Source organism: Lycium ferocissimum, chromosome 8, assembly GCF_029784015.1.
Source record: "Lycium ferocissimum isolate CSIRO_LF1 chromosome 8, AGI_CSIRO_Lferr_CH_V1, whole genome shotgun sequence".
Classification (NCBI taxonomy): Eukaryota; Viridiplantae; Streptophyta; class Magnoliopsida; order Solanales; family Solanaceae; genus Lycium; species Lycium ferocissimum.
Window position 1 is genome coordinate 30,792,976 of NC_081349.1, and position 128,788 is coordinate 30,921,763.

A 128,788-nucleotide genomic window follows, 5' to 3' on the forward strand; every position below is an offset into this window, starting at 1 on the left:
AAACAAGGCGCGCGCGCCCGTGCTCCCGCGCGCATCTACAGTTGCCACGACCGAGTGCGCACATGGACCCTTTCTTAGTTAGGTCTCTTTTGTTGTAAATATCTCTTTTGTCAGTAAATATAGAATAGTTTACTTTATGTATTTTTGGTTGTGATTCTCTAGCAAATTTATGTCTAGTCCCGTAACTTGGGTTTTTATTTTTAAAGCATTATTAGTGGGATCAAGCAATCAAAACTTTCAAGCAAGCAATCAATTCTCTCAGACCGGGTGTCTCTCCCCCTCGACACCGCTTGCTCTCATTGTAATAGCTTTCGTGTGCAAACAACTCTCTTGCTTTCTCATTCTCAATTCACTTTTGTTCTCTCAATTGCTTTTTGACATCGGTTTCCCGCACGGCACCGACAAGCCTCGTCTCAGCGTGCGGAGGGGACCCCGGTTGGCGGACAGTAACCTTGGAATCATCGGTTGCTTAGCCTTACGTCGCCCTTCCAAGAAGTCTCAGGAAGGCGCCGCGTAACAAAGAAGTATAAAGTGCTTTAACTTTAAGGAAATGAGTTGAGTAACTCGGTCGTTATAATTTATAAGATTCTCTGTAAGCCCTTCAACTAATAATGTAGAACATTGATGTCTCTAATCCTGCATGTGTACGTTGACAGAAGATTTTCCTTTCTTTTTCTTGTTGCTTGACGGGCTTGATTTTTATGGAGGCTCAACAGAGTGAAGAGGAGGCCTGGAGTTTGAGGAAGCTTGGAGTAGAAAGAATGGACTCAGTAAGTTCAGAGGTGGACCCGTGAGTAGTTTTAGTGTCTTAATGAATTGAATTGAGAAAGAAAACCCAACCCGACTGAGAAAGGTAGCGACAATATGCAATTAGACTGGAAGCATAAAGATACCATTTACTGAGAAACTGGACTGGAAGCATTAAGGTACCATTTGCTGAGGAACTGGGCTTATAAAAAATCGGATATGATAATGGAAAGAATTTGAGCATCCAACTGAAAGACTAGGACAAAGGGTAGTGTGAGAATTATGGGAGAATTATATTGTTGAAATTATGTATCTACATTATTACATAGACCCCTATTTACAAACACTACATGACAATCGTTTTCCAAGTAGGATACTATATATAAATCCTATTCCTATTCTAACACTCCCCTCAAGCAGGTGCATAAAGTCGTATGTACCAAGCTCACATGTATATAATTAATACGAAAATGTAGGACTTGGTGAAAATATCGCAAGCCGATCACTCAACTACACAAGTTTCCGTAACAATATCTTCGGAGAGTATCTTTTCTCTCACAAAGTGACGATCAATCTCACCGTGCTTAGTCCTCTCATGTTACACCGATTTTGATGCGATTTGAAAGTCGCTTTGTTATTACACACATGTACCATTTGACTGATTTCTCCAAATTTTAATTCTCTGAGCAACTGTTTAAGCCATACTAGCTAACAACTTGCTACAGTCATTGCTTGATATTCTGATTCTGCATTGGATCGAGCAACCTCACTCTGTTTCTTACTCTTCCATTCCAAGATACCAAATTACCTCCTACTAAAACACAATAGTTGGATGTAGAACTTCTATCAGAAGGTGATCCTAACTAATCAGTATCTGTATATCCAACGATCTTTTCATGGCCTCGATCCTCGAAGAGTCGTTCTTTACCTGGGGTTGACTTTATATTTCGCAGAATGCGGACAACTACACCTTAATGACTATCACAGGGAGAATCCATAAACTGACTTACAAGTTACAAACTCACGTGAAAGAAAATGTTAGGTCTAGTCACTGTGAGATAATTCAACTTACCAACCGGCCGCTTATATCTTCCAAGATCACTGAGTGGCTCCCTCTGTCCTGGCAGGAGTTTAGCATTCGGATCCATAAGAGTGTTTCGGATCCATAGACAGTGTCAATGGGTCTACATCCCATCGTTCCTGTCTCAAGAATGTCTAAGGCATACCTGCATTGCGAAATAACAATACATGATCTGGATTGAGCAACTAATCCAGCAACCTCAATACCTAGAAATTACTTCAGTCTGCCTAGGCCTTTAGTCTGAAATGCTGAAGGAGATGTTGCTTTAAATTAATGATACCGTCATGATCATTGCCGATAATAATGATATCGTCAACATAAACCATCAAATAAAGACAAATTTGGAGTAGAATGCCGATAAAACATAGAGTGATCAACTTCACTACGAGTCATGGAAAAATCTTGAATTACTGTGCTGAATTTTCCAAACCTCGCTCGAGGAGACTGTTTCAAACCATAAAGTGACCGACGCAATTGACACACCAGGTTAGACTCCCCCTGAGTAACAACACGAGATGGTTGCTCCATATGAACTTCCTCATTAAGGTCCATGGAGAAAAGCATTCTTAATATCCAATTGATAAAAAGGCCAATGGCGGACAACGGCCATGGATAGGAAAAGATGGACAAATGCTATTTTAGCTAGCCATGTCAGAGAGACAAGATCACCGTAATCAAGCCCAAATATCCGAGTATACCCCTTAGCACTAGGCGAGCCTTGCTGCATCCCAATGGCGTCGTCCCGTACCCAACTTTGGTTGCATAAACCCAACGACAATCAATAATAGATTTACCTGAAGGAAGAGGAACAAGCTCCCTAGTACCACTTGTATGTAAAGCAGACATCTCGTCAATCATAGCCCGTCGTCATCTTGGATGAGAAAGTGCTTCACTTGTAAATTTAGGGGCGGAGACAGAGGGCAAAGGTGAGACAAAGGCATAATAGGATGAAGGACGATCATAACTGAAAAAGGGTATAACGGGGGTTAGTACGAGTGGACCGTATACTTTTTTGTAGTGCAATCGGTTGATTAGGACGAGACAAGTCCGCAAGATGGGGGCGAGACCCCCGTGACATGAATATCCGAGCTCGATGCTAGATGTGGACTACGATGATAAGTCAGGAGTGGTGGCACTGTGGGTGGAGATGTAGAAGTAAATGCAGATTCTTCAAAAACTGAGAAGACTGGTGGCGTTGTGGATAGAAATGTAAAAGTAACAGTAGATTCCTCAAAAGTAGGTATAGGTAAGACTTTAGATATGTCAGAATGACCAGAAGATGATGTTAAAAAAGGTTGAGACTCAAAAAATATGACATCAAGTGAGTAGAAACAATACCCCCTTTTAAATCCGAGAATAGCCAAGAAAGACACATTTGAAGGCACGAGGGGCTAATTTATCTTTCCCCAAAGACACGAGGGGAAAGAGAGTATAGAGGTGATTGAAGAAACACTACTGAATAAGGAATTTGATTCTGAATGGAAGATGAGGGCGTCCGATTAATTAAATAGCAAGATGTGAGAACTGCATCTGCCTAAAAAGCGGAGCATGAGACTAAATGAGAAGAGTGCGAACAGTCTCAATGAGGTGCATGTTCTTCCACTCTGGTTGAGGAGTGTATAGACAGGATGTCTAATGAATGATTCCTTGGTGAGTCATAAATTGCTGAAACGGGGAGGACAAATATTCTCAGGCATTATCACTCCGAAATGTACGAATAGAGACACTAAATTGACTTTGTATTCCAGCACAAAAACTCTGAAATATAGAAACAACTCAGAAGGATCTTTCATTGGGAAAATCGAAGTACATCTTGAATAGTCATCAATGAAACTAACAAAATAACGAAAACCTAAGGTTGGACTGACTCTATTAGGACCCCAAATATCAAAATGGACTAAGGAAAAAAATACACTCTCCATGACTCTCAACACTACGTGGAAGGTAGTGCGAGTGTGTTTCCCAAGTTGATACGACTCCCAATCTAATTTGGACGCACTAGACGAACTAGGCACCATTTTTGTAGCTTGAACAAACTCGGATAGCCCAATTGTTTGTGAATTAAGTCTGGAGGATTTGTAACCAGAGATGCTATGGAGGAATTAGGAGAGGTGTGCCCAAGCCTATTACAATAACTACACTTAGGTCGAGATCTGCATACTTCGCGAGTGTGCCCAAGCCTATTACAATAACTACACGTAGGTCAAGATCTTCCAAACCAACCTCCTCGTCAATTCTTCAAAGATTGTGATGTTCGATTTTTGGATCTCCTCATTAAGGGTTCTGAAGTAATCATAGGACTTGAATTTCCAATTCCCATGTTTTTGGAGCTAAAAATATTGGATCTGAAAGACATCTTGTGAGATCTGAAGTTTGTAGCCTAAAATCTGGAAAATTAAATTGCCAGAATCTGGAAAAACCAGAAGTCGCAGCCAGATCTGGAAAAAAAAAAAACAATCCCGTCACCAGAAAAGGTAGATATGATCGCCGGAGATTGCTCGGAATCAGGAAATAATTACTGGAGTAGGTTCGGAATACTTGGCCGAGCTTACAAGAAAAAGAATCGGCAAAAAAAGAGTGATTAGGAAAGCCTCACACGCGGCACGTGGGTCAGACTCGCCGCCAGCGCCACAACTTCAGAAGGCACGTGAGAGCGCGTGACTGGTCCTCTGCCGGTGCGGTTGGGTGGGATTTGGTCGCCGGAGAGTGGGGGACCTTGTGGTGGTGTAGGTTTTCGCACACTCACAAAACAGAAGATGACGCAAATCAGTCCTAGGAAGTCGCCGAAATGACGCACAGCGACTGTGCTGTCTGAATTTTCTTTCCGGGTGTTTCTCACCGACATGTGAGATTTATGGGAGAAATAGATTATTGAAATTGTGTATCTACATTATGTACCCCTATTTATAGACACTACATGGCAATCCTTTCCCAAGTAGGATACTATATATAAATCCTATTCCTATTCCCTTTCTAACAGGTAGAGTAGCGGAAGAACATAATATATCCCTCAGGAGATATTGACAAAGCTGATGTAGAATGTCGTATGGCTCTGGTATAGGACAAATAATTTTGTTTTCTGGAACACAAGTACACGACAAAACATTTCTTCAAAACAGTTAGTTTTTTTTGGGTATTGAAACAAACTAAAAATAAACCAAAATTATTTCCACAATCACTCACAATTTGAAGTGTTATCACATTGACCCCTTCTTACCAACTTTTCTCATTTTAGCTATATAACTCTCTAAGTATCTGAACTTGTACCATTTTCTTTCAGATTATTTTAATACTTGTCTAAGGAATATTGTTAAAATTTGACGTATGAGGTGGATTTGACAATGTAGGGGTTTTGATTTGAAGTTCTACAAGGAATTGGTTACTACAACAATTATTCCTCACTCTCAAGATAGATGGGGTCGGCTATGAAGAATTGATTACAATTTTAGATTTTGTTTTGGAAATATCTAATCCAGCCTTTTAGGAAATTGTCAGAAAATTCTGGAAGAAATATTTCCAAACCTTTTCAAACGCCAACGAAGAGTGGTAGAAAGAAACAGAGTCCTACAGCTAATAGCACATCACCCTAACTTGTAGGCTTAAGTAACTAAAACGCCCCCGAACTTGGCACGAATTGCAACTTTCGTCCCCAAACTATTACTGCACTTTAAGACACCCCTAGACTTGGCAAAATGGGTTTTAATTAATCCGAGCTGCCACATGGCATTGAGTGTAGTCACGCGCCAAGAGGCGCGTGACAAGTGCCACATCAAAGATTAAAACGGTAAAATTTCAATTTTGACATTTCCTTTACATTTCCTTCAATTCAACGCTAAACATCAGCCTTCTTCTTATTTAACCTCCCCCATTAAAATACACCATAACTTGAATTTCAAGCTTTTTGTTCTCCTTCTTTTCTAATTGTGTCCATGACATGAGTAATTAAGTTATATCCCAAAGAAATTAACAAATCAATATTGCAGATTCGTGTGGATCCTCGTATATATACTTCAAAACCTAACAATAAATTGTTCGAATTAAGCGAATAGTAGTTAGTATCTCACGTTAATGACAATGGGTTCGTGCCTCTGTGGTGTTTAACAATTAACATCTTGCTATACAATGCAACCCATAATTAGTTTGGAATGACAAATACATATATATGCTAAGGCAAAGTCTGCCCATAAGGCATAAGTAACGCATAAGTTTGATAATTCGTTAACAAATTTATGCGATGGGCATACTTTTAATGGGCAAACTTGTCTTTGTGAAGGAATTATCAAAGTTATGCGACCGGCATAACTAAACATAACTATTTTCTCCGGCGGACTTTTAGTTAAACACAACTAAAAGTACGCCGGATCCGTATAACTAAATATAACTAAAAGTCTCCAAAGATATTTTGCATTTCTAAGAAAGTATGCCTCGGATCGAGCTTGCATTTTAATCTTCTTACGAGATATTGTTCCAACTCACATGCTTAATCTCGGTTTACAAATTAACAACAATTAACATAAGTATGACTTGAGACAAGCAACCCAAGCGATATGAACGGAATATAAGTACTAGATTTTTTCGAATGAGCTATTAAATTTAAAGTAACCATAAAACTTTGCGTCATGACAAAATGAGTTTGTGGTAATTAAGTTATATCCCAAAGAAATTAACAAATCAATATTAACGTGTATTCGTGTGGATCCTCGTATATATCTTCAAAAACCTAACAATAAATTGTTCGAATTAAGCGAATAGTAGTTAGTATCTCACGTTAATGACAATGGGTTCGTGCCTTTGTTTAACAATTAACATCTTGCTATACAATGCAACCCATAATTAGTTTGGAATGACAAATACATATATGCTTGAAGGCAAAGTACGCCCGTAAGGCATAAGTATGCCCATTTTAGTTTGATAATTCGTTAACAAATTTATGCGGGCATACTTTTAATGGGCAAACATCTTGGACGCATAACTTTGTGAAGGAATTATCAAAGTTATGGGACCGGATAACTAAACATAACTAAAAGTGCCCCTCCGTTGCGGACTTTTGGTTAAACACAACTAAAAGTCTGTAGGATCTAGGCATAAAATTCCATGGATTGAGTTTGTGGTAATTAAGTTATATCCAAAGAGTTGGAGTGGTCAAAACATTGAAGATTTGTCTATGTATTAGTGTCCTATGTAATTTTATGTTTTTCTTGGTTACGGTAGTAGTACTAATTAGGTTGAAGTGAAGTTGTACTTAGATGATTAACAATGGTTGTAGTACTAATTAGGTTGAAGTGAAGTTCTATTTAGATGATTCACAATGTAATCTAATTTTGGTTAGCATATTGAATATGATTATGATGACTTTGTGAAGACGATACGTTATACCCCGGTTAGTAATGGTTAGCCTATTCAACATGTTAACACTAACAAAGGAGACGGAGAGTTTTTGAGGGTGAGGTTCAAATGGACGCTTAGAGACCGAGAGGGGTTTAATTAAACGTGGGTCGGGTCGGGTTATTTACCCGGTTCTAATTTATTATGTGGCATGAATATATTACACGTGGATGGCCACATAAGCGTTTTAATGTGGACCCGCGAGTGATATACACTCGCTCCGGGTCATGAGCTCGGGGATTAATTAAAACCCATTTTGCCAAGTCTAGGGGTGTCTTAAAGTGCAGTAATAGTTTGGGGACGAAAGTTGCAATTCGTGCCAAGTTCGGGGGCGTTTTAGTTACTTAAGCCTAACTTGTATGACTGTGGCATCCAGTATGTAAACATTACTTAGTTGTTGCAAACTATCTTCATCACCTTGTGTGCATTGAGTCCTTGCATCTCCGCATCTGGGTATAAACTAGAAAAAGAATTGCATGAGGACCTCTAGTGTACCTATGGTATATGGCTCCTATTTGGCAGGATGTTATAATGGTAGCTGGTACCAAACCTAACAACTCTATACAAAGAGTGATGAGATATTTGTGTGTAGTTTAATTACATTTGTTTTCAACATATAGACCAATGAGCAGATGGACCCAGGATTTTGACGCATAGGGGGCACCAGTGACCAATGTCTTAATATAGATATGTCAATTATTACTGTGAAAGTTTGGCGTGCTACTCTTTGAAAATTAATAATCATGATAAGTTTATTAGTAAAGTAGTAGTATAAAGTATAAACATCAAAATTGGAAGAAGGAAAATGGGTTTAGAATGGGAAAAAGATTTACTATCTACAAAACAAACTCAACAAAAAATTGCAACAAAATTGCTGCAAGCAAGACTCGAACCCAGGTGTCATACAAGGACCAAAGGGACACAACAACCAATTGCGCTAAAGCAGTGGATATCTCTCAGGGGTCCTTTTAAGTATATACATGTTCTTTAAGGTATATACACCATATATATATATATATATACACTAGCAATACATCGCACGGGCAGAACTTGTCTATTCACTTTAATTAGTCAGTCTTTAAGGTTTGTATTTTGAAAATAACTTTTAAAAACATTCTAATTGTTATTATATACAAAATGTGTTTTATGTACCATCACTTTAGTTGTAATTAAAAGTCTTTGAGATGGAAAGAGTCGGACTTTTTTATCATCATCATGACAATGAAAGTTGTTCATTGATGTAAAAGAAAATTAGTAAGAATATGAGGGAAATTAATAATTTGATTCTAAATTTTTTCTTTTAAATTCTTTAATATTTTATATGTATACCGACAAGTTGATATCCATTTCAATTAAGTAACTATTCAGATCCAAACATAAAAATCATTTTGTTGTAAAAAAAATCAAAATTAGAAAGATATATGTTATATCATTAATCACCAAATTTTAATTCTGAAATGAAAATATAAAGTAGTACATTTTATAAATGTAAAGAAACAATAATCGAGAGGCTGAAAAAAGGAGAGTAAATAAGTAAAGTATTGACAATGAAGGAAAACGGGGATAAATGTCACTCCCTCCTTTTACTTTTACTTGTCGATGTTAACATATCAAGGAAAAAAAATTCTTGTTCTTATTTTACCCTTCACATTAATTATTCATTTTCAAATCATTTTCTAAGGCTGTTGAGACTATATACCAATAAATATGGATATTATGATAAAATATATATTTGATTTATTAATTTTCAAAGAACGTGAAAAGTCAAAAGTGATCAAGTTATGTGTAGGAGCATTAAAATAACTTTTGGTGCAAATTTGCATTGCTATTGTTCGTGCTCTCTTCACGTATAAAGTATTGACAAAGAAGGAAAACGGGGATAATAGAAATAGAAAAGAAGATAAATATAGAATAAAAAAATAGACATATATTTTTAGTAACGTGGCCAAGTAATATGGACGAAGGGAGTACTTCATTTTTATTAATTCTTAAAGAACGTGAAAAGTCAAGTATAGTAATGTGGCCAAGTAATATGGGACGGAAGGAGTACTTCATTTATTAATTCTTAAATAACGTGAAAAGTCAAAAGTGAACAAGTAAAAGTGCACAAAGGAAATAAATGTGTCGGAGAATTAAAATAGAAGTGCACACGTGTATACATGAGAAGAGAATAAATATTCAGTAATATGACATATATCCACGTGAGATTTATTAATTCTCAAAGAATGTGAAAAGTCAAAATGAACAAATTAAAGTGCACGGAGGAAATAAATTTGTGTAGGAGAATTAAAATTGAATTGCATATGTCTATACATGAGAAGAGATTAAATATTTAGCTAGAACACGAAAATCAAAATTGAACAAGTAAAAGTGCACGGAGGAAATAAATGTGTCGGAGAATTAAATTTAAAGTGCATACGTCTATACATGAGAAGAGAATTAAATATTAAGTACTATGACACATGTCTACGTTAATATGGACGAAGGGAGTACTTCATTTTTATTAATTCTTAAAGAACGTGAAAAGTCAAGTATAGTAATGTGGCCATGTAATATGGGATGGAAGGAGTACGTCATTTGTTAATTCTTAAATAACGTGAAATGTCAAAATGAGTAAAAGTGCACGGAGGAAATAAATATGTGTCGGAGAATTAAAATAGAAGTGCACACATGTATACATGAGAAGAGAATAAATATTCAGTACTATGGCATATATCCACGTGGGATTTATTAATTCTCAAAGAATGTGAAAAGTCAAAAGTGAATAAATTAAAGTGCATGGGGGAAATAAATTTGTGTAGGAGAATTAAAATTGAACTACATATATCTATACATGAGAAGAGAATAAATATTCAGCTAGAACACGAAAAGTCAAAAGTGAACAAGTAAAAGTGCACGGAGGAAATAAATGTGTCGGAGAATTAAATTTAAAGTGCATACGTCTATACATGAGAAGGGAATAAATATTAAGTACTATGACACATGTCTACATGGGATATAAAAATAGTTGGATAAAGTGTACAAATTATATAGCTCATGGTACAAGAATTTAATGCGGGTACAATTCGTGAAGCAGTGGGTATAAGGAGGGACTGCTGTGTTCGTCCCTCCATGGCACTTATTATATATAAAAATACGGGGTTTTCCCGAGGTTAGTGAGGGCACGTGACCCCCTCCTAATGGGGTGGGTCTGCCCCTGCCAATGAGGCAAATGGATTGCACTCATCAGTGTTTTTATTTTTTTTTCAATTGTTTAAATATTTTCTTCTCTTTATTTTATTTTTTCTTTTACATTCTAGGTCATTTAGCAGTTTTAGTTTCTTAGCATTCATTCTTTTCTCATAGCCTCTTCATTTTATAGTTCCCCTGATTCTTAAATAGGTGAATCATTTTCATTTAAATATGTTAGCTTCCTATAATAGTCTGTGATTTTATTGCAGTGGATGGAGAACTTTATATGTGGGGGAAGAACACAAATGGTCAGCTTGGCCTTGGAAAGAGTAATAATACCTATGCTCTTGTTATGTTCTTTTTGGCTTCTCCTTAAATCATCTTCATTGCTATTGTTGCCCCCAAACGCACATGCAAGTATACGTGGTCGACAAGTAATAAAATAGTGGATCAAGTATTGTTCCCACGAGGACTTGTGATTAAGTATTCATTAAATTAAACTACTATAAATTATCGAGTCAAGAAAATATGCAAATTGATGTTTGACAATTTTTTTTTTTTTATAAGGTAAGTATTTTATTAACAAATGGGGAAGTCCCTGTTTACAAGCCATATTCCAAAAGGAGGGAATTTACACCAAAATGTGATTCTCAACAAAAGAGATCCAATCCTCTATACAAATAGGGACCTCATAAGTGGACCAAAAGAAAACTAGAAATAACACACTACTTTGCGACTTTACAAAATCTTGCTCCACCCTTTTAAATGGCCTCCTATTTTTCTCTTTCCAAATGAATCACATGATTGCTAAAGGGGTTACCCTCCATGCGCGTGATATTCTCTGCCCCCTTCTCTGGTTCCAACTATGCATAGCCTCTTTCACTGTGCCCGGCATCACCCATTGCGTCCTAAACAAATGACTAACCACCTTGCAATGCAATAAAAGATGACCAACATTTTCGCCTTTACTCTTACACATAAAGCATCAACTGACATGAGTAATCCTCCTCTTCCTCAGATCTTCCGCGTCAAAACCGCACCTCTAGCTGCCAACTATACAAAGAAGCACATTGCTACTAAATTAACTAAAGTCTGAAAATAATTGATCAACACATTTAGGACGATTTGGATTTCAATGGTAGAAATAGTCTAGAGTCATGGGTTTTATCTAACAATCCTGTTGAATTCTTCAATCAATTACTTATAATTTGTTTACGGTTACCAGTTTCAAAAAATTACTTATAATTTGGATTATCAGTTGACAGGGTTAATTTTACTCATAGAAATCTGTCAATTGCTATTTGCCTCTAAATACTTATTTTTCTATGGAATTAGAATTAACAAGAACCCGTTAATATTATCTGTAAAACAATTTAGCAAGACGATTATGTATATTTTTATCTTAGTCGCGAATATGTTCTCTAATTCCTAGGTTCAAGAGCTTTCCCTATTCGATTCTATTGCATTCAAGAATTCCCTTTTTCAAGTTCAATTCAAGATTCATTGGTTGTATCTAATTGTTGGGGAATTCATTGGGGAAACAAAAAACCAACTAACTAAATACAATAAGACATCTAGCTTTGAGCTTAGTTTGGCTAGTTGAGAGACCATTGAAACATCTTGTATTCCTTTCATTCCAAATACTCCAAAAAATTGGCAGCAGGTATCATTTCCAAATTCTTCTTGATGGCGCTGTCAACTTTTCAATGGTTCCAGCTTTTAGAAACTTCCTTGATAGTGTTTGGCATTACCCATCTAAGGACAATAAGGTTGAAAAACATGTCTCATAAATCTGCTATGTCACTATATGACTAGACGAAATATGTGGTGCAACAGGTGGTGCAGCTTGTCGTAGTAACTGAGAGAACAGATCGTCCACGGTAGGAACAGTAGGGCAAGCCAGAATTTGGTCATATGCACCGAGTCAAGTTCAGGAGGTAGCCCAGCAAGTGTCAAAATATGTTCTAAGGCTACTTCAATTGTTTGCTAATATTTGCAGCAACGGGCATCAACTCATTGAACTCTTGCTTCACTGCCTGAACATGTCCAAGATAGGTAGACATAACCAAATCCTTCTTTTTAAGGTTAGTGGACCAGGAAATCACATTATAAAAACGAGGATGTCTTCTGTGTATAACCCACGAGCCTTTTCCCAAACTAGATGCAAGTCTGGAATGGACGAAATAGAGGCATCAACTTTGAATCAATAGATTTCCACAATAGGCTACACAATTAATCATCAAACTTTTCCCATTCTCCCCTTTCCTTTTCATTAATATCCTTAGCTTGTTTAATTAAGTGATCTTGAGCACCTTTTCCCTTGTACCATAATTGAACAGAAGAAGACCCACGCTACTTATAAAAGTTTTTGTGGTGATAGAGTGATTCAAGTTGCTTGAAACTATAGTTTTAGCACCAAAATATCTGATATGAAAGACATGATGATGGTTCAAAAGGAAAATTCAACCAAATATCAAATATATGATGTAGATGCCGCCAGAGTGCTAGCAGTGTCAAAACATAGAGTAAAAATCTGGCTGAGTCGAAAATCTGAGACATAATCGCCGGAAAAAGTTATCAGAATGTGGTGGAATTTTGATGGGTAGGCTCGGACTGAGAAAGCGAGTTCCTGTTAAGAAAACTTCTCTCGAGAGAACTGCCTGGAAGGTAACTCGCATCGGGGCGTGGCTGGATCTCGCCAGATAATTATTCCCTCTTGATGGCTCGTGGGAGGTCCTAGACGGGTGCGAGACTAACTGGGGTTTGGTCTCATGTGGGTTCTGATCCTATTGGTGATAATGGTATATGCGCATTACCCCTGGGAAGAAAGGAAGCCTTGAAACAGTGGTGTAGGTATCAGAAAATTGCTCGGCAAAAGAATCTCTTTTACAATGATTCTTTTCTCACAAAAACGCTCTGATAACATGTGAGAAAAACGAGAAGGAAGCGAAAATGCTGCTTGATTATTTTCTCAAATTATTGGGGTTTAAACAACTATGTTTTATGTCCTAATATAATTACAATGAGAAAATCATATCTGCTATATTTACACTAATTCTAGAATATTCACTGGATTCTAACAGAAGTGCAAAACAAAAATCAAAAAGCAAAAATGTGAATAAACTAGACAGAAGAAAGGAGAATATGGGCTCTGCAGTCTTGCGAGGGCTAGGGAACCTGTTTTCCCTGAAAATGGCATAGGGAAGGAACCTGTCCATGCGAACAGGAGGGTCAGCGAGACTGCTGGCTGGAATTTGACCTCCGGCGACATCGAAATTGGAGGAACTAGGTTGGGGACTGCTCGGAATTGTCCAATTGGGGCTGGGAATGGAGTTTCTGCTGGAAATACCAACTGTAACAGGTTGTGTGCCCAACCGCAGGTTCTCAACAGTCGCTCCACAGCTTTGCCGGCGATGAGAAAAGCACCACTGAAGGCTGGGGCTGGTTCGGAAGCCCAAAACATTGTGATAAATGCTCAAAATGATAATTTGTGTGGTTCTAGCTCAGATAATCAGTTAATGGGTGTTGATGAGCTTGTTTTGGCGTCCAAATCTGATTCTACTTTGACAAAGGCTGCTGGGTGTGCTGATAATCATGAGATTACTGAAGTAGAAGATGAACCCCAACTTTGGCTTTTGTGGAAGGGGAACGAAAGCTTCGAAGTGGGCGGAAGAGAAATACCTTAAGTTTGCAAAGTTCTTGGGGGCTTCTAGCGGGGGGATGGAGGATCAAGTAATTGGCCTATTCTGTTGCATTGATCCTGAGACGACAGGGAATGTCAAACTAGCAGGAGAGAAGCAGTGTACCTATTGAAGAACAAAAGGGGGGAGGTAGTATTGTGGTGTACAAAAGGAGAAATAAGGAGGTGAGGAGGTAGGGAAGGGGTTAAGGAGGGAAAGAATAAAGTAGTGTCTTGATGGATTGCAAAATCATTAGTTGGAGTGGGAGGGGATTGAATGATTCCTAATAAATGGGACATCATTAAAACAGGCTTTAGGGAATGGGGGTGTATGTAATATGTAATCAAGAAACAAAATGAACACTCTGATAGATAGTATTATTAGAAGTGTGTGGGGAGGTAGGTGGGGCGAAGTATGATTATATTCCGGCTAGGGGAAGTGCGGGAGGTATTCTTATTCTTTGGGATGACAGAAAGTTGGAGTGTATCGAGGTTAATAAGGGAGAATTTTGGTTAGGAATGCGGTTTAAAAACTTCGATAATGGAATGGAGTAGGGTTTCAGGGTTATCTATAGAATAGACCTGTAGGGGAGGGTTCAAAGAAGACTTTTTGGGAGGAGTTAGGTGCTGGCATGGGGAAATGGGATATACCTTTTAGGGTGGGGGGGGGGGGTCAATACCATAAGATTCTCGGAAGAGAGTGTTGCGTGTAGGGTGGTGTCGAGGGTCATGGAGGAGTTTTTGGAGTTTATTAACAATTTTTCTCTGATTGATTTGCCATTAACAGGAGCCTATTTCACTTGGTCTAGATCAGAATCAGAGGACTCATCTTCTAAATCGAGACTAGACGGATTTCTAGTGTCTACTTCTTGGGAGGAGTTGGCACCCAATGTGATACAGTTTGATGGAGCAGAAGAAAGCGAATGAGATTTCCTTTTAGATTCGAGAACATGTGGTTGAGTGTAGCTCGTTTCAGGGATAGAGTGGTTGGATGGTGGAGGGGAGGCCTTCTTTTAGGCTTGCCAAGAAGTTAAAATTGCTTCTAAAAGACATAAAGGTATGGAATAAAGAGGTGTTTGGGAGGGTAGGGTGAAAATGAGGGAGATTATGCACGTAATAGGGGAACTTGAGAGGGTGGAAGTGAGGATGGAGCAAGAAGAGAGGGAGAAGGAGAGGAAAGATGTTTGAAAAGGAGTTAGCTGATTTGGCCGTGGCCCAAGAGGTTAGTCGGAGACAAAAATTGAGGGCGTTATGGTTGAAGGAGGGGGGACTCCAATACAATTTTTTTTTCATAGGGTAGCAATTGCAAATAGGAGAAAGAACTACATAGAGTCGGTGGAGGTAAACGGGGTAAACTATATAGGGAAGGAGGAGTAGAGGGAGCAGTTATTGTTTTTTATAAACGTCTATTGAAAGAGAAAGCGGAGTGGAAGCCTTATTTTTTGTGTTTGGGGGGGGGGGGGTGGGTTAGGTCTCAACCAAATAGGGAAAGAGTGCGAGTGGCTAGAAAGAGCAATCGAGGAGAAGGAAGTGAAAAAGGCGGTGGATTGTTGTGAGGGGACAAAGCCCTGGGTCCCGATGGTTTCTCTTTGGTCTTCTTTTGGCCGTGCTGGAATACGGTCAAAATTGATGTGATGGACACAATTAATGAGTTTCAAGCAAGAGGTGAATTCGAGAAAAGCATGAATGCTTCGTTCATCGTCATCATCCCTAAATGGAAGGGAGCTACGAACATGAAGGGCTATAGACCTATTAGTCTAACGGGAAGCATCTATAAGGTTATTTCTAAGGTGCTTTCTATTAGACTTAAGAAGGTGCTAGATAAGACTGTCTCTACTTCACAAAATGCTATTGTGGAGGGTAGACAGATTTTGGATACAACATTGGTGGCAAACGAAGTGGTGGATTCTAGGAGAAAGCAAGAAGTGCCAGGTGTGTTATGCAAACTTGACATTGAAAAGGCCTACAACCATGTGAATTGGAGGTTCCTAGATTCCATTATGCTACAACTGGGTTTGGGGAGAAGTGAAGGAAATGGATTTATTTTTGCATCTCTTCAGTGAGATTTTTACGTGTTGGTTAATGGTAGTCCGTGCGGTTTATTTGGGAGTTCGAGGGGTTTAAGACAAGAAGACCCTCTATCATCGATGTTGTTTATCTTAGTTATGAAAGCTTTGAGTAGGATGATGGATAAAGCTATCTTGGAGGATATTTGAAGGGCTTTAATGCTGCGGTTGGAGGTCTAGGGGCAGCCTCGGTGTCTCACTTGTTGTTTGTGGATGATACCTTGATTTTTTGTGATGCAGTGAGACCCAGTTGGATTATTTAGGCCAAGTCCTTACTTGGTTTCAAGCGGTGTCAGGCCTCAAAATTAATTTGAAGAAGTGTGAGATTATTCCTGTTGAGGAGGCTAATAACATTGGATCTCTTGCGCAAGTATTGAATTGTAGGATTGGGACCCTTCAGACTACCTATCTTAGAGTACCATTAGGTGCTTTGAACAAGGATCAAACGGTGTGGAATCCGGTTATTCAGAAGGTTGAGAAGAGACTACCAGGGTGGCAGAAAAGATACTTGTCCGGAAAAAGATACTTGTCCAAATGTCTTTGTTCCACGCTCTAACCGGTCACCGGATGGGATGACATAGTGCTGAAGTTGATAAATATGGCATTTCGGATGGGGGTTGGAGTTACAAGCTTTGTGGAGAGGAGTGATAGTTGATAAATATGGCATTTCGGATGGGGGTTGGAGAACTAGAGATATCACTTTGCCTTTCGGTTGTGAAGCTCTGAAGCTCTTCATCAAACTAAGGCATAACTATATTTCTGATGCAATTCATAATAGTCGTAGAAGAAACATGGCGTGGGGAGAATCATTAACATTCCCACACGTAAAGAGTTAGTCTTACATACCTTAATTGCTCCTAAACTCGAAGAAAAATCCAATCTTTGGAGAAGAAGCCCAAAAACCTTCACTTGAACCTTTGAGAAGGGTTTTCTAACCTAAGGTTGGTAGCATAGGATTTCACTTAGAATTCATGTATAATCATTAAAATTCACCTAGGAATACATAGGAGGGACTTACCTTGATGTATAAGGATGAGGAGAAGGGAGAATGGTCGTTCTAGGGCTTGAGGATGTGAAGAATGAAGTGAAAAAGCCAAAAAACGAAGTTTTAAAGTTGTTGTCGGGCCTATACTATACCCACTTAAGGCTCATTTTAAGGTCCGTAAATTAGATTTACGGCCCGTAAGTCTCTAATAGTGTGTGTGATTTTTGGGCATTTTTACGGCCAATTTTATGGTCCGTAAACCATTTTAATGGCCCGTAACCTCTGTTGTAAGTCGGTAGAACACTACAACAACAACATAAGTTGGTAGAACACTGTTTAGTGAAATGTCCATAACTTTTTGTATAGAAATCCGTTTGGGCTCCACCACATATGAATCGAAAGGTATTTCAAAGGGCTACAACTTTCATGGCTCCACCATATATGAATCGAAAGGTATTTGAAAGGGCTACAACTTCCATGTTTTAAGTTTTTCTCAAATTCCTTATAGATTTTTCCGTATACTCACTTTAAGTGAGACCTGGTGTAAACTCACTTGAAAACATGCTCCATAGAGTAGCTTCCGACTTTACTTTGCCCAAGGACTCTTCTTATACCTTTTATAGGTTTCAAACACTTCTCACACTTCCCATATTGGTTTCATTATATCCCCATCCTATGGGTTAGCCTTAGCTCGAAGGCACGAGGTGTTACATGTATAGTCGAGTTTCTCTCAGTTGAGGAGTAGTCTCCGTTCCCTTATTTTCTTTTGGGTGCACACAGAAAGTTCCTTTTATTTCTTGACAAGGTAACAAGTCAGAAAGTTCCTTGTTATATAGACAAATTGGCGGAGTTCGTAGAGAATCATATCGTTTTGTAAATTCTCTACCTTTTTGGTATCTCTCTTATATACGGTTGCTGTGGCCATGTTTATGAATGAAAATACACTTACTTGATCAGAAAAAATAACTGACCAAATATGACAAAAAAGATCAAGTAACACAACAAAATCAGACAAAGCAAAAAGATAGTCCACCATATCGTCATCCAATTGACTTGGGCTTAAGGATTTCATTAACTACCATAAATTACTTTATATAACTCAATTTTGTACAATCATCTGCAGAAGCTGCTATGGTACTGTCTATACCCAATAAAGTTGAATGTTTGAACGGAGTCACAATCAAAATCATTTCCTTAGGTTTCGAACACTCAATTGCTGTAACAGGTATGAGATCTAATTTGTAAAATGCTTCTTTACATAATAAAAATCCAGGATCAAATATGTTATTCTGCTATTAGTGCCTGTTAAGGAAAAAAAAATGTTTAGTGACCATTGTCTTCGTGTCATCACCGTGTTATATTTTTTCTGGCCAGACAAAGGTGAGACTTTGAGTTGGGGTGGGGGACGATCAGGAAGACTTGGTCATGGACATCAATCAAGCATTTTTGGACTCTTAAAAAGTGACAGGTTAAGTAGATGGTTAATAATCCTCTGCATTTTGCATGAATTGATTTCTTTTTTCTGGTATTATGAATTAGTATCAACATTATTCTTACTCTTGTTTGATGATTTACTCTTGTGCAAAATTAATTACAAATTGGGTTATTTAATGAATAAATGGGTCTTCTCATATTCTCGGATAAGAGAGGATGCCATCAGTGATAGCAAACTCTTCTACTTTATCATGTACTTTGCATCTGTTTCTTCTTCCCTTTGAACAATTGATCTTTTCTTGTCTTTGAAAACAGTGAATACACACCTCGACTTATTAAGGAACTTGAGGGGTTGAAGGTACTGGCATCTGCGATGTCTTAAAGTTTCAATTATAGACTTCTCTCTTCAGGCTGTCAAGAGTTTTTTATACATGCTTCATAGCTGCTGGTTTATTTTGACAATTCTAGTTATGTGTAAATAGGTTAAGAATGCGGCTGCTGGAATGTTGCATTCTCTCTGCATCAGCGGTAACTCTTTGTGATTTGCCAAAAGCACTTTGATCAGTTGATGTTAAAGAAAGGCCTCCATTTTATTTTTTATCCTTTTTATTATGCCACAGAGAATGGATCAGTACATTTTTTTGGTGAAAGAGCAAATAAGAAATTGGTAAATATCTATATACTAGCATCATGCAACTTTTCTTTTATTTACATTGGGTGACGTCCACTTTTATTTAAAATTTCAGGGCTATAGTGAAGCATCGAATAATTCGGTACCATCTATGGTAGATGAACTTCCATATTCTGAAAAGGCTGCATGTGGAGGCTATCATACCTGCGTTATTACAGGTAATTTATCTGGTTGAATATCCGCTTGATTTCTATCTTTGAGAAACAACAAATTGAGTATTTGAGCCCTAAATCTGAAATGATCTATATTTGGTGAAACAAATGTTGGTGTAGGATTATTGTCATAGTTAAACTAAGTTGGCATAAATGAGAGGTTTATCTAGTCTTACGCACAGTTTTTATGCTTACATTTCCACTTTGTCATGCACCAAAACCTTGGTGGACGGACCCAGTGTCTTAACTTTGACCCTGCGAACCAACCTTATATGACTTATGAACATAATTCATGCATGAGCGGAAATATAAATTTCTTATGAAACATTTTTTTTTTCCTTTTCGTAAAACACTTTTCTTCCGTAAAACGCCTTCTTTTCATAGACTTGCGAAATTACATATACGAAATAGTAAATGATGTATGTCATATGAGGCCTCAAATAGGAATGACAACGACATATCCATACCCACTATGTCTATGGAGCCTCTATGTCAATTGAATAAAAGAAATGTTAGTGACGAGGCTTCAGCAATGCCAAAAAAGAATACCAATATGTGTATCTAACAAAAGAACGCCCTGAACATGAAGTGGGGCTCACCAAGATAGGATAAGGGAGGTACCTAGCAAAGACTGTGCCGTCCTGAGGAAGAGATGTGAGTACATAACGATGATTGCTCATATGCATCATAAGCTTCTCACATAAAATGGAACAAGAACATATAGTATGAAAGGGTAAAATGCAATTTAAAGTAATAACCATATCGTTTATTTCATAAAGCATATAAGACTTTAAGCTTTAAACAAACTATACTTATTATCTTTGGTTGGAGTCCCTAATCATTGACATAAACATTACCCACCATGTGTACCTCATGGTGATCCGACCTTTAGCCCGAGATGAATTTGGCGTATCACCATAATGTCGTATGAATATTGACAGATTTGCTAGCAAGAACATAACCCAATCAAGGGTGACTATCTAATAACCCAAATCAACTGGTACGACCATAGTCCTACAACAGTACATGTAGCTCCGAGTATTTGATCCTCTTTTGCAAGTACCTTTTTAGTTGACTTAAGAATATTCCCAAAACATTTCCTTTCATTTGGCACATTTGGCCATAAATTATTAGCTTTAAGTGTGGTTTAATAGCCACATTTCATTCTTAAACACTTAATAATCATTAACATTTGTCATTTGAGAAACTATAAAGTCATATTCAATTTCCTTTGAAAACGTAATACTAAAGTCATTATCATTTAAACCTTTGAAGCGTTTAAAGTCATATGAAGCATAAATAATTTAAGTCATAAACATTTGAGGTAAAACATGGATAGCTTATAACTACTTGTCGCCCACAATAATACACTAACAATTTAGAAGACATTTCGTCACACAATCATGTTTTAGAAGGCATGCAATTTCGGGAAACAATCTATGGAAGGGTTCATCTCAACATACCTTCAATGTTCTTCTAGCTAACAATTGTTTATAGTATCTCAACCGAATCGACAAGAATTAATCTGCAAGTCACAATGGATACTAGTCGTCAATAACCCATTGGGTTCTTTATAAGTTCAATTCATGTCATAAAGAGACGCGTAGGTTTCCCCTCAAAATATCCCATGTCCGCAGCGGCAGACTTGCTCGCGGCTGCGTACTCGCTCCTGTGGCAAAATCTTCACAGAGGCGGACCAAGGTCAAACTACTAGTCTTTTGCTATTGCGGGCATCCTCTCGCTGAAGCGCCTCCGCAAGGGCGGGAGCTCCTTCGCACCTGCGGGAACACCAGAAACAGCAAAAATCTGGTTTTTGACTCTCATCACCCGAAGTCTCAAGACCTCTCCGGAACCTCCCCGATACAAACGAAATATGCAGACACATGTAAAAATGCGCTACGAACACGCGCTCGCATCCCCGGAATTCCCAAAAGAGGTCTCATTGACCAAGTCAACCCCAAACGGGCAAAAATCAACGTTCCAACCAAATGACCGAAGTGCCCTCAGACCCTCTGGAACTGAACCAAACACTCAAACAGCCTATATTCGACGTTCCGAAGCTAACGGAACCGACAAAATTCCCTAAATGACACAAATACCCCCGATGATGCCTAAAGCCAACCTAACACTTAAAGATTCTTCAACTTAGCAATTTTCCAACTTTAGATATTTCGGATATCTTGGGAGTTGTGCCAACCTCACCCACTACACAACAATCCGAAACAAGCAAAGGGACAGGTTCACAAGGGAAAAATAGGAAAAAAGGAGAAAACAACCAAAACGACCTAGGTCATTACAAGTAAGCTGTTGGAATGAGCTACAGACCTGGACGCACGGAAATTGAGGTTTTTTGTGTAGAAATTGAGCTGTGTGCGTAGCTGAGGCTTTTTACGTGTAGGAACTGTTCCCCACGCATAGCTTTGGCTTGGGGTGCGTGGCTACGCATGTCTCGTGTAGCTGCTCTGCTACCCTTCAGTAAAAAACGTCATAACTCCTTGTAGATATGGCCAAATAACCACTGGTTTGAAGCGTTGGAATACTAGACTCAAAGGCCTTTAATTTGATAGGTAATTCACCACATAACTCTTAATATCTTAGATGGTCTGCTCGTTTAATGTTTGGTTATGTGCAAGCTTAGTTGAAACTTTAATCCGTTGCGTAGTTTCAAACGTTGTTTGGCTATAGGTCTCTCCTTAGACCCTAAATCACTTCCAATACACCTCCTACACTCAGTATCATGTTCAAGTAGTGTAATATACTTGTAGCATCCTTGGCACATAAAAGGTTAAATATAATCATTGTTGGCGCACTTTAAGATCTTAAAACCTTATGAAATTTTCGGGATCACCACACTTTTTTGTGGCTGTCCTTTTATGTCGACATCAGAATATGTATCTATTTTGTGTGGAAAAAAACAAAAATCTAGTTTGTTGCTCTACAAGTTCAATGCTTGACAATTAATTAATACTTTAAATCCGATAATAATGCATGCTAGGCCAACTTTAGTAGGTTGTCTGCATCTGTTAGGGTGTACAAGGTAGTTGTAAAACTTGGAGATTGTAATCGACATCTTAACTATGAATGTTTAAGCAGTTTAGAGCAATTATTTTGCTTAAGCGACTTTAAACACGAGCAACTATTGATCTTGTCAAAAAAATATGAGCAATTATTGAACACAATACAGAGCTATTGTGTGTTCGGTATGGAGGAAAATGTTTTCTGGATACTGTTTTCCAATTTTCTCATGTTCGTTTGGTCAAAAATTTTAGAAAACATTTCACCCCTCCACCAGCCACCGCACCCCCACCCCCACCCCCACCTCCCCCCCCCCTCGAATTTCTATTTCATATATTTTTTTTAATACTTTTATAATAAAAGGAAAAAAAATTCTTTACAACCCACCCCACTCTAACACCCCCCCCCCCGGGGTCGGGTCCCGATCAAATTTTCTCTTTCATATATACTATTTTACTTCTATAAAATATTGTAAGGGTTGGGGTGGGGTGGGTGGTGGTGAGTTTTGGGGGTGGGTACAAGGGGTGCGGGTGGGTGGATATTATCTGAAAAATATTTTCCACTAACCAACTGAACATGAGAAAATAAGTATGAAATTCTCTTATTTTTCAAGAACATATTTTCCATGGAAAACATTGTAAGAAAGTGATTGAGTACTCTGTTAAATTTAAATGTAAAGGTGGTTGAGCTATGTTGGGTTGTCTTAGAAGGTTTCCCCAACGGAGGAACCACTAGGTTTCTAAAGAGAATCAAATTTTATGTCCATGATATACGTTAAGTGTATGTAAAAGACGTGCAATCTGGAACTTATTCATCCAAGTTAAACATACTTCCTTAGTCCCAATTTATGTCATGGTGTTGACTGGGTGCAGAGTTAAAGAATGTTTGGAAGACTTTTGAAGCAAGCCATGGATATTTGTGTGGCTATAAATCAATGTCTTTAAGGGTAAAGTGGGAAGTTTAAAGTTAAATTTTTAATAAAGGTATCATTCTCTTTGGGGCTGTCTAAAAAGAAAAGAGTGTCATATAAACTGGATATAGGAGTATGTAAGTTTGGGCTTTCAATTTACTGTATTTTATAAGTTAACGGACGTATATTAGTATTCTTACGACGTAGCTGCAATTTTCCTTCATGTTACCTTGGTCTCTTTGGTGTTTTAATGGTTTCTTCTAGATAAAAGCATCCAGAAAATTATATCTAAAACAAGTAAATAAATTGATTTTATATGGAAGAGGGATTCTCTATCTAGTAGATTGCACTGCCTGCCTTTAAGTCCCTGCATGGCACAAGGATAGTTAACCCAAGTGCAGCTGTTTTCTGCAATGACTTCATTTAGTTCAGTTGAGAAATAGAAGCAATTGAATAGCTTCTCATCTGAATAGAAGTAGGGAATAATTAGATGGTACATTAAATGTTAAAGACCAAAGTTGGACATTTTAAAAGTATCTTCTTGTGTGAACCTCAATTAATCCACTGGGTACTTGCTATCTCTCACCAGAACAGGTTCCGGGTACTTACCTGTCACCAGAACAGGTACCGGGTAACTCTACCTACCAAGACTTAGGCAGACGGGAAGGGTTTAATCCTTGTATCTTCCTTTGCTTCTATGGGAGATAGCCAAGCAGAACTGACCATAAATTCGTTTTGCCTCGTTGTATACTCTATCCTTTACCTTGCAAGGATGGTATTTTGAGTAGTTATCAAGAGAGAGTTGAATGCTCTACCTTCTTCCTTAAGAGAGCAAGGGAAGAAGGGCCAGAAAGCTGGAGCCAAATTATGGCGATTTGAAGGGACCCAAATCTGGCTTTGTTTTTTTCTTTTTAAGTTCGAGCTTTCCTGTTCTTATATTGAATTATAAGATCTTTCATGTTCTAAAGGAGAAGTTGCTCTCCTTTGTTTTATTTTAGTATCCCACTCAGGTTGAGGGAAGGAGTTGTTTTTTCCTTACATGGTATTGAGAATGCTCGTCTCATAAGCTAGCATTTGAGATTTAGGCCCAAGATCTATTTTCTTAACATAGTATCAAAGCAAGACCCATCCTTATTCTTGGTTACCTAATGTTGGGCCTTCATTTTATGTGTTCAAGCACCAGATGTCCAGTCCTGGGCATGCAGGGTAAATATCTCACATTGATGTAGGGAATAGGTGGTTGTTTCCTTATATGAAATTGGGTAATCCTTGCCTCATGAGCTAACTTTGGTTGTTGAGTTAGGCCCAACATGAATTTTGTTAATAATTTTCTTGATGTTTGACCTCGAATGAGGCAATTTAAATATATGTTGTTGCATGAGATCAAGTGCATTATTTGGAACAAAAGGCTACTTTTTTTGTAAGCTTTAACTTTTGTATTTACTCAGTTTTTGTTCGTAGGTGGCCGAGAACTGTACGTGTGGGGCACCAATGAAAATGGGTGTCTTGGTATTGGGTACTCTTTTATTGCATTGCTTGATAGTTGAATTTGTTGGATGGTAGAGTCATCCTAATGGATTCTCTTTTTCATTTTTTTAATTTTTATGGTGTACTTTTGGTGTTTGCTTATGTCAGTTCTACAGATGTCGCTCATACACCTGAAAGAGTTGAAGGACCATTTTTGAGGCATTCAGTATCTGAGGTTTGTTTTTCCATATAGAATTTCTTTCCAATTTTTTGGTGAACGCATTGCTTTGCATACCTATTCCTATCTGAAGTGTAATAAGGTGCATAAAGTAGGTAAAGAAAGGATACATATGCAATTGCGAAGATCATGTATTGAGAAAATGCAACCTACTATATGTTATTACTAGCAAACTCTATCGGAGGGGTTTGATTGGTTTGAAAAGATTATGACAGTCATAAATCTTACCTTGTTGTGTTGACAGGTATCCTGTGGTTGGAAGCATACGGCTGCAATTTCTGGTACAACAATCATAGTAAATTTAACTTGCATATGTTTGCTGTTTTGCATAGATGCTAATAAACGTCTTTGTGTTTGTTCCCCGTCTTGAAAGCTATTGATGTTATACTTGCATTCTCCATACTCTTCCACTTAACCAACAGTTCTTTTACTGAATTTTCTGAATTGTGTTGCAAACAAGCATATACTTCCTTTGGGAATTAAGTTCCCTCTTTCTAATCTAGCAACCTCAATCCCCAAAAGGTACTGCAATTTCTCTAGATCTTTGATCTCAAATTCTTGTTCTAACAACTCCTTTAATTGGATCATCTCTTTGTCATTTCCTGACATTACTATGTTGTCAATGTAACCGATAAAAAGAGTGAATTTACCCCCTTTTGATGTCTTATGAAGAGGGTGTGATCGGCATTGCTTTGTTGGTGACCGAAAGAGACCACCGCTTTAGAGAATCTGTCAAACCAAGCTTTTGGGGATTGCTTCAATCCATACAAGGTTGTTCAGTCTGCACATCTTTCCCAGACTTTGTTCAGTATCAAATCCACTCCATAAAGAAATGCATTCTCAACTGCTGTAAATCCATCAAGATTAACTGCCCATGACAAAAGTATTTTGATATTGTTCATCTTTGCAACAAGGGCAAGCTCTCGTGATAATCAACTCCATAAGTTTGTGTGAATCCCTTAGCCACCAATATCGCTTGGAATTTTTCGATCAACCCACCAGCTTTATATTTCCCAGCGAAGACTCATTTGCAACTTATTAACTTCTTTGTCTCACGGTGAAGTGACAAGTTTGCAAGTCTCATTTCTTTGTAGTGCCTTCATTTCTTCAATCATAGTTTGCTTCCGTTTAGGATCTGCAAAAGCTTCCCTCTAATTTTGGGGAAGAAACACAAAAGAGATAGATTAGGCAAAGGCTCTATAGGAAGGAGATGAGGAACGATAGGAGACAAATTTAGATAAAAGATGTTTGATACAAGATTTGACTCCTTTTCTATGAGTAATAGAAAAATCTAGGTCTTTCAGGAACACAATTTTGTGCACTAGTAAATGAAAAACTTGTTTGATGAATTATCCCATTAAACACCAGATAGACACCAAATCTTTTATCCATGTAATTTGTGCCATTGTCAATTCGCAAGATTTTATCTTAGCCTCAATTGAGTATAAGTCATTTTCTGAAATAGATGAAAGCAACAGAAAACCTCACCATTTGCCTTTAACAGATACACCCAAATTCATCCTAGTGCAATAAGCAATAAAGGTAGCAAACTATCGATTTTCAGACAAAGAAACTGTTTTGAGTAGGATTCCATCAAAATGAATAATCATAAAAGGAGTCACAACAACAACAACAACATACCCAGTATAATCCCACAAGGTGGGGTCTAGGAAGGGTAGAGTGTACGCAGACCTTACCCCTACCTTGGGAGGTGGGGAGGCTGCTCCGATAGACCCTCGGCTCAAGAGAAGGTGCCAAGACAACAATAATAATAGGCAGTAATAACAACATATAATAAGATAAATGCAGTTAATGAAAGAAAGAAAGAAATAAATAAACCAACAAGTTATAATAGAGATCTAAAAAAATAAGCGAAAGAATAAAGATAATAATACTCCTAGTACGGAAAGAAATCCTTGCGGCCTCCTACTAGCCCTCTACCCTGATACTTGACCTCCACACCCTTCTATCAAGGGTCATGTTCTCGATAAGCTGAAGTTGTGCCATATCCTGCGGAATCACCTCTTCCTTGGACTTCTTTGACTTACCCCTCCCTCACCTCAGGCCCACCATTACCATCCTCTCACACCTCCTCACTGTCGCATCAGCGCATCTCCTCTGCACATGGCCGAACCATCTCAACCTTCCTTCCCTCATCTTCTCCACTACGGTGCCACACCTACCTTGTCCCGAATCACTTCGTTCTGAATCGTATCTCTCCTGGTATGCTCGCACATCCATCTCAGCATTCCCATCTCTGCTACCTTCATCTTCTGGACATGAGCTTTCTTCACTGACCAGCACTCCGTCCCATACAACGTAGTCGGTCTAACCACCACTTTGTATAACCTTCCCGTAAGTCTAGGCGGCACCTTCTTGTCACATAACACACTTGATGCGAGCTTCCATTTCATCGATCCTGCTCCAATACGATGAGTGACGTCATCATCAATCTCACCATTTCCTTGGATGGTCAACCCCAGGTGCTTAAAACTTTCTTTCTTGGGGATGACCTGAGTATCAAGCCGCACGTCCTCGTCATCTACAAGTATCACGTCACACGTCACCGAACTTGCACTCCAGTACGTCTTAGTCTAACTTTCGAAACCTTTCGGCTCGGAGTTTGTCGAAACCTTTCGACTCCGGAGTTTGTCTCCAAACCTCCAACCTCGCATTAACACCGCTTTGCGACTTGTCAATCAGCACAATTTCTTCGACTCCGGGGTTTGTCTCCAAACCTCCAACCTCGCATTAACACCGCTTTGCGTCTTGTCAATCAACACAATGTCATCTGCAAATAACACGCACCATGTAAAAAGAGTAGTGCTTCTATTATCAAACATGTCCACGATGATCACGATACAACAACTTAGTTCTTTGGTGATGGAGCTAACATATAACATGTAGAGGAAACTCAGGTACATGAAGAATGGATTATCTTCATGATAATGTAATATCGGGGGTGCATAGTATCAAAGTCATGTCATAACAAGTGAATTCTAGGAATCCCATAAATCTTCTTTTCTTTCTTTTTTTTTGAGGTAAAGGTAACTAAAAGACACAAGAATCCCATAAATCATCATCAGATGCAGTAGGCTGATTATTCTCTCCATTAATATAACCAAGCAGTTTTCTAGATTTAATATAGAGCGAACAAAATCTTGACCGCGCAAGATATATAGCAGCCATTTTAGTTTCACATTAGTGATTTGTGGAAGAGAATTATTTCCATTGGTTTCGTGTCCCCCTTAATTTTAATAGGACTTCAAATCAGAAAATAGAATTTCCTATAATTCTAGAAGGGAATTATCTTCAAATCAATCCGCCAGAGAAGAAAACTGGAAAAAATTGCTGGACAAATCTATCTCCCCGAAACCTTAGCTTCGGTGATCGACAAAATCTGAAACTTGGTGGGTAGGCTCGGAGTTGACAAGCGAACCCAAGCAAGAAAGAATCTCGTAAAGATTCTGCTGATCTGCAGATAGCTTCAAGGAGGAAGAAAACTTGACCTCTTTTTGAAAGGCAAAAAAAAAAAAAAAAAAAAAAAAAAAAAAAAAAAAAAAAAAAAAGAGAACCTTAACGTTGCAACGGAGTAAAACTCACCTCAAAAGGCATCAACGGCTCTGATACCATGTAAATTTTGAGAAAGAAGAAAAGGTTTCTTTGTATTTCAGTATGTAAAGGAGGGTTTCATGAAGGGTATTTATACAAGTGAATCCTAACCAATTAAGGAAAAGACAATCAATTACAATAAAAGAAAATATTTTTTTCCTATAATTACGCTATGAAGAAGAAAAATATAGTCTCATGAAATCATACTGATTGATTAGCACCATCAACATTGTCTATCTCAAACATATTCCTTGTGAATAACTTATTCTTGAAGATGATGGTAGGGAGATAAGTGGAGTGGAAACTATTAATTAGATGTAAGATGATGAACAATAAAATCTGAAATTCTCTGCCTTCTTTTTTATCAAACTCTACTGAAACTCATTGAAGCTATTTTTAGCTTTAACATGGATCATGGTTGTGCAGACTTACAAATGGTACAAGTAGCATTCATGGAAGATAGAACCTCAGATGTTAGGGAACTCTTAAACTTTTTATGGAAAACAAATTATTGAATATTGGAATGAAATGGACTCAAATGAAGCGGAATGAATGCTTGGGGATAGAGATGTTCATTGTTGCTTAAGACCATGATTGTACTCTCTTCATCAAACAAAATTCGAATTTGAACAACTATCTCCAGAGCATCTTCATAGCTGGTTGACCCCCGAAAGGTCGAACTTTGAGAGCTGACCTCTTTGATTCCTTACTCTTCATGTCTTACTAATGAAACAATACATCAAATTTGGAAGCCGGCTTTTTATAGGTATCTATAACATTTCTGTGGACCATTGTTGTTCTCAAGGTTGTTACCATAAAAACCTAATTAAAATTCTACACCCGTCATTTCCTAGTGACAAAGTGGGTTGAGAACTGGAAATGGTCATGTTATCTTCTTTTATGTTGGCTGTATTATTAACTAAAGAGAACCTCAGAAGATACAACAAGGACTTGTTCCTGAAAGCAAAGAGGATTGTTAAATTCATTTCTCTATCGTTCTAATCTAGAAAGAAATTAAACTTCCAAGAGGAGGAGATTTCGTCCTGCTCAAATGTTGCAAACCTAAAGATTTTCCATTCTACAGTTTCATATACGAATCCCAATGTCCCATTGATACGTAATCGCTGATATCCTCGGTTTTCTATCGTTGCCGTGTTCCTCTATCCTGATTGTGGCATGGTTGTGGGCTGCAAAAGTCTCACGCTTCTGTGTAGTTGTGAAAGTGCCATTTTACTGTTTTACTTCTCTACTTTTCAGTATTTAGTTATTCATTCGTTGTCAACAACTATTTGGTTCTATTTGTTCTGGCATTTGAATGATAGTATTTTCACATCAAGTGAGTGAGCTATTTGGTTTACTCACGGTTAACTATAACCTCCACATTTGACCTTCAGGAGGAAACGTTTACACTTGGGGATGGGGAGGCTCCCATGGAACATTTTCTGTAGACGGACAATCTTCTGGCGGACAATTGGTATGTTCCCTTAGACTTTAAATGAAGTTGTTATGTTTTTATGGACTTAAGTCTAAACTAGTCATGACATGAAGAGGAACTGTTAGTGCAACACGGTAAAAGGTCACTTTAGTTCTAAGTCGTTTGCTCAATGTCACATCTTTAAAAATGGTTCAAAAACCTTGCTAAATTGCTTCTTCTTTCTTCATTTTAGTTCTGGCTTTATTATCTTGTTGCTTTGTGGAAGTATTTTTAATCACTCTCTTTCACCTTATGGATGAGCAGAGCCTTGTTTGATAAATCAAAACATTTTCACGAAAGTGGCAACTTCCACTTGGTTTCCGTCTTTGCCCATTTTCCCTTTTGTTTTAAATCTTTTTCCCACTTCCACTATTTTGTTTTTCCTATTTGACTTCAGAGTTTTAAGTGACTTTTTCGGTTGCCATACACTGGGTATCCTGGATGTGTGGGTTGCTTAAACTTGCCTAATACAAAGTGGGTTTGTGCAGGGTCAAGGAAATGATGTTGATTACATTAAGCCTACAAAAGTCAACTTTCATAGACATGTAAAAGCATTGGAAGTATCATGTGGGTTTAATCATACGGGTGCTATACTTGAATACAGCTAAATCAGTATCGTTATTTCTCTGCACTCTCTCTCTCTCTCTATATATATATACACACACACACACAAAACTTCTGGGAGTGGAGAACTCCTTACAGAAGGTTCAGCAATATCAGAATGTGATTGCCTGTCGTAAGTTCAACTTCACGTTCACATAAATAAGCAGTCTGTTATTCCAGCTATATACTCTGCCGACGCATGATTATAGGATCCTTTTCTTGTCTTGAAGTTTTTCTCGTCTTACTGACTTGTAACCTTTATGCTGAACCTGTTTATACCCAGTTTGTGCCTTATAAATCGTACTACCTTGTATCAAATAAAATATCTATTGTACTTCTTACTTCTTGTCGCACTGTTATTTTCTCCTCCACATACTTTCTATTCATGGATGGCAACATAGGCAATCTTTTATCTGAAGCGTCTCTGTTCTATCTCTGTTGAATGTCGGCTGCCTGCAGTTGAAGTTCATCTTCCCTGAGCTTTGTAGCTGCACAGCAGGAGATTACAGCGACCATTGTTTAGGGTTTGAGTGCCCATGAAGAAGTGACAGTTTGTTGTTCAAGTCTTATGCCTGCTGGAGCATGAGGCCAAAATTATGGGCGAATTAATTTATTGAAGGCCAAAAATTAAAGACCAACTATTTGAGAGGCAAAAATTAAAGACCACCCCAAGATAGGGGCAATCGTGCGAATTGCCCAAATACTTTAAGAAATATAATGCCAACCACTAATGGATAATTCATATTTTATATCGACATATTTGAATTCTAACAAATAAATAAATGCATTATACTACTATAAAGTAAAATTATAAGAAACAAAAAAAAAAAAAAAGTAAAAAAAAAAAAAAAAAAGTAGTCGAAGTTAGAATAACAGAATTTGATTCTTGAAATTGATAATTTGATAATCAGAATAAAATTTCGTTGTCTCAATTGTTTGCAGCGATGCTTGAGAATTTGAGAAGAATGCAAAGACAATATAATCTTAATTTATTCAAGGCCTTTCATCCCTTGTTTTTAGAAAATAAACAACTTAGTCAGAGGAAGAAAAAATAAAGCACACCAGTTTTATTATGGGAGAGAAAAAAAATTAAATATTAGAATGTGAATTAACCATCTGTCACCATTAATTACATTGACTACGTAATTGTCTTTTCTTTTTTTAATAAAGATTCTATACTTTTTACCATGAATATTAAAATATTATCATCGTGAAAAAAAAATTCGGACCTTGAAAATATGGGGGCTTAAATCCATTGCTTTAATGCAAATTCTCCAACTTTAGGGAGAATCGGGAATTTATCTGTCACCATTAAATACGTAATTGTCTTTTCTTTTTTTAATAAAGATTCTATAAAGAGATTATGAAAATATGGGGGCTTAAATCCAACAATGTGAGAATCTCAATGTCAAAAGATGCAATGAGATCGCGAATAATTTCGTTATCATAGTTGATAATTAGATATATTAGTGAGAAAGCATTATATACTTATATTTGTGTACTTTGAGCAGAGAAATATAATATCAATTGGATAATATTATTTGAAGATTACAACATATAAGCTTAGGATTTTGTGAACATATTTACGTAGCAACTATAAAAGTATGAAAAGCGAGAGATGGAAAGTTGAATGTTACAAAAACAACCATGTTTATAGTAATATAAACAAGAATCACAACAAAATTAACATGAAATGATCCGAATTTTATTTTGCCTTATAATGTATGTTCAATCAGATCTTTTTCCTCAAACTTTGTCGATAAATTTTTGGTTTCCTTTATCATGCTTCCACAATTTAATCCATTCAATAAGAATATATTGAATTCTTTGGGGCATTGAGTAAAGAACAATTACGCAAAGATAAAACAAAGATACCAATACCTTTGATTTTTTTTTTTTTTTTTTTTTTTTGCTTTTTCCTTTTTCATTGAAAATTTTACAACGTAAAATAAAATAGAATGATGCAAATAGAATAAATGATCGACTTCTTTATAGGCTAAAGCTATAGGCGACCCCATTAATTTGTCTTTCTTTTTCATTTTTTATACTAGAACTTGGACTTGTTCTCATTAAACTTGTTCTCATTAAACACTTACATAATTAAAAAAAAAAAAAAAAAAATCTATTAAGACACTTTTAGGATAACCATTCAAAAATATGAAGTGTGTAATGCAGTCGCAATAAGGTGGCAAAGTGGCTAATTAAACGAGCACATGTGAAATTTTGACCTAGTACGCCTCCAATGCCACTTGAGGCACCCCATTTTTCAAAGGTGTCATCTCTATTAAGCTTAAACATACTTGGGGGTGGTGGCTGTCACTTAATATACATAGGAGATAATATCTATTTAGTGTATTTGGTATTGGTCAAGTACCAAAATTCAGCAGCTTGTTGAACAACGCTATCAGATTTTAAAGCAATAATATAATACTCAGAGATTTTTCTGTTGTGAATGATCTAGATGTTACAAAGACCGTATGCTAAAAAGCTTTCGTATTTGATTTTTTCGGAAGAAGAGAGGGATAGAGAGGGAAATGTGGAGAAATAGAGAGATAGAAGCATGAGAAGGTGTGGTAGCAGATCTGAAGAAAAAATGACGATGGTGGTAGAAGAGATGAGGTAACTGAAAAAAGAAAAGGAAGAAGAAGGGAAGAGTCAGCGGTGGCGGGAGAGAAAATATTTGCAAAATAGAATAGGAAAAAAACATTGAACAAAAAATAATCTCACCTGCTCATTTTAGTGTTTTACACACACTATGTCATATCAACATAAAGTATTTAATAGAACACTCTTTTGAGTAGTGTAAGGAGTAGTTTGGAAGATTTATTAGAGAAAATAATGCATGCATTAGCTTTCTGTATTATTAATATATCTTGTTTGGTATCCTTTTTCAACCTATGTATAACAAATGCAAGTATTAGTTATACACCATTTTTGGTATTATCCTATGTATAACTAATAGTCGTTTAATACATAGCAAACTATAATATTAGCAATGCAAGGGTTTTTAATACATGCATAAGCATGACTAAAGACACAGTTGCCCCTGAAATCTCTGAAAATCTTTTTTCAATTATTAAGTTGGAGGATATTTTTGTAAACAAACCAATTTTTTTAAAAAAAAATTATGCAATGCATGTTATTTTTAATACACCAAAATCAAATAGTGAATAAGAAATAATCTCAGCATAACTAATCTCACCATTACTAATAACAACATTACTAATATACCCTATTCAGCGTTGTTCTTATACACCCTACTAAACAACCCCTAAGGGCTCGTTTGATATAGGAGGTAAGGATAAATAATTCCGGAATTATATTTGAGATGAATTTATTTTACGTTTGATTGGAATAAAATGATCGTATAATTAATCTCGAGATTAGTTATTCCGGAATTGTAATGTTATTTTATTTCAGTGAAAGGATGGAATAACTAATTCCGAAATGTCTTAAGAGATGGAATAAATTAGTCTCAAAATTATAATTCTGGAATAATTTTATCTACGTACCAAATGACCCCTTATAAGAATGAGTCAAGTTGACGAATTTTAAGGGGCACTTATGACTTTAGCCATTAAGGGGCATGTAGATCTTACATTGGAATTATAAAATTTACCCTTCAATCTGGCGACAGCGACGCATCTAGTCTCCGACCGCAATCTTGTTCTGGTGGTCACCAGCCCTAAGTTCAAATTCTGAGGTCCATTTTATTATCACATTATTAATAATATACGCAATACAATACCGGGTGAACACTACCTTTACTGCTATAGCACTACTAGTCTGCTACTGCTCTCTCTTGTATATATTCATGCCCGTTGAACCCCAAAAATTATGGTTCAGCTTCCCTTTTCTCAGATCTGCTACTAAAAGGTACACCTGCTTTCTTTCTTTTAGATTATTTTCAAATTTGTCAGATCTGACTCTTTCTCTGTTTAGTTGTGCAATTCTTTAGCTACTTCTCTTGTGCAATCAATTTTTATTTTTAGATTTGCTCAAGATCTGAATCACTTTTACTCTTAAAGATTGTTGCTTAGCATCTTCCCGATCATTTTACTATTATTCCTTTAACACTCTTTTCCCTTCCATGTCTTGTTTTGGTTACCGTATAGATCTCCCGAATTAACAAATTGATTCTTTTGTTGTAGTATTGTTTCCTTTAAGATCTACTGGTGATGTCAATACTCTGATTAAAAGCAAGATATAATTAATGACTATTTAGAGTTCCCTGTGTGTATGTCTTTACATAGTAATTCCCTTACTAAATATAGGGTCATAGATTTGATTTAAGTATCAGTGTTCAACCTCCACTGTTTTAAGTGGACACAAAATTCAATGTGACAATTGATTTACTAACATGTTAAGTTGCCAGAATTGCATGAGAGTGATTCAAAGATTTTACTCTTATTATTTTTATTTTGTACCACAGGTGGTGAATAAAGGAAAATTGTCAAGGACTGATAAAATTTACCGGAGAAAAGAATGGCATTAGGAAAGTATTCTAGAGTAGATGGCAGGAAGTCATCGAGTTATTGCTCCACTGTGACTATAGTGGTATTTGTAGCTCTATGTTTAGTTGGGGTGTGGATGATGACATCATCATCTATTGTTCCAGAACAAAATTCAGATTTGTCCTCACAGGGGAAAAAGAATGACGTGTCAACACAGGTAACGGAAAGTAAAGAGAATAACAACAACGCTGGTTCTGAGAGTAATCCAACTGATGAGGGAAAATCAAAACAATTTGAGGATAACCCAGGTGATTTACCTGAGGATGCAACAAAAGGAGATGCCTTAGTTAGTCAAGAAGAAAATCGTTCTAATCCACAAGAAACAGAATCAACCTCAGAGGTGAAACAGGAAGAGAAATCAATAGAACAGAAAGAGGATACTGGAGACTCTAAATCGGAAACTCAATCCGAGAGGGGGACAGATAATTCAGATGACAAAAAGGAAGATGGGCAATACAAAGTAGATGATAAGGATTCCGAGGCTGGGGAGAAAAACGAAAATAAATCTGTTGGAGAAGAGATCGAAGAGGGTGCTGATGAGAAAAAATCAGTCGAAAACTCAGCTGAACTGAATGATAAAAAGGATCAGAAGGTAGACCAAGATTCTGATGATCAGAAGAAGGACCAGTCTTCAAGTGAGGTATTTACTTCAGGGGTTCAGTCAGACCTTTTGAATGAAACCACAACTCAAAATGGAGCATTTGGAACTCAGGCATCAGAATCAAAGAATGAAAAGGAAATGCAGAAGTCTTCGGGATCAGATAAAGAAAGTAGTTACACTTGGAAACTCTGCAATGCCACTGCTGGGCCAGATTATATCCCTTGCCTTGATAATTTGGAAGCAATTAGGAACCTCAGAAGTACAAAACATTATGAACACCGAGAGAGACACTGCCCAGATAATTCTCCGACTTGTCTTGTTCCACTTCCTGAAGGATATCAACGTTCAGTTGAGTGGCCTACGAGTAGGGAAAAGGTGATACGTTATTTCTGGAATGCTGTTTGAAGTTGGTTCTATCATTTTTATTGTCCTTGAAGTTAAAAGTATTACCTTCCTGCAGATATGGTACCACAATGTTCCCCATACGAAGCTTGCAGAAGTTAAAGGACATCAAAATTGGGTCAAAGTTAGTGGTGAATACCTTACCTTCCCAGGTGGGGGAACCCAGTTTAAGCATGGTGCTCTACACTATATTGATTTCATACAGCAGGTTAGCACTTGCACTTATTCTTTGCTCTGCATTTGCATGTATGTTTGTTTTTCTTAAAATCATCAATGGACAAGCATGTACTATCTGTCAGTTCTTGCTGTTGTTTCTGATTTGTGCATGTGCTTTTTAGTAGATTGTTCAATGTCTATTCTTCTTTCTACTTACCTAAACTAACATGTGGTATCTCCATTTTTTTCACTTGTTACTCGAAGTACTGTCGTCTTTTTTTTCAGAACATAAACCTTAAAGAAGTTCTTAGTGATTTTTTACCCAGGTTAACCTCAACGTGAAACAAGCTTGGAGCATCAAACAAATTTATAAAGGTTTTTAATATTCTTGCATGGCGTTTGATGCTTTAGCTGTTAGAATGTGGAGTGTTAGTGTTAGAGCTTTAGAATTGCCCCACATTGTCAAATATCAGAATTAGGATGGTAGAGTTTCAAGTAGGATAATGTCCCACATTGCAAAAAATATCATGTGTATTTGATACTTATAAACAGTTGTGTCATGTATCCATCAAATATCAAATTATCTTAATTTTTTCACACAATTTTTACATTATTTTTGCAGTCTGTTCCAGAAATTGCCTGGGGCAAGCGAACTCGGGTTATATTAGATGTTGGATGTGGGGTTGCCAGCTTTGGGGGTTATCTTTTCGAAAGAGATGTTTTAGCAATGTCTTTTGCTCCTAAAGATGAACATGAAGCTCAGGTTCAGTTTGCTCTTGAGAGGGGTATTCCTGCTATATCTGCTGTCATGGGTACAAAGAGGCTTCCCTTTCCCGGTCGAGTCTTTGACGTTGTTCATTGTGCACGTTGCAGAGTGCCCTGGCATATTGAAGGTATTTGATTTTGCATTCGACCTACTCCTTATGTCTTTTCATTGCTAAGAGTATTGAGGTGTCAAGTGTAAAGTTCTTCTATTTAGTAGGCGAACCTTTGAGAAGAACATAGGTAGTTCTCGGAGTGTGGACTTCCAGCACCGGAAATATTTCTATATCCGCAATCAGTTTATCTCCATTATTTCATCTTACAACTGATGATATTGTGAAACTTGATTTAAGATTTAACTATTTCGATCTAACAAAATGTAGGGGGGAAACTTCTCCTGGAGCTCAATCGTGTACTTCGACCTGGTGGATTATTTGTTTGGTCTGCTACTCCTGTCTACCAAAAGCTTCCTGAAGATGTTGGGATCTGGGAAGGTACTTCACTTTAACCAATTCGATTGACTCTTCCATAACTTGATTAACTAGTCTTGCTGAATGATGGTCCCTTTTTTGCCATTTGACAGCCATGAAGAAGTTGACAAACGCAATGTGCTGGGAACTTATTTCAAAAACCAAAGATAGAGTTAATGGAGTAGGGATTGCTGTATATCGCAAGCCTACTTCCAATGAGTGCTATGAACAAAGATCAAAAGACGATCCCCCGCTTTGTCAAGGATCTGATGATCCAAACGCAGCCTGGTATTATTCTCAGAGTGATGGGAACTTCATTTTTTAGAATTAATATCAATTATTTGGCTGTCTAGAACAAATATTCTTATCTAGTACAAATGCTGGAAACTATTTTCCATCTTATCTATGGAAATTGTTTTTTTTTTTATGGAGAATTGCAGTGAGATTTTGCATCTATGCTTAAACATGATCTAATGAATGGATGCTTTCCTTCAGGAATGTGCCTTTACAAGCTTGCATGCATAAAGCTCCTGTTGCCACATCAGAACGTGGATCTCAATGGCCAGAATCATGGCCAGCCAGGGTATCCAAATCACCTTACTGGTTATTGAGTTCCGAGGTTGGAGTATATGGGAAACCAGCTCCAGAAGATTTTACCGCAGATTATGAACACTGGAAACATGTGGTGAAGAATTCATATCTTACTGGAATGGGGATAAACTGGTCTACTGTGCGGAATGTTATGGACATGCGTGCTATCTATGGAGGGTAAGTACAGTGCTATGTTACTGGCGTCCTACCTATAGATCTTCTCTCTCTCTGCCTAACATATCTAGCAAAGAAGTTTCGGTTGAAGCTTGTTGCTGACCATAGGTTTTATGAGTTCAATGGACTAACAGACAGGTTGTTTTAAAAAACTGTTGGAACTTTTTTGATCAGAATGTAGTACGTGGTTGGTGCTAAATTGATTCTCTCAGATTTCTTTACAAGTCCCTGTGTTCTCTCAGAAAAGATTATAGCAGTTGTGACTAATTCTATAACATCTTTTCATTGTATTCAATGGCTTGTGATGTTAAACTTTGTGTGACCTTGCAGATTTGCAGCTGCTTTAAGAGACTTGAATGTGTGGGTTATGAACATTGTCTCAATAGATGCTCCAGATACGCTACCAATTATTTATGAGAGAGGTCTTTTTGGAATTTATCATGACTGGTGTGAATCCTTCAGCACATATCCCAGATCTTACGATCTTCTCCATGCTGACCATCTCTTCTCCAAGATTAAAACAAAGTAAATATTTAACCTTTAAATTATGGACCCATTCATTTTCTATTTCTCTATGTTGTGATCTGATAGTGCTTTGGTTTTTAAAACTCGTAGGTGTGGTTTACCGGCAATAGTTGCTGAAGTTGACCGCATTTTGAGACCAGAAGGGAAGCTCATCGTGCGTGACAAGGCAGAGACCATAACCGAGTTAGAAAGTATGCTCAAGTCTATGCATTATGAAATCCGTATGACCTATACCAAGGACAAGGAAGGGTTGTTGTGTTGCCAGAAAACAATGTGGCGCCCCAAGGACGTCGAGACACTAACTTATGCCATTGCTTAGCATGTGCAGGATGCTGGTTGTGTTGGCTTTCATGCCATTCTGATTAAACTTTTGTAACTGTATTCTTGTCAGGCTATCACGTTCCATTCCTTAGCAAAATTAGTAGTATCATTATAATATTTGTAATATTATGTCATTAGTTTTGGAGGTGGTGAACATTCTTGCAAGTGTAAATGCCATTGGTTTAGAACGATGGTAAAACTCATAAGCACCACAACGAAAGTCAAGTTTTTGTGCTGAGTGCCCTCCAAAAGGAGTGGTCTTTAATTTTTACTCTTCATTTTTAAAATATTTGACTTTTGTCTTTGCCTTCATTTAATGAAACTTTTGTGACGCAAATACCCTTTCATCCTAAATAGCGTAGCTTTCTTTTTCAACCCCTTTTCTTCTCTTCCTCTGCAACTTCATCCTCCTTTTTATTCTATCTTATAGTATTACTCTCAAAGGTTCTATTGACCAGCATTAGGTATTCCGAGAAACACCTAATGCTGTCCAAGAGTAACGCAACGCTTATTCCCTGATTCTCAATTCTCATACAAAACTAGGCCTTGCATGCTTTTCTGCTTCTCTCCCTCACTTTTATAGTAGTCTCGGCGCTGCTGTTTTTCTGTAATATGAAGTTGCTGGTTTCTTTTTTCTTTTGGAGAGATTGCTACAGTGATACAATATTCAAGTTTGCTACTTAACATGAAAGAAAAGAAGTTTGTTTTAGCAAATAGCAATAACGTATTTGAATTTGCTTCTATAACATCCAAGTTTGCTAGTTAACGTGAATGAAAAGAAGTTTGTTTTAGCAAATAGCAATAACTTATTTGAAAATTTGCTTCTACAACATCCAAGTTTGCTACTTAATGTGAAAGAAAAGAAGTTTGTTTTAGCAAATAGCAATAACGTATTTGAATTTGCTTTTGTTTGTAATTTGTGTCGATTATAATCTTTTGTGTATGAAGGCAGTGTATATATGAACAAATGAAAACAAGAGAAAGCAAATAAAATTAGAGGAGTATTTTCTTCTTGATTAAACCGAAAACCGAACCGTTAAGGATCAAAAACCGATAAACCGAAACCAATAACGAATATCTTATTGATTTGATTATCGGAAAAAAATTTATCTAAAAGAAATAAAAAAAGTTGATTCCTGAAAAAAGTAAGTATAGTATTTTTATCTTTTGGTAAGCTCACAAAAGAAAGTATTAAAGGAGTATAATATAGTTAGTTATCAAAAATTAGCCTTAGAGCGAGTAAACAGGTGGGAGTCCATGAAAATTCCTATTATCAGGCCTAACTTAATGCTTCTCACGCCATATACGTTAAAAACCATCCTCACTATTGTCTCAAAAACATGGAAGAGGGAAGGCAGGGAAATGGGCCAATTAGTCCAGAAAGCACTTCAAAAATCACCATACAGCAGACAACCCCTCCTACATTCAATACAATTACTACTAGTAAAGAACAAGATCGGTTCCTTCCAATAGCAAATGTGGGGAGAATCATGAAGAAAGTCATCCCGGGCAATGGGAAGATGTCGAAAGATGCAAAAGAGACGATGCAAGAATGCGTGTCGGAGTTCATTAGTTTCGTGACTGGAGAAGCATCAGAAAAATGCCAGCGCGAGAAGAGGAAGACCATCAATGGGGATGACATTATTGGGGCAATCCAAATCCTGGGGTTCGAGGATTATGTGAACCCACTGAAGCAATATCTTAACAAGTACAGAGAACTTGACGAAGGTGAAAAGCTAAATATGCCTACTAGTAATAATAATAAGCAGCAACACTATGATCCTAGTTACGACAACGTCTATATTGATTCTCCCAGCTCAGCTCAGGCTTCATTTCTATCAACAACAGACCAATCATTTCGGTTGCCAACATTTTCACAGAACTCAATACAATCCCACTTATCTCAACAAGAGCAGATTGACTCTACGGGGCATTGGTAAACTGATCGATATACATGATCGAATTGTTGAATGATCAGCAGATAGTACGTGTTACGATATCTTACACCATCTGCTTAGGATTTGGCACGTTGTAATATCTATCTCGTGCATATAAAATCACACACACACAAGCATATTTTGTTTAGCTAGAAGCATACAATACCTAATTTGGTTGATCTAATTTTTTTTAAATGTAGTCACAAATCTGTTCACCAAATTCTTAGGTGCACTTTGAAGTTGGTAAAAAAGGAATTCAAAGACAAAATAGAAGAAGAAATATATACTTGACTGCCTTGAAAAGAAAGTGAGGGAAACTTCACCTTTCTCTTGAGGTGCATCTTTACAACTTTATATTTAATAACACGAGTACGTAAGCAATTAATGTCGTTCTTGTTAGCAATTTTATCTATAATTTGTCTCCTTGGGCTTGTTTTTCATACTTGAGCTCGTGCATGATAGCTATTGAGTCTCTTGTGTTTGTGATAAAATCTTGCAAATACACAACGTGTCTCGGAGGAATGAAAGGCTATTAGAGTGACACATCTACAAAAAAAAAAAAAAGAAAAAAAAAATTGTACTCCAAATTAATGCAAAATTGTACCCGTTCCACCATCCTTACTAGTTTGTTGCTTAAAAACAAATTCTTGTCTACATATATTGCATGTAGTTGTTTGTCTTTCCTTATTTTTAGTCATAACCCAGATTTTAGCGGTTGATTTATGAGTTCTTGGCGGTTTGTCTTGTGTATGTGATTGTGCAGGATCTGTATCTCCTATAGGATTTTTGGGGGTTTGTGTTTCATCATCATCTTCCCCACAAGATCCCCTTATTCCCCCAATTCCCTCAAACTTTAAACCCACGTATTGGGGAAATAAGGGGATCTTATGGGTAATTATTTAGTTGGGTCGGGTTTCAATGATGGAGCGGGTTTAAAAAATGATTTCAGGTTATTTTGGGGGATAATTTCCATCAAGACAGGGGTATATTTGAAAACTTTAAGGATGAGAGGGGTATTTTTGACCCAAAATAAGTTCGGAGGATATTTTTAGCCCTTTTTCCAAAGTAGAGGGGTATTTTTGACCCTTTTCCCTAAAATAAATGTTTCAAAAAATACTTATTTTTCAAATCAATTACATGAATAATTTTTTTTTTGTTAAATTCTTTATCTTCGTTTTAAAATTTCGTAAAAATATTTTACTTATAATATTAGTATTCGTTGTCATTTAATAATTATATTTTCAAGATACCAGTTACGGATAAATCTCACAGGGGTGTAAGTGGTGGAGTTTTATAGTACAAGGACGGTAAGTATTTGGTTTTAAAATAAATATACAGGGGATGCATCTAAAACTAAATCATATTACAGGTGAAATAAGCCCTATTGTTTTATTTATCTATATATAATTAAAAAGAGGATAGTTTGCCCTAAGATTTTGACAAGTGGCAGCATAAATTTATGACATGTGTTAGTTTTAAGACAAAAATTAGTTAATTAGTTAATGATTAGTTGTTGTTGTTCTTAAATTTGAATGTAAAAACAATAAAATATCTATAGTTTTTTAAGGAAATAGGTTTATTCTAATTTGAATAGGAAGTTACCATGAGAACAAAACTGTTATGTAACTTCTGAGCTTTGGGATTGAATTTTGTGTTTTTTTTTTTTTTTTTAAATTTTTTTGTACTGTGGTTAAAGCTTTGAAAATAAAGGGACGTGGGTGGGTTTTTGGTGAATGAAGTAGACTTTTAGGGGGAAATGGGGTAGTTTAGTTACCAACTGCTCCCACTTCCTCCATACCCCCTCCTCACGATCAGTTTCTTAACATATACAACATATACAAGAAAGCTCTCCATTCTTATCTCTAACATCTTCAATAGGTAAGCCTAAAATTTACATTGTCACTTCTTCTTCTTCAATCATTTTTTTAATGTTTCATAGCATAAATGGTAATAGTATATTGGTTTTAGTTGTTGTACTTTTAGTCTCTTACCACTGTGAATCACAAGATAGTTCTACATATATTTATCTATTTCTAATACCATTAAGTATGAAATAGTTAAATGCATTAATTGATGTGGCCAAAGAACGCATATATGTATATATACATGTTATTTTTTAAGCATATCCACTTTACAAGATCAGAAGAGCAAGCATCTGGAGAATCAAGTTGTGCCGAGAATTTATACAAATGGATTACATTGTGGATATCAAGTTGATTTTTTTAACCTATATTCTACCCTCTACTATGGTTAGTTTCAAAAATTGTGTTTGCGTACCATGTTAACAAAGCGTGCTCGGGAACATATATAGTGAAGCCTTCTTAACTTTAGTTTGCAATCAAGGTAAATCTATTCTTTGGTTTCCACGCATTTATTTTGAAGCAAAACTTCACGGTTTAGAGTTTTTGTATTAGCCTAATTATTTTTAGTGCTTATCATTTTGAATTGTAGATAGTAGTAATATATTGAAGACATGTTCATTTTTGAAGCCTTAAAACTTGAAATAGGAGAGCCTTTTAATTATTGGTTTTATTGAGTTTAATCTATACAGTATTGGTTTGATGGGTAGAATTTCTAGGTGTTGAATGTTGATAACATAGTAAACCCAATTTTTTGAATTCATATTGAGATAGATAAGACGCTATGATCGTGGAAGGAAATGTTGGAAAGGAAATTTGCTAGGAAGCAAAAAGTTTAAAGGCTAACCGTGGCTATGGGAACCATGGTATGTAGCTTAAATCAAAGGCCTCTCTTTCTGTGATTCCTGCTCCATAGCATAATGAAGGAAAACTTTTTTTGCCTACTTAGCTTGTAGTTTAAGTGAAGGTGGCCTTGCCGATTTAGCAAATATGATAACAAGATTTTCAGTTTATAATTTAGTTTTCAAACTTTGGAGTATATGGCCTGGCCTTGCAGTATATGTTTCATGTTACTTCATCGCATCATCTATATCTATATTTTTATTATTAAAAAGAGGATAGTTTGCCCTAGGATTGTAACAAGTGGTAGCATAGGATTATGACAAGTGGTAGTTTTAGGACAAATTAGTTAATAATTAGTTATTAGTTATTATTTTTTGCATTTAATAATAATTAAATATCTGTTTTTTAAAAGGAAACATATACATCTATATATTGGATTTAATTTAAATTAAAAGATAATGAATTTAGATTAGAACATACATTACATAAATTATCTGAAATTGTTTTGAAAAATAAACACTTTTTTTATGAACAAGATTTACTACCCTATTTTATCTTTACATTTGTTTTTGTTTTTTGTATTTAAAAAAGAAAAATAAAAAGAAAAACAACAAAGCTAAGAAAATAAAAATGATAAAAAGACAAAAAAAAAAAAAAAACTAACAAGTAAAAACTAACCCAAGTGCACGTCACTTGCCCATTTACCCAACTCACAAACACATACATGCACGGTTAAAATTTCTAAAAGTTTCAAAAAATTAAACACGTTTTTTTGGATCTTTTTTATTGCAATTTTATTTTCAGAAAAAAATATAATCCATAAAAAACCGTTTTTGGGCTCCTTCTTTGTAGCAAGTAAAACACAAGTGGCAAATTTATCAGTTATATATCCGTAATTTTTAAAATTATTGGGGTTAAGCAGTTATCTTTTGAATTATGAATAAGATGATGGGTTACTGGATCCTATATACATGCATTGAGAGGTTTATCAACATAGTCGTAGAAGGTATGCAGTTACAACTTTCACGGTTTTCTTCTTTTCTCAACTTAATTTACACGATCTGTTTCAAAACCGAGCATCATATTCATAACAACCACGTTTCTAAGCTCCTTTTACTTTTTTTTTTTTAAATTGAATTTGAATTACTAAATCCATATCTAATTGAGATTTTTGAACTTGAAACTGATTATAACTTCTTCATACAGTTTAATGCTTTAACATTCACATTTTTGGGCTCCTTCTGTGGGTAAATTTTGAATTTTGAGTTAAACATAAAAAATAAAAATAAAACTTAAATTAAGAATGAAATATAAGTCATATCTACCAAAAGGAGGTAGTTTTTGGCTCATAAGAGGGAAGTTATATAATCAGATTTTTTTGGACAAAATTGCCAAAGATTAGGACAAAAAACTACAAGATCTTTTACATTACTTTTTCAAAATTAATTTTTAAAAAAAAAAAGGACAGAAATCAAAAAAAGACAACTAATCCTAACCCCAGGAACCCCACGTCCAACTCCCACTTACCCATTCTCCCCCTTAATCTGCGCCATGCACACCGTAATATATTGATAAAAAGACATGACGCTTAGGCTTCTCCGAATTGTTGATTTGGTAGTGCAGATGAGCGGTGAAGGTTATACCTCATAAATCATAGTAATACTTTTTTCCAACTAAACCTTCCTGAAAGTGATAAATAGTGGCCCTTTAGTTGTCTTAAGAGTTGCTTGATTGCCTACAATGCTATTACTTCTTGGTAATCATATCTTGAAAAAGTGATCATGGTATGCGGATTATTTTTTATTTTTTAACATACATGAAATTATGTATGGCTTTCTAAATGATAGCCTATTCTCTAAGGAGTTGTTGAACTGTATATATTTAGATGCTATTTAGCATGTTTCTTTGTATCATGTGGATGATCATTGATTAAGTTGTGTAGTTCTGATTTTTTTTTTTTAGCGTGAACAGAAAGTTAACTCTATTAATTAGTTATTCTGATCATCTTTCTATATATGCATGGTTGTAGTCTTAGGACAAGAAAAACTCGGTCTATATGGTCATATAACTCTTTCCTTTGAAAAGGTTATTCTTGAGCAAGTCTACAATGATATCTTATTAGTTCATGCAGAGGAATGAGTTTTTTTATTTTTACTTTCGGAGAAAATATTATTTCCTTCTAACATCCTTTAGTTACTTCTTACTTTTAAGTATCTTCTTTCTTCGTTATAAAGGAATGGTTCACATTCTTCTTAGTTATAACTTAATATTTGCATTATTTTTCAAACTTTTTTTGTTTATGTTATGAATAATTCTTTGGATTTGAATAATTTATGTTGGATTAATTAAGAAGTGAACCTAATAGCTTCATCGATGGAGTTGTCAAAAAAAAAAAAAAACGAAAATCATTCCAAAAGATGCACAGTAAGCCTGTATTTCTTAATCTTTTAAGTGGTGCCATATTTACTGCATGTCTTTATGTTAAATAGACTATACAGAAAGGAAGGTCGAGAAACACTAAATGGGGTTTTTGTTTTTGGCAGATTGGAGGGGCAGCCTTTATCCTCATGCCATATATGACGATTTTGGGAAGCCAAAACACTATAAAGGTTACGCTCTATGTCTATTTTTGAAAAAATTTACGCCACGTAGCCCATATTTTGAGTTCGTTATCCAATTTAACTCATATTTGTGTATAAACACCTTTTATACACTTTATACAAGGCTGATACATTATGTATAATGCTTTCCCCTCAGGTATAATGTTGGATATTGGGCTATGTGCCGTAATAATTTATGTTGGGTTGTATATTTTTGAAAAATCCCTATTTGATTTATAACAAAGCCAAAATCTATGATGTTATTTGATTTATATATTAATAATTGATTTAATACTTAGATACTGAAATATAATCTTGAAGGGCAATCAAAAATTAGAAAAGAGAAATTGAAAAATTGATCATTTCAATTTAAACTTGAAGTAGAAGCATTTCTACACTAATTGTGCCTAGCAGTATATCTAGATATATCGTATCAGCTTTTGTGATTGCATTTTTGGACCTTTTAACATTTAATAATTTATACAATGTGCAGGTTGATTAGTTATCGATTAAAAGAGAGAAAGTGATTGTATCTAACAGGCAAGTAGAGCCAGTGTTAATGGATTATTGCAGCTTGATCTCATTTGCACGATCAAGGAAATAAGCATGCGCTTAGAGGCTAAAATTTGAAACAATTTACCAACTATTTTGTAAGATCATTGGCAATCTCAAATTTATTAGGGGGAAGTTAGAAGGAAAATTTTATTTCATGTTGTATACGATTTTAATATCAATACTTTAAAATACTTATATTTTAAAAAAAATAATAAATTAAAATCTTAGTTTGTAAGTTACCAAAAGTTCAAGCAACCATGTAAAGTCTTGCTAAAAGATTGTTAAATTATAACATTGAGATGCTATCAATATTCTTATAAGGTCTATCTCAAATTTGGATTGATTTACGTTATTTACAGCAACCGAAATAATATTTCTTTGATAATTTTATATAATGAAGCAATTTTGAGTAGTAAATAAGAGTATTAAAATAAATTAGATTTAAGGAGTATAAAATATGTATTTATATTATATATATTAAAAGAGGATTGATAGGCAAGGACATAAGCGGAAAACTATAAACAATCGTATGATAAAGTACTTAAAAATGCAAACATAATAAATATGGAACAAGAAAGAGAAAAAATATATACAAAGAAAAATTTATGGTGTAGAAATCTATATACAGATAGAAGGATTAGACATACTTGAGATGAGAAAGTCTTTGAATTATGATTAAAAAATCATACTCTACAGATAAGATCACTTAACTGAAATCTTAATAATATTGCATAAAAACAAATATAATTTAAATTCATATGTAGGCAATATTAATAGTTAAAATACAATTCAATATGTCATATTGAAAACTAATTATAAGTAGTTCAAAATCTTTATTTGAGTTATAGGTAAAACACTAAATACAAAAACTAACAAAAAATATTATAGTAAACAAATGCATACATGAGGATGATAGGGATAGTACGAGGATATTTATGATCTTGATTAATTTGTAAAATAAATTAAATAGTGCTAAAACTATTGTTAATAAATTTAGACAATGAACTAAGTTTATATGTTGGTTTGTTTTTTTACAAGTATTAACTATTATAACCTATTGAGGTGCTCAATATGCTAGCGTTCTCTCATTAAGTTTTACAATATTATTTTACAACAAGTTGAATAGTGAAATGGTTCAATAAACCTGTCCATTCATGATTACATACTAGTATTTATTAAAATGAAAAGTCTTTATAGTAAGTTTTTATTTGGAGAATCATACACGTGGGCGCGGCCCTTGATAAAATAAGGGGATAATCAAGAAATTGAGATGGGGAAAATGAATGATGTGAAGAAATTGTTGGAGAAAGAAGGAGGGGATTATGAAAGGGGAGTGGATTCGATGCCTTGGAGATTCATTGAACCGTTTGTGTCACATGGGCTGAAGGTGGAGCTTGTTGAGCCGGGTCGGGTCGTGTGCTCTTTCAAAGTGCCAGCTCGTCTAGTGAATTCGGGTAATTTCCTACATGGGGGAGCGACGGCGGCACTGGTGGATATATTGGGTTCAGCTGTAATTCATACAGTTGGCACCCCACTCACTGGTGTCTCTCTTGAGATCAATGTTTCCTACTTGGATGCTGCTTTTCTCGGTGTCAGTTCTTCTTTCTCAAATTAATTTCGCTTTTCTCTTCATCATTTGTTACCTCTCAACTTATTCCATACTGATGGGAAGCTATATACGAAAATGAGTCACCCATATTATGTTTTTCTTTAACAGGAATAAACTGTTTCACACCATTGTATTGTTGATCTGATGGATGTATGTATGTATGCACCTTATTTCATGTGTAGGTCTTTGCTATGCATACACTTTATACTCAATGGTCACTTTCAAGTCTTAACCAATACGTGTGTTCTGGTTTTAGCAATGCCACAAACTTTACTTCATAAATGCTACTCTAGCACGTCACACCAACATAGGCCTTCTTCATTCACCAATAGTGTGGACTTTATCAATAGTCAGTTTAACCGTTTTGATTTAGAAGCCTTGGCTTTAATCGACTTGTAGAATGTTAATGATATCTTCAAGGGAAGAACCTCATGGTGATCAAAAAATGAGGAATTAGAATAAAATGTAATTTCATTCACAACTAGACAATATATGGATTTTTATCTTGTTATATCAGGCATCTAATATACAATTTGACGCTTTGAACAGAAGTGATAGTCGAGTAGGCTTCAAGAGACTATTATTCACCCTAATATCGTGAATGTAAAGCAGCAGTGGCGGATATAGGATTTTCACTAAGGGGGTTCGAAAAATAAAAATATAATGTCTAGGATTTGAACTTAGAACCTCAATGTAAATTTTGAAACCCCTTAGCCACTGAGCCAATCTCTAGTGTTTAGGGGATTCAAAATCTACATATGTACATAAAAAAAAAAAAATTACCTTATATATATAGTGTAATTTCTTCCGAGGGGGTTCGGGTGAACACCCTCACCCCGTTCACCCTCACCCCCTCCTAGATCCGCCCCGGTAAAGCAGTACTATGAGCTGAAACTACCAGCAACTTAAAGCACCTAATCTTAGTGCTATCAGTTGCAACATAAATATAAGTAAAAACTTACAATTTGTGATGGGTTGTCAATTACTTTGTTGAAAAGAAAGAAATAGGAGGTACGTTGTTCATTGTAGCAGCAAAAAGTTGCACCAAGCAGAGGACTTTCATTGGCGACGGACTTTATTTCTTGTATTAATGTGCTTGCTGAATCTCATCCTTCTATTTGTTTTCGGTTGATTGGTTATAGACCTAAAATTTTGTTTCTTTTACTTGCTAAAACTCCTAAGATGACTTGTTATAGCCAAATTTAGTAGTTGTTGCTATGCGTTTTCGCATATATTATTCGATTTTAAGGGTTGTATGGTGTGAGTCAATATTCTCTAATTTTCAAAAGGATACAATGCAATATCCTCATTCAACCATTGTTTATCTTACATAATCAGGAGGAAATCGAAGTTGAAGCCAAAGTATTACGTGTTGGGAAGGCAATCGCTGCTGTCACTGTTGACTTGAGGAAGAAAGAGACGGGGAAGATAGTTGCACATGGTCGCCATACGAAGTATTTGCCTGTCAATAGTAAGCTTTGAGCTACATATACTTTTGTAGCTCACAGACATATGCTGGCCTTTCCAGTAGGCTGCCACCAATGATTCCCATATAAGGGACGTGCATCCATAAGTAATTTCGGCATGTATTGTGCAAACTGACATTCAAGTACAGAATCATTTTTATCGCGACGTGAAGTTAATTACAAATCAAACCCTTTACCGCTTTTGTGAGTAAGTTCAGTTACATTAATGTGACAAATGACATTTTACCTTGTATTACAAAAGTTTGCTTTTTTGCTTTTACTACGAATCGCGCTAGGCCCTGAATGGATATTTGCTCTGCTGAAGAGGTCTCTTGACAACATATCCCTTCTATCTAGAAAGCCCTTTCCTCATTTGGAGCCTATAATAAAAATTCCGTGCATTCAAATCCTAAACAGGCTATGTACTGCGACGTACATGAAAATGGATAATATGGTTGAGACTGATACTTCGTTTTCTTTTCTTTTCTTGTTTTGTTTGTGAAACTGGTAACTTTATCTGATGCTCTTTTCTCTTGAGGCGTGAATTTCTATAGCAGTGTAGGTTCACGGTATTGTAGGTATTCAAAAATTTCCGTCCAATGAAATTTTGCACAATCGGAAAATTAAAATCAGCACAAAGGCTAACATCTAGAAGGAAGAAGAAGCAGATTTAGAAGAAAATTGTTCTTCGTTACTGGTACCAAAATCTAAAGTTCTAAGCTTGAACAAATAAACCAGCCATCCATAAAGCAGGGGAAGGGATCAAGTGCAACACCTAATACTTGTAGCAGTAAATGTCATATAGTTGGACAGGAACTCGTTTAGATTAGTGGATGGTTTATACATTTTCTTCCCTCTGTACGAGTCCAAGTGCTTCTCCTAAATTCAAAGCGTTTCTAATGGTCCTCCTTCCAACGCCTCCACCAGTGCCTTTCCTCATCATTGCAGAAAATTCCCCGTAGTCTATCTGTCCATCCTGCAATTTGTAAGTGTGGAAAACATGGAAACAGATATTAAGAATCGAACACCAGTCTATTAACATCAACAGAGGATGGAAGGACAAGTTGCACGCAAATTGAACTGAAAATTGATAAATAAACTGAACTCATGTAATCATTGAAAAACTAAGATAGCAACTCAAACAAAAACTAAACCTTTAAGGAGAGAGAGAGACACAGAGATAACCAATGGAAAGACCATTGCATGGACTGGTACATGACAGTGTAAATCAGTAAACTCGTCTTCAGCATTGGTAAAGGCAGCACAAGATGAGACTCACCGTTGACTATTTCAGCATATATTGCACAAATTTCCTTCTCTTAGTTGGCTAAAAAGGGAGAGAAAAAGGACAAAAAGCAACTCTTCAAGTCTTAACTCACAACATGGTCAATTTATATATTTTAATATATTCTAGTGTTCCTATGGAAAACTTCTTTTATTTTTATTTTATGACAAAGGTAAAGTTTCTATGGTAAACTAACGTATGACGGAAGAACTGAGCATTCAACTAAAAACCTTAGGGCAATCGATTAAGTGAATCAAGACCTTTATTAACTCTCTCGGACACCATATAACTCAACACCCATCTGTGTGGATTTGGGGCTCACGCGCGGACTTTAATGTTTATTTATGGGTGTGCGAATGAGCTTGGAAAAGGTTGACTCTAATATGATGTGAAAGGTTGAGGGCATCCGACCCTCAAGACAATCGGCAGTGTCGCTCAAGATCTTCATAAGCCCCTTTGGATGTCTTTTAATACGTTGGTGGACATTATGTAACTCTATCAATATATATGTGCATGATTAAAACCATAAGAGAATAGAACTTACATTATCTTGATCAATGTCTTTAATTATTTCATCAAGATTGAGCTCGCTTAGACCAAATTCTTTGCAGGCTTGCTGAAGTTCCTCGATAGTTATGTATCCACTACCATCTTTGTCAAAGAAAGAGAAGGCTGATACTAGATTCTCCTCTCTTTCCAGTTTGTTTAAATGAACAGTAGCAGCAATAAACTCCCCATAGTCTATTGTTCCATTGTTGTCAATGTCTGCCTGTTAAATAAAACATGGTTGGATCTATGAGCGGAAAATTATACTGCACATAAACATGAGTGGGTGGATAAAAGACAAGGTGGACATATCTCTAAGACACAAAAACATGATGAGGAAAATTCTTACCGCATCCATAAGATCCTTGATCTCAGACTCCATTAGTTCAGAACCTACTCGCCTCAATCCCTCTTTTAGTTCCTCAAAAGTTATCGTTCCACTATTGTCTGTGTCTAACATTTTGAATAGCTCCTTGAGGCCACCAATTTCTTCTTCTGATAGCCGTTCGGCAATCACCTACGAGTAATAAGAGAATGAGTAAAACAAGAATCAAAGATATAACTCAATAAGACATTGAACATTGACTTAGATCGACAGTGACTGGACTTTTCAAAATAAATATCATTTAAATAGCAAAGAGAAGCACCACGATCTTAATTATAACTTCCATCCAGAAAGAAAAATCTGGAGGCCCGTTCAACAACAATGTCAGCAAAAAAAAAAGAAGAAGAAGAAGATTAAATAAGTACAAAAACCAACTACACTAAGGAAAGGGACCACTATAGTGTTAATAGGTTTTTGATCTTGCAATTTGGTATCTATATTCTGGAAAGACAGAAAGTACAAAGTCAGAACTTGATAAAAACAATCCAGGAACCCAAGATAAACCTTAGAGATTTGTATGTCAGTACTGTGAGGTTTAGATAATCCCTACCATTACTAGTTTGTCTTAAAAGACATTATTTAGTAATGGAATGAGATGAACTCAACTAGAGTGGGATGTATATAAGTCCCTTTGGGGACATCCGATAAAATCAGAATGATACAGAGACAGGAATGTATATAAGATTCAAATAGAGAACCCGACTAGTGTATCATCATGGCATGGTAGTAGTTATTGTTCATTTACTTACATTTTTAGTAGTGAATTTGCTACAGGCAGTTGCTTTCTTTATGCAGTAGCACTAGCAATAATTCCATCCTTCAATGATTTTATAATTGATCAAATGTAAAATGTGATTCTATTCGTCTTTTAATAATCCAGTTAAGTGATCATTCCACTGTTTTGTGAAGTGTGAGGAATACCACTTATCCACATTCACTGTATTCAAAATGCTATCCTAACTATTCTGCGAGAACTATAAAATAAAGCAAGATATCCATCCATAATCATCAGCCCTCAGAAAGCAAGTCAGCGCTTTTAAGGGACATTAGCACAGAAATTGTAGTCACTTTGGACTTGATATGGCAGTATGATACAGAATCTTATTCACAGAGTATTCACGGTCTAAAATCCGGTGATTCATCATCCAGCTTTTTAAAGCTACAACAGTTAAACAAAGGAGCTTGTTCAATCCAAACATAACATTTAAGGAGGAAGCTTCAGTGTCTTTTTTCCTTCATGCTCTTAACTTTTAGATAAAGAAACGGGAACACTTTAAACTTTTGCATAACTATGTTACGCCACAGAAATACACTTGTTAATAGTTTCAAGAAATGCTATTTCAGAAATTTAGTATTTCAAGAAGCAGCAATGAGTTCTTGAGCTTTATCTTATGTTCACAGGGGCAAAAGTCCACTGGAAGTCATAATTCAAATAGTTTCACTTTTTAGATGCCATTAAGTGCCTAGTTAAAACTTTTTCAACAGACCAGAGTAATAAGGCAGACAGCCTCAAGAAATCTATCCAAGCATCTTTGACTCAGTTACTTCAGTTTTAGGGCTTTTCCTTTACACCTAATCTACAAAAATAAAATAAAATAAGGCAGCAACGTTTTATCAACTCTGTGCAATTTATATCATAGGTAAAAACCTATAAAATGCATGATCTTCTCTTCCAGCACTCCACATGAGAAGTGTCCAAAGTTTGACTTGGCTCTCAGGGGGGTCATAACTGTAGGTACCCTTGTTCTTATGAAGGATTTGTTATAACATTATGCAGAAATGACAATAAACATGGAGGTAAGAATCTTATTTCTACTCTTCTTTACTACTTTTCTGCATTTTTCTTTTTCTTTTAAAACTGCATCTAGATCCGATTTCAGTTTCTTTACTACTGAAGTTGTTGGAATCCTCCCTGCAACCCCTCAATTAATCTCTCTGCCCTTCACACTAGAAAACTTTGTGCCAAAAGTTGTTCCAGGCATGGAGGGTTTTCACGATACAGACACATGTAAGTAGATAACAAACTTTTCAAGATCTTACACGCAAAGCCATTTTCTTTAGTTTGTTCATTGCTGAGAATTGCTTGAGGCGTGAAAGAACTGCAGAGTCAAGAGGTTTATCAGGGGTCATTGAGTCATCCACGATCCACGGATGGCCTGAAAGTCACAGGAAACAAAAATGTAAACTCATTGTAAAAGCAATTTGTTTCAACATAGAAGGAGGCAACAGCATTTTCCAGAGCTAAATAAGTCTCAGTTTTCACAACTACAAGGACTTACACAAAACTTCATGGGCAGTTATCCTCCTCTTTGGATTTCTATCAAGAATTTTGCGTAACAAGTCCTTTGCACTATCTGAAATTCCAGGCCAGGGTTCAGATTCAAAATCTAGTTTGCCTCGCAGAATCTGACGAAAGATTCCCATATCAGTTTCTGGAATCAGGAAACAATAAGAATGATAAGCTAATATGAGCATGAAAGACGAACTTTATAACAGACTTTACTTCCTCTTGAACACACATAGAGATATGAACCTGGCAATTACAATACCTGCCCAAAAAGGTGGAACACCACTAAGTAATATGTACAAGATAACTCCTGCACTCCATACATCTGATTCAGGTCCATAATGCTTGCATAAAACCTCTGGGGCAACATAGTAAGGACTTCCAACAACATCCGAAAATGTTTCACCTGATAATAATAAAAACATCAAGGAACAGAACCGTTTACTATTAAAAGGTCAGTACTCCTAAGTTAAGTAGAACAAAAATCAGCAATTCTCAGTAGGACAAATTCAATGACTAACAACATTTGAAAACATCATATCAGCAAGTGAAAGCAGAAGCTAAGTGTTAGAGACAGTGAAATAAAACAGAACCTCACCAGAAACATACAGCAGTAGGAACTAAAGAAGTAAAGTCAACAGAAACTTTTCATTCAGTAAGACCAAGTTGAATAGAACAATTGCATCCAAAAGGAAAATGACACGGGACAATTCGAAGAGATACTCATAACAAGACTAGAAGGACCAGTAAACAAATCGAAGTTACAAAAGTCATCACTAGATCGAAGACACAGTTATCATTTTCATGTTCGAGAACACTACCTCAAATGTCTGGCATCGACCAACTGGTAAGCTATATATCATTAAATTGGAACACTAGTAATAAAGCAATTAAAAAAAGGACATTATAACAAACAATTTTGCTTCTGTAAAGTACTTCTTAGAATTGCACATACACAAATCGTGTTATAATGTAATCAATAAATCTCAACATTTGCCCTGTTGACCCAAAAGTTCAGGAGAAACGAGAAGTGGGAATACCAATTTAAAATAACAAATTAAGACTTTACCCACTCCCAAATACCTATTCTTCTGTCATTGTATTCCATATAAATTCAAACCATGAACAAAGAAAAACTCTAGCTCGTTCTTAAAAAGATACAAGTAATAAACTAAAACCTTATTAGTCAAATTAGAGCCTTAGCGTAACTGGTAAAGTTGCTGCCATGTGACCAGGAGGTCACGGGTTCGAGCTGTGAAAACAGCCTCTTGCAGAAATGCAGGGTAAGGTTGCGTACAATGCGGGAGCTTAGTGCACCGGGATGCCCTTTTTTTTTTTTTTTTAATTAGTCAAATTAGAGAAGTTTCTCACTTATCAAAATAATTAGAGAAGTAGCTCTCAGATAGTAATCCCTGTGTAACTATCCAGAAGAAAAGAACTATTTCTCCATCATGAGCATTACCTCAAAGTAAAGAGAATCATAGTTTCTCCATCCAGCTGCAAACTTAAAGGCATTATACTCAACATCTTCTCAACAATCATCAATGATCAAGGTACCATTGATCTGATAACTGATTCGTTTGTGAAAATCATGAATTCCTATGCTTACAATCTAGTGAACCAAGTTTCTTATACCAACACTTAAAAGTAAAGACATGCTTGAATCTCCCGGCCTAGAGAACATCGACAACAGCAAAATGTAAAAACACCCAAAGTATCCCTTGTTTGATAAAAGGGAAAGGAAAGCAAACCTGGCTTGTAGAAAACAGAAAGGCCAAAATCAGTGGCCTTGAGAGCAGCATCCTCTTCAGAACTGAGAAACAAGAAATTCTCAGGCTTGAGATCTCTATGCATGACTCCTAATGAATGGCAAGCCTCGACCACCCCAACAATTGTTTTGATCAACTTCGCTGCTTCTTTTTCACTATACTGGCCCTTTTCAACAATCCTATCAAAGAGCTCCCCACCAGCACAAAGCTCCATAACTATATGCACATATAAAGCATCTTCATAAGTACCCTTTATTCTTACAACATTTGGGTGCTCAGACAAATGGTGCATTATCTGAATCTCTCTCCAAACATCCTCGTAATCTTCCTTACAGATCAGCTTCTTCTTTGGTATAGTCTTGCAAGCATAAAGATCGCCAGTGGATTTTTCAGTACAAAGATAGGTAGTTCCAAACTGACCTTGGCCCAACTTTTTGCCTATAGTGTAAACAGTGTCAAGGCTTTGGGTTTTGTAAGGAAGAATCCAAGAATGCTTAGGTGGGGTTGTTAAAGATGATTTCTTTGGCTTGGGAGGGTCTTGTGAAGCTGAGGAGGAATCCATATCAATGGAGATGTGGTCCTCTGAATCTTGATTGAAGAGACTACAGAGTTAATTGGAGTACTAATTATAGGGGATTTTTCCTCTTTCAAGATTTTACCACTCTAGATTCGCTCTCTCACTGTGTGCTGACACTTTGGTCGGAAATAAGTGGATGCGTTTACTCTCATTTCTCCTTTCTCTTTTATTTTCCATCTCCTAATTGACTTTAATAAGTGAGAATGAGATACCCCTCAATATAACAATTTTTCAACAAATTATTTTCTTTTATTTTATTGCACTAAAGTTACTACTTCCTCCTTCCTTTGTCCCAATTTAAGTGACACTTTTTTTTTAGTCAATCCTAAAAAAAAAGGCACCTTCTATATTTAATGGCAATTAAACTTTAAACTTCTTATTTTACCTTTAATAAAATGATTTTCAGCCACACAAATATCTATAATTTATTTTGGATCAAAAATTCCTTTAAACTTTATAACTCAACAGATACCTTGATATAAATTCGGACAGAGGGAGTAATATATTTTTTAAAACAAAAAAGTCACTCAACTATTAGTTTCAAAAAAGTCACTCAACTATAGATAATTAGTAGGCGTTTGGCCATGAGTTTTGAAACCATGGTTTCAAACCAGCATTTGGACATGCGTTTTTACGCATGGTTTGAAACCATGGTTTCAATTTTTTTAAATATAAAATTTAACCTATAAGTTTATATTTTGTAAAAAAAGACGCATAAGTTGGTAGATATTTTTAACAATTACCCCCATCAATCATTTACCAATCTCATTAACTTCCACCAAATTTTATTTATGTCTACCAACCTTTTAATTTTGCAATAAAAGACCCATAGTTTAATTTTATTTATTGAACTAAAATTTGATCAATTGATGTTGTATTTTTAGAAAGGTCTTCTAGTATTAATTTTGAGCCGGTTGTTATGAATTAGCATATTAATTTTGTTATGAATTATGACTTGCTCATTTGGTAAGATTGTATAAGAATTGAGAATGATTTGATAGTTTTCACAACTTGTGGAGTTTTTATATCTATAAGAGAAAATACTCCTTAAAATATCCAAATTGCATGTCCAAACATGGTTTCAAACCGTGTCCAAACAGGTAGTGTTTTGACATGAATTGGGGAATATTTGAATGAAATTTTATAATAAGAGTCACGGGTTAATTTCATGGCTCATTATGACACATTATGGAGTAGTAATATATTTTGGTGTAGTAATTTGAATCCTTTGTTTATGAAATGGGACAAAACAAACAAGCAGTTTAGTTTCTCCTGGGAGGTTTATCTACTCAGTTAGCATATTTTGACTGAAACTGCTCATGTATCAGTGTGCCAAATGCAGCTTTAGTTGCATCCACTAATGGGATAATTCAGAATATTTTGGGTTGCGAATCCTTGTCATCAACTTTTGTTGTTTTATACGACTCTGTTTGTTTGATCAAGCCGCAGTGGATAAAACATGTTTTTCGTGTGTATAATAATACTGTAGGATAATGCATAACCAGGGAAGTTGATAAGAACTACATCATCCAACACAACAGGAAGGCATATAACAGAGTTTTTCAAAATTATTGCATTAGAATGTAAAACGTTTTTCTTGGTCCAATAATAACACAAACTGCATGTGAAATAATGTTATCACCATTCTTTCCCTTGGTGAAATAATGTTATCACCATTCTTTCCCTTGTCAACTATCAAAACAGAGCTATTCCTGTAGTAATTACATCTCCAGTGACCAGTCCCGCAGCTTCTTTATTTGTCCGACACCTTAAAAAATGTGTATGATAGGATTATACTGTTGATGCCATCCATTTTGGGGTCGGTTTCAAACTCGGGATCAATGTAAAAAAAAACCTACAGATGCAAATTGATTACAGTATCAATGTTGGTAGGAAAAGGGGGATTGATGTAATAAAGAAAGTGGATGTGTTACTTACAGGCATGTCAATCTGCTCTCCTGGAAGCAATCGCTGTTCCTCAAAGCAAAAACACTGTATTTTATTGAAATACACTGCAGCCTGAAGACACAAAGATTTTGTTTCGCATTAGAAACTTCGATGCAACTGCCCAAAATGGATACATAATACTTCCGCACACACTTATCGAAGCAAACAAGCATATGCCAATGTTTAGTGGAAGCAACTAGATTAAAGGAAAAAAAATTACTTTTTAAATAGCTTCATTTTGTACACAACGAGTAGGCGATTAAAATGAAAATACAGAAAAGACGGTGACTATGTTCCTCCAAGACATGCAACCAACACCGAAAGGATTTCAATACCATATACTGACTGAAAAAAGTGATATCGTGAGACTAAAACCTAGACTTAGGAGTAAGGTAAAAGAAATGTACATGCCTTAATGATCTAGGTCTTTTTTTTGATGAAGTAAGGTGTTTCATAGATAGGCATCAAGTAGATGCAGAATTACAAGAGAAACAAAAGGGCTCACAGAGTGCACAAGCAATAGTTGTTAGCTTCTTTACAATACGTCATACTAGCACTAGAGACCTAAAAAAGTCCAAAAATTGTTCAGTGCTAAATACAGGGGTTAGATTAACCCAACTGAACAGAAGAAATAGACAACTAGCTTCAAGAGAGTGGTTTGGAGTTGAAATCCCATCAAAACATCTACGGTTCCTTTCAGTCCATAAACTCCAAAAAATAACTCCAGGGATCATCACCCAGACTTTCTTGATGGACTTATCAACTCTCCATGAATTCCAGCCTGCTTAAGCCTCTTTCACATTTTGTGGCATGACCCATTGTAAGCCAAAAATACAGCAGAACATATTCCATAGGTCCTTTGCCACTGCACAGTGAAGGAGCAGGTGATTGACTGTTTCTGGGCTATTTTGACACATATAGCACTTATCTTCCAGTTCGAGGCCTTTTTTGTTCAGATTATCTATTGTTAACCATGCTTCCTGGACGGCAATCCAACAAAAGCAGATGATCTTGGTAGGCATTTTGGTCTTCCAAATAAGTTTCCAGGGCCAAAGCTCAGTGATCTGATTCTGGCAGCATATATGATGATAACAATCTTTCACAGTGAAAGAGTTATTTGTTCCCCATAACAATGTATTAGCACATGTGTCATTCATATTATATTTCTCCACATTAGTAAGTAGTTCAAGCAGACTCCCCATCTCCCAATCCTGCACATTTCTCCTGAGCACTACACTCCAGCTTAATGATCTAGGTCTTTCATCATATAACACATCTACATGAAGTTCAAGAATACAAGGATGAGAAACTTTCACTTGTGGAAGAAGAAATTGCAAGTTGTATCTCACATTAATCATCTCTGTTTTGGGGCCACTAGTAGGAGATGACAATGTCCCTTGAATGGGCAACCCCATTTCGGATCGACAGCTCTTACTTGTCTCTTGTAATTCAAAAGAAGGACTAGTTGAAACAGTGTTCCTAGGTACTACAAAAATTGCATCCTCAATAAGAGGAGGACCAGGCAGTAATGGACTCAATAAGCATGATTATAAATAAAATCTAATGTTGGGATAGAGCTGTTTCTTTAGAAATTGTGACTGATTTTCTGATGACGAGACTAAGAGAGGTATCGTTCCAATTATACAAGAAACCAATCTATAAATTATCTGGACAGTTATTGAGAAGCCACACACATGCTGAAAATTCTGTTGCAGTGACCAAACTACAAAGTTTAATGGCACATCATCATTTTTTATGCCATTTTATGCTAAGCTATTCAGAGCAATGTGATTTTGAGCGAAGCAACAGAACAAAAAAATATATGAAATTCAATCATATGACATCATAGCTCAATGTTTTTTGAGAGTTTTTTTTTTTAGTCTTATAATATGTTCTTTTGACAGGAGTAGACTCGAAATAGAAGACCTGCTTAATAGAAAAACTATTAATATGATACGGAATATCCAAAGTTTTGAAATGTACCAAAGAGGAAAGCATTGGAAATATATAACAATAGGTGGAAGGAGGGAGGAGTTCTTTCTTCAAGTTCACATAAGCTGCATAAAGTTTGTATTGGGCGGTTGAGAACTAGGACGGGGTGGAAAATACATTGATGTAAAAACATATACCTTCATGGGGGTTACGTTGTATGTTGATACGCCTGTAATGGGAGCCGAGCTTCGATTTTCAGCAGTGTAAAAAGCAAGAGCGCTCTCCCCTGGTTTTACCTTTACCTGTATCACAAGGCAAGGAGAATGACATCTAGTGGAACATAAGAAGCATGCTAAACCTTAAGTAGGTTGACTAACTATTTATGAGCATAACACATGCCTATAACAGAAAAGGCACCTCTCGCTGTGTTGGAATAAACTTCCAAGGCATTCCATCCGCTACATCAGCATTGAATTGTACAGCAATCTCCCTAATGCCACATACAAGAGTTGAATTAAAAAAAAAATGTGATATAGAACAGCAAAAAAGAATCTTCATTCAAACATACCACATTAGAAATTCCACTAGCCTCAAATATTGATCCCAAAAGAAAAGATAAATAGAGATTAGGAACTTAATTTACTTCTATATTCTGGTGTTTCAACTTCAAAACCACACTCTTTAATGGAAAGACTGCAGTTTTCCATTGCTAAAAATTGGAATAAATAATAAGATAGCGAAAAAGTATCAAAATTTAATCTGACAGTTTCACAAGTTCTCTGTAGTATTTGCTTCAAGAAACACCATCTTTTTCACTGTTTATCTCTTATGCAAGTCGAAATAAAGAACTTGCTGAGGAAACACTTTAAGATGTTTTCGTAAACCAAAAATAGTTGCAAGATACAATAAGGACTTAAGAAGTATCTTCAATCAAGCAACATCTGAAATTACCTAGAAGCAACTCTTCCATCTTTTGCATGCCGCGCAATCTTTTCTTCAACACTCTGTAAGGTGGTGATTTTTCATCACTTTAAGAGGACTCCAACAGCCTATCTATAATCAGGTCAACGAAGAATTATAACTTACCTCACGACGTTGAACTGTACCTCCATATCCTGTGGCTTGACAGAATCTCCTGTACAGAGGAACTGCAGCATAACTAGCCCCTACCATAGCAAATACCAAACCCGTCAAGTAATAGAGCATCTTCTTTGATTTCTTCTCCGTTGCAGTAGTAGCCTGAGATGCATAATGATGACGAAGATTCAACATTTGCCAAGACCTAGCTGTATTCTGTCCTCTCAAAAGGGACAACCCTTTGCAGTTATCAATTGCAGACTTGTTAAGATCACACCTTGACGTGAAACCTCGACATCCAAAATCAAAGAGTTGTCCATATCTGATGTCAAGTGCCCCAAGGTTTCTATCTTTTGACACTACAATTTCAAGCTGGTTCCTGAATCAACGAAGAATACACCGAGCAACATGGGGGACACACTCAACAATCATTCTTAACTCATGCTATAGCAATATGCAGAGAAACAACCAGATAGGCCATTACAGAGAACAATTAAGTGAAAGCTGAATAATCACCTGGATGTGGGAAGGGGATAATGATGATTCCTGTTTAAAGAAAGGAAAAGATTGAGTCTTCCAGAAAGCCTGGAAAGTGACATCTTCTGTGGAATTGGAAGCTACCCGGTAATCAGCACACATCCGAGAGCGTCTGTAGTAAGAATATATTACAAATCAATGAAATACACCAGCATTGTACTGTTACTTTTCTGGTGATAGACGAAATAACATAAAGTAGCTACACATAAAACCAAGTATTAGAACATACATTAATCTAAACAGACTTGACTCATTTACATAACACAGGAAAAGAGCTATCTTTACAACTTTGTTAGTCCAAATTTTAAGCCAAACAAAGCCTCCAGTTAACACAAAACTTGAAAGACAAGAAAAAATGGATCTTGAGGCTTGTTCTGAATGCTGTGGGACCCAACCCAACATAAATTTTTAAGAATAATAGGTGATGGGGATAGAAAGAGGAGGATATCTGGCAGGGAACTTACAACACAAATTGGCGGATCGCCGATGAGTTTGCCGGAAAAGGAGATGCAGAGAGATTGAAAGGAGAGGACTGTGAGTATATTTGGCAGACAAAAGGAGTCGTGGAGGTTCAATACACCAGACCACGAATTCGGCCCAATTCAACACCTTATTTAACACACAGCCTAAATTTGTAAATTTTTCCAACTCTAATCGCTTCACCTTTCAGGGTCCTATTACACAACTTTAAATACTCATATGGGAGAGTGACACCATTTTGAAATTTATCTTTTTTTTTAAAATTTTTTACGTACGTGTTAATTTTTTTAAAAATAAAAATAAAAAATTAAATTTTCATTAAAAAAAATGAGTTTTATTTTTTTTTAAAAATTAAACCTATTTAAAAAAAAAAAAAACTAAAAACATGGATTAAAAAATTGAATTTTCTTTTAAAAAAATGATTTTTAAAACCTTTTTTAAAAAAAAAATTGAAAATTTGTTTTTTTTTTAAAAAACTGAAAAATGATTTTTTTTTTTTAAATATGGAAAAATGGATTTGTTAAAAATATGGAAAACTTGATTATTTTTTTAAAATGTCTTTAAAAATCTTGATTTTCATGATTTCATTTTCTTAGTTTTTAAAATGCCTACTTTATCCTTACATTATTAACTTTTGTTTTCTTTTTCCACTTCATCATTTTTTTAATTTATGTAACAAATTTCTTATAAAAAATTAATATTATCTTCTAGGGAAGTAAAAAGTAGAAATACTAATTGAGTATGTAAGTTAATGATGTTCTATAGTAAAATAAATTAGCAAAATATACAAAAAATTAATTTTATTAAAAATAATCAAAATTTTGATATTTATTTATGCAAGTGATTTATTTTCAAATTTTAAGAAAATGCAGATTTTTAAGAAAAAAAAAAATAATAGGTCATAATAACTTTATAAATATATTTCTATGTAAGTAATGAAAAAACAATTAAAAAAACTAGAGCCAAATTTTTAAAATTGATTTATGCTACTTTATCCTTACATTAAATGAATTTTTTTATTATAATTTAAAAAATATTATCTTCTAGGGAATTAGAGATTGAGTATGTAAGTTAATGATGTTCCAAATATACTTTTTATTTTATTAAAAATAATCAAAATTTTGATATTTATTTATGCAAGTGAAAAATAATAGGTCATAATAACTTTATAAATATATTTCTATGTAAGTAATGAAAAAACAATTAAAAAAACTACCCTAAATGAATTTTATTATAATTTAAGAAATATTCCATTAGAGACAACCAAAACTTTTTTATTTATACAAATAATAGAGAATAACATGTCTGAGATTTCACGTTGTGAGATTTTGTTGTTGTTGTTATTGTACAAACAATAGAGAATAAGAGAGAAGTGAAACTTAAATAAACAAACATGCATATACATACATACATATATATATATATATACTGCATATAATATTGAACTAACAATCATAAAAAATAGCATTATATTTTTGTTATAAATTCATAAAAGTATTATTCTACTTATAATGTTAATAAACTTAAAATAAGAATCTATAAATACCTAGATTAAAAAAAATATATTATATATAATATAAAAATGTATTACATAAATGGGGGTTTGAAAAAAATAAGGGTGAAATAGTTATTGCATAGAATAAAGGGGGAGAATGTCTATTATTCAAAGTTGAGGGGGGAGTTTGATTTTCAAAGCGAAGTTTGGGGGTGTAAATGATTTTCACCCCCATTAAAATTATAAAAGTCGTGTTCCAAGTTTATAACTTGTATTATTTGTGTAAGTAAATTTCACAAAAAAAAATTATTACATAAGGGGTAGAGAAAGGCGATTACAACGTGGGGTTACTCGAACTTCAGATATACACGACTGAAGTTTAATTTGTTAACCAAATTTCAGTCCATTATGCATGAATTTTAGACGAATAATTAGAAACCCTCCAAATCAAAATGAACACCTACAAATAAATTCATTTTATATGGTTGTAAAGTTTCATATTATACTATAACCAGTCAATCACTTATTCTTCAGGATTTATGTAGTTTTAAACCTCGTTAATATTAATACAATGTGTTTTCCTTCTACATATTTAAGAAATTTGTGTACTTTTTTCTTTATTTTAAGTGTTCATTTTAATTGAATTTTCTATCTACCCTGTTAATAACTTGTCGTTGTAACTTTATGTATGGTCTTTTCACATGCTTTGATCAAAGTGCACTAGCTTCCTCTACAACTAATACCTTTATGTTGGTATTTCGTTCGTTACATGTGATTTTTGATAAGTAATTTATAGTTCACCTCCATCTATGACTTCTACTGCTCTCGTTTCAACTTAGTTCACATGAGCTTTATATAAGATATCAAACTTATGAATCTATTTTGTATATAATGTTATTGCTAGTATCTGAATCTACAAAGAAATCAGTATGATTATAACTTACATATCCGATTGAACTATGAGCTAAAGCATTATTGCAGAAAATAAAGTTTTGTTGCAATTTAGCTGCACCTTTGATTAGAAGTTATGTCTTAAAAACAAACAAATTCTTGATAACAAGTTTTTTTACATGACTCAAATTTGAATTAGGTACATGAGAAAGAATTCGAACAAATAGTTCTTTCATAATAAAATTCTTTGTTTTTAACTCTTTAAAAATTTTACTACGTCACCCAACTTCATTATGTTAGTAATTAATTTCTCTCCTTTCATGCATTAATACGGTGACCCAATGTCGCATCTGTTTTTATTGGCTAGTAGAATGCAAATGTTCTGGACCTTTCTAGACTTATGATGTGTGTGTACTCTCACCTCTCCCCATTTCTTCTACATCTAAAAATAAAAATGGATGCAAATAGTAGTTGGTGATTACAGATTCCGTGCTCCACTTTTGTTCATCTTCAATCTTTCCTTTTCTCGGCTCTGCAAAAACCCTAAACCTTTAATTAATCTTAAAAAGGAAACAACAAAATTGGTACGCCCTCCCCATTTACACCTTACAGCTCTCCATTTGCAAGCCTCTGCTCCCTCGCTGTATACATTAGCTCGGTACACTTACTATCATTATTTTGCATTTATTTACTGTTGTATGCTACTGTGCCTAATTTAGTAAAGAACTTGTATCAAAGATCAAGCCTTTTTTAGTGTTTTGGATTAATAATGACCAACTGATTTGGGATTGAGGGGCTGTACTTGATTGATTTAATGATTGCCTGGGGTTATGGTATTTGGATATGTTGGAAATTTTGGGGGCTTTGTCTTTATCTGCTATAGAGGGAATGTTTCACTGCCTAGTTTAGCTTCCAGATTGTATAAAAGTGGTCAATGAAGTGGGTGTAGACCAGGGCAAATAAAGCTAGGTGATTGCTTCCAATCTGCCTAAGCCGGCATAGTTACCCGGTACCTGTGTTGGTGGGAACTAGCAGGTACCCGGGTGGAGTAATCAAGATACCCGTCTTAAAGGGCTTGACTTGCTTAAGAAATTTTACTCGGAAGACTGAAGAGTTTGCATGTTTTCTTACTATTCCCTGGAATCCAGCTTGTCAAGAAAAACTTTATGTCGATCCAGGGGTCCCCTTTTCAGTACTCTGTGTGTTATTTGCATGTTTGCGCATTTAAACTTCTATGTCCTAGTTCCATATACTTTTATGTTTTTGGTGTTGAAAACTGATCAAGGGTCAATATTACTATTAATGATTGTAAATTGAACTGTATTTGTATACTATCATGTGGCTTTTATTTGCAATCTGATTATGCATGCTAGAAAAAAGGAGGCATTTTGTCACCCTTTTGGGCTTTTTAGTGTTATAGTGTTGGTGTCGGAGGACCTCTTGAAGTGATTTCCCTTGATGATTCATTTTGCTTTCTGATTGCTTAGCATCATTGGTCTTAGATTGCTCGCCGATTTCCCTTTGGCATTCTTTGATTTAAGTTTTGGAAGTATGTTTAGGCCATTAAGCAGTATCTGATGCTATTTCGTGGGGTTGTTTTGCAAGAATATATTAGATTTTCTCTTTTCATTGGGCATTTTGCAAAAAATGATTTCAAGGTTGGGCAGGTAGGACGTAACTTTGTTCAGTGTTTTTGTGTTGAACACAAAGTAAGCAACTTTAAACTAATTTATAATCTTTACCGAAGATTACAATCTAGGCAAATTCAAATTTCTTATGGCTGTTTGAGTGAATTAATTTGAAATGACTTCTTGTTAGATGCTACGGAAATCTAGTTTCTAACTGTGATTTCTTTCTTCTTCTCCTTAGAAAAAACAAGGTAATCAACAATGTTTGGAGTGGTGTTCCCGAACCGAAGCTTTCCTATGGATATCTCCACCTTTACTCAAATAGACACCACCCATTGGGTCCTTGACATGAACACCTTTGTTGGTGAGTTCCAAAACCAAAACTCAAAGATAGTTTAAACCTTTTTCACTGATCAAAAAGACTGTGTACTTTTTCACTTGACAGTTGTCCATTACATGTGCAGGGGAAGCATATGATTCAATTCGAGAAGTCTGCATATTCCTCATCAACAACCTCACGCTACCACCAGACAAGGCCCTGGCTGTGTATATCCAATCCCCTGGCTCACCTTTCCTCTTTTGTGGTGCAGTCACGGTGACTCGACCCTCTGCTGTGCTGTCGCTTCCTTGGCCAGAGCCAGGTGGCCAACTGCAGCTCACTGCTGATGCAACTCCAATCTCTGCCAAGATAGGTGTTTCAGTTGAGGATCTTGCAACACTTCCCTCCCTGGATGTGGCTGCAGGGCAGAAAATTGAGAGGTTGGCACTGAAAGTTGGTGAGAATTTATTCAATTTCATGCAGTCATTTTGTGGGGTGGATGGCAGTAAGCTGGTGGTGCCTATGGATATATTGGATCGCTGGTTCAAGAAATTCCAGGAACGAGCAAAGCGAGATCCAGAATATTTGAAGGGCTTCGCTTTGTAGTACATTTTCATGTATTGAAGGTTCCTTTCTTTTCTCTTTTCTCTTTGGAGGATTGTGATGAGAATGTAATAGTATGAGTTAATTGTTGTAGGATTGGGCTATGTCATTGTCAGTATTTGGTTAAAACTTTGAGTGGCAACCATTGTCTAATGTTGGTTTTTAGAGAAGAGAGTCTCAATCTTATCATTTAAGTTTCATCAGAAAGGTGTAAAGCAGCTTCTTCTCTTTGTTGTGCTGATTATGTTCAGAGCTTGAGTTTAAAAGGAAAGAAAAAGAAAAAGGAGCAGCAAAAATTTGGGAAAACCCCTTTTCTGGTGAAGTGTAATATCTTCTTAGAAAGAAGTATCCTTCCATAAGGCTTCAGATAGAAGCAGTTGACCCTGCAATCTCCATACAAGTAGAGTACCAAGGAAATAGTATGAATATTTAGTATATTTGAGAAGTTCGTTGATGTAGGAAAAAGGGTGCTGTTATTAGTTCTACAAAACATCAAAGTTGCACTAATATTGAAATTACAAATGGTAAACTTAAGCATCATGATCATGTGTGATATGAAACTCTCCACTTGCATGAACTTGCTTGACTTGTTTTTCATACTCGTCTTCTTCATCTTCTTCTTCGTCTTCTTCTTCTTCTTTGGTCTCGTCGTCTTCTTCTTCTTCTGTTCCCCAGCCATAGCCTGGAACAGGCCTTGATGTAGGTGGTGGATTTCTTGCCTCTGTTACAATTTTCATGATCTCCTCAACGGTCTGAAGGGAAAATGTTGGGTTGTCTCTTTTGTAATATACTGCTTGAGCTGTTTCTGTTAGTTCTTTTGGCAAGCTCTTCAAGAACCATGGGTGGTTCTTTATCTCTTTTAGTGTGATTCTCTACACAACACATCTATATATATTAGTGCACAGTTGCGTTCGAAGGAATTTTATTAGTATAGTAAGCTCTGTCAATATTTAAAGAAGCGAACAAATGAAAACGACTTTGTTATTTGCTTTCTTGTCTTAAAATTTCATGGTGAATTTATCAATACTGTAGGACTAATTATAAGATTATTAATTGCAAATTTAAATGAATCATACCCTGGCGGGACTGGCGGTAAATATGCGAGAAAGAAGGTGCTTGCAATCCTGAGATATGTGCACGTAGTCTGGGATTTTGTATTGAACACCCATTATTCTCTGCAGAATATTTTAAAGAAAATTAGAGAAAAAGAAAAACACCATTTATTGGTAGGAAATGGTAGTTAATAGACTAATTATTAAGTGCGTCAATTTAAAGGGGGAAAAAACTCACGGAAATAGTTTTTCTGAAATTCTTGGGATCATCTGGATCTTCAAAAGGATATGCTCCCACCAACATGACATATAGAGTCACTCCACACGACCATACATCCGCCGACTAAAAAAAAGGGAAGGCATTATTTCTTGTTCTTTTTTTTCTTTTTTTTCTTTTTTTTAAAGGTAAGAATAAATAACTAAAATATAGGAGAATTAAGAATAAATAACTAAACTATAGGAGAATTAATAGATGTAATTTAAACGAGCTAGGTAAAAGGAGAGTAGGTATACTTCACCAATAAAATGAGATAAGATGTTGAATTAGCAAGTTATTAATTGCAAAGTAAGATGATGAAAGGGAGGGGAGAAAGGCAACCAATTATAACTTCAAGGATAAGGTCCAATAATGCTATATAGTGCATTTGTTATCTGGATTATTTTATAAGTCACCATCACATAAAGATATTGTAATTACACTTCAATCACAAGAACTTTATAAATTTTTTAAAACAAAAAAGTTAAAAAGATGTAGATTTCCAGACCGAAAAGAACATGGCGCCACATGGTCACTTGCATACTTTATGCTAGTTTATGCCATGCTCAAAGGGAGATTTTATGTACAAATAATGCATTAACACCTGCATTTGACAACTTGCACTGCTTTAACATACATAATATATTTCCTTATTGAAAGGAAAAAAAGAAAAAACTTCATATGATTTTAGCGCTTGCGAATTTCATAAATTGATGTTGTTTATATACCTTTGTATTTCAATTATCATAATTTAACAAATTGTTTGAGAGATAGAAAAGAAAATATCTCTAATAGTAAGCTTTCTTTGTTTCAAATTCGAGTCAATAGATTTTGAATACCAAATGTCTGAAAAACAAAAGCATGTTACCTTGCCATCATATTCTCTACGAGAGAGAACCTCTGGAGCAATATAAGCTGGAGTTCCAACAGTTGATTTGGGTCGTGAATGCAGCACGGAGGACTGTTATGATTAAAGGTTATTATGTTAATAGTTGCAATTAATATTAATTAGGAGCTGATAATCACATTCTATAATATTCTTTGAACTGTTAAGACTGCAAGTATCAATTCTTCGTAATCACAAGAAAATAATAATCGTAAATAATAGTATTTTAAAGGATATAGAAAGTGTATGTATATACCTTGGAGTAACCAAAGTCACAAATTTTAAGGCGAGGTGCTGGACTTCCATCTAACAGTGTGTTTTCCAATTTCAGATCTCTGTGGCATATTTGCTGCACAATCCCCAGTTAATTCTCAATTAAAATTTACAAAACAGAATTCACTTTTCCCAGGAAGGATTTCAGAGACAAAAACAAATAATTAAGGTATAGCTCATATTGTTGCTAAATTGTATATTACCATCTAAAATAAATATGACTAATGACACACGTCTAGACAATTAAATCTTACCATGTTGTGGCAGTAGTGGACTCCAGAGATCAACTGTTGAAAAAAGTACCGGGCCTGAAATGCAAAATTTAAGAAAAAAGATGTAGTTAGTGGAACATGTATAAGGTGAATATATTTTCATATATATTAATATATATCCATGGTGAAAAGGGTATGAATTAATTAATTTTTCATGATAATGTTTAATGAAAAATTAGTACCTCAGGCTCACTGAATCGACCAGCTTGACAGATGCGATCAAAGAGCTCAGCACCAGCTGCATACTCCATTACTATCGCCAAGTGTGTTGGTGTTAAAACCACCTAATTAACACCATTCTGTATCATTATATGCAAATTAAGGAAAAAATATGCAAATGAAAATGATCAGCTCAACATATATACCTCTTTGAAACGAATAATGTTAGGATGGCGGAGTGATCTGTGATTTATGATTTCTCTTGCCACATTCTCATCAATCTACAAACCATATGTATAGGAGGAATATTCATGAAGAAAGGAAAAATTAATAAGCAGTAGTACTAGTAGAAAACTAATGAAAAAAAAAAAAGTAGGTACCTTGCGACCACGCTCAATGTATTTCATGGCAACAAGCTGTTTAGTTTCTTTGTGGCGCATGAGCCTGGCCACCCCAAAATTCCCAGATCCCAACTCCTTCACCACCTCGTACTTCTGCATCGTAGCTAATTCTGCTTCTACACTCGCTTACTGTGATATACGTATATATAGATGATGGATGAAGCTAAGCGATCTGTATACAGTATTATAATTTCTCGTACAAGTATGGGCAATATATATTGCTAAATGGTTGATGAGATGACTGATCAGGTGTATTTATAGCTAGTTACAGAGTGGGATGAGTTTATGACTTAATTAGATACAGTGGACGACAGAAGTGATAAACTGGCAACTGGCATATGAAAGGCAACAGTTCAAACCTTTTGATGAATGAATGATTGATTAACACACTCAAGAGGAAAGTACTCTGTAGCACGTGGGGAAAGAGTAGAAGAGAAATGGCCCTTAGTATGGGATTCCACTACATATGCTTTCCCCTTGGAATTGCAAGTTTTAAATCCCACTACCCCACCCACCACACTTCCCACAATTACTTTTATTTTATAGTAGTCATTTACGCCAAATCAAATTAAATAATTTAACATTAACGGTTAGAAATTAGAGTGAGATTAATATTATAGTATCTTGGTTAAGTGATGATAAATGTAAGTATAAAAGACAGTTATATTTTATTCATTGATTTGTTATAAACAATAGGTGGTAGTAAGTTTCTACTCATCCTCCTATAGTCTACAACATATGCAAAATAAAAGGAACCATGCGTTTGTACAATAATTGGTTAAACAACACCTTCCGTTGAGTTGGTAACCTACCCGGAGGACCATCAACCTGTCTATCGGGACCTGCGGGCATGAAACACAGTGTCCCTAGGAAAAAGGGACGTCAGTACGAATAAAGTACGGAGTATGTAAGGCGGATAACAACATAAGAAGAGACATCAATGTAATAAAGGAATAAGAAACTCAACCCTAGCTCTGTATTGTCATTGGGGGCCATGATATACGCTCATATAGCGCCATCATTATATATATATATGCGCATATAGCGCCATGAAGCCTCCGTGGGCTATATAACACCTAGATAATTGGTTAAAGCTAAAAAAAATATAAATATTTGAAATTAAAGGTGAACAAAAAAATTCACAAATAAAAATTCAAAATTCACAAACAGTACTATAGATCAGAATTCACACATCAAGTTGAAGAGCTTTGGATCTCCAAAAACGCCGCTCTCCAAGGAGGATATAGCTAGCGCAGATGTGGGTGGGTTGTCATCTGTTTGACTTTTAACATTTTTCTGCTAAGCTACGTATATATGCACGACTCCCTTATAATAAAGAGTCTTACTATTTGGTCGGTTCTTTAAGCTTCAATTCTTGAACTATACTACAGCTGTATATGACTGAACATTTTCAACTGTTGCCAAACTCATTATTTAAGCACTTTTTCTTATGTTTCTTAAACAGGTAGGAAATCTAGTATAGAAATTTTACTAAGATATCTTTAAGCCTGATGAATTAACTCGTAATGTTTTACTAATGATTAGCTAATTAATATCTGTATTATTGTCTAATTGTACTCTGAGTCAGAGGTATAAAGGTTAGAAACTTTTGAGCTGATCATTTAATCCAGATGCTTAATTTTCTCACTTATGTCCGTGGCAAAGTTAGGACTTAGGAGACAGATGGCCGCCTCTACCTTCTTTTCATGCTTATGTTTTAAGTCTTAAACTAGCCTTTTATGATAATATGCTTCTAACTTCTCACTTTTTGTTTTCCTTTAAAACCAAAATTTAAGTTAATTACTCCTCCTTCTACATCATTTGCTCTGCCTAATTATGTTTTATTATGATATATACTAACCATTCTGTTTACATTAAGATCTGTGCTTCTGTACTTGGCACTGATCTTAATGTAATTTGTCACCTAATTAACCTACTCATTAACTATGAATCCCCGAATTTCATTGGTTGAGGATCAAACGCGTTTTCATCGGTCTGCATTCCAAACAAAGGCAAACATCTCCATTTGTGTGATTGTAACTGCATGCTATTCGTTACAGCATGTTTCTCTTGGAAGACTTAAGAAGAAGAAAAGATATATAGGCACATATCAATTGGTACAAGATCCATTAAAAAGGAGTATAATAGGCACTTACAAGCCTCTTTCTGCATAGGCAGAGCTAGAGAAATTAAGAATGTGCTTTGGTGATTGGTTTATACATGGAGCATTTTCTTGAAAGTACAAGCTTCATGGCAAACTAGAAACAGTTGATTGCTTCTAGCTGGATATTTTACAACATGATCTTCTCTAGCTTTTATCAAATTGATTTACAACTGATCAAACTCTTCCATATCATTTGTACATGCAACCCCTCAATCTGCCACTATAGTTTTTTTTTTTTTTTTTTTTTTTTTTTTTTTTAACATCAGAAAATAATGGTGGGCAGCTGCACTAGAACTATTGCCCTTTTACACTTTCTAGTGTTGTGTTATAAGCAGAATATCATAAACAAATGCTTGCAGTTGCAGTCCCTATGCTGTGACTTTTGATTTCAGATAAGTAAAAAGAACAAAAAGAGGTGAAAATAGAGTTTAATACAGACAACATGAAACAGGCTATTCACCTTTATGATTTCAACATTTGTTGCAAATGGTTTCAAATCCAATGCCACACTATACTGCTAAATGCTAATGAAAACAAAGTAGAACTGGGCTAGCTTACTTCCTTTTCTGAATCAACTTGTCCTAGCGTAGCAGCTGCATAAAAGCCAATACTGCGCCTTAGGGTTTTAGGGTTTTCTTTTCGTAAGCGTTGTTCTACAAAAGGAGGAGTGAAGCTTGAAGAAGCAAAGCAGGCCTAGAAGTGAAGGGTAAAGGTAAGAAAAGAAGGAAACAACGAGATTCTCTTTAGGACTGCCTCCCCCATTTAGCATGAAACAGGAGGACTGAAAAACTAAAAAACCTTTAGAGCATGTAAAGCGCAGTGTCAAGATATGATAAGATGATAAAACAAACTGGTTTATTTGTGTTAGCGCAGAAACGATAAAAACACAGTAATTAACGTGGTTCGGATCGATGTGATACTAGTCCATGGAGAACGGCCTGCACTTTTATTAATATCAAGAGAGAAAGCAAGTTACAAGATGGAATACTCTTAGGTTCTACTTTCTGTTCACCATAATAAGCCCTAGGTAGCATGTATTTATACTACTAGGTCTAAGTCTTTCCTACAAAGGATCTAAATCCCAATAACACTCGAAAACCAACAACAAAAAAATTTCCTTTTACTTCTTTCCGCTTTTGAGTAGGAATTGGCTTGAATATTTCTCAACTTCACAATTTGCAGAGCCAATACAAAGAGATGATCTGAGAGTTCAAACTTGGATGTACGCCATGCATTGACATTGTAAGGCCAGGCTGGCCAGCGATATATAACATCTCTCGAGAACTTTTAAGACAACAGATCTGAAAGGCAAATACATAGTGGCAAATCGTCATCATACAATAAAATAACCCTGCCAGAAAAGAGCTCAAGTGTTTCATTCTCATCAACACTGAGTGTGTGCCTATATACAAATCTTGGATTTAGTTCTACAGTGTAGCTGTAAGCTTTTCGGAACAATCTCATGATCTTTCTGTAAACTATAAGAATTCCCACAGCAAATCAGTCTGGACTTTCTGTTTAGTTTCCAAAACTTGATGAAGGCTGAGATTCATCACAAATAGAAATTTTCTTCAGGCGAAGAAACTAATTTGTAATAGATATTAGATAACTTACGCTCTCCTCTAAGTAACAACTCATGCTCATCATAGACAATTAATAATAATTGACTTTCTAATAGATAGTGTAATACGAATATTAAGCACATAACTCAAAACTGCTGTAAACAAGTTATACTTTGCTACTCCTATTTTTTTTCACATCTACTCACCATATATAATAATTGAGTTTATCTGACAATATAAAGAAATTTTTCTATTATTAGATCACCCAAAGCATATTTTCATTGACTATGTATGAAAAGTAAAATCTCTAATCTTAAGGGGTCGTTTGGTTTGAACACAAGTTATGATGGGATTAATTATGTTGGAATAAGTTATACTGAGATTATTTATGTTGGATTAGTTATCGTGATATTATTTCTTATTGATTGTTTGGTTTGTTGTATTAAAAGTAACATGCATTGCATAACTTTTAAGAAAAAGTTGTTTGTTCACAAAAATATCCTACACGTTATGTAGTAGAAAAAGGATTTTGAGAACTTCAGGATTATTTTAGTCAATTTCGCCGTTTTATCCTGGAATAAGTTATTCCCGGCTTACTATTCCACCCTCTGATGGGTATAAATTATCCCAGCACTATTTTTAATCTTGGGATAACTTATCCCACGATTAGTAACCAAACAAAGGATAAGGTGGTACTAAATTTTTATCCCATCACTATTTTTGCTTATCCATCATACCAAACCATCCCTAAGGGGTCGTTTGGTTCAAAAATAAATTATGCTGGGATAAGTTATGCTAAGATTAATTACATTGGGATAAGTTATCTTTGGGATTAGTTATTCTGGAGTTATTTTTTATTGACGGTTTGGTATGTTAGACTAAAAGTATTATACATTGAATAATTTCTAAAAAGAAGAGGTTTTTCCTTATCCCGGGATAACTTATTCCACCCTAGGCAGGTATAAGTTATTCCAACACTATTTTTACTCCTGAAATAACTTATCCCATGATTACTAACTAAACAAAGGATAGGAAATTGCTAAATTCTTATCCCAGAACTATTTATGTTTATCCTTCGTACCAAACGACCCTAGATAGTCGAAATTATCCCGAGACAAATTTATCCCATTTATTGGGATTATTTTATACCATCTAAAAGATATAAAAATTGTTAAATATCCCAACTTATGTTAAAAAACATATTTGGTACGATAAATTTATCCCAAGATAAATTTATGGTCTACCAAATATGACACAAAAATTAAGATCAATACCAAACGACCCTAAAAGTATTATGTTACTGTAAGGAAGAAGTCGGAGTTTTAATATTGAAATAAGGTAGTTACGTGTCCTGCAGATAGAAAAGTGGGTGGCGTCTAGTTTAAAGTTGACCCATACCGAAATGTTTATCCATTAGGATTTCTCATACTAATACTAATAATAAGAAGTCCCTCTCAATCTTGGGTGGATTGAAGTTTTGTTTTGTCCAGTTGATTCAGTAGTTGGGTAAACAAGTAAGAAAAGACACACTCTTGCAGCATTGTCCAAAGGCGATCGATCAAACTATGTCTTTCCCTCAACTTATCCGCAGATCATCAAAGTTGGCCCTTTCAGTTAGATCAACACTCTTGGCTGCTACTTGTCGTTCCACTCAATGTGGTAATCGATCCTTTTGTTCTGATTCGGAGAAGAGTAGGAGTACAGCAGCATCAGCGGCATCGTACTACCATCTGAGCGGTGGGCCTTCTCACATGCGAGCTGCTGTGTTTTGGGAACCGGGGAAACCCCTCACCTTTGAAGACTTCCATATGCCCCGCCCTAAAGCTAATGAAGTTCTCATCAAAACTAAAGGTACCTTCTTTTTCTGTTCCCTTCTCCACATTGCTTTTCTGCCTTCAAATTGTTCTTTTTTTTTTTTTTTTTCCTTCTTTTTTTGCAAATTGCCCAGAAAAAGAAAAAAAAAAAAACTGTCTTTTGGAAATTACCCAGATAAAAGTAGTTGCTTTGTTGAATTGGACAGTGACTACTTTAACGTTTATACCCACATAAAAATGGTTGCTTTTGATACCAATTCCTGCACCCAGCAATATCTCCCTGCCAAAATAATTCTATGCTGACAGTAAATGATCCTCTTTATGCATATTGCCCAAGAAGAAGTTTTGTTTTTGGGACTTGCACAAAAAACCTATCTTTTGAGCCAATGGCTTTGGTCTAGTGGGAAGAACGCAACGCGCTACGTGTGGGTTAGGCGCACGGCTCAATGGTTGCTGCAAACAAAAGCTAGGTATTTAAGTGAAGATAGTTAGAGGGGCGGGCCCATCATCCATCGAGTTTCAAACCATGCGCGAATGCACGAATGTTTTCATCTTCGGAAATCCAGACAAAGAGTTTTCTCTTGGAAATTGCCTAGGAAGGTCTAGAGAAAATATATATTATTGACTAATGTATGTCATAGGCCCTTTGGTAGGTCAACAAGCAATTGTTTTTTTTTTAGATCCTGGCTCTTGACACTTGTAAGCTTGCATTGTATGTCTTTGCTTGTATGGTTAGTTTCACATGCTAATGCAAATGGTATCTATATAAGAAGGATATGATAGCTATATTATTGTTGATGTGTTCGCTACAGCCTGCGGGGTCTGCCACTCTGACCTGCATGTAATAAAAGGTGAACTTCCATTCGCTAGCCCTTGTGTTGTGGGGCACGAGATTACTGGTGAAGTGGTTGAACATGGACAGCTCTCAGACAGTAAAATCATTGAAAGGTAACAGTTACATTTTCTTCAAACATACTACAGTTTTCCCTTGATGTAGTTGTCCTTGGCGGTTCAATGATAATCAGCTTTTGTTATATTTTTCAGATTTCCTGTGGGATCTCATGTTGTTGGAGCTTTCATCATGCCTTGTGGTAGCTGTCTCTTCTGCTCTAAGGTGATAATAGTTAGATTTGTTTCTTACAAAACTGAAGATATTTGCTTATCATGATGCAGTCATGGCAAATCTTTGATGCCATCGTTATCTAATAAACACAGGGTCAAGATGACTTATGTGAGGCTTTCTTTGCTTACAACCGAGCGAAGGGAACTCTTTATGATGGGGAAACGCGGCTGTTCCTCCGCAGTAATGGTAAGGAGGCTTTTATTACTTGCAAATGTTTCTTGTTTCTATCTGAGTTTCAAAATTGAACGTATGGTCGTCTCAAGCATTCAGGTCAAGAATTATTCTTCAATGGAATATGCATCAAATGCTCAATTTGCTACCATTTTTGCTTATGCTAGTGGTTTCTCTAAGCTACTAAACAGATAGCTTGGCATGGTCCTGAAATCAGTAGACAAAGGTCTTTGTTGCAATTTTTCTGTAGAAAAGTCTCACTTATTTTACTTTATCAAAAAAAAAAAAAAAAAAAAAAAAAAGTCTCACTTATTTTAGGATAAAACTGATTCTTTCATTGTAACTACCAAGGTTGAACACACTTGGTTTGGGTGTAAGATTTCCTCCCATTCTTGTTGTATTACTAGTTCTGGTGGATACTACTTGTTGCATGAGAAGGAAAGCACAGAGTTGTTACCTGTTCGAAAAGAAAAAAAAAAGAGAGAAGGAAGGCACAGATAGGTGGTCAAGGAGATTTCGAAACCATATTACCAGGTTAAAAAAAGAAAAAGGGGGTTCAAAAAATGTTACTTGGAGTTTACTTTTATTGAAGAATTTAGGACTCAGGAAAGCAGTATGTTAACATTGTTAGAGCCTTTGTCACATATGCACAAGTGCTCTTCTTCAGCATTATAGGATGTACGTGAATGTTTCACACCAGAAATGTTTGTTTTAATAGCACTCCGACATGCTTTGTATCAACATTTTCAATATAATTGTATTCTTCTGTTTTATAAAAGGTACCTGTTACCATTCTCAAAAAAAAAAAGTATATAAGTTATAAGGGTTCAAAAAGTCCACACGGTGGTCCCAACTATTTTGGCATTGAGGCATAATTGATTAACTAATATGTATGATGAGTATGTCCTTTATGGACTATTTGAACGGCTAAGCTGGCACATGTTCAGATTGGCCATTGGGCTGTCTATGACTGCTGTGGACTAGTTATATATGAATGGAAACTTTCTCGTGTTATTCGTCAACTCCTTTTTCTTCTCTTCTAATGTGGTTTTAATCTATGATGCTCGGACTCTTCAAAAATATCAATGTACCTGTTGGATCCTTCAAAAGTAGTGCATTTTTTAAGGATCCGACACAGGTGTTGCAGCATTTTCTGAGAGTCCAAGCAACATAGGTTCTAATTGCCTAATGTAGTTAACATTACCTTATCCAAAAAAAATGTGGTTAACATTAAGATTTGGTCCATATTTTGATCTTTCAGATAAGCCGGTGTATATGTATAGCATGGGAGGTCTAGCTGAGTACTGTGTAGTTCCAGCACATGCATTGGCTGTTCTGCCAAATTCATTGCCATACACAGAATCAGCCATTTTAGGATGTGCAGTTTTTACTGCCTATGGGGCTATGGCTCATGCTGCTGAGGTGCGTCCAGGTGATGCTATTGCCGTGATTGGTATAGGAGGTGTTGGCTCAAGGTAAAAGTTGGATCATCTTAATTTGATTAGTTTTTAAAATTTTAAAATGAATAAAACGAAATGCTTTAGTGTTTCTGACATGTGTACATTACGCCTGTAGTCTGAACACTGGTGAGACAGTCTATATGTCTAACTAGTAACCTCCATTTTAATTCAACAATTTATTCAATGTCAAGTTCCGTTCTTCATTTCTATGCATTCATAATTGATTGCCTTAGTAGACCATGTCATACTTTATCTTTATTCATTCTTACCTCTACTCCTATGGTTGGGCGTTCTGAATTAAGCTAGCTACTTTTATTCTGACTTGCTTCTGTGATTTATTACCTGAAAACATGATACAGCTGTCTGCAAATAGCAAGAGCATTTGGGGCGTCAGAGATTATTGCAGTAGATGTTCAAGATGAGAAATTGCAGAAAGCTAAATTCCTTGGAGCCACTCATTGTGTAAATGCAGCAAAAGAGGATGCGGTGAAGAGAATAAAGGTATAGATTCTTCCCTTAACCTATTATGTATATACTATCAAATTAACTGTCAAACAGCATAAAGTTTTTACTCATTCTGATTTCTAGATAAAAGAGGTGGGTTGGTATGCTAATATACATTAAGTCCAAGGCCCACGAGTACATCTGTATGCGCTCTGCTGTAGATAATTATAGGAAAATGCTTGTGCAACTGGACCGTGAAATTCTTCCAAGTGAGATCTATAGATTCTGAATTCATTGGCCGACTTGTGTATTCAAGAGGGCTGTTTCCGCACTAAGTTCCTGTCTAGCTTATACATTTTTCTGTGGATTTTGTTAAATCCAGGCGTCAAATCTTGTTTAAGTTAAATCTCATAACTTAGATTAGTTGTTATTGGCAAGATGGGTTCTGCCTGAGCTTTTTCCTTTCACTGCTATTCTAACAAGTTTAGCTATGTTTATGATGTTTTATTTTCTGTTTTGGTATTTCCATTCTGGTTAATCTATTTCTATAATAATGCTCCTGTTTTAATGTTGGATTAAGGTGTCACACTTATGGGTTAAACCGGTATAATAGAGAATGCAGACAATCAGGTGATTAATGACGAGGCCATCCTAATTAATTAGTACATTACTAATTATGTTTTCTTTTGTTTTCATTAACCAGATATTATCTTTTTCATCCTAAACTGCTGAACAATAATTGTGTTGCCCCTATCAAAGGTCCAATAATAAAGAAAAGCTTGTGCTTATAATACTAGCTATTTGGAATTTTGTTTATTAGCATCTGAATTTTCCCTCTAGCATTCTGAAATGTCTTAAATCTGCATTTGTTGGGAGATTTTTCCCCTAGTCTTTTGCTTTTTTGGTTGTGGGATTACACTTGGTATGTTGTTGTTGTTAGGTTGTTAAGTACATCCTCCTTCTGTAACATTTGTTCCCTTTGCATCTGAGAATATACCGATTGCTTAAACTAATGTTATCAGCTATTCGGCTGGTATAGGACATCACAGGAGGCTTGGGTGTTGACATAGCTGTTGAAGCTTTGGGAAGACCACAAACATTCTCGCAATGCGTGCAGAGCGTTCGCGATGGAGGCAAGGCTGTGATGATTGGACTTACTCTATCTGGTGCTAAGGGGGAGGTGGATATAAACCACCTAGTGCGACGACAGGTGTGTGCTTTTGTGTGCAGGAGGTCTTTTATTTCTTGTCTGTCTCAATTCCAATCTGCTACTCCCTCCATCTCAAATTGTCTGTCGTGATTCTCTTTTACACGCCCCTTAAGAACATTAATTAGAAGGTTTTCTTTAACTATTTTACCCTTCAATGGTATTTGAATAATCATAACATCACCCCATAATTGAGGTGTTTGAAGTCTTGAAGAACAATTACTACTAAGGATAAAGTGGAAAAAAACAATTAATTTTGTCTTGGACTTCTAAAACAACAAATTGAGACAACTAATTTTAGAAATCGCAACAGATAATTTGAGACGGAGGAAGTAACACTGAAGATCCATTCCCTCTTTTGATATGTCATAAACTGTTATGCCTTCAACGAGAAGTATGTATATATGCACATACTTTTAAAAACACAAAATTCTGTAAGATGAAGATATTAAGGAGTAAATATGTGTGGATTGACATGGGCCTAGAGCCCGTTTGGATTGGCTTATGTTGTGGCTTATTGACATGGGCCTAGTCTGCTTAAAACTCTGCTCATTTGGTCTGTTAGTAAGCCAAAAAAAAATGGCATACTAGTGTATTTTACTCTGTAAAGCTGTTTAATGGCATACTAGTGTATTTTAGTAAAGCTTTTAACTCGCTATAAAGGTTAAAATAGTCCTCATTTATTGGGTATTTATTACTCTTATTTTGGAACATGAAATTCCATAATATGTTTATGTAAGGGCATACAACTATCAGATATTTTTCTGAGCACTATTGTGTTTTCTTAATGAGTTTAAGCAGCTCTTTCTCACTGTTGATATTTGTGATTCTAGATAAAAGTAATTGGCTCTTATGGGGCCAGAGCAAGACAAGATCTCCCTAAGCTGATTAAGCTTGCCGAAAGTGGCATATTCAATCTAACTGCAGCTGTTTCAAGGACCTGCAAATTTGAGGAAGCTCCACAGGCATACAAAGATCTTGATAAGGGAGCCATTGCTGGACGAGCTGTTGTTGAGATAATGTAATTTTGTTATCTACAGCAAGCTCATCTCCCATTTGACATTTATGTAAACGTCAGTTTATGCTAGCAAATGTTACTGGTTGGTGTTTATTTAGCAAAACTGTACAAACATGTCAAAAGAAATAAAATGAATTTTGAAACAAGACAGTGTTCTCAGAAATCTTGCTGGTGGAGTGTGGTTTTTATTTCCAATTATCTTCCAATCTGTTATGCTTCATGGTGATTACTGTAAAACTGTAAGGTTAAACATGTTAAAGAGGTCGGAGTGAGTTAACTTGAATGGAAGTACCCAAGCTATAACACCCTTCCTCCAGAATATTGCTCATAACATCAACAAGTCTTTAATCTGAAAGGTAGCAGCAAAAAGAAAATGACAGCAGAGGCCTCTGGATTATTTTCTAAACATCACCTGTCAATCTGTCATTGTTTGAACAGAAATTTCTTTGGTCCACCAAGTGCAAAGTAAATATCTTATTATGACTTTTCAATTATTGAGAACAATACCCAAAGACAAAAGCTAATATTATCACTAACGAACAAAACTATACTGAGATCTATAATGCTATTTGCTCTGGTAGAAACCAGTGTTTCAAACCTTTTACCCCGACGTTTCAAAAGCCAATTAGCTTAAAATGATACTTTCATGTATAAATGACATGTCTTCCACTCCATATCACAATATCGTCAAATGTTAGATACCCAAAATTATTAGAGGAACAACATACTGATGTTAGCAACTACATTAATAAAACTTTAACCAGCCGATGAACATCATATACAAAATTGGAATGGTAACCTTACATCTGTACCATAATCACAGGAATGGAAAAGAACAAAATTTCATCCCTATCATGGCCAGCATTCAATGGCGGAAAAAAAATGAACCGTCATTTCAACAAAATGCAGTACGAATTTCTTTAACCCTATATTCATCTCGGCTTGATGGTTAGCTGCGACTATAATACCAATTCTGAACAGCAAAGTATGTTGGCATAGTCTAACTTTCCAGGTTAGTCTACCTTCCACTTGTTAACATACTTCAAGAAGGCAAGAGCAGGATTATCCCTTGGTGGAGCACGGACACGTGTTGATCTCCGAACCTCAGCATCGTCTGTTGCTGCCTTCTGAGCCACATCCTTCGATCTCTTTTGAAGTTCCACGCTGTAATAAGTTAAACCAAAGACATTCAGAGATGGAGAGGAAACCACTCAGCACTTTCCAGATACGCAATATCAAAAGAATCAAGCATATAACGCTAATTTGATTCTTTTCTCAAACTACAAATCGATAGTGTCAACTTTTTTTCCAAACTGAGAGCATGCAAAACTCACTTTATTTTTATTTTGATAAGTTCAGTTCACTTAAGAGTGTCATCTTCAAAAAATCGAGACTAATACCAATCATCAAGTTACATTACATGATTTTTTTTTTCTTTTCTTTTTCCGGAACTGTGGTCTCCTTCTAAGTCACGTCAGAGATTCCAATTAAAGAATATAAGCAGATGAAAGTATTTCATCCGAAGTTCAACTCACCTTATTTTAGCGTAGAGTTTTTCCAGTTGTTTTTTAAGAGCCCTCTCTCTTTCACCCTTGACATTCAGTGATCCGATCAGAGCATCAAGCTGTAACAAGGAAAAGTTGAACATCATCACAATGTAAGAGAAGACGACCATAAGAGAAAATGTGTTCTAGTATCAATACCTCTTCCTTGGAAGAGTAATAGCCCCACTGGACAGAATCTGAACTCTCAACAAATATTCTTCCATCACGGCGGAAAAACCAATACCTATTATAATCTCTGTCCTTTCCCAATGGATTGGTGCGTATTACTCTCTTCTCGATTTCCCGTTCAAGATATTCTTTCTGCAATTCGCAGACACATAAGGAACATCTTTAACAAATACAAGTAAAAAGCATTTATGTTGAGTCACATTTTGCACTGTGCAAATTGCGTACAATGAAGCCATTTCAACCAACATCTAGGTAAGAAAAGTTCAGTATGTCCACTTGTCCGTTTAACACGAGACCACATGTTTGTGTGTCGATGAAGAGAACCAGAGAACTAGATAGAGAGAGGAGAGGTGCTCACCCTTTGCTCCTTACTCCTGTTTTCAAGATGCTCCTTTATCTCATTCTTCCGCATTCTGTGAGCAGCTCTTTGGTCCATACTCCTGTTTTCTAATGTTTCCTTCCCTTCTTCCTTTATCAATTTGTTAGAAGCAATCTTAGAGGAAGCATTCATCTTTGCTGTAGCACTTTGGACGTCAGCCTTTCTCTTCTTAGCATTTTTAAATGAGACTAATAGCTCATTGTCGCTATCAGACATCAGACAGGAAGCAACAGGAGACAGAGAAAAAGGGAAAATAAGAAACCGATATCATGAAGTTACCATCCAAGTTCCAGAAAAACTTACAAAAAAATAAACCTGTTTTCTAATGAATGTTTTGATTGAGATGTTTGTTTGCCATTGCTACTTGGTATATCTCCATTCTCAACGAGGTGGTTGTCGCTCCCAGTATCTGAGGAGTTGCCACACCCTTTTGTTGCTTCCTTCCCATTAGACTGTATTTTCAAATGATCCTCTCGCTTCTTTCTAGATTCTTCCAAAATCTCCTCTCTCCTTGTTGCTGCAAGTGCATACTGCTTTTCAATATCCTCATCCAACTTCTCCTTAAAATACTCTGTCTCAAGGACTCGACAGACCAATTCACGCAAGATTGCCAATTTGGCCTGAATGTCTAGAAGGCCATAGTGACCTCTCTTAATTGTTGCAATATGATTAGACAATTCAACAAAACCAGTCAATTCCAAAAAATCGGACAAATACTCAGTCCAGGTGATTAAAGTAATCTGGAAGCAAAAAAAGAAAATTTAGGTAAGACAATTATCAATGTTCAACAAAGAAATGTATAGGTAATATCATCAGGTGTAAACAAGAATGCATGGTTAATAGTTTGCATTGTAAGAGAGAAAACATTCCATTGGTGAAATATGTCAAACATATTCTGATTTATGAGTCAATTTGCAAATATTTACATTGATAAAATATCTTAATATTAAAAGTGAACTCGTAAATTCAAATTTCAACCATGAGCTTTAATTAATTCTTCTTCTTTTTTTGGGTTACAACGTATGGTATGCGAGCTTCAATATATTCTTTTCAGGTCATGGGCATTTTGCCTATAACGGCAAGAGGCTATCCATGAGAAACATTTTTATATAATTAATTATATCAAAAGTAACAAAAATCATGAGTAGTGGGAAACACATTCAACGGTATAAAATTCAAACGTTTTAAATTCCTAATAAAATAACATAGATACGCAAGAGTATACAAATTACCAAATTCCAAGGAATAGAACACAAACGGATTATACAAGATATAGTCAAAAACCTTAAAAAGTTAAAAGAAAGAAAATGCTCCGACCATGGCAAACATCTAAGATACTAAGCATGCAGGGGGTGAACTCCCCCTACCCACTCACCCAACATAGGTCCATAGGCCATTAGCCTTTGAGACTCTTCCCCTCCAAATAGTCCCCTCGGGATTTTTGGAGCTTGCCTCGCATCATGACAAGTTCCAACTTCGCCTTTTAAGAATATTAATATCATCAGAGGAGATGTGCGGATGCCCCAACTCGGAGGTGTGAGAGGTTGGCTATGGATGGTTTCAGGAGGGGTACAGGTAGGCAGAAGAAGCCTTTGCGGAGAAGTGATTAGACAGGATATGGCGCAGTTTCAGCTCACCGAGGACATGACCTTAGATAGGAAGTTATGGAGGACAAGGATTAGGGTAGTAGGCTAGTAGGTAGTTGTGCGTGTCCCACTTCGTATTACTCTTGTAGTTTCTTGTCCTCTGATTCTTGTTATTATATGTTGTGCCTTGTACCTCGATTGACATATGATTCTGTGTTAGTTACATTTTTTTTTCTTTTTCCAGATTGCTTTGTCATGCTTTATTTAGTATTTTTCCATGGCTTGGGGACTGTTGTTATTTCTTTTTCCGGACTGATGTGGTTGTTTTTCTTTGAACTGAGGGTCTTTCGGAAACAGCCTCTCTACCTCCAAGGTTAGGGGTAAGGTCTGCGTACACTCTACCCTCCCTAGACCCCACTTGGTGGGATTACACTGGGTATGTTGTTGATGTTGTTGTTTACAAATATCGTACTTGATCAGATTGTGTTACACAAGAAGGTTGATCAATCATATGTCCGGAAAAAGAAAAAAAAACATCCTTCGAGAGTTTTTTAACACAAGAAGGTTAATCAAGCATATGTCTGGAAAAAACATAAATCCTTTGAGTTGAGAATTCATGACCTTCGAAAGAGAATATAACATGATTCAAATATTACCTTCAGCTTTGGCCTTTTCTTCTGTACAGCTATGAAATACTCACTGTTATCTTTCCAAAGAAAGCGAAGAAGGGCTGAATGACATTCAGATATGAGAACAATGTTGCTTCCTTTGTGACAGACAGCCCTTTCAAAATCTTCAAGGGAGAATGGCGACAGGTGGAATAACCTGCCAAATGAAGTACAAAAGTCCCAGACCATCAAAAGATCCCCCAAACATTCCATTGGGACGTTGAATTCCCTACATGGAGGAGGGCGTTCAGTCAACTGTTTATCGGACTCTGTATATTGCACCAAAAGATCATCGATTGGATATCTAATGGACTGTGCCTTCAGTTTGTCTTCTGCATTGTCAATGCAGTGAAGTCAAAGCATTAATATGGTGCATGAGAAAATAGACAGCAAGAAGTACTGCTTCATATACTACTACTACCAGTTCCAAAATGTAAAGCACAAAGGTGGAATAAAAGGCATCTTTATTTAAATAAAAGATTCTGTTAAATTATATAAAAAAATGTGTAACACTTCCAAGTAAACATGATATTTCTAAGCCAATAGAATGCTTTCCAAGTAAATATGTTCAAGATGGTGCATAACAATTTGAATCTGGGAAAAGTAAGTGATGTTTGCGCGATTTTTCTTTTCAAGTTTTTCCGTATAAACAATTACCTAAATTTCGTGTTTTAGTAAAAATTCTAAATGTCAGCACCTAATATCCCTAAGATGCTAAACTTCAAGTAAGCATGTAACATTTACAAGATGTGTAACAATTTGAAGATCTGATGCAACCTAGTTAAGTAAATATTCATATATACGAAGTAGTATCCTTGATCCGACTTGACTATGTAAGTACCAATAAGTAGAAGAAAACTCTTTACAATAGAAAGTAAATAATAACAAGCCAACATTCAGCAGCACTACCTCTTCCTATCTCGTCGGGATCTCGGAAACCATTCTCTTTTGCCTCCTGAATAAACAAGACTATTATTAGTGCATGAAAGCGACAAAACTAACCGGACAGTATGTACACAGTTACTAGAGCACTTACTCTATCTTCACTTTTCTTTCTCTTCCTATTTATAACAACTACTCCATCCTGCATAAAGAATTGGTCTTTAAGCTCATCTGGCGGATCAGTTGGAATCCCATGCTTCTTTGCCAATTTTTCATGCAAGACCCACGGAATGCTTCGATATGTAGATTCTCTAATAAAAGACCTCAGAAAAGCTCTACTAAATCGCACTTTGCACCTAATCAGATCTTCTTCATCGATGGCTGTATTCTCAGGCAGTCTTTCATATTTGTCTAGCCATGCAACCTCATAACGAGTTTTCTCACCATCCTTCACAACTCTCTCAATTTTGCAGGAGTATACATGATTGTTTTTCCTCCCATATAATTCACTACCTTCTGAAAGACCGCCCTGCAGCTTTTGAGCAACAGCATCCCCAAGATCTTTTAAGCTGAGCATACCTGCAATTCAGTCATTACCAAGGATCGTCAATACAAAAAACTACAACAGAATGAACGTGTAAAACAACACCAATCGCAAATCTAATCACATCTATCAATACAAAAAACTACAACAGAATGAACGTGTAAAACAACACCAGAATTGTAACACGAAAGCAAATCTAATCACATCTATATCCACATTTGTTTGAAACAGTAGCTTGCAGAATCCTTAAACCCAATAATACTGAACCAAAAGTTCATCTATGGGTAATGCTGAGCTGAAGTAAATCTATTTATCCGTCGTTAAAATATACAAAAGATAGATCATAACAGACAGTTTATCTGCATTATAAAAGGTTCCCCATTCACATGTAAAGGTTCCACATTCACATGTAAACTACCTTCTAGGATAGAATTGCATACAAGGAAAACATATGTGATGTCCATGTGAGCGGGAAGAAAACAAATTGTGAAAATAGGAAGACCAAAAACAAGGATGTTCTATCTTTATTCTAAATCAATTAATCGTACAGAATATTTCCCATTGTCCAAGTCTTTGGAGCTTATAAGACAAAAATTGTGATTCCTTTCTGTTTCTTGTTAAACGGGGCTGCATTACAACAACATATCTTCTTCAGAAAATGCAGTGATACCAAACCTTAAAAATTAAATTATAGGAGATCTAGGTGATCAAGTAATTCAACTGAAACACAAGACAGCAAAATTAAGATCATCTCTAGTACTAAAAACACCAACAGAATTAAAACACCAACAGATCTCAATAAAGCTAAGAAAATGTATTGACGTACTGAATTGCACATCGCGGAGAACTGGAGCCACTAGTTCCTCGGGGAACTTCTGAACTTCTTCTGCAGCCTTCTTCTCCGAAACCAAAGCCTCCTCATACGTCAAGTAATTCTTTCCTGTCAATTTGCATGTCCACACCCTATGGCGATACAGGTTTATCCGTTTCAAATACTCACTACATTTTTCAGCAAAGTAATTTTATCAGAATAAAACCACAAATAAAAAGAAAAGATCATAAATTTCAATAAAAATCGTGACTTTTGAAGGGTTACCCATATTCCCTAAATATCTCTTTAGTAAAACGAACTTGGAACACGAGCTCATTAGGCTTCAAATCCTTTGGTTTTTCCACCAAAGCAAATGGCTTTCTTTTATATAACGGCATTTCCAATCCCTGTAATACCAAAACAAAAAACCCCACATGACATAAACCCTATAAAATCAAGACATAACAATTCCAAAAATCGCAAAGAATACATTCACACAGCTCCTACGTGCAAATATTCCAAGGCACAACATTTCTGGCACAGATACTATTGTACATAAACAAGCATTCCATTACAAAGCATGGATGGAAATCCCACATTAGACAAACCCTATTAAGATAAAACTACAAGAATCCCAAAATAGCAGCAACAATTAAATCCACTAGTGTATTCCAATAAAGATACAACCTTTATAGCATTCATGCTAGGGTAGTAAACAAGAATTACACTGCAAAGCATAGACATGACAAAAACCCTACAAAATAAGAAAAATGGAACCCCAAAAAAACAGCATCGAATAAATTTCACTGTTCCTACGTGCATATACACCCAAGGCACTACATTTCTGGTACTAACACTGATGTAAACAAACAAGCATTACATTAAAATGAGTAAATCAAAAAACCCAAGTTCAGATTTTGACATATTCATCTCATTACACAAACAAAAAAGTAAAGAAACGCATTTCCCGCCAGTGTAGTATTCAAGATTTTATAGGAAATTATGAAGGACAAAGAGAGGTTACCTGGTTTAGAAGAAGGTTATGGATTTGGGTATTTTGAGATTTGGGGTTAAAGAAGTAGTATTGTTTAGAGAGAGTTGGGAAGTTTGATAGAGGAAGGCGGTGGTGGTACGCTTTGCTTGGAGACGTATTTAAGGAGACTCTCTCTGTTCTTCAATTCCCTCGTTTTAGGAAGACAATTTATAGTAGTGGCTATTTTACTCACTTTACAAGAATACCCCTTTCATTTTTTTGACTTCTCCACATTTGTTTTTTGTTGTTTTTATATGATTTATGAAAAACATAGAAGACCTGACATTTCTTTTAAACACAATAGTTTAATTTGTTGTGCAAATATGTATACTACACATTCTTTTAGATTCATTCCGTCCTAATCATGTGTGGCGCCTTTGATCGAAAATAAAATATATAAGAAAATAGACTTTGTGATGTTACAAATTACCCCTAATAATAATAATAATAATAATTTTAGAAAGAAAAGGGTAAAAGCAACCTTGAGTACTATTTTAGGGGCCAAGCAATTTTTCGTGTTCTTGAGGATATTTGTGCAAAAGGATCCATTGATATTGCGTTTGATCCGCATAAGATGTACTTTAATTATGCGCTTACAAATATTGCCGCATAGGGTAGGACTTTTTGCCTTGCTATTTTTTATTTTTATAATTAAGCCGGGATTCGAATCCAGAATCTCTGAGTATTTTAGGCGAAGGAAAAAAATTAAAAACCAGCAATTTGAGGAGCAAAAATTGAAGACCACCCCAAAAGAAGGGAAATCGTGCAAATTTTATAGCCTTTTTTGTGTGTGTGTGTGTGTTTTCTTTTTTTTTTTTTTTTTGCAACTTTTGCTTTTTATTATGTTTTTGTTACACTGTATTAGTTGTAAAGATAGTTCGACAATTTCTCAATATTGCTAAAATATTGAATCATATAAAAGTTTTTGTAAGTTAGAAAATAACATTTTTTTTAGAGTATATTTAGACTTCATTTTTATTTTCAAACAAATGCATGCACCAAAGTTCTTCTCCTCTTTATTATATTGAAATTTTTTGGGGTTAAAGTCTTTAATGATTCAAATTGAGTTTTACCGTATGTTGGATTAACATATTAATTTTTTTCTCAATTAAGCTTATATTGGCTAACACATTTTTGGGGGAAAATAAAATATTTACACTAATAAAAGAATATATGATGCTACAAATTGTTGTATGACGACGTCAATGAAGTTAACTAATAAATAAAATTAGCATTTAAAATTAAATAAATAAAAGTCTTGATATGATGAAATACTTTTGTAGAAGTTCTTTCAAATTCAATTAACAAAAGGAACTGAAAAGTTTATAAAATTATTATTTTTCTTACTTAATCTTTCCTATTCCTTAAAAAAAAAAAACATGTTAAGAAATGATATATGTTTTATTTTTTCTTAATTTAATTTCTTTTTTAAAGAAATTTATATGGTAATTTCTTAAACGTGTATGTAAGCAACACCTACATTGTTCTTTAAAAATTATTTTTAATTTAATAATTGAGCATGTACTGAGGTAGAAAGAGAATGTCATGATATTCTTTTACTTGTCTATAATAAATTTTATAGGAATAAAATAATTTGAAACAAGTTTAATAATCATTTCCACATAAAAAAAAAAAAGACAACAAACTTTTTGATCAATTTTAAATTTGGTTGAATAAATAGATTTTTTGTAGTGTCACTATCACCTTTTCCACATCATCACTCCTTGTAGCATTAAAAAAGCTCCTATAGTTATTCATATTTACCAAAATTAGCTCCAATTAGGCGTAAAATGGATTAAAAATATATTTAAATTTAGTTGAATAAATAGATTTTTTATAGTATGGCTATACTTTTTACACATCATCACTCTTTATAATATTAAAAAGGCCATAAAGTTATTCAAATTTATCAAAATATGTGATAATTTTTAAGATAATTCAGGGAGTAAAAATGGACAAAAAAGATTGGCATTCTCATATACAGTAGCAAAGTAATAATAACCCTTGCTGTTTTTGCACATTGTTCGTATTACCAGAGAGTGAATTGTCTGAGGCAAAAGTGCAGACATTTTGGGAAAAGAATTGGGTTGAGAGAGTTGATGGTCTCCGGCAATGTCGCACATCGAAAGCAAAGAGGAAGTTGAGCGTCGGAAGATGGAAGAAGCCCTAGAAGTCAAGTCCCTCCGCCGTATCATCAGCGCATACCTCAAGTACACACACACACACACTCTTTAATTCCCCATTTTACAGTTACTTACCCTAATCTATTCATAAGTTTTAATAATCACCAACCTTCCAATTGTTTTTTCCACGTGCATTAACTTACTCTAGTGTAAATTAATCTTATTCTGATATGGACCTGAATAGACCGGAATACATACACTAATCTCGGATTGACGCATATTTGTTTCACTCCATTATTTTGCGGCTGTCTTTGCTATGACGCAAAATGTTTTCTTAGAAAATCAACTAGGTTTTTTACTTGTTTTCTAGTATTTGGTAAGTAACCAAAAAGATATTATCTCTAAACCATTTGATATTAATCTAGCAAAACAGTCTTGGGGGTGGGATGGGGTGTGTGGGGAGGAGACTATGAACTTGGAATATCATTTGTTTTTCTGCTTCCATTAGGGAAGTCATTTTCCTCATTTTTAAACAACTTGTTTTCCTAGAGAAAATGTTTTGTTTGACCAACCAAACATGGAAAATTGGATTACATTTTCTGCAAAATGTTTTCCGCCATACCAAACATATCCTAAGCCTCAGTAGCTTGTCAACCTATGTCTGAGAGCCACTATTTTCTTCAGTTGCGTTTAGTTTGGCAATATAGAGCCCGTTTGGATTGGCTTATAAGTTGCTTATAAGCTGTTTTTAGCTTTTTTGAGTGTTTGGCTGGCCAGCTTAAAGTCATTTTGTGCTTAAAATAAGCCCAAAAAATTAATTGGGCCAGTTTGACTTAGCTTATCCAAAGCAGCTTATAAGCTGGAAACAGCTTATAAGCTGCTTTTTTTAAGCCCATCCAAACAGGCTGATAGATACATATGACCAAAATAAAAACTTATGCGCGTGGAATAATACTATTTGAAAAATGCATTCTGATTACTTGTCTTACTTTATGTACAGTTATCCTGAAGCTGCAGAAGAGGATGTGAAAAGATGGGAAAGGTCTTTTACAAAGCTACCGCCACACCATAAGGTATTCTTTGTCCCTGATAGATATTTTGTTGCATGATACTTACATTTCTGAAGCAACCTTGTTGAGTTTGCAATTTATTGTTTCCCTTTTCGTGCCATGTCTTTCTTATGCGCTGACGTGGTTGACTTAGCTAGTCCTTGATGTCCTCAGATCCCTTTGTCTATACTTCTGCTGACTTGTGCTGCATGCTTTGCAGGCCCTACTATCTCACCTTCCCTTGAAGTTTCAGAAGCTTAGATGGTACATTTATCTGATCAACTGACTATACTGCTGATTAGGATTAGTTGTAACCTTACATGCAATGAAATTGATTCGATTTCCTTTGGAACATTTGAAAAATTTGTGCTTGCTGAAATCTTAGGATCTGCTGTTGTTATTGTAAAAAATGTGATAAAGTGTAACCTAACATTGCTAACCTGGGTTTAGCTGTGAGACTAGCTATGCATATAGCTGTTTATGATGTGAGCAGAACTACTTTGAAATGTAATTTTGCATGTCTTCCAGAGAAACCTTTTCCTCTTTCATTCGGTGGATCAACCAGCGGGAAATAAGCTGCTGATGAGAACTACTAGGTACCCATTGAAGGAAAATGATGAATATGATAACGTAATGGAATTATTTGTAATTCTTAGACGCTTTATGAAAACTAGTTAAATGAGAAGATGTGCTTTGCAAAGGTGAGGCTGCTTTCAAAAAAAAAGGGAAGAATGTGAGGTGGTTGCCTGAAGGAACCTGAATTGGGCTGAAGTTTTCATGGTTGAATCCCAGTGATAAACTAAGGTCGCAATGGCGTGGTGTATTTGCTAATAAAGCGCACTGCTACTGTATTCCAAGATAAAAGTTTGCATCTAGCTTTAGTTTGGGAAAGGAAAAATCAAGAATTTTTTGAGCGTTCATTCTTTCCATACCTTTTGATGTCTTCTCCTCGTTCATATTCTTTATGTGCATTTACATATACTATATTTTCTCATAAGAAGAAAACTGAGGTTGAATAGTGGATGGTAAGGTACTTGCGTTCTCCTTGTTTCATTTTGTTTGGCAGTAGTATTATTGTTTAAGTCGTTTGATTGGGGTTCTCTTTAGTGGATCCTCTCTTCTCAACATGAAATAAGGATATATCACAAACCATTCTTATTTTAGCACAAGAGTGAAATTATATGACTAACATACTCTAATCATGTGCCTCAATTTAAGTTCAGCCCTATTATATTGATACTATTCCACTCCAAAAACTATGAACCGGAAAATCTGATCTCAAAGTATGAGCACGTTAGTGGCGTGGGGCTGATAAGGTAGCAAGAAGTTTGTTGCCCTACTTAAACATATTTTGTGTTGTTGATGGAAAATCAGTTTTGTGTTCTCAAAAACGATGTTGGCGTTTTCTTTTGGAAAATCAGTTTTATGATGTTATCAAAAACCATGTCGGTGTTTTCTTTTTCATTTTGATGACAGTGGTGTCCGGATTAATTTGCATTCACCTACTAGTGCGATGAACCTCCTATTCCCCTCAAGCACAAGTGTGGGGTTAAACCTGCCCACGAGGACTGACACTACGTGTCATAGTTGGAAATTCAACCAGGGATGTTGTTACGCTAAATGCCTCAACCACCAATGTCCCCTCATGGACAAACCATGTCTACTTTTAAACGTGCATGTCTGCCAAGAACCCCTTTGCCTTTTAGCTAAATTCTGCTTTCACTGTTATTCTAATATTATCATATGGTGCTACATGAACAACTTTGTCTTCTAATATGTAAGAATTGCAATGGTTGAAACACTAGTCCTTACTCTCTAGCATTGTCTTTTTTGTGATCCAAACCAATCATACTTTTTGTGGTGCAGGTGCATCGCTCAGAATTCATATTTCATATTTGAGATGCTAAAGGTGATGCGGGGCTCTTTATCAAATTTTCATCTTCTGTTCTATTTGTTCATTCCATCCTGTTGGTTTATCATAAATTTTTGCCATTTCATGGTCTTAAACCTAGTAAAAACCAGTTGTTTGTATGATACAATAAGCTGAGGTCCAATTGTTCATGTGTTAACTTGTAGATGTTTGAGCCGCCACTTGATATGAGCCAGGATGTTGATATTTGCCAACATCTAGATGATTCGTCAGGTAGTCATCACTTTTATAGATCAAGGAACCTTTGCTTCTGTGAGTCAACCTCAACTAGTGGTGGAGTAGATTGCCACTGCTCGGCTGAACCGAGCTCTGAAGAAACCTGCAATGGGAAGTGCCCGGCACCAACAAAATTTAATGAGGTCCTTACTTCTATGCAGTTGTTGGAAATTTCTGATATCTGGTGATTACCGTGTTACTCTTATTTTAATTTTACTATGGAGTTGACCTTTGTAGATGACAACAGGAGCAAGGCATTGATGGTTGTAAGAGCCTTCCAGACCGGGACACATATGCTTCTGCTTGTTGCAATGGAAATGTAAAGCACCTACCTGAAACCTCCAATTCCCGTCATTAAAAAAAAATAGAGTTCAAAGATATGTTATCTATGAGTTCGAGTAGTAGAATTAAAAGATCAGGTGGTACCTTTTAAAATAATCAGGTGGGTGATAAAAAAATATAAATCTAATCACAATGGTCAACCCATTCCCATTTTTTAATGGGAGGGGATGGTTGTCTAGTGATAACTTTATAACTGTAGTGAACGGAGTTTCTTTTATCCCTGATGGACCATAGGATCAATGTAAATAAGTGCTAAATCCTTTCAAGTCAAGAAAATAATCCCAAATGAGCATGATGACCATTTGAAACAAGATCCATTTAGAGGTGAGCGAGGAATGCCTTTTTTCTCGTGCCCGTTGGTGTTCTTATTCTATCTTATTACACTAATTGGTCTAAGTGGTTTCTTGGGAAAAGACCCACGCCGTAAGAAAAAATAACTCATATGTAGTTTGTAAAGGTTCTGAATTGATGTTTGGTAATTTGATTGGAAAGAGTAAGTACCATGATTGTCTCTCTTTCTTATTGCACATGATGAACCACCTAAAGGAGAGAGAAATAGTATTATCCCTCTTTCCCATGTCTTGTATAACTTTGTCATTTTACTTCCTTGTAATAATTACTTACTCTTGAGGTAGTTAATTTGATCTGCTAATACTTATTTCCTTACCATCTGCGGTTTCAGTTATCTTCATCACCTCCGGACTGGTTGGACCCATCTATGCAGCTGCATGTTCCACTTGTTGATGTGGATAAGGTATCTTGTTGTTTTTGGTTCTGCTGTTTGAAATATGTTAGTATCTGTCCCAGAGAGTGCATACAGGAGAGTGAGCTATTAAACTAGTTTTTTCATGCAGTAAGTTGCACCTCTCCAGGATGACAGTTTCCTTTTTTTTTTTTAAAGCTATGTGGAATATTTCCTGTCTCCGCTTGAATAGGATATTGTTCAGCGTATCCAGATTGGTCTTTTCCATCCCACTTTAAAAAGTCAGAGTAACTAGAAGTCAGTGAATTTCCATTCTCATGTTGAATTGTTGATGTACTGTAAAAATGTTACATAATTTCCGTCAAAATTATTATTGGACAGAATGGATATATAGGAAGGATTCATATTGCTGTCAACTGTCAAGTGTCAATTAGTTTGGTATTGAGGAAAAGTTGTTTTGTTGCTCATCGGTTTAGCTAAATTGTCTTTTTCTTTGTTATGTCGTTATACATATGCGACTACTGTGCTTCTTGAATAGTTTTTTTTCCCAGGTTCGTTGTATCATCAGAAACATTGTAAGAGACTGGGCCAAGGAGGTAGACATGGTTCTTTATTGGTTTCTTGACTTATTCTTTACTATCAAGTGAACTATCTAAGAATATCCCCAGACAGAGGCAAAAGGGGAAAAAGAAAACAAGAAAATGAAGATCAACTTTTTATTGTCTTTATTGTACAGGGTGAAAAAGAACGTGATCAGTGTTATAGGCCCATTCTGGAAGAGCTTGAACGCCTATTTCCTAATCGATCTAAAGAAAAGTTCGTCACTTCCTTTTGCAGTTTCCATTGCCTTTAATCTTAGGCTATTTGTTATTTCTGTTGTCAACTGGAAAATTCTAAAATCTTAGTTCTTCTTGAGTAGTCCTCCAGCCTGTTTGGTTCCTGGCGCTGGACTTGGAAGACTTGCTCTAGAAATTTCATGTCTTGGTAGGTTTCCTGGAGTTGGAACCTTTCCGTAATCTGGTTAATAGCTGTGCTTAACCCAATACTGAATCTTGAAAACAGGTTTTGCTAGCCAGGGAAACGAGTTCTCATACTACATGATGATCTGCTCCAGTTTTATTCTTAATCAGTAAGTTCTTAGGTCAGTCATTTCCTAAAAAAATGTGGATCCATGGTTCTGACCTTGCTACCTTTGTAACATATATAGTACCCAAGCTACTGGTGAATGGACAATCTTTCCATGGATACACAGCAATTGCAATTCGGTGTCAGACAATGATCAGCTTCGTCCTGTCCCAATTCCAGATATCCATCCAGCTAGGTATGCTCAACGTGTTTGTAGCGTCTTATGTGTTCTACTGCTCTCATGCATGTCATGCTTATCAAATGAATTTTTCTTTCTTGATAATGATATGAATACTTGGTGTAACCATTCAACTTGTGAAATTATCTGACATTGGATATTATTAGATCTGTGAATGTGGTGGGATGGTGAAGGCTAACTTATGACACCGTTTTTAGTGGTCTGTGTTGCAAGTAGCAGGATGGAAATAATATGACGCAATAAAAGTCAAGAAGATTAAATTATCATTTTGTTTTACATGAGTTTTAAATTCCAAAACTTTTGAGGTTTCATTTTGTTTTACATGAGTTTTAAATTCCAAAACTTTTGAGGCATATCCGGGGTCCAAACTGGATATTTAGGAGCCAGAATAGGTTTTTCTCTAATCAGGGGTGGAATTTGAGTTTTAGAAGACTACTAAATGACTGGGAGATTCAGAGACTAGCAGATTTCTAAAAAACCTTGGAGCAATTTAAGGGACCATCTGATGATGAAGACTGCCTAATCTGGCATAATCACAAACTAGGCAAGTTTTCTGTAAAGGAGGCATACAAGACCTTTAACATTTTCAGAAACCAGATTGATGACTTGCCATGGAAATTGATATGGAAAGCTAAGATCCCTTTCAAAGTTTCTTGTTTTGTCTGGCTGCTAGCTAAGCAGGCAGTACTGACTCAGGAAAATCTCATGAAAAGGGGTTTTAATTTTTGTCCAAGGTGTTTCTTTTGTGGTGAAGAAGCAGAGACTGTTAGTCACCTGTTAATTCACTGCAAGATTACCTTTGTTAATTCACTGCAAGATTACCTTTGTTAATTCACTGCAAGATTACCTTTCAGATATGTAGTTTATTCATCAATTTGAAAGGGTTATCTTGGATAATGCCTGCGAAAATTGTACAATTCCTGGAGATGTGGAATAGTTATGCCAACCTTTCTGGCCACAAAGAGAGATGGAGAATTATACCAGCTTGCATCTGGTGGTCTGTGTGGAGTGAAAGGAACCTTAGATGTTTTGAAAATAAGTGTGATTCTTTACAGAAGATGAAAATGAACTGTCCTGCTTTATTCTATTTTTGGTGTAAACAGGAGTATATGGAAGATCTAGAATCATTTATGGATGTCTTAGGTTCTATATAAGTTTTTGTTATAGGATTGAATTCTGAATACTCCTATGTAACTATGGAGACCTGTAACTGTTTGTGGCAGGTCTGATTTTTAGATAAATATACAAGTGTTACCTTTTCAAAAAAAAAAAAAAAAAAAAAAAAAAGAATAGGTTTTTCTCTCCCTCTTTATAATTATTTTAGGTTGTAAAATGAATTCTATGATTCAACTTCTCTGCATTTAGTTGGTTATCTGCAGCTTCTTCTATAAACAATTCAAGTATGAGGTAATTAGAGCTTTTGAGTTGTTGTTTACCACTGCCAGCACCTTCGCGTCTTAGTCCCCATAATTGTACAAAATGCAATGAGATGATACACAAGTCGTATACCAAAAAGAGAGAACCTACACCAAAATATGGTTCTCCTTTAAAGAAACCCAATCTTCTAAACAAAAAGTGACCTCATAGGTACACCAAAAAGAAACTAGAAATATAAGACTATTTTGCAATTTAACAAATTCTTGTTCAACCCCTACAAATGCTCTCTTATTTCTCTCTTTCCAAATTACCGCTAATGGAGCAACATGCCATGCCCTTGTGCATCTTTTCCCCCTCTTGACGGCCCAACTATGCAATGCCTCTTTCACTATGTCCGGCATCAGCCATTTCCAATCCAATTAAGAACCACTGGCTACAAACGAGTAGCCACCTTGCTATGTAAAAGGAGATGGTCTACATCTTCGCCCGAACACCTTCACATGAAGCACCAACTAACATACATGATCCTCCTCTTTCGTAGTTTTTTCGTTGTCAATATCACTCATCTCGCTGCCAGCCACACAAAGAAACACACATCCCTTGGCGTCATGGGGACCCAAATAGAGCGGTGTGGAAATATAAGCTCCTCTCCCCCTAACAAAGACTGATAATATTACTTGACAGTGAATAACCATCCATACCCTCACGCAATCTCCATACATTAGCTATAGTGTGGTTTGTTCTGCCCATACAATATCTCAACCAGATCATGAAAATGACTTAACTCCAATCGTAGAAGTTCCACCTGAATCTCAAGTCCCAATGTGCTTCCCCGCATGTGATCTACTAATTTGCTGGACTGTCATCTCTCTCTGGCACGATACTTTGTATAAGTTGGGAAGAGCTTCCCCTGTGCCCCAAAAGCTAACTCTGCTTCCGTCCCCAATTTTGGAAAGAAAAAAAAAATGTGACTTCTCCCGCATCCAAATGAGGCCGTGATGTCTCTAGTCCTCCATCCCCTTTCTATTGCTTCATATTTTTCTGCTATCACCCCCTCCTTAGGGCATTCTTCCATCGTGAACTCCCAATCCATTTACCTGACAGAGCTTTGTTGAAGACCTTAAGATTCTTCACTCCAAGCCCTCCCCATTTCTTTGGTGATGTGACAACTTTCCAACTCACTAAATGAAACTTCTTAATTCACTCCGATGCATCCCATAAGAAGCTCTGTTTATGTCTTTCCGATCTTTCGAACACGGTAACCAGAGCCTTCAATAAGGACATGGAATATGTGGATATACTAGACAATGTACTTTTTATCAGTACTTCCTCCCCTCCTTTAGACAAGTACCTTTTTTTGCCATCCTACTAGTCGCTTCTCAACTCTCTCAATCACCAGATTTCAGACCGCAATATCTTTGTTTGAGGCACCTAAAGGTAGCCCAAGATAGGTAGTGGGTAAAACACCTATCCTACAATTCAGCTCCTGCGCAAGCTCATCAATGCTGTCCACATCGCCTACCAGTATGATCTCCACATTTTTGAGGTTAATCTTGAACTTTAAATAATTTGGAACCAAATGAGTGTCTGCCTCAGGTACAACTGGATACCCTTTTTTTTTTTTTTTTTTTTTGACAATGGTAAACAGTATATATTTATAAGTTGTGTTTGTATCCAAAACATAAAGGGGATTACAATAGGAAGACCAAGAAGCTTACTAAATGTAATCTAGGACATCAAAGATAGATTCTATGTTTTCTAGACATTGTTGTTTACACCAAAAATATTAAAGCACTAAACAGTTCATCTTTATCTTCTGGATAGAGTTTTTGTTGTCTTCAAAGCATCTTTGATTCCTTTCCTTCCATAAAGTCCACCAGATACATGCAGGGTCAATTCTCCATCTCTCTTTCTGATTGGATAGCCTTCCTTATCTGTTCCAACTAATTAAAACGTGAGTTATTGATGTGAAAAACATCAAACCTGTCACAAGTAATTGTAAAATAATGATCGTAATCGATCTCGTTGAATAACTGAAACTTAACAATTTCATCTCACCTATTAGTATTGAAAAGATTTTGCAATAATGAAACTGGACAAATACAACTCTTTCCAGAAGATTAAAATATGAAAATAGAAAATAAATTTTGGAAGTAGGTTGAAGTCACTTACCTTTAACGGCTTGATGAGGATTCAAGAGAATTTGCCGTGAATAACTAATCTAAAATGCGTCAAACTGTCACCATTAACAAAATAATTATCATAATCCATCTCGTTGAATGAATGCAACTTAACAATTTCATCTCACCTATTAGTATGAATTATGAAAAAGATTATGCAATAACGAAACTGGACAAATACAGTATTACTATAGGTGCATTCCATAATCTCTACAACAATAAAGATTATATAATGATTAAGAAAAAAAATAATTAAGTTGACTCTGTAGTGCAAATCTCATTTGATGTTTGATAATTTGGCACCGAATCAGTCGATGTATAATAATTCACGGCAACATTGTTTTGCCATCCAAAGTAAGGATAGGAAAAATTATATTTGCAGATTTAGTGTTTATTTTGAACTTTTTTTGTGAATGCTTTCTGCCATGGGTATAATTAATGCAAGAATGATTACTTGTGATAGAAGTCTATTACCTTAGTAATTTACCAAAATCCTATGAGGACAATAGTTATTGAAAATTGGGGACTCCTAAAGTAGAATTTTACGGCATTGAATAATTCTTATTTAATTAGGATTTGATACACTAACAAAGGGTAAAAAAGTCGATAACATTTCACTAAGGCCTTTGTGCTTTTAATATAGTATAGATAGATCATAGCACCAAAGATGAGCCGGTCGGTCAACCACATTCAACAACCGAAATTCTTGGCTTTATTATAAATTGGGTCTATTCTTAGACTCCTTGGAAAGAACTTCCTCAAACTTAATGATCTCCTTAACAATTATACTAGGATTTCTTGGAACAACAAAGATGCAAGCCTCTTTTCTACCTAACATTCACTGTCATACAACATTGATGGTTTTATAACTGTTATGTAGAACTTAACTTTCACTTCGGTAGGCATTCCTCTATCACATAACACCCTGGTAGCACTTCTCCATTTCAACCATCTCGTTCTATGTATAGTTGCCGGCCAGGATTAGTTCGGAGGAAACTGGTACAAGAGTAAATGATTTAGGTCAAGAATAACCTTGTTTTGAAGAGATAAATAGGTAGGTGGGGAAGTGCGCGTAGTCTTTGTTGAGCTATATGAAAACGTTGTGGGTGCTTGATTAGGTTGGAGGAAGTGCTATCCGAGTAAATGCGTTATCATAAAGATAACCCTTGATTCGAAATGACAAATATTCTCAAAAGGAAAATAAAAAGAAGTCTTTGTTTGCATATATATTTTGCAATTATAGTCGCCCTTACTGAGTAGTTGTAGTTTTGCTCATTCGTTTATTGCCCTTTGATTTCTGCTTATATTTGTTGGGTCTTGTACTTCGATTATATTATTTATCTATGGTAGCTACTGCTCCTTTCTTTCCGTACTGTTTTATCATGACTTTCTCGCTTTTATTATTTCTCATTTTCATATTGCTTTGATATGCTTGTCCTTATACGACCTTTTGCCTTGTTCTCTCTTGGTAGGGTCTTTCGAAAGCTTGACCTTCCTACCTTTCAAGGTGGGGTAAGGTCTGCGTACACTCTACCCTCCCCAGACCCCACATTGTTTGATTCCACTGGGTATATTGTTGTTGTTGTTGTAGTCTCCCTTACTGGGGATTGACATAGTAAAGGAGGCTAAACAAAGCTATCAAAGGGATGTGCCCAGGCTCGGAATATCCTTCTTTCGTACCCAAGAGTAGCCCTATTTCTAATAGGAGCAATTCAAGCATTAATTAGTACTACCTCAGATCTAAAAGGAAAGGAAGGAGAATAAGGGAAGGTGCCAAGTAGCTGATTGCACATTACTAAGGCAAGGAATAAGACGACTGAAACTCTTCCCAAAGTTGACTAGATCTTTTGATGTCATCATTTACTTCCATATCCATAAGTCTTCTTCTTGGTTCTCATAAACTAATTTGTGCAGACTTTTCACTTTCTATGCCACACCCGTGTCGGATTCTCCAAAAATACACTTCTTTTGGAGAATCCAACACACAACCATTTACATTTTTGAAGAGTCCGACAACATAGCTCATAAATACTCCCTCCGTTCCAATTTAAGTGTCTTATTTTGACTGGGCACGATGTTTAAGGAATAAAAAGAGGCTTTTGAATCTTGTGGTCTTAAATTAAAGATGTGTGTAATGTACTAACATATCCTTTGAATCTTGTGGTTTTAAACTTGCATGTAGGATGTTTGAATTGTCAACCTACTAAATATAGAAAGAGACACTCTTTTTGGGACAGACCAAAAAGGAAAGTAAGACACTTAAATTGGGATAGAGGGAGCTCTTAATTTTTGTTTGATGTATCTTTGCTAGTTTGCTAGATGCAGTTAGTTGAATTACGCTGTGTGAGAGAAATGAGAATAGTCTATGTTATACGCAACATCATTTATGAAAGCAACCGATCATTTTTGAGTTCTGCAATTCACTCAATGGTTTGTACCATTTGGTCTTTGCTTCTATATGGTATTGTTCTGATTGATTCCTTTGGAAACAGTGCAGGAATTACTGAAGGCTTTTCCATGTGTGGTGGTGATTTTGTTGAGGTTTATAGTGATCCAAGCCAAGCAGGTATAGGAGATGGAAAATTCCAGAGGAACCCTCCAATCCTGTTGCTCCCACTTATATTAATTCAAGTCAATTCAAATATGCCACTTAAATTTAGTCCACTAATCTTTATTTATGGCTAATTTCTATGTGATATTTCATGTAGAAATATATACACATATGTTTACATTAGCTTCAGGACCTTAAACAGAATATCTTAAGCACAATACAGTACTCCTTATATTTACCTATAGTACAAGGATAATGTATTCTGATAATTCATCTATTCCTTCTGGAAATGAGAGCTGCAATGGGGGTATACACATGCATCTTAATGGGTCCCAAAGTGAAGTTTTGTCCTCATCTTTCAGCTCATTAGAACCACTTTCAAGCCCATTTGTCTTTTGCTAAACATAATCAGTTGCGAAAATAATCTGTAACATCCTTCAGCTAACAATCAGAGCCTCAACTATATTCTTTTCCTTGGTGAAAGTGTCTGCTTTTTGCTTTCTTTTGTAGGCATGCATTTCCTATGATTGATCACCATAAACTCAGTTATCTAGTAAAATTATCATGGCATATATTCGGTTCTTTTCTTGGTTGTGGCGTTTTGGGTTCGGGGGGTCGGGGTGGGGGAGTGCATGAATGGTTCAAATGCAATTTGCTAAGTCTCGTCATGTGTCGTCTGTTGATATGTTCTAGTCATTGTAATTCATTAACTCGGTAACATCATGATAGAAGCTATTCTTATCAGATATTAATGTGCAGGAGTTTGGGATGCAGTTGTCACTTGTTTCTTCCTAGACACTGCCCATAACATTGTTGAGTATATTGAGATAATCTCAAAGGTCCTCAAAGATGGTGGAGTAAGTAATAGAGCTCAACATATTATTCAAATTTTTTGATCATTTGTTTGTTCATCTTTTATATATTTATTTTATGGTGAATGATCTGCTTGCCTTGCAGGTCTGGATAAACCTGGGGCCCTTGCTTTATCATTTTGCAGATATGTATAGTCCGGAAGATGTAAGCTCTCTGTCTACAAAAATAAAAAATAGCTGCATGTTTAGTATTTAAAAATCGGAAAAGGCTCAAATATGCCATCGAACTATCGGAAATGGCTCATTTATGCCACTCATCATAGTTTGACTCATTTATGCCATCGAACTACAGGAAATGACTCATTTATGCCATCGAACTATAGGAAATGACTCATTTATGCCACTCATCAATAGTTTGACTCATTTATGTCATCGCTCGTTACCAAAATGACTCATCCATGCTATTTTTCATTAACGCCGGTTTTATAATACAAGATATGACACGTGACCTCCAATTAGAGGTCTACGTCATTTAATTAAACCAGCCCAATTTTAAATGCCCAATTAACAAAAAATCCAACCCATACACCCTGCCCACCCACAACCATAATCTAGTTGGAGGCCACGTGTCATATATGGTATTGTAAAATCAGGTTTAATGAAATATGGCATGGATGAGTCATTTTGGTAACAGACGGTGGCATAAATGAGTCAAACTATTGATGAGTGGCATAAATGAGCCATTTCCTATAGTTCGATGGCATAAATGAGCCATTCCTATAGTTCGATGGCATAAATGAGCCAAACTATTGACGAGTGGCGTAAATGAGCCATTTCCGATAGTTCGATGGCATATTTGAGCCTTTTCCGTTTAAAAATTGATGATATACTCGTTTTACTGCTCCTTCTCCCCCACCCAAAAAAAAAATAATCCAGGAAATGTCTATCGATCTGAGCTTGGAGGATGTGAAAAGGGTTGCTCTTCATTATGGATTTATCTTCGAGGTAGCCTCAGCTTCGTCTGAACATTTTCGTGGCTTGCACCATATTTTTGTTAAGATTGACTGCTTTATTTTCTTGTGCAGAAAGAATCAACTATCGAGACAACATATACTACAAATCCACAGTCAATGATGCAAGTAAGTTTAACATCTTGTGTTAGCTATGTGCTATTCATACTCATTTTCTCCTGTTGACATTATATTGCTGTTCCATGTGCTCTTCAAAATTTTGACAATCTGTTGTTGACTTGGATCGATTTTCTCCATACTATGGTAGTTGCTTTATTAGCACTTTATAGATAGATGTGTGAAAAGAGAAAAGAAGGGACAAAGCTTTTGTTGATATTGCTGACAACATAAAATAGGATGACTTATCAAGAAAAATATACAAAAGAGTGCTCCTATAGGAGATTTGAGCTACATGAAATAGGGAAAGTTCTTCATAATTCTTGGGATTCTTAATTATGGTAATGTGATATTAAGTGTATTTTACGTATTACTTGTAATGATTCTTTCGTCTTTCAACAATAACATAATCATAGAGAATGTTCTGCATAATATTAATTTTCTTGACTACCTTAGTTAGAAAACATTCTATAAACAGATGTCTCTAAATAATTGACAAATTTATCTTGTATTAATCATTCAATCAATCAACCGTGTATCAGTGACAAACTAGTTTGGATTGGCTAGATGTAGTATAGTTTGCTAGTGTTACCAAAGGAGGAAAGTAAAAGAAAGCTGTGGTTGGTATGGGCTTCAAGCACTAAGCGCAAATGACGCACGAGGTTTAATGAATAAAGGAGCAAATGTTGAAAATTAGTAACTATAATTTTTCTCTAGAAGATAATAATTGTACATGTATTTGAGAATAATTACTATGAGCACAAACAACAATTTTATGGATAAAAGGAATATAACAAATTACAATTGAATGAAATAAGTTATTTGTTTAGTGCTCTCTTTAAGATAAGAGTCCATAGGTGATGAGAAGTGTTGCCTAAATTAGGTAAATTGCTCAACCTGTCTTGCACGCTTCAAGTTTAAGTGTCCGTCAAGGGAGGCTTTGGCTACACTGGTATCCATTCAAGGAAAAGATGACTAATTATGGCGGTTGGTTATTGTTAAGACATTAAGGATGTGTTTTTGGAGCCACCGGTGGATGACAGTTTTATTATGATTGTGTGTAATCCTCTGAGTGGTCAAAACGAACCATAACTGGGTCAGAGCCTCAGAGGGTTGCATTGCGCTGTTGACAGCATGGTCAGAAGCTCCTGGTGTACCAGCTGGTACGTCTAGTTCGATATAGGAGCACCAAAGAAGATCAATTGCATATTGTCTGTATTTTTTGTTAGTCATTGGCAGTTAGCGGTTACCTGTTTACAGAAATAATAGCTCTGGCCTCTGGGCGGGACTCAAGTTCATCTGATAGAAACAACTAGATCTAAAGATGATGAGTGATGGCATAATAGATGATATATCTTAGACCTTCCACTTGATTGAATGATATGTGTAATTTCACCAACAGAGTTGCATCTGATACTTCTTTTGCAATTACATTTATTTGTATTGAAGTATCTGACTACCATGCTATTAATTTATCATCCTTTGCATTAGAATGCTAAAATGATTAATGTAGTCTATTTTCATCTTTGTGGTCGTGAAAGAAAGAAACATCTTGCTAAGTGATAACAGGCAGCTCCATGCCATGAGCTAAGGAGCTTCTAGTTCCATTAAAGTTATGGCTTTCATTTCCTAATGTGCACTAAGATTGACAATTCCTTGAAATAAATTAGATAGTATTCAAACTTACCACTTATATATTGCTCAACAAATAATGCATCATATATTCATGATCAAGAGAGAGCATTAGATATCTTACTATGGTCTTCTTCACTTCTTAATTCCTAGTGAAATGAAATTTTACAAATGAGGAAACTTCGAAGGCTATATATCAAAATTGCAGTAAATTAAATGAGAGCATATATCTGCAATGCCTTCTCAAAAAAAGCATATATCTGCAATGGCCTTCACCACTCGTTAATTCCCAGTGAAATGAAATTTTACTACTGAGAAAATTTCGAAGGCTATATATCATAACTGCAGTAAATTAAACTAGCATGTGCGGTACTATTGGCATATTCTGCGAAGTTCGGGCAAATTCATAGTTTGAAATCCATGCTTTCTGTATTAGGTCCCTAGTGGTTTAGTGGCATAATTTCTTAGATTACAATTAAAAAAATCCTCTTGTATAGATGAAAACAATTTTGATATTATTAGCTATGTGTTCTGTACTACTGTATACTCTATACCTCCCTTTGATTGTCAACATTTTCCGTTTTGAATTTGTCTGCATATTCTCCTTTAAATTGTCACGACCCAAGCCCATGGCATATATTGTCCAACATGCCTCATGGACTTGTCCCACAGACTATGCTATTATCGAGTCCAAAATCGCACGTATCATGTGAACTTGTGCTATGCCGTATAAAACTGTTCACTTTCCTCTCCCATTTTGATATGGGATTCGCCTGAGGTGCCATGTGCACCCCTTCACCTTAGGCAAATCCACATCCGAATGGGAGAGGAAAGTGAAGAATAGTTGCACGAGGAATAGTTAAAAGTTTGTGGTAGGTTCAATAAATCGTTCTTTGGTAATTTTATACATCTACACTGAACTTTGGTCTTTTAAGTGCAGAATCGATATTATGCTGCCTTCTGGACAATGCGCAAGAGAACAATGGCAACTCTGTAGTCGTTAAGAGCATCAAACAGTTTGCATCCTTGTGTTGTGGAATACCAATGAATTAGCAAGCATCAAAAAGTTTGCATCCTGGTGTTGTGGAATACCAATGATAGCCTTGATTCACTTAATATGTAATCCTATTGAAGGCATGCGTTTCTTTTGAAACGGGAGGGAGGAGTTCATAAAGTCATCATTTTTAACGTGACAGATTTAAGAGCAACTTATATGCCTTAATCATTGTAGCAGAGATGGTATGGATGGCTATTTAAATTTAAGATTGTCCGAGTCTCATCAATGTATAATAACTATGAGTGTGGATCATCTCCAATCTCATCAATCTACGGTTTATATGTTGATTTGTTTCTCTTTATGGATTATCAAATTGCAAGCAGATAGTTTTGAACTTTGGTTGATCATTTCCTGGAAGCATTCTCAATTTCACGATAATACATCATTTCTCATATTCAGAAAAGGCTTCCGAGTGCACCAAGTGCTCTCTTACAGAGTATTGCCTCCTGCATTTTTTGCAATGTGTGTCTCTGCAAAGATGAAACACTGCTATATTGTTGGCAATCAATGGTCTATAAAAAAAGTTTTGACCGACTTCGTTAGGACCCAAACTTAGTGGGTCCATCTTAAACGTCCTAGGGACTAATACTCGTCGTTTCATCATGATGCACGTCGCTCTTTTGGCGTTTAGGGATCATGAAAAAGGAATTCAAGATGACCTCAGGTTTTCATGTGTTAGTTCATGGATCCTGCAGAATTTTTTTGACCGACTCTGTTTGGACTCAAACTAGCCCGTTCCAGTGACAAATACTCGTAGCTTCATCATGACTGACGTCGCTTATTTTGGCATTTCAGGGTCATAAACAGGAATTCAGGATGACTTCAGTTTTTTCGTGTGTTAGCTCATAGATCTTGTGGAATTTTTTCGATTGACTTCGTTTATCCCCAAACTTGGTGGGTCCATCTGAAACGGCTTAGGGACCAGTACTCGTTGCTTCAACATGGCTGACATTGCTTTTTTTGGCATTTCAAAGTTGAAACAGGATTCGAGATCACCTCAGCTTTTCATGTGTGTTAGCCCATGGATCCAAACTTGGTGAGTCCATTCCAAACTTCATGGAGGCCAATACTCGTTGCTTCATCATGAGTGACATCTCCTTTTTAGCATTTTTAGGTCGCAAAACATGGTGGGATCCCTGCAGCATTTTGTGTGTGTTAGCCTATGAGTCTTACGGAACTTTTTCGACCGACTCTATTTGAACCCAAACTTGGTGGGTCCTTCTTAAACCTCTGAAGACTAATACTCGTTGCTTCATCATGACACACGTCGCCTTTTCTTTCATTTCGGGATCATGAAACAGGAATTCAGGATCACCAAACTTGATGGAAATGGTCTGGTGACCCGTACTAATAGCTTTGTCATGACTGACGTCTTAGTGTTTATGAGATACGAAATATAAATTTGAGATCATTCAGCTTTCGGTATGTGTTAGTCCATTGATTTTTCAAAAAAAATAAAATCACCGGCTTCCTTTAGACCCAAAATTGGTGGAAATGGCCTGGTAACCAATAGTATTAGCTTCGTCATGACTGGCTTCATTTTTTCTGAGTCACGAAAAACACATTCGAGATCATCTCAATTTTCGGTGACTGTAAGTCCATGGATTACTCAATAAAAAGACGACCAGCTCCGTTTAGACCCAAAATTGGAGGAAATGACCTCGTCACCAATACTAATAGCTTGGTTAAGACTAACCTCGCTTTTTTTTTTTTGCAATTCTCGATCTAGAAATAAAAATTCGAGATCATGTCAGCTTCGGTGTGTGTTAAGTCCATAGATTTTTCAAAAATATCGACCGGCTCCGTTTTGACTCAAACTTTGTATGAATACTGTGGTGACGAATACTAATCGCTTTGTCATGACCGACCTCGCTTATTTTGCGATTTTGGATCACGAAACAGACATTTGAGGTCATCTCTACTTTTGGTGTGTGTTAGTCCATAAATTTTTCAAAAAAATTCGATCGACTCTGTTTAGATCCAAATTTGGTTCAAATGGCCTGGTGATCAATGCTAATGGCTTCTTCATGACTGACATAGTTTCTTTTGAGTTTCTGGGTCGCGAAACAGACATTCGAGATCATCTCTGCTTTCGGTGAGTGTTAGTCCATGGATTTTTCAATAAAAAATCGACCGGCTCCGTTTAGACCCAAACTTGACGAAAATCGTGTCGTGACCAGTATTAATAGCTTCGTTATAATTGACGTCGCATTTTTAGTGTTTCTTAGATACGAAATATAAATTCGAGATCATTTCAGCTTCGGTGTGTGTTAGTCCATAGATTTTTCAAATATAATCGATCGGCCCTGTTTAGACCCAACTTCGTATGAATAGCCTGGTGACCAATACTAAACGCTTGGTCATGACTGACCTCTTTTAATTTGCGTTTTTGGATCATGAAACAGATATTAGAGGTCATCTCTGCTTTCGGTGTGTGTTAGTTCATAATTTTTTTTAAAAAAATTAATTGCTCTGTTTAGATCCAAATGGCCTGATGATCAATACTAATAGCTTCTTCATTACTGACATAGTTTTTTTTTTTTTTTTGCGTTTCTGGGTCGCGAAACAGACATTCGAGATCATCTCAACTTTCGGTGAGTGTTAGCCCATGGATATTTCAATAAAAAGTCGACCGACTCCGTTTAGACCTCAACTTGATGGAATTTGTCTGGTGACCAGTAGTAATAGCTTCGTCATGACTGACGTCGCGTTTTTAGTGTTTCTAAGTTACGAAATAGAAATTCAAGATCATCTCAACTTTCGGTATGTAATGTCCATTGATTTTTTTAAAAAAAATTGACCACCGTTTAGACCCAAACTTTGTTGAAATGGCCTAGTAACCTATATTATTAGCTTTGTCATGATTGGTCTCGTTGTTTTGCGTTTCTAAGCCACGAAACACAAATTCGAGATCATCTCAATTTTCGGTGAGTTACCATGGATTTTTCAAAAAAAAAAAGAAAAAAAGACAACCAACTCCGTTTAGACCCAAAATTAGTGGAAATGACCTGGTGACCAATACTGATAGCTTCATTAAGACAAACCTCACTTTTTTTATGTTTCTCGGTCTTGAAAAGAAATTCGAGATCATCTCAACTTCGATATGTGTTAGATCATAGATTTTTCAAAAATAATCGACCGGCTCCGTTTAGACTCAAACTTTGTATAAATAGCCTAGTGACCAACACTAATCGCTTCGTCATAACTGACCTTACTTATTTTGCGTTCTTGGATCACGAAAATGACATACGAGGTCATCTCTGCTTTCGGTGTGTGTTAGTCCATAAATTTTTCAACAAAAATAGACCAACACTGTTTAGATCAAAATTTGGTTCAACTGGCCTGGTGACCAATACTAATAGCTTCTTCATGACTGACATAGTTTTTTTTTTTGCGTTTCTGGGTCGCGAGACAGACATTCGAGATAATCTCAGCTTTCGGTGAGTGTTAGTCCATGGATTTTAAATAAAAAGACGACCGACTCCGTTTAGACCCAAACTTTATGGAAATGGTTTGGTGACTAGTACTAATAGCTTCGTCATGAATGACGTCACGTTTTTAGTGTTTGAGTTACGAAATAAAAATTCGAGATCATCTCAGCTTTCGGTATGTGTTAGTCCATTGAATTTTTTTTTAAAATTGACCGGCTCCGTTTAGACCCAAATTTGATGGAAATGGCATGGTAATAAATACTATTAGCTTTGTCATGACTGGCCTCTTTTTTTCTGTTTCTAAATCACGATAAATAAGTTCGTGATCATCTCAATTTTTGATGAGTGTTAGTCGATTTTTAATAAAAAGTCGACCGGCTCTGTTTAGACCTAAAATTGGTGGAAATGACCTGGTCACCAATACTAATAGCTTTGTTTAGACCGACCTCGCTTTTTATGCGTTTCTCAGTCTAGAAATAGAAATTCGAGATCATCTCAGCTTCGGTGTGTGTTAGTCCATAGATTTTTCAAAAATAATCGATCGACTCCGTTTAGACCCAAACTTTGTATGAATAGCCTGGTGACCAGTACTAATCTCTTCGTCATGACTGACCTCGCTTATTTTGCATTTTTGGATCGCGAAATTCTGCTTTCGGTGTGTGTTAGTCCATAAATTTTTCAAAAAAATTTGACTGGCTTTGTTTAGACCCAAATTTAATTCAACTGGCTTGGTTATCAATACTAATAGCTTCTTCATGATTGACATAGTTTTTTTTTTGGGGTCACGAAACAAACATTCGAGATCGTCTCATCTTACGGTGAGTGTTAGTCGGTGGATTTTTTTTGAAAAAAATCGAACGGCTCTGTTTAGATCTATATTTGGTTCAAATGGCGTGGTGACCAATTCTAATAGCTTCTTCATGACTGACAAAGCTTTTTTTGCTTTTCTGGGTCGCGACGCGAAACAGACATTCGAGATCATCTCAATTTTCGATGAGTGTTAGTCCATGGATTTTTCAATAAAAAGTCGACCGGCTCCGTTTATACCTGAAACTTGATCAAAATGGTCTGGTGACCAGTAGTAATAGCTTGTTCATGACTGACGTCGCGTTTTTAGTGTTTTACGAGTTACGAAATAGAAATTTGAGCTCATCTCATCTTTCGGTATGTATTAGTCCATTGATTTTTTAAAAAAAAAAAAAATTGACCGGCTCTGTTTAGACCCAAACTTTGTGAAAATGGCCTGGTAACAAATACTATTAGTTTCGTCATAACGGGCCTCATTTTTTTGCATTGCTAAGTCACGAAAAATAAATTTTGAGATCATCTCAATTTCGATGAGTGTTAGTGTCACGCCACGAAACATGGCCTGGGCGTAACACGACACTCGGTGCCTTGCTGCATGTGACCGAGCGAACCACATGGCTTGCCGAATCAACATGGGGCATGAATTGATGCGGAATATAATGTAAACATGCATGACTTGTGAAAACATGGAGTTCACTAATCATAAGTCTGAAAATATTATTATATCATGAATGCGAAAATATAATAATGTAGCCAACGAGGCCGACTCAACTAAACATCTGACATGACATAACTGACTAGTCTTTGAAACTTCTGACATGAGTCTGATTGCTAAACTATATACCGGGACAAGGCCCCCGGCATACCTTGACTACATAACTGATATAAAAATAAAGTAATGATAACACCCCGAATGGAATGGGGCTCACCAAAAGCCGATACGAGCAATGTCCTAACGAGCTAATGGGTTGTCCTGTAAATTCATATCAAAGGGGACGTCAGTACATTTGAATTGTACTGCTATGTAAAATAATTGAATGAAATAAACATGGCATATGAAATAATAGAACTGAATATGTAAGCTGAACATGAACATGAGCATCATCGGACATGAATGTACATATAGCATGAGTAAAACATTTTAAGATGGAGAGCCTTAGTATAATCGACATGTAACCACCATGTAAGCACATGGCGTCTGATCTCTGCCCGATCAGCTAAGCCATCTGGTACCTTGTCAGGGTACAAGACATGAACACGACATGAATGGATACAATAAACCGCAAGGGGTAAACATGAAGGAATCGTCCTAACTGGGCGGAGCGATCCTTATCCTAGGCTAGCATGCGTACTTTCAAGTATTAAACCTTCTCGATAATCTGTGCAACTCCCAAAACATGAACATGGATATAATTGGCTTAGAAGCCCATGAATTACATAAACATGATTGTTGATGTGATATAACATGGATATAGATATATAATATAACTTGCATGAAAACATGGAAGGATGTAGAACTTCATGAAAATAGGCATAATAATTCATATCTTGCATTTAAGAACCCATGAAATGCAAAGCATGTGTATTAATGGATTACAGACGGATTCCCAATAACCAAAATGGAATATCAAGAATACAATAACAAACTAGTAATACAAACATGTTGTAGCATGATACATGTAACTAAGGTTATCACGAATTGAGATGGAAACCCTAGGTTTATGGAACTTCGTGTTTTTAGGGATGAACGTGGCGTGGGGAAGAACAATGATGTTCCCAAACGTGGAAAGAAATTCTACATACCTTAATCGCTCAAAAACTTGTAGAAAAAGTCTGAACTTGAAGAAGAAATCCAAAAGCCTTAATCTTGAATTCTTGAGATAGGTTTTCAAGAAAACCCTAGGTTTAGAACAATGAATTTCTATTTAGAATTCATGTATACATGTTAGAATTCACTTGGAATGCTTAGAATAGGCTTACCTTAGTGTATGAGAGTGATGAGAGGAGAGAACCTTCGTGTTAGGGCTTGGAGAGGATGAGAAAATAAGAAAAGAACTGAAATTGCATATTTATATTGTTTGAGGTGTGTGTGTCGGGAATGTACGGCCCGTACAATAAACTCGAGATCGTATCAGCTTCGGTGTGCGTTAGTCCATAGATATTTCAAAAAAAAAAAAATCGATCGACTCCGTTTAGACCCAAACTTGATGGAAATGGTTTGGGGACCAGTACTAATAGCTTCGTCATGACTGATGTCGCGTTTTTAGCCTTTTTGAGATATGTAATATAAATTTGAGAGCATCTCAGCTTTCCGTATGTGTTAGTCCAAAAAAAAAAAAAAAAAGACCGACTCCGTTTAGACCCAAACTTGGTGGAAATGGCCTGGTAACCAATACTATTAGCTTCATCATGACTGGCCTTGTTTTTTTTTGCGTTTCTGAGGCACAAAAAACACTTTCGAAATCATCGTAATTTTCGGTGAGTGTTAGTCCATGGATTTTTTAATAAAAGACGACCAACTCCGTTTAGACCCAAAATTGGAGGAAATGACCTGGTGACCAATACTAATAGCTTCGTTAAGACTAAACTCGCTTTTTTTTTTAGTTTCTCGGTCTAGAAACAGAAATTCTTGATCATCTCAGCTTCGGTGTGTGTTAGTCCATAGATTTTTCAAAAATAATCGACCGGCTCCGTTTAGACCCAAACTTTGTAGGAATACTCTGGTGACCAACACTAATCACTTTTTCATGACCGACCTCGCTTATTTTGCTTTTTTGGATCACGAAACAGATATTCTAGGTCATCTCTGCTTTCGGTGTGTGTGAGTCCATAAATTTTTCAACAAAAATTGATCGGCTTTGTTTAGATCCAAATTTGGTTCAAATGGCTCGGTGACCAATACTAATAGCTTCTTCATGACTGACATAGCTTTTTTACGTTTCTTGTCACGAAATAGACATTCGAGATCATCTCAGCTTTCGGTGAGTGCTAGTGCATGAATTTTTCAAAAAAAAATCAACCGGCTTTGTTATGATCCAAATTTGGTTCAAATGGCCTGGTGACTAATACTAATAGCATCTTCATGACCGACAAAGCTTTATTTGAGTTTCTGGGTAGCGAAACAGACATTCGAGATCATCTCAACTTTCGGTGAGTGTCAGTCCATGGAGTTTTCAATAAAAAGTCGACCGGCTCTGTTTAGACACAAACTTGATGGAAATGGTCTAGTGACCTGTACTAATAGCTTCGTCGTGACTGACGGTATTTAGTGTTTCTGAGTAACGAAATAGAAATTTAAGAGCATCTCAGCTTTCAGTATGTGTTAGTCCATTGATTTTTTTTAAGAAAAAAAACTAGCTCTGTATAGACCCAAATTTGGTGGAAATAGCCTGGTAACCAATATTATTAGCTACGTCATGACTGGCCTCGTTTTTTTGCATTCTAAGTTACGAAAAATAAATTCAAGATCATCTCAATTTAGGTGAGTGTTAGTCCATGGATTTTTCAATAAAAAGACGACCGGCTCCGTTTAGACCCAAACTTGATGAAAATGGTTAGGTGACTAGTACTAATAGCTTCGTCATGATTGATGTAGCGTTTTTAGTGTTTCTGAGATATGAAATATAAATTTGAGAGCATCTCAGCTTTCGATATGTGTAAGTCGATTGATATTTTTTCAAAAAAATTTGACCGGCTTTGTTAGACTCAAACTTGGTGGAAATGGCCTGTTAACCAATACTATTAGCTTTGTCATGACTAGCCTCATTTTTTTGCGTTTCTAAGTCAAGGAAAACACATTCGAGATCATCTTAATTTTCGGTGAGTTTTCATCCATGGATTTTTCAATAAAAAGACGACCAACTCCGTTTAGCCCAAAATCGATGGAAATGACCCGGTGACCAATACTAATAGCATCGTTAAGACTAACCTCGCTTTTTTGCGTTTCTCAGTCTAGAAACAGAAATTCGAGATCATCTCAGCTTCGGTGTGTGTTAGTCCATAGATTTATCAAAAATAACCGACCGGCTCTGTTTAGACCCAAACATTGTATGAATACTTTGGTGACCAATACTAATCGCTTTGTCAGGACCGACCTCGCTTATTTTGCGATTTTGGATCACGAAATAGACATTTGAGGTCATCTCTGCTTTCGGTGTGTTAGTCCATAAATTTTTTAAAAAAATTCGATTAGCTCTGTTTAGATCCAAATTTGATTCAAATGGCCTGGTGACCAATACTAATAGCTTCTTCGTGACTGACCAATACTAGAACGAGAAACAGACATTCGAGATCATCTCAGCTTTCGTTGAGTGTTAGTCCATGGAGTTTTCAATAATAAGTCGATCGGCTCTGTTTAGACACAAACTTGATGCAAATGGTTTGGTGACCTGTACTAATAGCTTCTTCATGACTGACGTCGCGTTTTTAGTGTTTCTGAGTTACGAAACAGAAATTTGAGATCATCTCAGCTTTCGGTATGTGTTAGTCCATTGATTTTTTAAAAAAAAAATTGACTGGCTCCTTTTAGACCCAAACTTGGTGGAAATGGCCTGGTAATCAATACTATTAGCTTCGTCATGACTGGCCTCGTTTTTTTTTTTGCGTTTCTAAGTCATGAAAAATAAATTCGAGATCATCTCAATTTCGGTGAGTGTTAGTCCATGAATTTTCAATAAAAAGACGACCGGCTCCGTTTAGACCCAAAATTGGTTGAAATGACCTGATGACCAGAAAGCTTCATTAATACTAAACTCTTTTTTTTTTTTTTTTTTTTTTTTTTGCGTTTCTCAATCTAGAAACATAAATTCGAGATCATCTCAGCTTTGGTGTGTGTGTTAGTCCATAGATTTTTCAAAAATAATTGAAAATTTTATGGACTAATCGCTTTGTCATGACCGACCTCAATTATTTTGCGTTTGGATCATGAAACAGACATTCGAGGTCATCTCCGCATTCAGTGCGTGTTAGTCCATAAATTTTTCAACAAAAATCGATCGGCTCTGTTTAGATCCAAATTTGGTTCAAGTGGCCTGGTGACCAATACTAATAGCTTCTTCATGATTGACATATTTTTTTTTGCGTTTCTGGGTCGCGAAATAGACATTCGAGATCATCTCAGCTTTCGGTGAGTGTTAATCCTTAAATTTTTCAAAAACAAATCAATCGGCTCTGTTTAGATCCAAATTTGGTTCAAATGGCCTGGTGACCAATACTAATAGCTTCGTCATGACTGACGTCGCGTTTTTATTGTTTCTGAGATATGAAATATAATTTGAGAGCATCTTAGCTTTCGGTATGTGTTAGTCCATTGATTTTTGAAAAAAAAAAAAAAAGACCGGCTCCGTTTAGATCCAAACTTGATGGAAATGGCCTGGTAACCAATACTATTAGCTTCGTCATGACTAATCTCATTTTTTTTGCGTTTCTGAGTCACGAAAAACACATTCGAGATCATCTCAATTTTCGGTGAGCGTTAGTCCATGGATTTTTCAATAAAAAGACGACCAACTCCGTTTAGCCCAAAATTGGTGGAAATGACCTGGTGACCAATACTAATAGCTTAGTTAAGACTAACCTCGCTTTTTTTGCGTTTCTCGATCTAGAAACAGAAGTTAGAGATCATCTCTGCTTCGGTGTGTGTTGGTCTATAGATTTTTCAAAAATAATCGACCGGCTCCGTTTTGACCCAAACTTTGTATGAACACTCTGGTGATCAATACTAATCGCTTTGTCATGATCGACCTCAATTATTTTGCATTTGGATCACGAAACAGACATTCGAGGTCATCTCCGCTTTCTGTGTGTGTTAGTCCATAAATTTTTCAACAAAAATCGATCGGCTCTGTTTAGATCCAAATTTGGTTCAAATGGCCTGGTGACCAATACTAATAGCTTCTTCATGATTGACATACTTTTTTTGCGTTTCTGGGTCGCGAAATAGACATTCGAGATCATCTCAGTTTTCGGTGAGTGTTAATCCTTGAATTTTTCAAAAACAAATCGACCGGCTCTGTTTAGATCCAAATTTGGTTCAAATGGCCTGGTGACCAATACTAATAGCTTCGTCATGACTGACGTGGCGTTTTTATTGTTTCTAAGATATGAAATATAATTTGAGAGCATCTCAGCTTTCGGTATGTGTTAGTCCATTGATTTTTCAAAAAAAAAAAAAAAAGACCGGCTCCGTTTAGACCCAAACTTGATGGAAATGGCCTGGTAACCAATACTATTAGCTTCGTCATGACTGGCCTCATTTTTTTTGCGTTTCTAAGTCACGAAAAACACATTCGAGATCATCTCAATTTTTGGTGAGCGTTAGTCCATGGATTTTTCAATAAAAAGACGACCAACTCCGTTTAGGGTGACCAATACTAATAGCTTCTTTAAGACTAACCTCGCTTTTTTTGCATTTCTCGATCTAGAAATAAAAGTTCGAGATCATCTCAGTTTCGGTGTGTGTTGGTCCATAGATTTTTCAAAAATAATCGACCGGCTCCGTTTTGACCCAAACTTTGTATGAATACTCTGGTGATCAATACTAATCGCTTTGTCATGACCGACCTCGCTTATTTTGCAATTTTGGATCAAGAAACAGTCATTTGAGGTCATATCTGCTTTTGGTGTGTGTTAGTCCATAAATTTTTCAACAAAAATCGATCGGCTCTGTTTAGATCCAAATTTGATTCAAATGGCCTGATGACCAATACTAATACCCTCTTCGTGACTGACCAATACTAGACCGAGAAACAGACATTTGAGATCAGCTCAGCTTTCGTGGAGTGTTAGTCCATGGAGTTTTCAATAATAAGTCGATCGGCTCTGTTTAGATACAAACTTGATGCAAATGGTCCGGTGACCTGTACTAATAGCTTTGTCATGACTGACGTCGCATTGTTAGCGTTTCTGAGTTTCGAAATAGAAATTTGAGATCATCTCAGCTTTCGGTATGTGTTAGTCCATTGATTTTTTTTTTAAAATAAAATAAAATTGACCGGCTCCGTTTAGACCCAAACTTGGTGGAAATGGCCTGGTAACCAATACAATTAGCTTCGTCATGACTGGCCTCATTTTTTTTTTTTGCGTTTCTAAGTCATGAAAAATAAATTCGAGATCATCTCAAGAAACATGATTAACTCGAGATGTATTACAGAACAGGGGCTTCTATCTCTTCAACGGATGCTTTCTATGTGAAGACTCACCAGAAACCAATAGGCATCTCTTTTTGCATTGCAACTTTACGTGGAAGATTTGACTCTTTTCTGGGTAACACCTCAACATGTGGAACGCCTACTCAATTCTTTGGCAGGGATAGAAAATTGATGGAAGACTAAAGCCAACTTGGAAGACAATCCCACTTTACATCATGTGGACTATTTGCGGAAAAAAACCAATAGATGTTTCAAAGGGGAAAAATTACATACTTCCTTTGTAAAGTATAAATGCATACAAAATATATACTCCTGGTGTGGGAGCAATACACAGTAAAATCCAGCATTTCTTTTGGATTTTGTGGGCGTTGTGATGCTGTGACTCTTGCTATGATCATGTTTTGATCTTTTGTACTTTTGTGGTACCCTCTTGGTACCATTAATAAAATCCCTTACTTAATAAAAAAAAAATACTAACATCAAAACATGGACAAAAATCATAAGTAACAACAAAATTTCAAAGGATTTTGAAGGAAATGACTTCAGAATCTAATTGACTTACTCGGGGCATGTATTAAGCAAGAGCTCTACAGAGTCATCCAATGGACGTCCAAGCTTCTTCTCTTCCTCCTCCTCAAAGTTCCTTCAGCCATAGAATTGCATGAACCCTCTGCCTCATCATCCTGCTAAGACCCCCTTGCACCTAGCTCCATTACCTGCTCCAATAACACCAAACTTTGATAATCCATCATAGTTGGGAAGGATACTACCACTTCACACCCTTATTTCTTCATCGAATTCTTAGTGTTGTACCCGAAACAACTCCAAATGACCAACAAGTTACTTTCTCCCTATCCCATTTTACATGCTAGTGAAAAGAAATTCCTTGTACTACCAAGACTACACCGACATATACTAACACTTTTTTAAGTTTGGTTTTGTAATATTACGACATATACTGTTTCTCCAAAAGTTAAAGTTTTATTTTCAAAAAACTTCAACCCAAAAATAAAAACTAAACAATCTAATCCTTATATATTGAAGATTGAACCACATAATGAATTTTGGGAACAAAGCATGTACTATACATTATCTCTAATAAATCTAGACCATACATGCTAAGGGAATTATCAAAATTCTGATTCATAACTACAAAGCTTCACATTACTTCTTATATAGTTTCTAAGTATGCAAACTTCGCACCCATTTGGCCATGAGAATGATTCTTTTTTTTTCCGGAATAATTTTTCACTTTGTTTCAAAATCAATGTTTGGTTATAAATTTTCAAACCCAACTTAAGAGTTGGATTCCAAATTTGGGAAAGTGCTCATGCTAGTAAAGCATATATCTATAAATTCTAATCAGTCTGTGTAGTATATACGTTACTCAGACCAACATTATAGTTTCTAATTAAACCTACAAACAATCAAATTCCACAAACAAGAGCATTACCAAAAACAAAACTACTACTGTATTTAACACTGACAATTAAAAAAAATATATTACTAACATAATCAGATGTTTGCACTAGTTACTCAGTTAAAAGTTCATTATCAGGTAACTGTTTAATCAATGTAGTTTTAAAAAACCTTTACACTGCCATGTATATTAGATAAATAAGACCGGAAATTTTAAAAAAATATACAGCCCAACATAAAATATTACGCTACGTAGCCCAATATACAATATTATACAACATTCTACCTGGGGAAAAGCATTATACGCGATGTATCAACCTTGTATAAAAGGTATTTATACACATATATTGGCTAACTCGGGTAACAAACTAAAAATTAGGGGTATGTGGCGTAAATATTTTCTCCCAGTAGATATAGAGCGTAATTTTACCCCAACTCATCAGACGGGTCGGATCGTGCATTGGGGTCCGACCCACAGCTTATCCACCAAATGCTCCTTCATTGACCCGAATTAGAACCCAAGGCTATGTAATTTTGGTTAATATATTACTCTTGCTCCCTCAATTATTGATCTTCAATTAATTGAAAGTGTAATTTGTGATCTATTTTCTTACGTATATTCACAAAGTTACAATAATCACCAATTGTTTTACCGCTCAGTTGCCTATGTGGTACGTGAAGTCAGACTTCATGCATTACTCTATATTTGAAAATAATATAATCCTAAAAATTGTTCAAATATAACATATTTCCTGTATAAAGTGACTAAAAATACACATTTCGATTAATTAAAGATTAAATATGCTTCTTCAAAGATCATAAGAATTAAAATTATAATTTATTAATAACTGAGGGAGCAAAAATGTTATTACCTCTATAATTTTCCTTTCTATTTTCTTTTTTGACGTGCTTGTAATAGTTCAGGCTCAATTTCATGGAAGATTATTTTACTCTAATTTTACTGGACCCAAAACTATTAAACTACTTTTGTAAGGAAAAAGTCCTCTTAATTTTATCTAAATATCATGAAAATCATTTTAAATTATATTTTATAACAAAAAGTCCAACCAACTTAATTAAATGGGAAACTTACATAAACAACTACCTTTTAACAGCTTCTAACAATTTATAGCTACTTTTCTATATTTACAAATCGTAGCTAGTTTTTGTTATATTTCTGTTGTATTTCGCGTTTTTGAAATACAGGGAAATACACGAAAATACAAAGTTCGGTTGAGTTCGCATTTTTGAAATACCGAAATACAAAATGGCGAGGAGTCAAAATAGGTCGTATCTATGGAAACGGGTTTCTCTTCTTTCATTTTAAATGGTAAGTCAAATTAAATCAACCATGTATCACGCATGCTTCATTGAAGTTTCATAATAACCCACGTTTTTCTCTCCAAATTACTCCATTCCAAACTTTTAGAAATACTTCCAAATACGGAAAAATATACATGGAATACAATGAAATAATATGATTGATGCATATATACAATGGAATACAATGAAATATATCAAAAAATTATCATAAATTAGTGAAATATAACATATATACAATGGAATACAAATGAACCGAAATATAGAACAAACCAAAAATTGTTTCAGAAATAAATTAGAACATAAAAGTTTCAAAGGAATCTCGATTTATATAACATGTGAAAATATCTCGAGAAGGGTACGAGCTCTCAGTGTTATTTTATCAAACACTTGTGCTCTATGCCATGAAGCTAGTTCCGACACTTCCACTCGGATCTCGGAGGCGTGGGATGCCACGCCACCCGAGTATGTACATATATATAGGTATATATACATAATGTATAGATAAATATTAAAGTGGCACCCTGACCACAAAGGCATGCCGTACCGATTGGTGAATGGAGGAACGTCGCCCTTCAACGCGCGGATCGAACCCCCGTAAAAAAGAAAAATTAAAAGAACAAACCAATGACGTACCCACGAGTCACAAATCCTTATTCTTGCGACCACGCTTATTCTAATCTCTTTCTTTTTTTTTTTAATAATTTGTGTTGACTTAGTTTCAATTATTAGTAATTTACACACACTTTTTAGTTACTACTTTTTAGCTTTTTTAATTTAGTACTACTTTTTTGTTTAGGTATATAAACTTTACAAAGATAACTTCTTCTCTCTCATCAAATCAAGAAACATAAACCTAGTTCTTGGTTCCCCTTTCCAAATCAAAATCAATACGGCAACCTTCCAATTCCGCTAAGAACCTTCATCTCCAAAATCCATGCACAGGCTTCTCCAAATTCCATTGCTGTATGTCTCTGTTTGTCTCTCTTTCTTTGTTTCTTTTAGTTATTTACTTGTTTTTTGTCTATTGGAAATTTGAAAGAAATAAACATTAAACGAAGACGTAATGTGAAAATGGTATTTGTGTGCAAATGGACTTGAAGGAAACTAATATGCATTTATTTGAATGTGACATTGAATCATGATATCAACCATCAAGGCTTGCTTTGAGTTTTAGGTTCATAAAGTACTTTTTATCCATTTTGGATTCATTTTTTTGCGCGGAGCCTCTCCGGCAGTACTTTTACTTAAACACAACTAAAAGTACTACTTTTACTTGTCATTCGCAGTACTTTCCCGAAGCATATATATATATTTTTAACTTTTCAAGGGAAACTTTTAGTAATGCCTTAGCTAAAAGTGTGTCCCATAAAACATAACTAAAAGTATGCCCCATTAAGAGGTGTGCAAATAGAAATACAAAATTAGCACTTAAGTGATTCCTTCATGTTTACAAGAGAAAATTTAGTCCGTGCTTCACTTGAACATATTTTTGAAAGGAATCGGATCCGCTCTCGCTTCCACCGTCACAATCTTGAACAATTTTCCCGATGAAGTAACTTGACATATTTGAAGGAATCGGGTAAGGGAAATAGATCCCGACGGAGCGGGGCGGGAGAGAGAGAGAGAGAGAGAGAAGGGTGAGGGAGAAATAAATTTGAGAGGTGAGAGAAAACCAATTTAAAAGTGAAACTTTGTGAAATACGGGGACACTAGTTATAATGTGTAATTTAAGAAAATATTTTAGTTATGAACAATAAATAAAATTAAAGGTAGTTATTATTCATAAATAGGTCTTAGAAGTAGCTATGACAAGTAAATTTTCCTAATTAAATATGAGACAAAGTTACTTGGAAGGAACAAAAAAATATGTTTTCTATGATATTTGGACAAAAATTAAGCAATTTTTTTGTTACAAATTTTTAAATATTTAGTGATTATAATTCAATAAAGTAAAATTTGAGTCACCATTTGTGAAATTTCCTCAATCATATTGCTGGCCACACATTTAGACTTTTTTTTTTCCTCAAGTGCATTCTAACTCTTGGTCTTTCATTATGACATCAGATTTGTTTTTGTTTATTTCATGATGATGATCAAAGAGAAGTGACATCTTCGTTTTGATAAACAAAGAATCAACACCATAGATAGCATTGCCCCGCTTTTATTTTATACTAATAATAAATTTAAGTAGAAATAACAAATTCTTAGCACTCTTATCACGTTTCCCATTAACTTATCCATTGTTGAAATATTTGACTGAGGAAAGCTCAAAGTAGCAAAGCCATATCAATTAATAGAACATTCTTTTCAATTTTGACAAAAACAAGAGAATTATTTTTTCTAGAAGGATGAATCCTTCTAGAAAATGCAGTTTGTTTTCCTTTCGGTTTTGTTTGGTTGGAATTTAACTTTCCTATAATATTGATTCTAGATAAGCAGTACCTAATAAGTTGATTTTTAAAAACTTGAAGTAGTTTCACTAATAAAAGTCTTGAAAATATTAAATTAGACTTATTTTTTGAATCTGTACATCTCCATTATAATAAGTACTAATGCACATACATTTCAATGAAACAATAAAACGAAAAAACGGATTTTTCTTACAAATACATTGATAAAACATACCATTATGTACATTTAAGTAATTCTAACTCTATACACAATGTACCTTCCTTAACATATGAAAAATTTGTCCTAACAGCACATATGTGAACTGTTTATCTTGTGTGGACAAAATTTTGGTTTGTCTTAAAGGTGATAAGAGAACTACTTTTTGCACCTTGATATTATGAGAGAATATTAAAAAGTTCATTAAAATCTTGCACCTTTTATTCCTAAAAAAGGTGGCTTTTCAAATAAGTTAATCTTGAATTGTCTACTAGTCCAAACTGCAAAGCTCATTTTTTAAACCATGCCTCTTTTTTTCTTTTTAGCGATTTTTTTGGCCTAAGACGGATTTAATAGGAGAAATACGGTCAATAAAGATTTATATATCCGACTTCAACTTGTTTGGAACTGAGACATAGTTATTGTCGTTGTAGAAAAACTCTTTATATGATTTTAGATACAATTTTAATAACAAAGACAGACAAAGACAATGAGCGCATCAACTGTAAAATCATGTAATAATATATGAATCTAGAAGGCTTGTTTTTGGTCCCCAGTGCACATGGATCTCAACAACTTGAGCATCATTCTGGCCTTATTTTTGGTTCTTTCAGTACACTGGCTTTGTAGGAGTAACAACAATTTAGTCAAAACCCCACAACAAATAGCTTCTTCCCTAGCATCCATTAAATCTTGACACAAAATGATTAAACAATTCACTGCACTTTCACTTGCTTCATTATCTGATGAAACTCTAAATACCATCTTCACAATTTCACTAACACCATTTGGGTGGTTCAAAACTTCCTCTTTTGCACTTTGTACAACTAACAATGTCTCAATTGTTTTCATTGCCATTATTGGTGCTAAAAAGCTTCTATATAATTGGCACTTTGGAGTATTCATAATGTGTGTTATGAGTGCCTTAACTGCATTTTCCTTCACTATAACTTCGCGATTCTGTTCGAGAGAAGATAATGCATAAAGAGCTCTGATTGATTCTTCAGAACCATCTAGTTTGTTCTCAATAAGATGAACAAGTTCTTGAATCAGAATTTTGGATTTACCCAGCATGGAGAAAAGTTCTTTTAACTGCAATGATGATGAAATTGTCACTATGAAATGACACAAGCTTTTCTTGATGAAAAAGGTACCTTTCTTGAACAAAATCAAGAAGTTTGTAAACTTGGATTCATCTTCTTTGAGCATGTTGAGAGTTCCCAAGTCACTAAATGGTAACAATTTCAGTCCACAACTTAGTGCTTTCTCCACAAACACGAGATTATCTTCAAAATTTGAACTTTCAACTGCATTTTCCAAGGCTAACTCAAGAATCATTTGGAAGAAATCGAGCTGAATCAAGGGACAGTTTTCGAAAGGCAAATTTTCTGATAAAGCAAGAACTTTCTCTAGTGCTTCAACTTTTGTCTCAAATGTAGATTCCTTTGACTGAAGATTATGCTTGAGAATAACAAATGAATCATCAACTGTTTGAAAGTAATCAAGATCATAACCATGGCTGCAGTTTATTTGAAGCCATTGATCGATCAAATGGCGAAGAGTCGTGTTTGGTACAATAGAAGAATCATGAAGCTTCTGCATTGTAACAGGACAAGTTGAATTACCAGAAGAAAGCCATTTTTCAATGCTGGATCTATCATATGTTTGGCCTGTGCATAAAGTGACTGGATCTTTAAATAAATCTAGACTTATTGGACACCTAAACAAGGGAGGAATTCCCATATCAGGCTCCTCCATTGGATAAAAAATTCCAAGAATCAATTATATACTTGAAGGATTCAAGTAAATATGAAAACTTTGAAGTGGGATTTTAGTTTAAGTCTAAAGGGGGTGTGTAGAAATGACAATAGAGTTGGAACATTGAGTTTTTAAGAATAACAAAATGAACTGTCTGAGAGACATTTGAATGGATAAGCCAAGAACGATCAGAACTTTACTTGACTATGTAAGATTATAAGAATCCTTATAAACTGTTCTGTCTATCTATAGATTCAAGAAAGTAGAAAAAAAAGGGTGGGAGAGTAGGCCAAAGATTGTGAGTTTGGAGAGGAACAAAGCACGTGAAATGAGGGAAGTAGTAGGCCAAATCTTAGTGGGAAGATTGAAAAATGAGGAGAGAACAAAGAGATACAAACAGACGAGTTGGGCAAAAGGAGGAGTAGGCCTTATCCAAGTAAAGCAAAAAAGATTGGTAGATTGCAACTAATGACATAGAATCATTTTAGTAAGAGAGAGTGAGTGGGACCACTTTTTGTCTTTTTTGGCAATAGATTATCACTACAGTCAAACTGACCCACTTAAAATACAATCATCAAAAGTTCATGTCTTTGAACTTCGAATCCCCAAATTTATACTGGTTTGAATTAGAAAGATGTGACACCTACTTTATCACAAAAAAAAAAAAAAAAAAAAAAACTATTAGTATGTTTTTGAAAAAAGAACAAACAAAAGCCATATCTTTGTCTGCATACTTATTATTTAAGTATTCGGTATCTAAAACTCGATCTGATTAATTTGAATTTGCATTGCATAAGTCCATTAAAATTTTAAAGGGAAGCACTCAGTGGCGGAGTTAGGAATTTTATTAAGGGTGTTCAAATTCATATGTAATATATGTTTGTAATACGTAATAATTGACATGTCTACACGATATAATTTTTTGGCGAAGGGTGTTCGGTGGAAAACCCTTGCCGGGCTGTGGCTCCGCCACTGGAAGCACTTCCTTGTGAAAGGGCCAACACTGTTTTCTCCGGAAGGTCCCACACAATTTAAAATATTCGGATATCTTATATGTATATTTCTTTTCTTTTCAACTATTAATGTAGAACTTTATTCGCACAACCAACACTTTGTAGAATTATTACTTTGCGTAAATAAATTTAGTTTTGGCACTTAGTGATAAGTAATAGATATGTTGCTCAAATTCTCCACAAATGATGTCGGATTCTTCAAAAATACATCTTTTCAAGGCTCCAACATGCATCTATGAAGAGTTCGACATCATAAATTTTCGTAAAAAAGAAGAAGCTTATGTTAACTTTATTTATGTTTGTGATGCATTTTAATGTCAATAACATGTTTTCAATGGTTTCATGTCAATGAACTATTCATTTGAAGTTAGCGCATATTTACGAACTTCTTGAAAGCTATAGCTTATTGGAAGGATCATTAGGGAGAAACATTGTGAGAGAAAGAACTGGTGTTTTGTTGTGGAGAGCCAACATGAGAAGCATACCATGAAGATGGGTACTGACTATTGCTGTATGGTTTAGTAGGCTGACTATTGTTGGAAGGAGCATTAGGGAGAGACGTTGCAGGAGAAGGCAAGTCAGGAACAATTGCCTGAAACAGAGTAGGTGAAGGAGCAGCAAATGGAGACGCAATGAGAAAAAAGGATACCAAGGGAGTAGAGGCAGGGGCGGATGTACCAAGAGCCCAGGGTGTTCACCCGAACACCCTGGACAAAAAATTACAGTGTATATTTAGGGTAAATTTTATGTGTTTATGTACATATATTAACTTTTGAACACCCTGAACATATATTACAGTGTATATTTAGGTTCAATTATTTTTCCGAACACCCTGAGTGAAAATCCTGAATCCGCCACTGAGTAGAGGTGGATGGTGGAGAAGGTGTGGGCCGAGAATAGAGGGCACAACAAAAGGAGAGGGCTGTTCATCAAAACGAGCATGTCTGGCAATGTAAATTCGACTGGTGGAATGATCAAGACAGCGGTATCCGAGATGGGCAGGACTATGGCTAAGGAACACACAAGGCTTACTCCTAAAGTCGAAGTTGTGTTTGTTATATGGTCGAAGATAGGGGAAGCACAAACAGCCGAAGACCTTAAGAAATGA

General features: G+C 35.8%; 12 protein-coding genes across 16 annotated transcripts in view; 7 read left to right on the forward strand and 5 right to left on the reverse strand.

Moving 5' to 3' along the window:
* LOC132067963 (ultraviolet-B receptor UVR8) overlaps nucleotides 1-31,051 on the forward strand; it is a 48,725-nt gene extending 17,674 nt beyond the window's left edge. Inside the window, exons 4-15 of one of the 2 annotated variants that reach the window (XM_059461398.1) lie at nucleotides 10,654-10,713; nucleotides 18,238-18,339; nucleotides 18,489-18,582; nucleotides 18,864-18,906; nucleotides 19,031-19,076; nucleotides 19,169-19,215; nucleotides 19,295-19,397; nucleotides 24,778-24,832; nucleotides 24,952-25,018; nucleotides 25,266-25,316; nucleotides 30,028-30,107; nucleotides 30,596-30,782. In XM_059461398.1, coding sequence (XP_059317381.1) covers nucleotides 10,654-10,713; nucleotides 18,238-18,339; nucleotides 18,489-18,582; nucleotides 18,864-18,906; nucleotides 19,031-19,076; nucleotides 19,169-19,215; nucleotides 19,295-19,397; nucleotides 24,778-24,832; nucleotides 24,952-25,018; nucleotides 25,266-25,316; nucleotides 30,028-30,081 — 722 coding nt within the window. In that variant the 3' untranslated portion in view covers nucleotides 30,082-30,107; nucleotides 30,596-30,782. Of the gene's footprint in view, nucleotides 1-10,653; nucleotides 10,714-18,237; nucleotides 18,340-18,488; nucleotides 18,583-18,863; nucleotides 18,907-19,030; nucleotides 19,077-19,168; nucleotides 19,216-19,294; nucleotides 19,398-24,777; nucleotides 24,833-24,951; nucleotides 25,019-25,265; nucleotides 25,317-30,027; nucleotides 30,108-30,595 lie in introns of both variants that reach the window. The other variant, XM_059461397.1, reaches the window with a different exon arrangement.
* Nucleotides 31,052-34,378: 3,327 nt separating this feature from the next.
* Nucleotides 34,379-39,518, forward strand: LOC132067964 (probable methyltransferase PMT26). The gene is made up of 9 exons (XM_059461399.1): nucleotides 34,379-34,586; nucleotides 35,143-36,200; nucleotides 36,286-36,435; nucleotides 37,006-37,276; nucleotides 37,529-37,639; nucleotides 37,729-37,903; nucleotides 38,111-38,383; nucleotides 38,711-38,905; nucleotides 38,996-39,518. Exons 2-9 carry the CDS (start codon nucleotides 35,196-35,198, stop codon nucleotides 39,222-39,224), a joined length of 2,409 nt encoding a protein of 802 aa, XP_059317382.1. The 5' UTR covers nucleotides 34,379-34,586; nucleotides 35,143-35,195; the 3' UTR covers nucleotides 39,225-39,518.
* A 1,048-nt stretch (nucleotides 39,519-40,566) lies between these two features.
* Nucleotides 40,567-41,715, forward strand: LOC132066245 (nuclear transcription factor Y subunit B-3-like). The gene has a single exon (XM_059459594.1). The coding sequence runs from the start codon at nucleotides 40,567-40,569 to the stop codon at nucleotides 41,164-41,166; it is 600 nt and encodes a 199-aa protein (XP_059315577.1). The 3' UTR covers nucleotides 41,167-41,715.
* A 6,530-nt stretch (nucleotides 41,716-48,245) lies between these two features.
* Nucleotides 48,246-50,375, forward strand: LOC132067966 (uncharacterized). Its single transcript, XM_059461401.1, has 2 exons — nucleotides 48,246-48,611; nucleotides 49,968-50,375. Exons 1-2 carry the CDS (start codon nucleotides 48,291-48,293, stop codon nucleotides 50,109-50,111), a joined length of 465 nt encoding a protein of 154 aa, XP_059317384.1. The 5' UTR covers nucleotides 48,246-48,290; the 3' UTR covers nucleotides 50,112-50,375.
* A 371-nt stretch (nucleotides 50,376-50,746) lies between these two features.
* LOC132067965 (calcium-dependent protein kinase SK5-like) lies at nucleotides 50,747-57,076 on the reverse strand. Its single transcript, XM_059461400.1, has 7 exons — nucleotides 56,350-57,076; nucleotides 54,861-55,004; nucleotides 54,591-54,743; nucleotides 54,352-54,467; nucleotides 52,276-52,443; nucleotides 51,925-52,149; nucleotides 50,747-51,071 (listed from the first exon to the last, which is right to left on the reverse strand). The coding sequence occupies exons 1-7, from the start codon at nucleotides 56,927-56,929 to the stop codon at nucleotides 50,934-50,936; spliced, it is 1,524 nt and encodes a 507-aa protein (XP_059317383.1). The 5' UTR covers nucleotides 56,930-57,076; the 3' UTR covers nucleotides 50,747-50,933.
* A 1,529-nt stretch (nucleotides 57,077-58,605) lies between these two features.
* LOC132067967 (cytochrome c oxidase assembly protein COX11, mitochondrial-like) lies at nucleotides 58,606-63,025 on the reverse strand. Of its 2 annotated transcripts, XM_059461402.1 has the most exons (8): nucleotides 62,902-63,025; nucleotides 62,417-62,549; nucleotides 61,910-62,279; nucleotides 61,775-61,827; nucleotides 61,241-61,313; nucleotides 61,021-61,125; nucleotides 58,883-58,963; nucleotides 58,606-58,799 (listed from the first exon to the last, which is right to left on the reverse strand). In XM_059461402.1, exons 2-8 carry the CDS (start codon nucleotides 62,497-62,499, stop codon nucleotides 58,698-58,700), a joined length of 867 nt encoding a protein of 288 aa, XP_059317385.1. In that variant the 5' UTR covers nucleotides 62,500-62,549; nucleotides 62,902-63,025; the 3' UTR covers nucleotides 58,606-58,697. The 2 variants fall into 2 exon arrangements, with proteins under 2 accessions (XP_059317385.1, XP_059317386.1); XM_059461403.1 differs by lacking the exons at nucleotides 58,606-58,799; nucleotides 58,883-58,963 and adding an exon at nucleotides 58,979-60,377.
* Nucleotides 63,026-65,759: 2,734 nt separating this feature from the next.
* On the forward strand, nucleotides 65,760-68,060 carry LOC132067969 (protein OPI10 homolog). The gene is made up of 3 exons (XM_059461405.1): nucleotides 65,760-65,947; nucleotides 67,172-67,295; nucleotides 67,396-68,060. Exons 2-3 carry the CDS (start codon nucleotides 67,193-67,195, stop codon nucleotides 67,854-67,856), a joined length of 564 nt encoding a protein of 187 aa, XP_059317388.1. The 5' UTR covers nucleotides 65,760-65,947; nucleotides 67,172-67,192; the 3' UTR covers nucleotides 67,857-68,060.
* A 125-nt stretch (nucleotides 68,061-68,185) lies between these two features.
* On the reverse strand, nucleotides 68,186-71,610 carry LOC132067968 (serine/threonine-protein kinase SAPK7-like). The gene is made up of 10 exons (XM_059461404.1): nucleotides 71,132-71,610; nucleotides 70,958-71,032; nucleotides 70,775-70,876; nucleotides 70,575-70,628; nucleotides 70,304-70,396; nucleotides 70,030-70,122; nucleotides 69,144-69,248; nucleotides 68,930-69,028; nucleotides 68,370-68,725; nucleotides 68,186-68,336 (listed from the first exon to the last, which is right to left on the reverse strand). The coding sequence occupies exons 1-9, from the start codon at nucleotides 71,249-71,251 to the stop codon at nucleotides 68,384-68,386; spliced, it is 1,083 nt and encodes a 360-aa protein (XP_059317387.1). The 5' UTR covers nucleotides 71,252-71,610; the 3' UTR covers nucleotides 68,186-68,336; nucleotides 68,370-68,383.
* Nucleotides 71,611-76,344: 4,734 nt separating this feature from the next.
* Nucleotides 76,345-82,261, forward strand: LOC132067970 (uncharacterized). Its single transcript, XM_059461406.1, has 9 exons — nucleotides 76,345-76,511; nucleotides 76,542-76,729; nucleotides 77,505-77,640; nucleotides 77,737-77,806; nucleotides 77,908-78,001; nucleotides 79,248-79,461; nucleotides 79,806-79,947; nucleotides 80,930-81,100; nucleotides 81,931-82,261. The coding sequence occupies exons 1-9, from the start codon at nucleotides 76,444-76,446 to the stop codon at nucleotides 82,120-82,122; spliced, it is 1,275 nt and encodes a 424-aa protein (XP_059317389.1). The 5' UTR covers nucleotides 76,345-76,443; the 3' UTR covers nucleotides 82,123-82,261.
* A 479-nt stretch (nucleotides 82,262-82,740) lies between these two features.
* On the reverse strand, nucleotides 82,741-89,902 carry LOC132067972 (uncharacterized). 3 transcript variants are annotated; one of them, XM_059461408.1, is made up of 11 exons: nucleotides 89,743-89,902; nucleotides 89,004-89,125; nucleotides 88,734-88,906; nucleotides 87,521-87,942; nucleotides 87,391-87,436; nucleotides 86,470-86,813; nucleotides 84,543-84,967; nucleotides 84,207-84,432; nucleotides 83,819-83,980; nucleotides 83,651-83,739; nucleotides 82,741-83,279 (listed from the first exon to the last, which is right to left on the reverse strand). In XM_059461408.1, exons 2-11 carry the CDS (start codon nucleotides 89,114-89,116, stop codon nucleotides 83,129-83,131), a joined length of 2,151 nt encoding a protein of 716 aa, XP_059317391.1. In that variant the 5' UTR covers nucleotides 89,117-89,125; nucleotides 89,743-89,902; the 3' UTR covers nucleotides 82,741-83,128. The 3 variants fall into 3 exon arrangements, with proteins under 3 accessions (XP_059317391.1, XP_059317392.1, XP_059317390.1); XM_059461409.1 differs by having other exon boundaries at nucleotides 87,391-87,433; nucleotides 87,518-87,942; XM_059461407.1 differs by having other exon boundaries at nucleotides 87,518-87,942.
* A 1,961-nt stretch (nucleotides 89,903-91,863) lies between these two features.
* Nucleotides 91,864-108,433, forward strand: LOC132066247 (uncharacterized). The gene is made up of 18 exons (XM_059459595.1): nucleotides 91,864-91,961; nucleotides 92,875-92,947; nucleotides 93,144-93,187; nucleotides 94,790-94,832; nucleotides 95,000-95,212; nucleotides 95,317-95,388; nucleotides 96,094-96,165; nucleotides 96,666-96,710; nucleotides 96,851-96,930; nucleotides 97,034-97,098; nucleotides 97,177-97,243; nucleotides 97,322-97,435; nucleotides 103,488-103,561; nucleotides 104,306-104,403; nucleotides 104,504-104,563; nucleotides 105,295-105,363; nucleotides 105,444-105,497; nucleotides 108,058-108,433. Exons 1-18 carry the CDS (start codon nucleotides 91,864-91,866, stop codon nucleotides 108,112-108,114), a joined length of 1,398 nt encoding a protein of 465 aa, XP_059315578.1. The 3' UTR covers nucleotides 108,115-108,433.
* A 16,844-nt stretch (nucleotides 108,434-125,277) lies between these two features.
* LOC132067974 (U-box domain-containing protein 25-like) lies at nucleotides 125,278-127,108 on the reverse strand. The gene has a single exon (XM_059461412.1). It carries the CDS (start codon nucleotides 126,665-126,667, stop codon nucleotides 125,441-125,443), a length of 1,227 nt encoding a protein of 408 aa, XP_059317395.1. The 5' UTR covers nucleotides 126,668-127,108; the 3' UTR covers nucleotides 125,278-125,440.
* Between the last annotated feature and the right edge of the window lie 1,680 nt (nucleotides 127,109-128,788).

What these genes read in the sequence shown, in the direction of transcription:
- LOC132067968 (XM_059461404.1), bottom strand. Translation starts at nt 71,251, where the DNA reads ATGCAGAAGTACGAGGTGGTGAAGGAGTTGGGATCTGGGAATTTTGGG. An exon ending in ACATTATTCGTTTCAAAGAG is followed by an intron (nt 70,877 to 70,957) that starts GTATATATGTTG and finishes GGTGTTAATTAG; the next exon opens with GTGGTTTTAACACCAACACA. An exon ending in TTACCGCCAGTCCCGCCAGG is followed by an intron (nt 68,726 to 68,929) that starts GTATGATTCATT and finishes TGTGTTGTGTAG; the next exon opens with AGAATCACACTAAAAGAGAT.
- LOC132067964 (XM_059461399.1), top strand. Translation starts at nt 35,196, where the DNA reads ATGGCATTAGGAAAGTATTCTAGAGTAGATGGCAGGAAGTCATCGAGT. An exon ending in GGCCTACGAGTAGGGAAAAG is followed by an intron (nt 36,201 to 36,285) that starts GTGATACGTTAT and finishes ACCTTCCTGCAG; the next exon opens with ATATGGTACCACAATGTTCC. An exon ending in TTCTCCAAGATTAAAACAAA is followed by an intron (nt 38,906 to 38,995) that starts GTAAATATTTAA and finishes TAAAACTCGTAG; the next exon opens with GTGTGGTTTACCGGCAATAG.
- LOC132067970 (XM_059461406.1), top strand. Translation starts at nt 76,444, where the DNA reads ATGTCTTTCCCTCAACTTATCCGCAGATCATCAAAGTTGGCCCTTTCA. An exon ending in GACAGTAAAATCATTGAAAG is followed by an intron (nt 77,641 to 77,736) that starts GTAACAGTTACA and finishes TATATTTTTCAG; the next exon opens with ATTTCCTGTGGGATCTCATG. An exon ending in ATGCGGTGAAGAGAATAAAG is followed by an intron (nt 79,948 to 80,929) that starts GTATAGATTCTT and finishes CGGCTGGTATAG; the next exon opens with GACATCACAGGAGGCTTGGG.
- LOC132067965 (XM_059461400.1), bottom strand. Translation starts at nt 56,929, where the DNA reads ATGGATTCCTCCTCAGCTTCACAAGACCCTCCCAAGCCAAAGAAATCA. An exon ending in TGTTCCACCTTTTTGGGCAG is followed by an intron (nt 54,744 to 54,860) that starts GTATTGTAATTG and finishes TCCTGATTCCAG; the next exon opens with AAACTGATATGGGAATCTTT. An exon ending in TCAAGGATCTTATGGATGCG is followed by an intron (nt 52,150 to 52,275) that starts GTAAGAATTTTC and finishes TTTATTTAACAG; the next exon opens with GCAGACATTGACAACAATGG.
- LOC132067972 (XM_059461407.1), bottom strand. Translation starts at nt 89,116, where the DNA reads ATGCCGTTATATAAAAGAAAGCCATTTGCTTTGGTGGAAAAACCAAAG. An exon ending in AAACATTCATTAGAAAACAG is followed by an intron (nt 84,433 to 84,542) that starts GTTTATTTTTTT and finishes GATGTCTGATAG; the next exon opens with CGACAATGAGCTATTAGTCT. An exon ending in ACAGGAGTAAGGAGCAAAGG is followed by an intron (nt 83,981 to 84,206) that starts GTGAGCACCTCT and finishes TGCGAATTGCAG; the next exon opens with AAAGAATATCTTGAACGGGA.
- LOC132066247 (XM_059459595.1), top strand. Translation starts at nt 91,864, where the DNA reads ATGTCGCACATCGAAAGCAAAGAGGAAGTTGAGCGTCGGAAGATGGAA. An exon ending in TCTAGAAATTTCATGTCTTG is followed by an intron (nt 97,099 to 97,176) that starts GTAGGTTTCCTG and finishes TCTTGAAAACAG; the next exon opens with GTTTTGCTAGCCAGGGAAAC. An exon ending in ATATGTATAGTCCGGAAGAT is followed by an intron (nt 104,564 to 105,294) that starts GTAAGCTCTCTG and finishes AAAATAATCCAG; the next exon opens with GAAATGTCTATCGATCTGAG.
- LOC132067974 (XM_059461412.1), bottom strand. Translation starts at nt 126,667, where the DNA reads ATGGAGGAGCCTGATATGGGAATTCCTCCCTTGTTTAGGTGTCCAATA.
- LOC132067966 (XM_059461401.1), top strand. Translation starts at nt 48,291, where the DNA reads ATGGGGAAAATGAATGATGTGAAGAAATTGTTGGAGAAAGAAGGAGGG. An exon ending in TGGATGCTGCTTTTCTCGGT is followed by an intron (nt 48,612 to 49,967) that starts GTCAGTTCTTCT and finishes TTACATAATCAG; the next exon opens with GAGGAAATCGAAGTTGAAGC.
- LOC132067969 (XM_059461405.1), top strand. Translation starts at nt 67,193, where the DNA reads ATGTTTGGAGTGGTGTTCCCGAACCGAAGCTTTCCTATGGATATCTCC. An exon ending in TGACATGAACACCTTTGTTG is followed by an intron (nt 67,296 to 67,395) that starts GTGAGTTCCAAA and finishes TTACATGTGCAG; the next exon opens with GGGAAGCATATGATTCAATT.
- LOC132067967 (XM_059461402.1), bottom strand. Translation starts at nt 62,499, where the DNA reads ATGTCACTTTCCAGGCTTTCTGGAAGACTCAATCTTTTCCTTTCTTTA. An exon ending in GATGGAAGAGTTGCTTCTAG is followed by an intron (nt 61,314 to 61,774) that starts GTAATTTCAGAT and finishes ATGTGGCATTAG; the next exon opens with GGAGATTGCTGTACAATTCA. An exon ending in TTATTCCAACACAGCGAGAG is followed by an intron (nt 61,126 to 61,240) that starts GTGCCTTTTCTG and finishes CTTGTGATACAG; the next exon opens with GTAAAGGTAAAACCAGGGGA.
- LOC132066245 (XM_059459594.1), top strand. Translation starts at nt 40,567, where the DNA reads ATGGAAGAGGGAAGGCAGGGAAATGGGCCAATTAGTCCAGAAAGCACT.